Source organism: Molothrus aeneus, chromosome 13 (assembly GCF_037042795.1).
Source record: "Molothrus aeneus isolate 106 chromosome 13, BPBGC_Maene_1.0, whole genome shotgun sequence".
Taxonomy (NCBI): Eukaryota; Metazoa; Chordata; class Aves; order Passeriformes; family Icteridae; genus Molothrus; species Molothrus aeneus.
Window position 1 is genome coordinate 18,575,294 of NC_089658.1, and position 139,029 is coordinate 18,714,322.

Sequence of the window (139,029 nt, forward strand, 5' to 3'; positions counted from 1 at the left end):
ATGAATGCTTTTCTAAGAGTCAAAACAATCATCCCCAAAATGCCACACTGGCAGCATTACAGACACAGAGCACGGACTCAGACCCAGAGACACTGCTTTGGGCTCCTGACCTTCCACTGCTTTTCTGGTTCATCTTGGACTAGACTTCATCTGTCAATGCCTTTATCTTCTGCTCTGTAAATGTGAAGGACAATAGTGGTGATTACTATGAAATAAGTTGTCATTAGGGCTTGCCTGCTTTCCTTACACACCCTTGCCCTGATCCCCACCTCCCAGAGTGCTCTGGCATGTGATCACACAAAATCGGGGTGGGAAACGAACCTGTAATTTCTCCTGGAAGATGCCATGAAAGACCATGGAGGTTCACACAACTGCATCCCTCACTTGAAGGGAATCGGCCCTCGGTGCTCGCCCAGCCACACAAGCCTGGGCTCCCTCAGGGCTTGCACGGGTCGGGCTCCCCCTCAGCCCGCTCCCGCCCGCCCCTCAGGGCCGCCCTGGTTCCCTCAGCTCGTCCCCGCTGTCCCTCAGCTTGTCCCGTCTGTCCCTCAGCGCCGGCTCCAGTCCCTCAGCGCCGGCTCCAGTCCCTCAGCTCGATCTCGCCCGTCCCTCAGACCGCCCCCGTTCCCTCAGTTCGACAGCTCGATCCCGCCCGGTTCCCTCAGCTCGTTTCCGCTGTCCCTCAGCTCTAGCTCTAGCCCTAGCTCTAGCCCTAGCTCCCTCAGTTGGCTCCCACTCGTCCCTCCGCTCGGTTCCCTCAGGCCGCCTTGGTTCCCTCAGCCCGCCCCACCCGCTCTCTTCCCGCCCCTCGGTTGAAGCCGATCCCCGCGCTGTGACCCCGCGCCCCGCCCCGCCCCGCGCAGGCGCCCCGGCAGTCGCGGCCTCGGGGCCGCCGGTCCCCACCGGTCTCCGCCATTGCCGGTGGGTCCCCGCCGCCCCGATGCTCCGCACGGAGAAGGTGCTGCAGCTGCGGGGGCAGCAGGGCCGCACCGTGCGGGTGGTGCGGGAGCACTACCTGCGCCCCGACGTGCCGTGCCGCAGCGCCCTGTGCCGCAGCGCCCAGTGCCGCGCCGCCTGCGCCCGCGGTGAGGCTCCGCCGTGAGGGGTCTGGGGGGAGCCGGGGGCGAGCACCGACAGAGCCGGGATCGCCCGCGGGCCGCGCTGGGGTGGTGGGCGGTGTCCTCCGGGGCCGCGGGTGCGGGGGGCAGAGCTGGGGACAAAGTGATCCCTGGGCTGGGGGGATCCCTGGGCAGAGCTGACCCCTGAGCTGGGGCAGTCCCTGAACTGGGGTGATCCCTGGGTGAGGAGTGATCCCTGAGCTGGGGAACCCCTGAGGACAGAGAATGATCTTCGGGCAAGGGTTATCCCTGAAGGGGAAGGGGTGATCCCCATCCTTGGGTGTCCGGATGGTGCTGAACAGATCACGGCTGTACCAATGGTTTTCCTTTAAAGCGAGATCCTGAGAAATCAACGAGGCATTAAGAGTGGAAGAAATCGAGGAGTTGATTGTTAGAGGGTTTAACTGTGAACAGTTTACTGGCAGTGATAAAAGGCTAAAGGATTGTTCAATTTTTACACTTCTCTTGTTTTAAAAGATCCTTTAAAATGAATTAATTTCTGCAGGGTGGTGGTTTATAGCATGAGTTAAATTCTATACATACCTGTTAAGTATTACAATGGGGCCAAGCCATTTTCATGAAGCCATTGTAATTCTGCATCAGCAGCTATTTCTGTTCAGTAATTAAATGTAATTGCCTGTGTTATATCAGGGCATTTCAGACACGGGAAGGCTGCCAGGCTCTGATGTCTGCATTTGTTGTTGTTTTTACGTACTGTGGTGCTGTTATGTGCATCGTAGATCATCACCAGAGCTGTGGTTGATATTTCAGTTGGGGTTGTTGTTGTTGTTGTTCAATAGCACAATTTATTTGATGCAGGAAAATGACTGGTAAATAACAAACATAATATCTACCCTGTTGAAATCGACCAAATGTCTTGCCTGAAAGAAAAGGTTGAGAATTGTGACACTTTTTTTTTTCTTTGGAACTATGATTGGCATAGATGTTTTCACTTTTGATTTAGGTTGCAATTGAGGACAGAAGGTGTATTACTTAGATTATTATAGTGTATTACTGCTGTATAGGACTAGTGATAGTTACTGCTCCCTAAAATACTGCATTTGGTTGTGAATTCCTCAAGGATAAATTAAAGGCACATATCAGAAAAAAACTAACCTTTCCTGCTGTGCCTAACTCCCCCTCTTTTGTACTTAAATGTAAATTGTTCTACAGGTGACTGTCAGAATATGTCCCTATGTGATTATTCAAGGTAACCCAGATGTGAGGGAAATATTTGTTTTCCTTCCTGACTCTACACAGTGTGCTGAGCAAATCTATTCCATGCCCTGTGAGAGACTGCCTGCAAAAATCCCATCAGCAGGTGCTGGTAAGGGTGAGCTGTGCCTGCCTGGGAGTCATTCTGCTCCAGATGGATGGGTTAGGCAAGGATAGCTTCCTATGGGCACAGCTCCCAAATCTTCCAGTGACACTTCACTTCTAATGCTCTTCTGAATTATTAATAAATATTAGCTTTCTTGTATATCTGCTGCCATCATCCATTATCAGCCTTCGGTGCGAGGTGAGGCCAAGTTTCTGCGTGCACAACTGTGCTGGCTGGATTCACACTTCTTGTGGTCACAGCTCAGAGATTGTCCCTTCTGTGTCAGCTTCTAAGGAATAATAAAAATAACCTGACTTGTCAATATCTATATGCTGTATTCTGTATAATTTGTCTGCACTGTGGTGAGTTCAGTGTTTATAATAAATAGTAAATAGATTTTAAGAAAAAATACAGTGGAGATCCCCTCCCATCTGAAAGCTTTTGGGTAATCTTTGAAATACCAAAAGCAATTAAACTCTTGAATTTTGAGGTACTTTTTAAGATGTCATCTGTGATGTGTTGTGTCTGATATTTTGATGGCATATTCCTAAGGGCTAGAGTCTGTATAAAGAAAATTAACACTGATGGTTGATAGTTTAGGTTTAAAAACATCTTTTCTTTGCAGTAGCAGTGGTTTTCTCTACATGCACCCTTTCCTGTGCTCTTTTATGTAAAGAGCCTGCTGTAAATTGTGTGTTTGAACAGAGAGGGCTGTGAGAGCAGGGTAAAGGGACTGCTCATAATTCTACAGCCTTTAGAAATTCCATGAAAAGATTTTCTGTGCCAAATGTATAGTCCCTTTTTCATATGGAAGCAGAGAAAGAACTGTAACCTTCACTCTTTTAAGTGATAGCCTTTTCATAATGAAAGTGGATCTTTTTCACTCCTCTGGATAGAATTTGCACTAAATTTTGGCATCAGTGGATGCAAAAGGGTTTTGTCACAAATTTATGGACCACAGAATTAAACCATAATAGCTGTAATTTTGTTCATCAGAAAAAGAAATGTTCCCATTTGAGGAGACACAACTCGGATTTTCTTATATCAGGAAATATTTTCAAGAAACCGTTATTTCAACTGAAAGTTTGAACCTTGTAACTCTGAATTATCTTCTAGATGGAAAATTGCTGTCAGATGATGTCACACACTATGTTGTCCCTGACTGCAAGGTTGTTCAGGAGTACCTGGAGATTCTGGAGTTTCCGGAGCTGAAAGGAATTATTTTCATGCAAACAGCTTGTCAGGCTGTGCAACATCAGAAGGGACGCAGGTATTTATCCCATAAGAACTTATTTTTTATTTAGATTGAAGTAAAAATACTGATTTATAAAATGTATAATTTTTTAGGCCTTTCAAGCATCTCAGTGTAGTTTTACAGAAGTGGGAAGGACTGGGATCCTTTGTGATCCATGGATATCAATGCCTGGCATAGTTTTCACTTGATAGGAGCAATATGAAACCTGCAGCATTATTAACTAATCAAATGGCTGGTGGCAGGAATTCATTAGACTTTGCAGTAATGATCTATTATGTGCCCACAGCTAGATTATGGACAGGTTTAGGTTTGCTCTATTGATGCCTGAGCATTTGTCTTTGGGGAGCAATGAATATTGTATGGTATACTTATCTCACCAGACATTAACCTGGGCATTGCCATAGCATTTCAGAGTAAAATTTGCTCTCAGGGCCTTCCCATATTTCTAAAGCATGAAGGCTTTTAAAGTAATAGCCCTTGCCCCAAAAGTGACAAATAAAACAAGTTCCTGAACATTTAGGGTGTTTTGTGGGGCTCAGTAGAAAACAAGTATGTTTAAAATCAGAAGTGTTCATGAGGGAACTTAATAAAGTTTGCTTGCAGGTGATGGTTTAGGGTTTATCATCAGTGGTGTACTTTAATGAGTGCATTTCTCTGTGCATGACAGTAATTTCCCTGGAGTTTTTCAGCTGTATTTTCACAGTGAGTTAAAATAGCATTATCAAAAGCAGACACAAGAATATATTTACCTTTTCTCATCGCAGGCAGTACAACAAGTTACGGAATCTGTTGAAGGATCCCCGTCACGACTGTACTGTGTTTGCTAATGAATTCCACCAGCACTGCTACCTGCCCAGGGAGAAGGGAGAATCCATGGAGAAGTGGCAGACCAGGTTTGTTTGAGCCTCTGCAGTGTCACATTGCACAGCATTGTGATTTTAAGAATGTGAGAGTTTGTGCTCTTGCTCTGCTGAGCTCTGCAACAGTTCACAGGCACTGCAAGTCTGCATTATGCTTTATGATTATACAAGTATCAGCATTGTTTTCCTAGGGAAATAGACAAAATATAATTAAACTAAATGCAATAATGCTAAAGAAAAAGCTGGATCAGTTTAAAGTCACACCGTAGCATCAGAGTCTTTGCATCTCCAGCCTGCTTTTTACAGTCACTCAGAGGAACTTCATGTTGTGTTGCAGCCAGGGCACAAGTGGATGTACTGAGGAGGAAACATTCTATTCTCCTCTCTTCTTGTGGGGCTTAAGAATGGTACAGGAACATTTTTGCAGAAAAACATTTCTGTAGCTTAGTGTATGTCTCTCAAAAGTCTGAGTGTTAAATCAAAATCTCGTTTATACAAAGCCAGCAAAATCTTGCAAGTAGCAAATGAGCTGTGCCAGAAGTCTTATTTCAAACTTTGCTTTTCTAGGAATATTTACAATGCAGCAGCCTGGTATCACAATCACTGCCTGGGTCAGATGCCAGTTGTTATGGTAACAGAAGATGAAGATGCTATCAGGCAGTACGGAAATGAAACAGAAGGAGTGTTTGTGATTTCCTTCAAGGTAACATGCCAGAAAAATAAAAGCTTTCCTTTATGCTGCATCAAAATGATGAAGGAAGTACATTAAAGTATATTGCAAATCATGCCAGAGTTTACATTCAATAAAACTGTGAGGTAGCTCATATCTCCATTTATCAAAGCAAGCAAATATGTCACTTGTGGGAATCTCAGAAAAAAGCAGAGAGCTGGAAAGATAAAAGGCAGCTGTGAGGATAGAGGTCATCTTTCTCAGGAGACCTTTTCCTTGTTTTTAAGGAATTTGCCATTGATGAGCAGTGATCAGTTCCCTCAGGCAGCTGCCTAAATCTGGAATGCAAGCAGTCCATAAGCAACTGTAAATACCCATTAACAATGTTCTTACCTGGACTGCTGAGGGTGCAGTGATGTCTGAGAAGATCATTCTTCATTTTGGTGTCCATCTCTGATACCACTGGTACTCAGTGGGATCTGGGCATGGGATGTTCATGTTCAGCTGTGAAAGGATGTTGAGTAAAAGCTGCACCAAACTGATTGACCTTTGTTGTATTTAGCAGTGGATTAGGCTGAACCTGGGACAGATCTGTGGGGCTTAGAGCAGACTCATCATTACCATTGTGTTATTTGGGTACAGTGTGAGACAGATCCTGTCCACTATGGGCTTTCCAAATGCATTATTAAAAGAACAGAGATCTCAGAGTACATTTCTGATTACTTCTATTTGTGCCTACAGAATTACTTGGATAACTTCTGGCCTGACCTGAAGGCTGCCCATGAGCTCTTTGACTCCATAGTCCAAGCTCGGCGTGAGCGGGAGAGTGAAAGCCAAGAGAACCATGGAAAAGAATATCCTGAGCACTTACCTGTGGAAGTACTGGAGGCTGGCATCAAGTCTGGAAGATACCTGCAGGTATTTGTTACATAGAGAACATACACAGAGCAATGCAGTCTTGTGCTTGATCCCTTGAGCTGCCTGAAATAGAGTGATTAGAGAAAGAAATATGGAATATGGCTGTGGTGGGAAGAGGGAAAGAAAACAAAAAACAAGAGGATGGAAGGGATTAGAATTCTTAGGATTCTCAAAATATTTCCCCTACGCTGTATTGTGACATGTGTATTTTTATTTTTTTTTTTGTCTTGGAAGAGTTAAAGTAAGATTTGGCTATTAAGGATTTGAAATTTGCTATGTTTTTTCTTCAACTTGATATGTGATGTACCTGTAAATTGAGAGACCAGGTGTGATTTGAAGCAGCGAGACCTTGTTCTTAAATATAAATAGTGCTGCGCAAAGGCAGCAGTTCTAACTTCATTTGCACAGAGATCTCCCAGTCAATGAAATTAATTTACAGTTTATGGCTGTTCAGGGCCTTAATATGGATTGTTGGTAGACAAGTGTCCTTCCTTTAGAAATAATTTAAAGAATTAGAGGCAGTGATTTTTTTCCTTTCTTGGCAACTTTAGCAGAGGCAGGAATAAAATATGAACAGAAAGACTGAAGCTTTTCTTTCTTGTTGAAATAATGCCAGATTCTCTGCTAAGGCAGACAGCAAAAGTAATCTTGCACTGTCTGTGCTTGGAGTTAAATGTCATTTACCATCTTACAAATAAATTCAGCATTTAAAAGAATTTACTTTGCCAGAAGTGAACACTTAAAGTCCCACACCCTGCATTCCCCCCTTTAGAGAGAACAGCTGTGTTCAAAATAACCTACGGATCAATAAAATAACTGTAATAATGCAAAAAAACTGTAACCCCCAAAATGTTATCCTTTAAAGTTGTCTATTTTTAGGGTGTTTCACCCGTTGGTTGGTTTGTTGGTCTCTTCCAGGGTGCACTGAATGTCAACAAGCACCGAGCACAGCTGGAAGCTTTTGTTCGGCTTCAGGGGGCTGGCAGCAAAGACACAGGTGAGAGGAGTTCACTTACCAAACCAGCTGAGGGCTGAGACACTGCAGTGCCTGTGGTTCCCATGGGCAGAAAGGAGGCTGAAGGATTAACCAGAGGGTGGAACCTGTGAGGAGAAATCCTTCCTCTTTCTCACCCCCTTTGGCCACATTCTGGCCTCTTGTCCTGTTTGCCTGCACCTCTCTGAAGGGAAATGCTGCTGCAAATTGTCCCTGTGCTTTGCTCTAGCCTCGGGTGGCCACTCCTTTGACTGCAATAAGAGTTTGCATAGCTGTTGGCAAGGTTAGGAAGCTGGTCTTTGTGAACATAGTTGGAAAATTGCCTTTTGGATCAAGCTGATCCAAAGTGATCCAGGATTGTCTCTCTGGCACGAGTTACTAATCAGTACCTTTGAAGGAACAGTCCATTGCCCTTGCACAGACACACTGGCCCAGCTCTCACTAATAACTGCTTTCAAATGTTCCTGTGACAGACCCTGCAGTCAAACCAGTGCTCAATATACTCATTATTTTTTAAAAGCTTGTTTTATTCTGAATCCTCCCCAGAATCCTGTGGCAGTGGCTTTCACAATTTAACTGTGCTGTTTTTATAGCTGCTGCCTGAGAACAATGAACTTATCCCAGCCTATGCTGCTTTTTATCCAAAAGTTCACTTACAGAATTCCTTAAAAGATCCTTAAAAAAAAAGAGGAAAATCTTTTCATTTCCTTTTAGTATTAATTTCTTACCAGTAGTCCTTTTTGCAAGAAATCATTTTGGAAAAGTCATTTTCTGTTATTTCAGCAGAATGCTGCCAAGAATGGAGGGATTTGATTTTTTTTAGAAGATTCCAGTTCTGTTTCCTTTTATTTTAAATACAGAACTTCAAAGTGACATCCTTATTTATGGGACCAAGGCTCGGAATCGTGCAATCCACGGGGATGTGGTTGTGGTTGAGTTGCTGCCTGTGCATGAATGGAAGGGAAGGACTGTTGCCCTCTGTGAAAATGAGACTGAGGACAAAGCACCTGCAGACACCACGGGTGACCCTATGCCCACAGGTAAGGAGAAGCATCCTTTGAATTCCCTGCTGATAAATAATGGGGAAAAAAAAATGTTAGGTGAAAAAGCATCCCCATGTGACATGCCTGGGTACCATGGGAACTTAGAGTCTTGTTTGAAATGATTACTCTGCAGCTGTAGCTGCATCTTAAAAGTTTGTTGAGGTCAGAGCTAAAAGTTTCAAGAGGTTAATTTTCTTTTTGTAGGGAAATCATGTTTTGTTTTGCTCTTTGCTACTAAAAATTCTCTGTATTACTAGAATTGGCCACATTTCAGCAGCAATAGGAATCTCTGAATAATTTATGTTGTGTATCAGTTGAAATCTATACAATGAGTTAGTCTCCACATAAATAAAAGCTCATTAAAATCTGCCTGTGCCAACAGTAGTTTATGACACACTGTATTGTCTGCACACCATATGTTGTTGGCAGTTGTAACAGATTTGGGGACACATCAGTTGATTTTACAAAGCAGTGAATCTCCTGCATTCCCACATATTTGCTTTCTTGGTTCTGTTTAATTCTTTAATGCACAATGTTCCTGATTTAAAGGTAAAGTAGTTGGAATCATCCAGAAGAACTGGAGGGATTATGTGGTCACTTTCCCCTCTAAAGAAGAGAGCCAGTCCCAGGGCAGAAATGCTCAGAAAGTCCTTGTAACACCTTGGGATTACCGAATTCCCAAAATCCGGATCAGCACTCAGCAGGCTGAGGCATTACAGGTAATTTAACTGAAGTGTTCTCTGTTCCTACAAAGCTGGGTGGGCGTTACAGGCTCTAATGATGTTTTCCTTGACAAAACCACGGTAAAACAGAATCTGGGAGGGTTCCATTTCTGCCTTGAAGGATTGTGTTCAACTCCTGTCAGGTAACAAAGCTTGAGGTCTGAATTTGGGCCACAGTCCAGCTGCCCTGAGCACTTACATACCACTTGCTTTGGGTTTTTTCTGCTAAATGTAAGGTTGTGTTGGGGGTGTAAGTTGTGCTTCTCAGGAGCACAGAGCTGCTCTGACAGAGCTGTCTCCCTGCAGGAGTACAGAGTTGTGGTGCGCATCGATTCCTGGGAGTCGACTTCCCTGTACCCGAACGGGCACTTTGTGAGAGTGCTGGGCAGGATTGGGGACCTCGAGGGGGAGATTGCAGCTATTCTGGTGGAGAACAGCATTTGTGCTGCCCCTTTCTCAGAAATCCAGGTTTGTCTCTGTGATCAGATCCACTCTTTTCTGTTCATTTCCAGGGTCTTGTTTCTCAAAGAGAGGGACTCTCTTACAGCTTGACATCTTTGTTGCCAGTGGGTTTTTGAAAAGCCCATTTTAAAAGATGAACATTTATTATTATTTTACTTCATTTTTCTGGAATCTCTTGGATCAGTGGTTCTATTGATAGTATGGATTTTCAAGTCAGTAGTGATTTTAAGATAATCCTTTTGCTGTGAGGAGAAGATTACAAAGTCTTAATTCAAATTTGAGGTAGACTTTTAAGATTTTTCTGCCTTTAGTATGTGGTTATGCTACTGATCCTAAAGGCCTCATACTACTGAAATCATTGTGTTAAATACTTTGTTTTCAACTGGGAGAGGAACCAGCTTTCATAGAGAACTATTTTGATTATACCTACAATTAATAGAAAGAAAAAGACTAAAAAACCAATATGTAGTGGTTATATTTGCCAGAGCTGCAGTATCATGACAGTAATAACATTGGTTGCTAAGACACATAGAATTCTTTTTAATGTTTTCCACCCTTTCTGTAAAGTATACGTAATGGACTTGTAAAATGAAACAAAAGAAGAATTTGAAAAACTAATTCAACCTAATTGTTGGCATCTTTTTGTAGAAAATACATAAATCTGTGTTCATCAACAATATTTCTGTAGATGAGTGAAATGCCAGTGAGTTCTCCAAAGAATCCATGGAAAGTGAGTCCAGAGGAGGTGAAAAAACGCCTTGACCTGAGAGATACCCACCTGATATTCAGCATTGACCCCAAGGGCTGCGAGGATGTGGATGATGCTCTCTCTGTCAGGACTCTGCCCAACGGGAACCTCGAGCTGGGGGTGCACATTGCAGATGTGACTCACTTCGTGGCAGCAAATTCCTACACTGATGTTGAGGCCAGAGCAAGGTCAGTTATTTTCTGGAAATTAGAAAATTTATGGAGCTCAGAAGTTTGTGATGCTACCCTAAGGAAACTTTGGAAGGGAAGAAACATGCTTTCACCTTTCATGTCTTACTAAAGCCAATTCAACTATTAGGTAACTAATGACATTCTGCTTTTATTTGGACACATTTTCCAGAAAGCTATCCAAGTTTATTTTCCCTGATCACTCTTCTTTGCTTCATAGTCAAATTTAACATCTGTGACTTAAAGTACCTTTAAAAACCACTTGTTTGCATTCCAAGGGAGATGAACACCCACAAAATGGAATTAATTCCAGAGGTATTTGTCAGGCTTATGTTTTAATATTCAATCTTGTCTTTTAATGTGCAAATATTTCATTCTCTTTTTTCTTTTATTGCCGGTGTCTTGAACTTAAACTGCTGAATCACTTCATGAACTGTATTCTTTGTAGATTCAAAGAAGTATAATGTGGAGGCAGCAGAGATGTTTGATTAAGTCACCTCTTCAGTGAGCAAATTTTGTCCAGCCCTGGTTCTGCCCTTAATGACAGCTGAAATACCAAGGAAGGCAAAATCAGGGCTGTACTGTCCAAATAGCTATTTAAATAATTTGACTTTGGTATTGCACCTGTGAGTGTTCTGTGGGAATAACCTTTTCCCATCAGGCTGTAGAGCAGTGTTTGTGGGTGGGCAGAGCAGCAGCTGTGTTTTGTTCCAGGGCTACCACGTATTACCTGGCAGACCGGCGCTATGACATGCTGCCCTCCGTGCTCAGCGCTGACCTGTGCTCCCTCCTCAGCGGCGTGGACAGGTAGGGCTTGGGAGATGTTCTCAGCAGGGACACTTCCACAAGTCATTTTGCATTATTACTGGGAGAACTGTGTACATTAAAAGTTACCTTTCACTTCTACCACAGGTAGGGTGAATTTTGTAGACCTTTTTATATCAATTTACAGGCTCAGTTGGCTGCTGGCATGAGGATATGCAAGGCTGGCATGAGGACATTCAGGGTACAGAGATGTTCATTGTGGATGCATCTGACTAATGAAATAAAAATGGATAAAAATAACTATCACAGTGTAGCTCTGCTCTAACATAAAGGAGACCTTATACCTTAGAGGTACTGTGCTTCAGCAGATGAATTGAAGATACTGCTGTGTAGCTCATTTCAGTTGTGATGCATGAGACTGAAAGGCAAATGCATTATTCAGTGGTGTAGTTGCTGAGCACTGGTTTCATGAAGAAAAAAAAAATGATGCTTCCACAACCAGAATTAAATCTATAAATTTCTAAGAGTTGAATGTGCTTGCAATGGGAGTTTAGGTCTACCAGAACTGTTCCAGAACTCTGTGGTGTTGTCTTTAAGATACGCCGTGAGCGTCTTGTGGGAGCTGGAGAAGGAATCGTTCGAGACGCTGAGGGTTCAGTACACCAGAACCCTGATCCGCTCTGCCTACAAGCTGGAGTATGAGACAGCCCAGGGACTGTTGGATGGGGACACCAGTGTCGTGGGGGACATCCTGGAGCTGAAAGGCCTGGATGAAGGAGCGAGGCAGCAGAAGCTGGCTGAGCTGGTTTGGGCCATATCCAAGCTCACCGACATAGCGCGACACGTCCGGGCCAAGCGGGACCGCTGCGGCGCGCTGGAGCTGGAGGGGATCGAGATCCGAGTGCAGCTGGATGACAAACGGAACATCCATGACCTCATCCCCAAGCAGCCGCTGGAAGTGCACGAGACGGTGGCGGAATGCATGATCCTGGCCAACCACTGGGTGGCGAAAAGGATTTCCGAGGATTTCCCCCACCAAGCTCTGCTGCGGCAGCACCCTCCACCACGCCAGGAATTCTTCACTGAGCTTCGGGAGTGTGCCAGTGCCAAAGGCTTCTCAATAGACACACGGTAGCTTTTATTACTAAAGTTCTGTAATTGATGTTAAGCAATTAACTGTTTGGCCATGGTATTGTTAAACAATTCCAGCTCTGAGTATCAATGTTAAGGGACACTGCATAGCAGTTCTTAAAAGGAGTTCTATCAGAACCTTTCTGATGATGTTCTGACCAGGAGAAGCTGCCTGCATTCTGCTGGGTGTAATCCAAATGGCAGTGGCTGATTAATTTTAGACATACCCAGACAAAACATTTGTTCAGTCACTGTGCGGTGGTCAAGCTCTGCAGTGGCCTTGTTTGCACTGTATTTCCTGTGTAAGAGAGTACTGATTTAAATTCGGTGAATTCTGTGCAATGTAGTCATTTTAAATGACTCAAAATAATTCATAATTACTTGGGCAAGATAAGATGAGAAGGCCATGGTAAAGGGCATCAGTTGCAGCAGACAACTGAGTGAAAACTGGGATTTTTCTAAACATTTTCTTAGAGCAGAGCTGTTACTAAATTGCATTTAGAGTTTCAGTATCACTCTGCTTGCCATTTTTTTTATTAATAACTATTAACATCTGTGTGGGTTTTATGCTGTTGTTAACTGTGAGCCATTATAACCAGGGCTGGTGTCATTTTCTTTGGAATTAACACCTTTTTGCCAGGTCTAACAAGGCTTTGGCCGAGTCCCTGGACAGAGCAAACGACCCCTCGGACCCCATTGTGAACAAACTGCTGCGCTCCATGGCCACCCACGCCATGTCCAATGCCCTCTACTTCTCAACTGGCTCTTGTCCCGAGGAGCAGTTTCATCACTATGGTATCTGGCCACTTTCCTGCCGTTCTGTGATTTCTGAACTGTTGGGGGAGGCTTTGACTGCTCATCTGTGTTCCTCTCTCTTGGCAGGGCTGGCCCTGGAGAAGTACACTCACTTCACTTCTCCCATCAGGAGATACGCTGACATCGTTGTGCACAGGCTGCTGATGGCAGCGACCCTGAGGGGAACCATGGGGGATGTGAAGGATAACATCATCAGCAACAAGGACCTGGAGGAATTGTGCAGACACATCAATAACAGGAACCGGGTAAGGGTGTCCTTCTGGGAGTCTCCATGGTGCCCTAGGGAATGGGGTACCACTCCTGACTGTGGCTTTTGTGAATTAAGAGCATCACTTTACTTTTATTTGTAGTGCTTTGAGGTTTTTCTAAATATCAGTTTTCTTCTGAGAGTGGTAGTAAAAGTGTTCATACTTCATTTACACTGCAGGTAGGATTTTGTTTTAGATGTAATTTTTCTTGGGGACAGGTAAGAGATTAAATAATGGGCAAAAGCAGCTGTGGAAGTCAAAGGCAGAGATGCTTGTTGGAATATTTACGTAGGTTTTTGTCCGTGTGTGTGTGTGGGGTGCTCACAGGCAGCCCAGCGTGCTCAGAAGCAGTCCACAGAGCTCTTCCAGTGCATGTACTTCCGAGACAGGAGCGCCGAGAGCGACGAGCGCTGCGTGGCCGACGGGGTCATCTACTCCATCCGCACCAACGGCGTGCTGGTCTTCGTGCCACGGTGAGCCCGGGGCTGGGAGGGACACCTGCTGCTGCTGGAGTGCCGGGAGGGCACGGCCTGGCACAGCTCACTTCACACCTGGCATCTCCAGCATTCCACGGGGCTGGCTTAAGAGCCTCCCCAGCCAGAAAAGGCTGGTGCCTTACAGAGAACCCAGGGCAAACACGCTGCTGCTCTAAAAGGAGCTCTTAAGGAGCTTCTTTTAAAATGGAGAACTGTCTCCTCACCGTCTGGCTGGAAAAACCTGTAAAGCTGCTCTTCTCCCATCACTGATCCATTCCAGGCCCCACCCAGCACTAAGATAATGGATCACTGACTATTTCACTTCTGCTACGCTGCTGTCAAAACATTTCAGTCACTGTCTCCATGCTGTTTTCATGTCTGGGTTTCTTTAACACCACCTATCCTGTTCCTGAGGCAGGATTATCAGCCGGCTGCCGTGCCTGCCCCTTCCTGTTGCTTTTCTACAATCCCAGCCAGCCTGTGGGATTCAAAGCTAAGAGACCTGAAAATGGTTAGAACAGCTTCTCTCTGCTCTTCTGTAGGTATGGAATCAAAGGTGCAGCCTACATGAAAAACAAAGAGGGCTTGGTCATCTCCTGCCAAGGGGCTGGGAGCTGCCAGTGGAAGCCTGGATCCCTCCATCGCTCTCAGCATAAAATCACCTCCACTACAGCTGCTGGAGACTCGATGACCTTGAGCCTTTTCGATCACATCACAGTGAGTATCTCATCTGAGGAGAGGAAAGGAAATGGCACCATCAGAAATTTGAACACAGTATTGCTTTGCAGGTGAGAATCCTTGTGCAGAGTTCCCGCTGCCACGCTGAAACCATCAAGCTGGAGATCATCAGGAACGCACCGCACCACACTGCGGACACCGAGGCTGCCCACAAGAGCCTCCACGTGGTGAAGTCTGACCTGGTGAAGGAAGTCAGCCAGTCTGCAGAGGAGGCCCAGCGTGCCCAGGACGGAGCCAGGCTGGAAGTGATGGATGAGGAGTCCCTGGAGTTCTGCCAGACCAAGGGGCCCAGCCTGTACCAGCTGCTGGAGGAGATCCGGGAGCTGGCACTGCTGGATGTGACAGAGGACATCAGGACTTGAACTGGGACCTGCCCCCAGCTGCTGGGCTGTCCCACTCCTGTTCACTGTGCACAAGTGCTTGGGGATCTTTAAAAAAGCAGTTTATTTAGATATTCAAGAGTCCTTTCAGTAAGAAGCTAAATGTATATTTTAAATAAGGATTATTTTTATCTGATTATGAGTATGGATGAGTTATGAAAATATTTTATACCTGATAAAGCTAATATTTCAGACTAAAGACAGTGTGATGTGAATTCTTTCAAAAGTCATTCCAAAAATTACTTTGCCTATGTTGTCCACAAATTAAGTTCTTAAAACCTAAATACTTCCTTCTTCCCTACAAGGATAGAAAAAGCAAATTCCTTCATGAAGTAACACCTGTTGCCCTGAGGGTAGTGGCTTAATTCAGTGTGTAGAAATTCAGTCATTTTTACCCCTTTATTAGAAGGGGTGATTCCTCTTGAATCTAAAAAGAGAAAAGCTGTTGTGTAAGGAAAACCAGGACTCTGAGAATGAAGCAGAGGCTCAAGCAGAGCAGGATCAGGAGAAGGAAGGTCTCATTCCCTGAGGGGAGGTGCTTGTCTGGGGAGAGAAGGGGAAGTGTGGGAGCCCCGGCCTTGTAGCAGCCTCATACAAGAATTTCAGGTTTGATAATAGCTTCCATTTTATATGAAAAATATATAAGTAATGGATAAGCAGTTAAAAAAAAAACAGTACCCCCGTTAAAAGACCTCTTAAAAAAACCCAAACACACCTTTAATAGCAACCTAATCCATTAACATCCCAGTTCATTAAGATAAATTATAAACTCTATTCAAATAGGTCCAAAAACTCAAACATTTCCTAGAAAACGTTTTGGGAGGTGGAAAAGATGGCTCAAGTGCAGCTGAAGAACTTTGTTCTGTTTCCTGGTATATGGAGCTGCTCCTCTGCAGCTTCCAGGGAAGAGTTCTGTCCTTCAGTGCTGCCATGGGAAACACTTCCCTGAAGCTTCTGGAGTGCCAAGAGCCAGCAACGTTTCAGTATAATGACAGTACTTAAAGCAGGGGGGTCTTTTGGTCAAGAAAGGCATTCACGGTGTGGGGAGCTACTGCTCTTCCCTGGCACGTCCCAATTCATCATCTCCATCTTCTTCTGTGGGAGCATCCTTGGCTGCAGGAACCTGAGTGTCTTCAGTGAGGTCAGGGGGATCCTGAGCAACTGGGCTGTCAAACTCCTCTTCTGAATAACTGCTGGGGAGCTCTGTTGGGAAAAAAAAGAAAAACCATGAGCAGATAAGATACCATTGCTGTGTTCAACTGATGCTTCCATCACCAGAATCCCAGGCTGTGGCAAAGGCAGCTCAGAGATAAGAGTTGCACTTCACCAGAGACAAAGCTGTCACAGCTTGGTACAAGCACCAGGGAGTTTAGCTGCAGGAAAACTGTTGAAATGTGAGAGTTGCACATTGCAGCACTTCCTAGGAAAGCCATCAGGGCCGTGAGCAGCAGCTCAGGCCCCTGCCCTCCCTGTTCCCACAGCAATGGGGTCCTTACCCTGGTGCTGGGACTGGCTGAGGCCCTGCAGCCGCGCCTGCCTCCGCTCCAGGGCCAGCTGCCGGTTCTTCTTCATCCGCTCCTGCTGCTCCTCCGTCAGACTCGGCCCAGGCAGGGAAATCAGCTCCTCTGCACTGCCACAGTGGGGATGTGCATCTTCAGCAGCTGCATCCAGCCCATTGCTTGCCCCTTCTCCTTCTGCTTAAAAAGGAGGGGTGGCACAGGGAAGAGGGGCAGAATCAACACTTTAAATCCACAGAGATCCACAACACATCAGTCAAGAGAATATTCTGAAAGCATTTCTGTGTTCGATATTTTGTATTGACAGCTGAAGCTCATTCCATAATTTAATTTTAATGGGAAATTTTCTGCCTAGGCCCACATCCCCAATATTCAAAGGGCACAAGTGCTCAGAGCTCACACACACAACAATCAATGCCTGAGTGCAGAGGCACAGCTCTGTGTACTGAGTTAGCAACATCAGCTTGAAGGGTCAAAAGGGACAGGAAATCCAGGCAATCCTTAGGGCCAGGTCATTTTCCTCCCAACACTACTAATAAAACAGTCCTTTAGAAAGTGGCAGGAGTCCTACAGGAATTCCAACCTTTCAAGGCCAGGCTGTATGACACTAATTGAACGTGAGGATGGCAGGGGATGGAACAGGATGGGTTTTAAGGTCCCTTCCCACCCACACCAATCCAAAATTCTGTGAATCAGAAGTCTGAACACATTGAGTACTCAGTTCTGAATTCAGTGTGCTCTATTACAGAGATATTTACTCATCTGCCAGCACTCAAACATGCAAAGTGGAGGCAGTTCAGCCAGACAAACTTCACCCACCCACAGAGCAGCAGAGCACCCAAGGCCTCTGCACCACTTTAAGCCCGTGAATAGAAAGGAGAGCTGACAAAAAGGTTGGGTTGTTAATACAACAGCCCAGCCTGAGGCTGTATTTCACACAGTCCCCCAGGTGAGAGCAGCTGGGCTCCCTGCAGGCTGGCAGGGCAGTGTGTGGAACCATCGCACAGAACAATCGCATCTCTCTGCGGACGCTGTCGGCAGGAACCACTCGTGTTGCTGTCCGTGGCTGCCTCTGGCTGCAGTGCAGCTCTCACACTGCAGCAGCAGGGAAGGCAGCCACGTGTCACCACTGCCCCGAGGGCACCCCAAAGCCCAGGCCAGCTGTTTGCACTCACAACTGATCCACACCACCACTCCCAAGCACTGCCTGGGCTGGAGGCTGAGGTTCACGTGGAGACAAATGGGACAGTGGGCAGATAATGCTCTCAAGAGAGACTGACAGTAGAAATGCAAAACCCTGCACAGATCCTTAGGAATGACAATGAAATTCCCTCCTTTCTGCTGCTAAAGTTTCTTACAAACTACCATGTGAATTCTACTTCGTCTTTAATTAAAAAACTGGTTTTGTCTAATTTCTATCTGATTGGAAGAGACTCTTGCCTTAGGTCCTCGGTGCTGGGTTTTGATCCTCCTGGCAGAAGGAATTCTCCCAGAGCTGTGTGCCAGCTCTGACAGACACAGCAGTGCCCCCAGCATGAGCAGGCACTCTGCCTATGAGGGCCACCAGCCCCTGACTGCACTGCAACTCCTCACACAATAATCAGCATGAGTTGGTGATTCTTGCTTTAACAGGATCCAAGAGCTCTCCAGACTGCACTCATGTGAGAGTGCAACACAAACCTGTGTGCTCAGTAATTGCACGTTTAGGGGTTTTTTGGAAGAATATTTCTAACAGTGCTGGTTAATCCCATTTTCTATTTCCTTTCAGCAGACCATGCAATTTTATTTACTTTTACACATATATGGTCAAGTACCAGTTCAGTTGTGTCATCATAAGACTCACAGACGCCTGGTTTTAAAGCAGAGACCTCTCAACAATTTCTTCTACACTGGAAAAGCCTATCATGATCATTCACTTCTGGGCAGTAGGAAGGGAAATAAATAATCTTAAGCATTGAAGAACTGAACAAATAGCAAAGAGAGCATACCTTCACTATTTTTGAAGTCTTCATGTAAAATAGGAAGATCAAGTCTAATCCGCTTGAGGCAGGTCTGCAGGTGGGACATTAAAAGACTGGTGTTTCATCTGCAGCAGGTTTTTATGTTCAACTTTGGGAGCATGGGAAAACCACAGCAATTTTACACTTTGTTACTCTGAAAAAATATTCTCACTTCATGTCTATTTGACACACAGACCTTCAGTGCTGGGATCATCTTCCCAGTCCTTCACCTATCACCCAGCCAGGTGAAGCTGAATTCTTTATCAGTCGTCTTTTGCAGGTTCAAACATTAAAAATCAACCAAACAAAAGCCAAAGCCCTAACCAGTTCCAGCTGGTTAAGCAACTTGGCTGTGGTTAAAGATGGCCTGAAAATGCTGAAGCCAATTCTCTGGAGGATTATTTCAAATAAAGAAAGGTTGTATCTAAATATAAACATAAATACTAGACAAAGCTCTAAATTGAGAGAAATTTATTTAAATAACATTGCACTTCTGAGCAGTATGCACAACCTAAATCCTCTTTTGCTGCATAATTGATCCCCTAGACCTACCTCTTGCACTATTCCAAACACCATGAAGAGCTGACAGAAATACATACCTGAACTTCCTTTTTGTTTCCCAAGGACTCCACTACGTCAATAAAATCCTCAAACTGCAGTTTTGGGAACAGTCTGTGAGCCCAGTGCTCCATGTGTTGGATCAGAGTCTTCAGGTCCTCTGCCTGGAGCAGGAAAGACAACACCCAGCTGCTAAAGCTGACAGAGAGGGGAGACTGCAGAGGGCAATGGGGCAGCAGTTCCTGAACACATGGAGCATCTGCAGCCTGACAGTCTCTGCAAAACGTCAGCAGAACCAACGTGGGGGGAACCTTTCCTTCCTCCTCCCACAGCCATGTCAGTGGAGGCTCAGGCTGTGAGAACAGCACTGACACAAGTCCAGGGGAGCATCTGCATATCCTGTAAAACATCTGCTCTTACACAGGTCCTGAAGCACTGTCCTTAAACAACCAGGGCTGACTCAGGCTGAAATAAATCCACAGGGGCACAGCTGACACTGCTCCTGATGTTTAGAATGCAGATACATCAAATTAGGCTGATCTAGGAAAGGTTTTTGCACGTTTCAGCACTACTGCCCAGTTCCTGGGTGCTCCAGTGGTAATGAGAACACAAACCAGAGATGCACAGGTGTTCTTGAAGTGTGCCAGGAGAATCATGGAATTGTTTGGGTTGGAAAAGTCCTCAAAGATCACCGAGTCCAGCCACAGCCCAGCACTGCCAAAGCCACCAGTAAAACATGTCCCCAAGTGTCACATTTGGAGGTCTTTTAAATCTCTCTGGAGATGCTGACTCCACAGCACAGGCTGCCCAGGGCTGGACAACACTGCTGGTGAAGAAATCTCCCCTAACAACCAACCTAAATCTCCCTTAGCACAACATGAGGCTGTTTCCTCTTGTCCTACTGTTTGCTGCTTGGGAGAAGAGACCGACCCTCCCCTGTCTACAACCAACTCTAGAATGGTATGTAAAGGAAAGTAAGCTCTGCATGTTGAAGTGCACCCAAAACAATAAGAAAGCTTGTAGAGGAAGTCCTGCTTTCTCTTTGCTCAAGTGCTGTGTCACACTTTTTTTTAAAAACCTTGGGATTCAAAACCCTGCTAGTATGGACAATACAAGAGTCACAGATGGGATATTCTACTTTTAGAGTTGAGGAAAAGTATTCTATCATCAAAATATGGATTTTTTTTTAAAGCATTTCATGTTTGTTTTAAAATTTGCAGCTCCAAACTCCATCAGGGCTTGTCAGGTACTGCTGGAAAACTGGCCAGCAAGAGTCCTATCAATGCTCCCCATATCACATGGACAGCACTCCAGCAAACCTACATTCACCTCCCAGGAAACAAAACAAAGCTCACCAGCTCTTACCTCGTGCCCTTTGCCCTTGAACTTGACGTTGTCAAACATGTGTCTCAGAGCTGGGAGCCCTCTTTCTGAAGTTAACCTGGGAATAGGAAATGGGGGAGTTATTTGATACCCACTTTCTTCTTTCAATTAACAAGTAAAAAAAAAAAAAAAAAAACAAACAAAGAAAAAACACTCACTTTGCTTGAAACAACCTAAAGCTTGGATTCTTTCTGTTGATTATAAAGAACTCACACCAGTTTTAGAGGTACCTTAATAATTTTCTCCCACAGCCCTACATCAAACTTAGCACACAAAGAAATATTCTGTATAAAGTTACCTTTGGGCATCTAATCTAGGCCTTGGTCTTTTTACTGCCTTTTGTGTGGTCACAGCAGAATCCTTTGGTTGGGACTGCTGGTTTCCATCTGGATCTGGAGAAGAAAACAGCATCATTTAAGTATTCAAACAATTGCCATCATCTAGGATTGTATTGTGTACATTTTAAGTTTCTACTCATATTTCTGATAAGTGCATTGAGAGTGCATCCAATACTTTTATCTCTTCGAAAAGCCAAGTCATAAAGAGTAAACTATAGATCACTGCTGTACAATTATTTGTAGAAACATTTTGTCAGAAGAGCTAGAGTTTAATGAAGATTCCTTTCTGCACAAATTTCCATGGATTCCACAAAAATAAAGTTTTCCCACAAGCTGGAAAGCATCTCGTGATTAACAATTTAAATTTACAGTTTGTTTTCCGCCTATTTTAATGCACCGAAGTCCAACACCACTAATTTCGACTGCACAGCATTAGAATGGGACTTTTAGGGGTCCCGGGTGCTCACCTCCATTAGCCTGAGCCCACTCTGCATCGTCTCTCCCCGGAGAGGCGGGAGGTGGAAGAGGTGGGAATGTTTCGTCTTCTGTGTTCTCATAATCAGGAAGATCAAACAAGTTGTTCTCTAAAGGATCTAGCATTGCCACAAAGAAGCCTTTTTCCCCTCCTGCAGAAAACAACAAAAGCGTTTAAAGAGCAGCAGCGAGGCTGCCACAGAAGCGGATAAACGTCAATTATATACAACATGTACAGCTTTTTCAGGAAAAGGTCTGCCAACCAGATCGTCATACAAATTAAACAGCAGATACCATACAGAGGATAACACAACCCAGCCTTGCTGAGCCGAATAAAACAAGGGTTTGTGATGTTCCAACTCGTCAAGTTACTTGGGAGTGGCAGGAATTAACCAAAATAAGTGGATTGCTGACCACAGCGCTCATCCATGGAGCCGCGTGGCACTCACATCCCCCACCAAAGCCTCGGGGGGTGGAGTGGCAATTCCCCAAATTTACAGCGCGCTCACCTACTCCGAAACGCGCTCTGGAGGAGGAGCAGTCCCCTTTCCCGGCTGCTCCAGTGCAGCTGACCCAGAGCCCCCGGCCGGAGCGGGCTGGGCTGAGGCGGCGGCAGGAATGGTTCGGTTCCTCTGTTTCAGGAGCGGTCTCTGGAGCGGGGCTGGCCTGAGGCGATGGCAGCTGAGGCGGTGGCAGGAATGGCTCTGTCCCTCTGTCTCAGGAGCGCTCTCCGGAGCGGCCCCGGGCTGAGGCAGTAGCAGGCGCAGCTCTGTTTCTCTGCTTCTCCGCTTCAGGAGCGGCTCCGGCCGGAGCGGGGCCGGGCTGAGGGGCCGGGGCCGCCCCCGCGCGCGCCGGGTCCCGCGAGAGCCCCGAGTCTCGCGAGCTCCCGAAGGCGGCGGCTCAGGGGTTTTGGCGCCAAAACGCAGCGGGCGGGGCGAGGCGGCTGAGGCGATCCCGGGACTATGGAGTCCTGGAATGCTCTGGGTGGGAGAGGACATTACAGAGCACCTCATTCGCATTCCAACCCCCTGCTCTCGGCAGGGACACCTTCCACTACCTCAGCTTTCTCTAAGCCCTGTCTAACCTGGCTTTGGACATGTCAGGGATACAACAGCTGTTCTGGGCAACCTGGCTGCATGGCTGCACCACCATCTCAAGGAGGAATTTCATCCTAATATCCCAGAATTTCATCCTAATATCCCATCTAAACTTACTTTGTCAACTTGAAGCCATTGCCCCTTGTCCTGTCTCTCCAGATCCTTGTAGACAGCCCCTCTCCATCCTTCCTGTAAGGTCCCCTCATGAACTGGAAGGGCACAGGTCACCCCAAGGCTGCTCCAGGCTGAACAATCCCAGCTCCCTCAGCCTCTCCTGGGGCTCCAGCTCTTTTCCAGCTCCGTTCCCCTCCCTGGTTTGAAAGGACAGGTCTCTGCTAAGGAAGGTAGGAGCTTCTCTTGAAATGGAAAATGCAAATCTCCTCCCTTCAAATTATTATAATTTTGAAATTGAGGGGCCAAGATGTGGAAGTAGGAATAACAGTTCTTTATTAGGGGAAATAAAAATAAAAATGCAGTAATGCAAAACAACAGTGCCCTGCTGCTGTGGCCACACTGCTCCCAGTGCAGGTCAGGGATTGCCCACCCTGGCTCAGCCCAGGACCAGGACAGAGCCATCCTGAGATATTCTCCAGACAAAGCCCTCTGGGAATTGACAACTGAACAGTTTGCAGTTGTCCAGGCTGAAATAAATACACCGAGCCCTCAGAGGTTTGGCAGCTGTGCACATAAAATGCCATGTAAGGATCTGGGCTGCAGGGACAACAGCAGAGGCTCCAGGCTCCTGTCTCCAAAGCAGCTGGAGCTGTAAATTGTTCTCATATTTTTACAGCTCAGTCCATAGAAGTGTATCTGACTTAAATTATGGTCTCTTTTTTGTTTAAACAAAACTATATAAATTAATGCAAAATATTAATTCATTAAAGGAATTGGTTTTCCCTTATTTCTCTATAAATTCAAATTTGACATACAATGTTTCTGGTAATTTAATGTATTCTTTCTAGTACGACAAAATCAATTGCAGTTACCTTCTGGTTAAAATTCTTTTAACAGTAAATGTTTAAAACGTGTATTCACAATTGCAGCATCTTTTATAATCAAGAATATATTAAATATAGAGAGAACACGCAAATGGATTTTTTAGCACTGAATCAATTAATCTTATCTTTTTAGATATGGCAAATTTCTTCAATCGATTGAGGCAGCTGAAGTATGAAAATTAACACAGAGATTTAATAATAATCATAGATCAAGTGCTGCTAATTTCCAGCACAAAATATTGTAATTGTCATATGAAATTACTGAAAATCAAATATCTACATGATGAGCTCTTTGCATTGAAAATAATTGTCGCTCTTTGTACTGAAAAATCCTTACAAACAAACAAACAAAAAAAAAATCAGAAGATCACTTACAATCTCTGCAGAGGACACAGGGTTATAAAACCCACCATATTTATGTGACTTTGATTAATCAATATTTTTGAAGAGTGTTTAATTAGAATCTGGATTTGATGACCTAGGTGGTTCTTTCCAGTCCTATGTTCCTAATTAAATAAAAAGCAAATGCTGGCAAGCATTGATTATTGGTTTTCCTCAGGAAATGTATAACCAACCACATGCTGCTAAAATAATAAGTCAGGAAAAAACAAACAAAACACCCCCCACAGGTTGTCTCCATTCTAGAAAACACTTCTGGTTTCTAGTTTAGGTGAAAAGGAAATATTACTGCTTGTTTCTGTTTGATTACTGTAATTTCATTAGGAAAACTGCAGAAAATTAGCACCTTATTTTATATTTCAGTCTCATTTCCTGCTTTGTTACACGTAATATACTGCAAAGCAAATCTGTCAAATGGATAATTGCCTGCTTCCACACTTGAAGGGGTTTATTCCTAAGGGAGCAGAATTTGCTCGGCAAAAAACCCTTCAAATATTGTGTTGGCAAAGCTGTTCATGCCATAAACCCTCAGCACAACTGCTCCATTGTATCTGTTTTAATGGGAAGTCACATCCTAAGGCTTAAGCAAATTTCAGTTATTTGTAATTTATACTTATTTACATTTATACCTTGCTGATCTAATCTAAATTTGATATTATGCAGCCACCTTAAATGTTAATTTCTAAGCTTTTAATATATCACAGAGGATTCAAATTGTGCTGCGATGCACAGGGCTCTTTTAAATCTGTTTCTTAAGGAAAATAAGGTGCAAGGCAGGTGTGATCTCTGTCAGGCTCTCTGTCAGCTCCCTTCAAATAATTTTTGATCCTCTTGGACAATTTTATTCAAATTCAAACCAGACTTCTTAAATTCCATTGCTCTGTGGGACTAATTATTTGCCTAACTTGCTTTGCTAACCACTAAATAGATTAAGAAGTATTAAATCTTGCAAATAGAAGTTTGTGTGCACATGTTTTGGCTGTAAAAAATGCAGCTCCATGTGGCAATTGAGTTTGAAAAGTTGGCTTAATTTAGATGCAATTGATCTCTATAGTAATTGTGGTTTTCTTTTCATGCAAGAAATTAGGCAAAATTTTGGTTTCTATAAGGGGAAAAAAGTGGTAATGAAGACAAGCTTCTTTGTTCTACTTCTGTTTTCAGAGACAAATTATTTCTATTTTTCCAAGCACTGGTGAAATCAATAAATCAGAAGGTCTCCCCGCTCAGAAGCCTCTTGCTGAAATGAAATGCCTTCTCTTTTTTCTTCATCTTTTCCTCTGTGATTCACCTCCAGAAACACCTGTTTGTACAGCAAAACACAGTTCCTTCCACAGAGAATATTCAAATTTCCAAAATGTGTGTTCTGTTTTGGCTGGGGAGATGCACTTAATTTTTAGTAACTAATGCTCTGAAGTGAAACCTCTTTGTTTTACAGACAACAGCACAGAAATTATTTCTGCAGTGGCATCAATCCATATTCCCGTGAATTTATTTCTAGATACAGTGAATCCAAGATATTTTTTGGGTTTTGTGCTTTGGTCAAAGGGATTTGAAAAGAGATTGATGAAATGAGTAATTTCACAGTCCAGCGTTCTCAGTGCAAGAATAAAGCACTCCAGAGGAGGGAGCTGTCCCTTAATATCTGGAATTGGAAGGAGGGAATATGTCTTTAATGGCAAAGCTGTGAGGGAAAAAAAAATATTTACTTTAGAGATGGATAAGATGACAGGAACTCTTCAGCATTTTTGCATTATATATGGGGAACCTTGTTCATCATTTCAGTTTCTGTAAAAATATTAATGATTACTCTGATTAAAATATAATTGTACTTTTGCAAACCACAAAAATTTAAATCATGCAGAACTCAGGCTGGTTCTTTATCCACAGTATTCATAGTAGAAATTTTGTTATGGAATTAACTCTGCTCTTCTTTTGTGTCTGAATCAACTCACTGGAGTATAAAAAGTGTCCACTGCTGGAAAGATGTTATTCATTCAGGTGATGGATTCACATATCTTGTATATGAAAAGGACAATTAGGGAATCTCAGGGGAAAATGGAGCTGCCAAAGAAATTGGTTTTTCACTCTTTCACCAGTACCAAGGCACTACCTCCACCTCAGTGCTGAGTTCCTCAGTGCTGCTTCACTTCTTGGCTCACGTGTGTCTGTGAGAGGTTTCATTTATCACTTAAGCAAAATTATGAGTAACTGCAGATTCTTTTCTGCTCCATGTGTCATGTTTGTTGACAGATGGAACGCTGTGTGGTACAGAAATGTACAGCAGCAACAGAAAGAATTTCTCAGCTGTGTCAGAAATCAGAAGAAATCTGTAAGCCCTTCTCACTGTGTAACTCCCACAGGCCTTAAAAGAGTTTTCAGCTGATTTCTACTGGATTCAGACAATGAGAAATTAATCTTATAAAGCAACTCAAACTTTAGCAAAGTTCCTTACACATCTCAGCAGTAGAGGCGGGATTGTAGTGTTACTCTGTTCACGGAAGTCAGGAAGTCAAATGCATGGAACTCCTTTTATCTCCTGAACCTTATCATGAGATTAGCGTATGTGTCACAGTGCACACGTGTGTCCAGACTGGCTTTGCTGTCCAAACATTGGCTGCTTTAATATTCCATATCCTGCCCCTGAACCTCCTGCAAGACCCACAGCCAAACAACAGCACCTTTACATTCCAGTTCTCCCTGGTGGAGAGAGAACTGCTGTGAAGAACACGTTCCACTGACCATAGCAAGGATAAATATGTATCTATTGCTCTCAAAGCAACTTTGCTACCCCAGAAGGGCCCACTGGGGCACGGACACTCAGTTGTCCTGCCAGGGGGCCATGCCCCGCTGGTGACAGCCCCACACGTCCTGGGCTGAGTGACCCGTGCTGTCCCAGGTCCAGCCGATGGCACAGGACACCTCTGTCCTGCCTCTCCTCCAGATCCCTCTGCTCCCACTGCTTGTAATAGTGCAGTTCACACGTCCTTTAGTATTAAGTGGCAGACTCTTAAAAAAAATCAGTCCTTTATCGATTTGTGGAAGCAAGTTGATGTTAAAGCAAGGCTCTGTTTAAGTCATCATAGAATAGGTTGGGTTGGAAGGGACCTTAAAGCCCATCCAGTGCCACCCCCTGACATGGGCAGGGACACCTTCCACTATCGCAGGGCGCTCCAAGCCCCGTCCAGGCTGGCCTTGGACGCTTCCAAGGGATGGGGCAGCCCCAGCTCCTGTGAGCAGCCTGTGCCAGGCCTGCCCACCCTGCCCGGGCAGGATTATTGCGGCTGTCGCCGCCGACCCCGGGGCCGGGCTGGGGCAGGGTAGGCTCAGGGCAGGAGCGCTCTGAGGGCAGCGCTTCCCGCGGCCTCGCTCCCCGCCGTGCGCGTGCGCGCGCTCCCAACGCATGCGCGAGGCGGGTGCGGGCGGCGCGCGCCGGCGCGGTCCCGGCCGGGCACATCCCGATCCCGGGCAGTGCCCGCCGGAGCTCGGAGCGCTCGGAGCGGGGTCCCGCAGCCGCACGGCCACCTGCCCGCAGCCCGCGGGGGCACCGCCGCCAAGGGCAGCTCCCCGCCCGGTTTGCCGCGCCGCAGGAAGTCCCTCGGACCTGTCCGAAGTGGGGCCGCGGCCGCTCCGTCCGCTCCCCTGCGCGCCGTGTGCGGGCGAAGATGCCGAAGAAGAAGCCCGGGCCGATCCAGCTGAACCCCGCTCCGGATGGATCCGCCGTGAACGGGACCAGCTCTGCGGAGTGAGTGCTGCCGGGGCGGGGTGCGGGCCGGGCCGGGCCGGGCGCTGTCCGCGGGGTGCGGTGCTCCGAGCCCGCCCTGCCCCGCACGTCCGGCCCGGCTGCCGCGGGCACCGCGGGCGGGACTCCCGGGTACCCCGGGCACAGCGCGGGATGCTCGCTGTGCCCTCCGCGGAGTGAGGGGATGCTGCTGCCTTCGGCAATAAACAAACTTCTGTCACACAGGCGAGGGAAAAAAAGCTGGTGAAAAAATAGGGGGAAACTTGTATAACTCCTTTCTCCTAGTCCGTAATGGTGTCTGCTGGGCTCTTAGCTTATATAATTACCTAGTAATGCCAAATTACACGTTTGCGATGGCATATTTCATAAACGTTGTGTATGGGAGAATTTATACCGGGACCCGCAGATTTGTAGAAAAGGTGTTTTGTTTTGTTTTGCCTCGTCCTTGGCTTTAAACCCAAACAATGGTTAGTTTGAGCAGAACTGTTTGTCACTAATTGACATGTTGTGCTGGCTACGGCAGGAGCGTGTGTGGAGAAACAGCTTCGGAGCTCCTCTGTGGGCAACACAAACACGACACTGTAAATGTGGGAAGGGCTGAGCTAATCACGGGGACACTTCTGGGGGAAAAATATATTGGATATAATATTGGATGGTTGCGTGGTGGTGCTGGTGAAGCCTCTGTTGCAGGTTTCTCACGGATGTGGGTGGGCAGGGTGGCCTCGGTCAGGCAGACACAGCACCGGCACCGCCAAGTGATGAAATGTTACAGCAGGTTTTCATTTGAGGTTCACGGGTCAAGGTTCACACCTTGATTTTCAGACAATGGTGTCGGGCTAGCCCTTCAGTGAGCCTTGAAACAAAGGTGTGTCTTGGAGGAGCAGATTCCTGCCCCTGTATGGTCAGTTCGGTCCTCTCCGGGAGATGTAAACTGAGCTGCGATGTGCTGCTGTACCGCGGTGACACAGAGGATGTGAGGCAGCCTTGCAGTGACATGTGCGACTCTTGGGCTTTAAAGTGCTCCGTGTTCATCTGTGCCACGTTTTCACACAGGCTCAGATCTCCTTTAACCACCCAAACATCTAAAAAAAAAAATCAAACAACCAAAACCAAATTGACCGCAAAAGAAATATAACCCCAAAACCAAGCAAACATCTCCCGAAAAATAAAAAATTCAGCATCTAGCAGCTCCAGCTGTGACATTTCTAGCAAACTCTTTTGATGATTAACTGAGTGATGAGCTGTTTAAAAACTGTTCTTTGGCAGGAGTTACTGATTGTATCTAAGCATTATGATCTAAATATTACAGAGCTTTTGTTCTGGATTGACAGGGGGAAAAATACTGTGTTTTTATATTTGCTTGGGTAGCACTTTCCAGTCGATTTTCTCAAGGCAGTTGAGAATATGTTGATTTAGTCTTCAGGGATCTCTGTGCATTTTAGTCTTGTTCTACAGAATAAATCTGATTCACCAATCACTTGCTGCTTGTAGTACCTGATGTAAATCACTCGCTCCCAATATACTCAATATCGTATCTCTTCCCGCAAGAAGTGTCATTAATTTTAAATTGCTTTTACATGTGTGGTACTCATTTACTTGTTGGAAGCCTTTGAAGGCTCCTGGGAGTGCTGGGTCTTTCTGCACTGATGAGCTGCCTTGCTTCATTTTCTGCTCCGTGTGTTGATTTGGCTGGGGTTTGTGTGTGTGTCCCCAGCCCTGTGATCTGTGTCGCACGCAGGACCTTATACCCAGCTTTTGCCAGGCTTAGAGGTGTCCAGTATTTTTAAAAGAAGTAGCTTAGTGAAAGTAAATTCAGCAACCAGTTGTCCTATATACAGCCAGGATTAATTAATCATGGAAATATCCCCTCATCCTGCTAATTTTAAGCCCTCGTTGTGGAAGATTTCAAATAGCAAAGAACAGTTGCATCAGAATTTAAAAATGTTTTTGGAATTGAGTTGAAAACAGTTTTGTTTTTCATTTCCTTAATCTGTAAGGTTGTTTATTTTCCTCCCTGAGCCTGCTCTGGGTTTTTTCCCCCTTTGGTCACTGCCTGAATTCCTCAGTCAGGTGTTTGTGAGGCTGTTGTGCATGCCGTGCATCCCTGCACTGCCATATTAACACTTCCTAAAGCCCCGAGCCTGCACTCCTGGAATTTTGGCAATGTGAGGCTCTGGTTACCGGTTACATACACAAACCTGTCCCTCTCCAAACGCCTCCCTGCTCCTCAGACACGGCCAAGCACCGAAGGAGCTCGAGGACTTGGCAGGGCAAAAAGGCAGATTCCGAGCCAGGCGATGGAATTCCTGTCCGTGAGTGCCCCAAGGACCCCGGCATCCCGAGGCAAGGGAAGGAAGTTCTTCAGGCCCAGAGGCGATTTTGGCACCAGCCCAAACGGATGTGCAGGGCCTGGGGAGCTCTGTGCTGGAATTCTGAGACTTTCTCTCTGTCACAGGGGGAAGGTTCTGTAACTCATTAATGCTTTTAGGAATGAGCACTTCTGACACCGTGACTTCCTGGCAGAAAGGAAGGGGAAAGGGAGGAAATGAAAGAAGGGGCTGGATGATTCAGGATGTCCTGCTTTGCATTTGTGTCCTGTTCTCTGTCTTCATCCTTATTTGGTGATGGGAGCTCATTGACTGGAGCAAGGGAAAGCTTATTATAGCACGTGGTGTGGGGCTTTAGGAGTATGCAGGAGGCCTGGGTCTCATGTGCCTGGCTCTTTCCTCTTTTGTTCCTTCTTTTTCTCATTTTTATCCCTCTTTTTCCTGGCAAGGTAGTATACAGGGAGTTAGTGTGCTTACAATTTAAATACTTGTACCCCAAATATTGAAATGAAAATTTCACAATGTTTCTCTCCGACAGCAGACTTTGTTACTTGCAGCTATTACTTAACAACAACATCCTGTACCAATAATTTTTTCTCGAGGGCCTTCCCAATCCCTGGCTCTGCCCAGCTGGACAACAGAGGCAACTTCATGAGAGGTTTTCCTGTGCCCTGAGCTTCACTTCTGCTTTTGACACTTCCCGCGGAGCCGCGGTTGCACGGCGAGGGCTGAACCTCTCTGCTGCTCTGAGCTGCCTCAGCTCCTCAGGCTGAAACCAAGATGACACTGGCCAGCTGCAGGTTTAATTTCATTCCTTGGAGCTGCACAGATATAATTGTGCAAAGCTTCTGCAGGGAAAGGGAAAAAAACCCAGCTGAGCAAACCTGAATGAAAATTAATTGAAGGAGAACTGTTCTGGCTGAATGTTTAGTGTCTTAATAGCCAAAAGAAACAAGAACAAATCTCCAGTTTATGGATTTATGTTCCTTTCAAACTTCTGACTCTCTGTTGCTTTCCCTCGCTGACAGTTTTCAACCAATTTTTGTTTCTCTAAAGCCAACCCAGCCTCAGAATGTGAAGTAGGAAAAAAAAGCAGGTTTTGAGATAATGACACTTTCCTTATTAGAATAAGTTTTGTGTTCATATGAAAAGAAAGGTGCTTCATGAAGTTCTTTAACTGCATCTTTGTAATTAAAAAAAAAAAAATCAAAGAGAAGGGTCAAACAAACTGCTCTGAAACCTGACTTTTTACCTTGTCTCAATAAATCCAAACAACTTTCCCAGCTCTGGTGTTAAAATATAAACCTTCCAAAAGTGCCTGGGATTTGATTAAATACAAAAATGACAACAATTCTTTTTAAAAATTGAGTGCCACTGACGTTTATGTATTCTATGAGCTTTGACACGATGGGATTGAATTGTATTTTTTTTTCAAAATACAATTCTTTTCAAAATCTGTGTGTGTGTTTTAGCAACAACTGGTGTCTCCCAAATGAAGCCTGAGCTGTGACCTCTGCAAATCTCAGATGTGAAGTATCAGCTACAGTAGGGAGGTTTGTTGTTTAATTAGATAAAAATGAGAGCAAAAAAACGTAGGCAACAGAATTTGCATCTTCTCTGATGTGCTGGAAAGAAATGGGCCCTTGAGAGCGATTTAAGATGGTGTCCATAGGTCTTTATCACCTAAGAAACTGCATTTCTTTTTAAAAAAGAAAGAAAATCCAAAGCAAATTGTGAGTAGAACCAAGTCATCAGGCACAACGTGGCTTTTCAGGGTTTTCTCTTTTTAAAGCCTTAATTATAGCAACCTGTGCCTTAGAACTGTTCAAGCCAGAGAGTAATTTTGTAAAAATGGGTGACTGCAAATTCCAGTCATAGTTTGAGTATTAATTAATCAGCCTTTTCTTCTTGCTGCTGTTTATTCTAGTTAAATTGCATTTAAGGAGGTCCCTGAATGGCTGCTGCAACTCCCTGTGGTCGCTTGGCAAAGAAAAGTTTGGGGATTGTGCAGAACTGGTTTGCACTTCAGTACATATTACAGTTTGCAAAGTAAACAGTTATTGTGCTTCCTGCAATTTTTGGTTTTTTTCACTGTCTTTCTCAAGGGAGCTTCAATTTGGGTTTTTGAGGAGTAGAGGGGCAGGCTTTGTCCCGTCAGAGAAATGGGGCTTTTGGGGCTTTGGGTTTGGGTTTTTGGGCTTTAAGTTCCCATTGTGGGCTCTTTCCCAGTGGATCCTGTTCCAAGAGGATTTGTCCTCCATGGAATAGGTTTTTTTATCAGTTTTATTGGATGTGAGATTAGATAAAAGGAAAGGAAGATTTTCACAGACTTGCTCACTTTAATGCTGGCAGGGTCATTTCTGCCTTGCTTCCTGGGGGGATTTTTTATTGGGGATTTTTTTCCCTTTGGAATTCCTTGGACATTAGGGGAGCTTTTTTGCCTGTGTGCAGTGATCTGGAAGATTAGACCCTGGAATTTTATGACTGATCTGGTTGGATTGCAGTTGCATTCAATATACATGTAGAATTACTGCAAGCTTTTAAATATTAAAAAAGAAAAAAAAGAGAGAGAAACCTTTTTTTTAATCCCCTACTAATGAAGGATTAATCAAACTTCCAAATACATGTGATATGAGAGATTGCATTTTAAATTAAAATATACTCATGCACAGCTTTCTCTTTTAATGTGCTTGAGCCTGGCATTGTCCTTCACTGAATTAGAAATACCATTTTAATGTTACTTAAGTACACTAATAGAACATGTGATCTGTTGTAATAAAATAATGAAAAGTCAGAGCCTGCAGCACCTCACAGACTTGTGCTGAAAAAAATTCTAAGTGTACACCAGTAGCACAGAAATTAATGAATTAAGGGGCACGCTGACCTGTGCAGCTCCTGCTGGCTGTAGGCAGCTTTTTGTTGACAAGTATGGATGTAGGAAGGATTTTAAGACATTTAATACTGTCTTGTTATGTTCTGACAGTCAGATTTAAGCATAATGATGGTAATGGAGGAATACTTTACTTTGAATGAGCTTAAAAAGCTTCAATTGGTTTAGGGGAGTTAAAAATGGGTGTAAAAATAAACGTTGCCGAGGAAATGTGAGGAGGATAAGTGGTGAGGGAAGTGCAGCTGTGCTCTGGATCCAGCTGCTTCTCTTGTCCTTACAGGGAGGCTGCAGACGGGCACAGAGGTGAGATTTCACAACAGGGCTTGTGTAAGATCCTGCTCCTCCTGCAGAGTCTCTCCTCTCCTGGCTGAGAGCTCTGAAGCCACCAGAGGAGCCCTGAGGAGCTCTCAGAGCTCTGCCCACCAGCACTGGGTCAGTTTAGCCAGGGAAACAATCCCACTGCAAGTGGGATTTAATTTGTGAATGGGCTACTTGGGAATGAGAGCCTTGGGGCAGAATGAGACCATCACCCCCTGCCTTGGCAGGATGGGTGACAGAGCACAGGGAGATGCCGGAGTTCAGAAATTACAGCAATTCCTGGCTAGCACAGGTTTTAATGGAGTCATCTCAGGTCTCTGTCCCAAGAGGAACAAATCTCCTGCCAGACCTTCCAGTGTTATCTCACAGCCAGAAAAAGGGATTGAGAGGGTCTGGGTAAAGCTAACATGTAGCTGAATTATTTATTCGTACAACAACACTGCTGTTGTTAACCTGGGAGAAGGGGTTTTGAGTTAGCACTAACTTACAAAACCCAAACATGAAAACTGTGGGGCAGGAAACCACCAGCCAGTTTTTAGAGTGGATTTTTAAACGTATTTCACTGTAAACAGGCGAAACATTGTGAAATGAGCTGAGGAAGGAATTTTCTATGAGGTCTGATAAACCTTTCCATCTCACCTTTAGGTAGTTTGTTCCCTTTCAATTACTGAGTTCTGAATTTTCCAGTGAAAAAGCTCCTCCCCCTTTTTGCCTGTGTTACCTTTTTTCAGCTGCATTTGTTCTCCTGCCATTGCCCCGGGGGTTGCCTGGGCTGTGGCAAGTGTGCAAATTCCACTGCCAAAACACAAGAATGCCTCTTGGAGGTAGAAATGTTAGCTGGCAAAACTGGATTTTTGGGGAAGCGTGTTCTTTCTTCCAAAGACATCTCAATTTTTAATTTTTTTTTTTTTTTTTGAGGAAGCAGTGGATTTCTTTTTCTAATCACTTTTGTCCCTAGCAATTAGTAATCAGATGATTCCTGCTTTGATACGTGCTCAGTATTACTCAGACAAAGTCGTGGTTACACCACTTTGGGTGTCTTTGGAAGTGCAGGGGCACTCCTGGGCAAGGCTCATTCAGTGCTCAGCATCTCTTGGCAAACATCTGTGGAGGAGCCTTTGTCATCCTGAGTCCTGTCTGGGCAGGAGGAGGGTGGATTCCAGCAGAACTCCTCCCTGCTGACACCTCAGGACGGGATTTCCACCTGGATCCAGCCTCATCCATCAAGTGCAGCCCATAACAGGGGATACAAAAAAAGCAGATTATTTTCCTTTACATGCTGAGCACCAGGATGGAGATATTCCAACAGTGTGGGATTCTTTGGATGAACAAGAATGTTCTTTAAAACCTCCTTATGGGTTTTTATAACAAACCCTTGAAAGTTCCTGGCAGCTCTTCCCCCTTTCTTGCAGGGTTTTGTAGAACTCAGCATTGTTCTGTGCTTTTCCAGAACTTTTTTTCAGTGTGGTGGGAAGATGAGTCAGCAGATTGCAGAACACATTCTTTTGGGAAAAAAAAAAAAGTTCTCTTTGGATATAGATATGTGAATATTTTTGTATGTATTGGTACACTTGATTAATATATTAAGTGAAAGTTATTAATTTCTTCTGCTAAATGGCCGTGCTGACAAATGTTCAGTATTATGCAATCCATCCATTTGAAACCTTCCATCCTGGCCTTCTCAGAATCCCAGCTGTGGGGTTTTTGGTCTGTTTTCAGGCAGTTTCTGGCAGTTTCTTTTCCTGCTCCCTGGTGTGGTCTCTGTGGCTCTGGATGGAGTTTGTCCTGCTCTGCTCTGGGCTCAGCTCTTGCACACAGGAGTCTCAATTCTGATCCTGGCCTCATTCAGGGGCCTTGAAAACTGATCCTGTAACTTCATCTTTTTTATTATTGTAGTGGCCCTCAAAGGCTGTGTAGCTGCCACATGGGAGAGTTGGGAAGATACTGTTACTGTAACCATTGCATGTGTTATCCTTTGGTTTTGTCATTATATTTAACTCCTAATTCAGAGACATAAAACAATGGGAATGCAGGCCTTGGGTAAATATGTGTGTCAGCTGATGATCAGAATTTATAATTCTGTGTATTCTCTGTGTTGTGCTTTAAGTATCCAATCAATAAGTTTATTTTTCTGTCCATAAGGAAGTTTTAATTGCCCTGTGGTTCCTTTATCCTGATAATGTTTACTGTTGGCTGGGAAAAATCATGCACAGACATGAAAGGGAGATGGAGAGCTTGAATTTCTGGAGGTTTGGATGTAGAATTTCTTAACTTGAGGTTACAGAGTTGATTTAGGGCAAATTCTGAATGCAATGGTAAGTCCTGAGGAAGGCTCTTAACTCAGAAAAACCCCAAACTCCCTCTCTGTGGTGTTGGTTGGAGAGCTCAGATGCCAAAGGGGTGCCTGAGGTGGCAGCTCCTGCTCAGGGTGAGGGGCTGGAACACCAGGAGATGGAACAGCTGCAAATCCCTGGTGGGAAGAGGCACCCGGGGCACCACTCTGGCCCCTCTGTGCCTTTTCTGCCTGCTGGGCTCTGCCTTCAGCCCAGCCCTGCTGGGTGGCGTGCTTTGGCCCAGGGAGGGGGAAATGGGAGGTTTAATGGAATGGTGGTGAGCTCAAGAGAAAGAGGAGGAGGCTTAAAGCGAAGATTCCCAGCCTAGAGGGAGTTTAGAAAGTTCAGCTGTCCCGTTACTTGGAGACTCAGCAGGAGATTTGAAATTGTGTCTGTTTTTTTCTTTAGAACTCATGCCTTTCAACCTTAGAAAAATGAGAATTTACATGAAATTTGGGGTAGAAGAATACTCTTTTGGACAGAACAATGCTTTTCTAATGGTTTTGTTTTGCATGCCTTTCACTGAGAAATAGATTTCAATCAAATGTCTGCCTCTCTGTCTTTTCTGGCAGTATTAAAGCTCACTCTATGCCATGCAATGTCACTGGGATGTGGAAGTGGATGGTGTGTTAGATATTAGGGAAAAATCCTTCCCTGGCAGGGTGGGCAGGCCCTGGCACAGGTGCCCAGAGCAGCTGGGGCTGCCCCTGCATCCCTGGAGTGTCCCAGGCCAGGCTGGATGGGGCTGGAGCAGCCTGGGACAGGGAAGGTGTCCCTGCCATGGCAGGGGTGGCACTGGATGAGCTGTGAGAAGCCAGTCTGTGATGTGCAGATGATAAATTCACCTACAAATCCCACCTAAGTACAAGGGAAAATTTTTAAGATCCTCTAACACATGGCAAGGATTGAAAATCAACAAGGGTTGAAAACCAGTGTATTTTTCCAGAGCAGACTCATTGCATTTATAGGGAATTTGGATTTTTTTGAGTTGATGCTCTGACTGCAAGTTTTATGAGGCTGCACTGGAGTTAACCCAGACAGACACCTGTGCTCTAAGCTGGAGGACTTCTGGAATTACATATATCTTCCATGTTATTCTGTGAACTGCTCTTTGCTAAAGGAAAAGTTTAATAAGAATTTGTCTTGTTGCCCGGGTTTGGCAGAGTCACACAACATAGTAGTCTGTCTTCTCAAAACCACAGAATGTCTTCATGTTCCTAACACTTAATTTCAGCTCCCTGATTGAGGTTGTTCATGGAAATGATGTAGTGAACTGCCTACTTTCTTCTCCAAATTGACAGTTGTGTGGGCTTGGGGAAAGCATTAATGTCACTGTTCTGGAAAACAACCCCCAAGCTTTGTATCCTCATGCGACAGGAGATCTGAAAGTGAAAGTACTTCTTGATGCTTTCACTCATGCTAATTGTTCAGCTTCAGCACTGATAGTAGTGCCTTTGAACAGATATTTGACAAATTACTGGTAAAGGCTCTCAGAGTTTTTTTCCTTTTTCCCCTGCCACACTTTTTTTCTTCTCTCTCTGAAGCAGACTTTGGAGTTGAGTTTTACTGCAGCCTTTAGGGTTGAGTGTATGATTAACTTAGCACTAACATGAATTTAAAAAAAAAAAAAGCTCCCAGGGATTTGGAGTACTAGTATTAATTAAGGACTTATTTTCTGGTTTTTGTTATGCCATGATGTGCTAGCAGCCTACAAGCAGCATTTCCCTTCCTGTCACTGCTTCCAAGAGAGCAAGTGTGTTCTGAAGTGTTCATGCATCTCCTCCAGGAGCGCTTTCCTCAGTGCTGAGGTGGAGCCGGGAGCCTCCCCTTGCCTCCTGTGCGTCTCTGGGTGCTGAGCGCTCTCACTGCACAGGCTGTGGCTCCTCCCTGCCCAGCCTGCAGTAGGAAACACAAATGTGGTTCTTGCTGCATTCTTCTCCAACCTGGGAGGTCACAGAAGTGCCACGGGGGGATGCTGCACTGTCAGAACACTCCCTTGAGCACAGAAAGAAGCAATGGGAGTTAATAGGAAAGATCCTCCCTGATCAAATGTGGATGAAGAGAATTCCTCCTCTAGGGCACCTGGTACCTCCTGCTGCCCTTGAGAGAGAGGAAGAAACAGGCAGCTTTCCTTGCCCTGAGTGTGTATTTTGTTGAAGCTTCCATTTAGTGAGGAAGGGAGAGGTCTCACAGTAATTGTGAGCACCCAGCAGTGAGTGCAGGGCTGTTGTCTGCTGGCTGTGCAGGGTGTTTATCCTCCTGCCAGCTGAGCAGGGAGGTGTTTGCTGCTGGTGTTCTGTGGGATTCCTCTGTGTCCTTACCAAATGGAGGAGGCAGCTCTGACCTCCCCGTGGCTTCCTCCCAAGGATCACCCTGGAGAGCTGGATGCCATCCCTGGTGCAGTTTAGTGTGTGCTTGGCTCCCAGACTGCTAGCAATAAATGAAATGATCACCTATTGCCTCAGAGCAGAGCTTGGCACTGTGGAGCCCTGAGCTGCTCTGATGATTTCCTGCTTTGATGGATCCCTGGCAAAGCCATGGTGCCTTGACAGTGAAAAACACAACCCCAAGACTGCAGCAGGTAATGGGGATGAATTTTAATAGGAATCTTTGTCTCTGAATAAAAGTTTTATACAAGATTAAGTGACTCCCAATGCTCTTTCTGGAGGCAGACAGTTGCACAGTAGCATGTTGCTATTTTAGCTGCCAAAGTTCCTGAACATTTTTGTGGTGCCTGGTGATGAACTGTCTAAAATATTCCCTCTTCTGTATTCTGGATGTGCTGGTTTCATTCAGTTTGTAAAACTTCCTGTGTAGTGATTTACTTTTCCACCTGTTTCTCTGTGCTTTGGAACTTGCTGTGATGCTTTTACCCAGGTGACAGTCCCAGGTACCAGCCAGGGGAGTATTCTAACTGTAGTTGGAGTTAAAAACTAAAACTTCCAAAGTCCTGCCTCCTGGAAATACTCTGAGTAGGTTACACCACTAATTTAGATGACAAAAAATGCACCTTCTATTTACCTGTCTGCATTTTAAATTGATTAATGTCCAGTCCTTCGAGCAAGGAAGCAGAATGAAAAAAATCAATTCCTTCCTGATGCCTGACATTCAGTTATTATAGTTCTGTTCTTTTGATAAAGCTAAATGTTGGTAGTTACACTCTGAAACATGATTCTGACAAGGCATTTGCTGCGTTCATATTTTTCTGATTAATTCACTTTACAGTTAGAGAATTGGTCCTGAAAATCTGAGAAATTCATTGCTCATCACTGCAAGTGAAATTAGAGATTAGAACATTTCTGATTTTTGGTGGCCAAACGTGGTGGGGAAACCTGAGACGCTGAAATTCATGAGATCAACACTTCCCATCCGGGAGAGCCTTTGGAACCTCTTGACCTGTATTGAAGCGGGGAGCCCAGCAATAATTCATAGTTTCAAGCAAGGAAATGCCTGTTTTAAGTGAATGCCAAGTTAATTTAGATTGAAGCAGGCAACTTATAAAAAACCAGCTTTATCCAGACAAACATTAGAGTAAATAGATGTGATAAGTGCTATCCTAGCAAGTATTTTTGTTCCTAAAGCACCAGCAGGACAGTTGTTTGTTCCCTCACACCAGCAGTCTGTCTGCTCCAAGTCATGTGCTCAAGCATCTCTGCGTTGTCTCCCAAGCCAAAGCCCCCTTCTGCCTGAGAGAAAAACTGAATAGTTGTTTTCTTCAAAGCACAGCAAGGAAAGCCTTGTTGCACTCTGTTTCTGTGTCTCTAGTTTGGGTTTTTTTTATTTCAAATGGACAACCCTGGCTTATTCAGTAATCCTTAAAATGACAGCAAGTTTCTTCTCAAAACCTGTAGATTATAATGAAGATTTGAGTTCTGTCTTCTCACAACAGTAATTTTCCGGGGTGAAACACGGAGTTTGTGTGCAGCATTTGTTACTCTGGAGTTCATTGCAGGAAAGGGAGGGATGCTTGACTTTGCCTCAGCTTTTCCCCTGTGCTCTTGGTGCAAGAAGAGCTGGTTCAGGTGTGTTCTAGGAAAGACACACCTCACTTTGACTCCAGCCTGGAATTTGTTTGCTTCACTGGGCACATTTGATGGGGAAAAAAAAATAATCCAGGGATTAATCATTCAGTTATCAGCATTTCTGGACTTCAAAAAATGTGTTTCTTTCTTAATGATTCCCCTTTAAAACAGAGGCAGTAAAACAGATTAATTTGGATGTTCTTGTAAGCCACATTTATCTACCTGGGGGATTTTTCAGTAGGGATACTCCAGGATTATTGGTGTGTGATTATGTAGGTATAAAACAAGGTATGAGGACAGAAATGAAGTTTCTTTTTAAAAGATAGTATAAAAAATTTTTGCTTTGGTGAAGATACTTGATTTTTAAGGTAAAATAGAGACAGGTGTGGTAGTAGTCATGCATCCTCTCAGCTGACCACTGGCTGTGAGGATGTCCCTTTGTACAACAGATTTTCAGAGTGAACATTTTATGAAGTGGTGAATAGAAATAGTTTTGATTATTGGTGAAATTTAATTTTTTCTAAAGGAAAGTAGTTCAGTTCTTCATAATTCTGAAGAAATAAATTCTTTTCCTCAGATTCTTCATCCTAGCAACACTGTATTCCCTGGGAACATTGCATAAATTTGGTGAAGCAAAACAGGTTCTTGCTGTTAAATATTTACTCTTGCAGCACCTTATTGTTGCAGTTGGAAGCAGGGAATTTTAAAGGAGCCTTTAAGCTGTCATATTGGAATGAAGCATTTCCATAGGAACTGAAGTTGTTAAAATGTTCCTGGAACACTGAATTTGTGTCTGTAGTTCCAAAATTAACTTCTGCATAAAGTTTTGGTTTTCTATTTTGTGTTGCTTAAAAACATGAATCCTCATGTTAAAATGAGGTTTCCAGCAGATGTGTCCTGAAACAAAATTAAAATAAGCTTAAAACCTTTGGGCCAAAGACTTTCACATTTCCAGTAACTTGGTTTTGAGTGTGTTTGGCTGGGCTTGATGACTTCTTACTGATAACTAAATTAGAAATTTCTGAATGAATTGTTGGTTATACAGTGCTGTGGAAATCAGTCAATAAAACATTTAGGCAAACTCAGGAGGAAATTACAACACAACCTTGAAAACACACAACTAAAAATAGCGTGGAGTGCTGTGATTCAGGAGCTCTCTCTGAGCAGAAGTGCAGAGTCATGAAGCCACTCCTGGAGCTGGTGAAACTCAGCATGCCTGGATTGGGGCAGGACCTCAGGAATGGGGAAGCTGGATATCTTGTGTTTGTCCTTGTTTTATCTGGGATACAAAAATGAAACTCAGTTTACATAAACCAGAGGTGCAGCAGCCCATCTCACAGGGGCGACTGTGCAGGTTGGGTCCTTCTGAACAGCGTGTGCAGGTGCAGGAATGGAGTGATTTCACTCTGACCTCTGTTCCCTCATCTCCCCTCCCAGCTCTGCTCAATCCTTGTCTCTCGTGCAGGACAAACCTGGAGGCCCTGCAGAAGAAGCTGGAGGAGCTGGAGCTGGATGAGCAGCAGCGGAAGCGCCTGGAGGCGTTCCTCACCCAGAAACAGAAGGTTGGGGAGCTGAAGGATGATGACTTTGAGAAGATCAGTGAGCTGGGAGCAGGCAATGGTGGTGTGGTCTTCAAAGTGTCTCACAAACCCTCCGGCCTCATAATGGCCAGAAAGGTGAGGGGGGCAGAAAGAATGACCTGGGCATGGTGTTTATAGAGGATGTTGTCTCTGAAATACAGGGGAGTTATTTAGAGAAATAATTGGTGGTGACACACAGAAATTCCTATTTAATGCCAGCTCTCAGAGAAAGGGATGTGTTTCCATCAGTAGGAAATGTTGCACTTCCTCATCCTACGTGAGCATCCCAGTTTTTCAGAAGTAGTGTCACACATGTTAGTAATGAAAGGGTTGGCATTTGTTCCTCCTTTTCCCCTCTCACACAGGAGTAGGAGGTCTAAAAAATTACTGGAAATTATCAGTTAGACAGAGGTGGCAACATTCTGTATTCTGGGCAGTAAATTTAGAGGAATGGAAAAGGTATCACCTGTCTTAGGAGCTTCCTTCACAGGCCCACAGCAGAAAAGAGCTCTGGATGAGACTGGGGAAGAAGAGAACTCAAAAAAAAATGGGAATGAGGGAATGCATTGGAGTTCAGTGACATATCCTGTTCTGTAGCTCCATCCTGGGATTCAGAGTTTCTGGGCAGGAAGGGACTTTTCCTTCTCTGAGAGTATTTTTCATGCTTTACAACCTGGAGCAGTTGTGACCTAGTTTGCAAGAGAACTGAGATTTATTTTTTTTGTGACTGAAATAGCTTGATGTTTTAATTCTCATTTAGTTTACATGAGGAGCTTTCACTTCCTGTCAATATCCCTGGGAACAGAACACTCATCCCAGGTCCCATTGTTTTACTACACTGGGAACTTCCCTTTTTTTGATTGAGAAGTTGAAGAATTCTTTAAAAGATAGTATAAAAATAATTTTCTTTTTAAGGTATTTCTTTTTAAGAAGGGACCAGCGTCATGTTCAGCAAAACTAAAGGAAAATGTGCATGTGCTAAGAATAAACTATGCTGAGGACATTGGCAGTTTGAGGAGAAGCAAGGGAAAATGCCCAATTCAGAGATGTGAGAATTACAAAATGCACAAGTCACTGAGGTTTTCTTGAACTGAATCAATTTAATTGATTTTTGTTTTTTTCACCTGCTGTGGGTTTAACAGGAAATTTTGCCCCAGTTCATTAATATTTGATGCAACTGAGATGTTTGCTGAATTGTGCTTTTTTTCCATTTATTAACCAAAATTTCATTTCCATAATCTTTCCTTTCACATAGGGAGCACTTATCCCATTGTGTGGGATAAACAGTCTGGTGGGGAAAAGGTGCTGGGGAGTTTTTAATGGGAGCTTCAGCTCATTCCTTCCACTAATGCTTTACAAACACCTGGACAGGTTTTTTTCAGCAGCTGCCTCTGAGTCAGTGCATCTTTGACACATTTCCCTAAGGAAATGTGCTGCAACAAAAAGTTTCTGCTGGAGAAGTATTTTGTGAAAAGAGGATGGAATTCCTGCCTTTTCCTGGGTGCTGTGTTGTTTTGTTTTCCCTTGGCCACTAGTGTTGGATTTTGCCCTTTTCTGACCCAGGGATGGGGCAACTGGGAAGTGTTTTAAAAACTTTTATTCCATTTTCAGTCTCATGGGAAGGGTGAGAGAATAAAGATGTTATAATTCACACCATCACAATCAGAAACCAACTATTTCTTAATTACAATACAGTACAATACATTATTATAATTACTTCTTAATTGCAATATATTATATAGGTTTCTTAACCTATCAGTTTTTACATACAAATGACATGCATCAGTTTACATACAAATACATACTATGTGAACCTTCTGTCAAGCTTTAAGAATTCTCTGCAAATTCATTTCCCACACACTGGGAAAGCAAGGATGGATTATTTTACAGTTAAATTGTAAAATAATTCGGGTTGGAAAGGACCTCTGGAGGTTATGAGATGCTCAAAGCAGAGTCAGCTCTGAGATCAGGACATCTCAGGGCCTGCCAGGTGTTGAAAACCTCTCTGAAAGGCACAAATCATCACTCCTGAAGAGTGGATTTGATTTTATTGGGTGGGCTTCTTTTGCAGTTAATCCACCTGGAGATCAAGCCAGCCATCCGCAACCAGATCATCCGGGAGCTGCAGGTGCTGCACGAGTGCAACTCCCCCTACATCGTGGGCTTCTATGGAGCCTTCTACAGTGATGGGGAGATCTCCATCTGCATGGAGCACATGGTGAGTGCCAGGAATTGGTTATTCACTGATGGAGAGGTCTCCATCTGCATGGAACACATGGTGAGTGCCAGGAATTGGTTATTCACTGATGGGAGATCTCTGATGCCTTGTGCAGGCTGACCTGGAGCAGAGGCTGGGCAGAGTTCCAGAATAAAGCAGGGATTCATTCAAAGCATCTCCTCCATGGATCCACCTTGGGCAGCACCAGAGCCCAGCCAGGGCTGCACCCAAGATGAACCAAAATGGCCCCAAAATGCACGGCCGGGCACGGGCTCTGTCCCTGGGATCAGTTCTGCTCCATTTGCACCTTGCAGTTCATTGTCCCATCCCAGCTTTAGCCCCTGCAGTCCCACCCTGCTTGTTTTTCTCTCTCCAGCCCACGGGGTTTGTGCTCTTGGGCTGAGGTTTGGGTCATTTGTCCTTGGTGCCCAGCTGGAGCAGGAATTGTTTTGTGTCCCTGCTCTGTGCACAGAGCTCAGCATCCCTCATGTGAAGCCCAGACCCCTCTAAAGCAGCACAGAACCTGAAAAATATAAAAGCTGAAAGCTGAGGCATCATCTCCATCTGCATGGAGCACATGGTGGGTGCTCAGAAAATTTATTTCCTGGGAGTTTTCCCCTGGGGTTATTCCCTGAGCCTTCCTGCAAACCCTCAGTGCCACCAGCACTGCAGTTACCCAAGTTCTCTGCCCCTCTGAAGATGTGGTTTGGATTTACTCTGCCAATCTGAGGTTGGGATTGATAGGAGATGATTTATCCCCTTCTCCACTGTCTGCCCTGCACAAATGTAGCTTCCCAATTGCTTCTTTTTTATCCTTTTGTTGTATTTAAAAATATTTACCCAGTCCTGCTACTTAAACACTTGTTCTGACTGGGGTTCAGCTTTGTTTTTTCTGCAGAATGAACCAGATCACTGATACTGCAGCTGTGCAGATTCTATTTTTTTTCTTATTTATATGAATCCATATTTTGTCTCTTTTTTAAATGTTGCAGAAAATGCAAACATGAACAACAGTGGGCAAGCCCAGAGGGATCTTACACAACTTTTTTAATGCCAAAAAAATATTTTTCACCGTGTTTCATTTTAATACAAAGTACACATTCTTCTCGACATCTGTTTGCCTTTCTCCAGCCATATGGACTCAAAACATGAAAAGTAAATTTTCTGCAATTAAGGGACAGTCGAATTTGTTACCTCACTTGGTGGAGGTTTTTAACAACACAGAGAGCACAATACAGCCAAAGACCTCTTTATTTTTTCCCCTGAAAGGAGCTGTTTCTTTGGAGAGATGCTGTATTTTTTCTGGAAAGTGCATGTGATTGTTGTAATGCTTCTGTGGTCCCTCAGAATTTTGAGAAGGAATCGATGGTTGCTTAGGAACCAGCGCTCACCATGCGGGCTCCAGCATGTGGGAGCCCAGGGGAAGGTGTGCACCCCCAAAATCCTAATTCCTGCTGGCAATGGGAAATCCAGCTCTCAAAATTGAAAAGAAGAGTGAAAAATAGGAAAAATGGTGGTAAAAAAAACTGTCTGGGCGTTGCTGGAGGATATGTTAAATGTCACAGATGTGCACAGCTGCAGTTGCTGAAGGAGCCTGTGTGTTGCCACATTCCAGAGGAGAAATAAAAGGCCTAAAGAATCTCAATTTATTTGTCAATGAGAAAATCACCAGCAGCAATCAGGGTTTGTAGGTTCCTAAGCAGGGAATAATATATCTGACAGGGAATATTATGTCTGACAGCAAACATTTTCAATTTGAGAGAAGGCAGGGTGAAATCTGGTGGCTCAGTGCTGAATCTGGTGCAAGCCAGACTGGATACTACATTTTACATAGAACAGCTAATCAATAAGTTATGAAATCAAAAGAGAGGTGGATTATCATAGTCTTAATTTATGTTATTATTATGCTATTATATTATCTATATTATCATTCTTATACTATTGTTATAATCATAATTTATTATTATAATCTTAATTTAGCATTAAGCTTAATGCAGATCATTGGTAGAAGTTTTTGGTCTCCTTTTGGATAAAAGATTGGATGAAAATCTCCACTGTGGTCCTTTTTTCTTTCAGTTGTTACCACTCAGAAATCTTATTTTTAGCAGAGGGTTACAAAACCTAAGTAGGATTATGAACAAAAAGTTGGAGGTGGAACGGGCATGGAACTTGAGTGTTTGATATTTTTAGGTACCTAAATTCAAGATCAATGCCTAACTTTGCTTAGCAGCAGGTATTTAACAGGCAAAAGGGTTGGAGGCAGCTCCTGCAAGACACTGAAGGCTGCAGCCGAGACGAGGCAGCTGAATTGTGTTCAGCCTTGCCCAGGATCAGAGCTGCTCCTCAGGGAAGGGGAAAAAAGGCTTTTTTCTGTAACAAAATTATGGTTAATGCACCAGTGTCTCAGCAGAGACAGCTGTCCAGAAATTCAGACTGGTTTAACAAGAGATTTCTAGAGATATTTTTTTTTTTCTGCTGGTGCATTTTTAATCAAGTGTGGAGTATGTGGGTGTGTTTTTTACAAAAATACGTGATCAGATAAGTATTTATATACTTCCCTTCTCATAAGAGTTGTAGGTTTTAGTCCTCAAATAATAAACCTTTGTGTTCCAGTGGTTTTGCTTTCACCATGTGTAAATGTTGATGGGAACTTCCAAAGGGGAGGTTAAGGCAGAAGGCAATTCATTACTCCAGCTGGATCTTTATGGCAAGTATTGGGAGTTATCCAGTGCTGATCCAGACAACAGGATATGGTTTTGAATTGGAAAAATAACTTTTCAATTTCTTCTTTGGTTGTATATTCTTTGCTCCAGAGAATCCAGACCTTATGCAGGAGTCTATTGTTGAATCAGTTGCTAAAAATAAACAGCATTTTTCCCAGTTTTCCTTTTGAAAAGCTCTTAGCAACAGTGGGGATATATTTGCCTTTGCTGGGGGTGTGTGTGCATGCAGGCAGTTTATTTAATCTAATAAACAAGGCCATGGCTTACCAGGGAACCTTCCAACCATTTTCTCCCTATTTTGGTTCTTTCTGTGCCAAACCATCCTTGGAAGAGTCACCCTGGAGCTGCAGAAGTGACAGAGGCAGCTCCTCCTGGGCAGGACCTGCTGTGGGACAGGCCTGGGACAGGGATCTGGGTTCTCTCATCATCCTGGGGTGCCTCTGGCAGCTGTGGCTGCCCCTGCATCCCTGGCAGTGCCCAAGGCCAGGCTGGATGGGCTTGGAGCACCATGGGACGGTGGGAAGTGTCCCTGCCCCAGGATTAGAGGTCCCTTCCAGCACCATCGTTCTGGGATTTTCAAGCAGAAAACTCTGTCTCTTCCAGTAGGATGAGTTTTCAGCCCCATAATCAGGATCAATAAAATCTTGTCTTTCTATCTCTGGAGGAGGAGGATTATGGTGGATGGATGTGACAAAAAAAAAATGCATTGGGCAGAAAATTACAGAAACCTGTGCAATCTTTCCTGCTTGCTTGTCACTGTTTGTGGGCAGTGCTGCCTCAAGGAGATCCAAACCATGGAAGTGCTGCTCTGGAAGAGCATTGTGTGCAGTGTTTATTTGAGTGGATATTGTTAGTGGCCAAATGTTTATTTAAAATAAACACAAACCTGACTGATTCCTCCCGAGGAGTGATTTATTTATTTCAGATTTGCACCACAACAATGTTAAAGCAAACATGAAGAGCAGCTTGGGATTTTTTTAAACAAATTAAGGCTTCAGTTTACAGCCCTGCTTAAAATATTTCAGAGCAATTTGATTCAAGTTTTGACTATTGAAATATTTCTTGTTAGGATGGTGGCTCCTTGGATCAAGTGCTGAAAAAGGCTGGGAGGATTCCAGAGCAGATCCTGGGCAAAGTTAGCATTGCGGTGAGTGGGGCAGGGGTGGCACCTCTGGGCTTGGCTGGGCACTGCCACATCCAGAGGGTGGGGGACGGGGAAGGAGGGAATATTCCCAGGTTTTTCAGTGTGCTTCTTCATTTTTCAGTTTCTCTTTGTACGAGGTAGCTGTGGGCACTGGGATGAGTAACACATTCTGGGGTGTGTGCTTCGAGTTGCTGCTTTTGCATCAGTTGATGCTTCTGGATGAGAGCTGAATTAACACTTTCTTATTTTTCAGTATTACCTTTTTCTCTCCATTCTGCAGCAAGAATGTGTGCAGAGCTCTCTGTACACAGAGCTCCCAGGAAGGGGTTGGGTTTGTTTTTCATTTTTCTAGTCCAAGCTGGAGGGGCAAATGAAAACTCAGTGTTGATTGGCAGTGATTACATTTTGGGGTTTCTGTTAAGCTGCATGAATTTGGAATTCTTGTGCAGACATAGCATTCAACTCTCTCTTCTGCTTCCTAAATTAATTTCTTTTTCATTTGTCTCTAGGTAATAAAAGGACTCACATATCTGAGAGAAAAGCATAAAATAATGCACAGAGGTGAGATAAAAGTTTGTGTTGTAACTTTCCTAGAGTATAATTTTTATTTACATTAAAATGCCTCTTTTTTCTGTGCTTGGTTCTTTATGGGTCCGTATGGCTTTGGTTCAAAGGGCTTTTCTTGGACAGTGTAAGGCAAACTTTTTGTTTTAAATCCAAATCTCTTCCCATGACTATCAGGTGTCTTCAGCTTCTGTCTCCCTGCAGCTTATCTGGGTTTGTAATCCATGCTTGAACTGCTGTTCTTGCATTTTATGTGCACATAGAACTTGTCTGTGTTTGAGACTGATTGCATTGAAAACCTCTGAGCTAAATTTCATTTGACTGTTCAATAGTCATTGCCATGAAAACTTTTAAAAGAAAGTCACTTTTTCCCCATTCGTCTTACATTCACATTCTGTTTATTGAGAGCTGTCATGCAGAACTGCATCCTTTGCATACTTTAAAACAATTAAAAACCATGGTGAAGCTGTGTAAAATGGGAGTGTTGCTTCTCCTGGGTCTTTAGTCACTTTAGAATAAATGTACTAAATTAAATTCTGCTTTTAATTGCCCTTTTCAAAATCGGGCTCCTCCATTAATCTGTTGCATGTTCCATTAAAGAAGAATGACCCTTGGTACAGTAATAAATCCATTTTTGCTGCTGTGGGTGTGCTGTGAAGGTGGGGCTGGAGCAGTGCTGGTGCCCTGTGTGCCACCCACAGCAGCTGCTGGGCAGCTTTGGACCACAGGGGAATACTCAGATGATAAAATATCTGCAGCAGACATTAATGCATGTCTGAATTTACATTTATTGCCCAGACCAAAGAGAGGAATCAGCAATCCCAGCTTGCACAAGCTGTTGTAGGATCACCTTACACATGAAGTTGTGTTTATCACACATTCCTGGTTTGTGGGGTTTTTTTAAACAAATATAGCTCTCTTGTGGAGCAGGGAGGTTGGAGGGAGACTCTAAACATTTCTGGTGACAGTTTCAAAGCCATTTGTCTGTGTTCAGAGCATAAGGACTCCAGGGAAAGAGATCACCTTATTTTAGGGCACCCTGGTAGAGTTACTGCTGCATCTTGTCCTCGAGTCAGCCACACCAGTGGGTTGTTACTATGTTGGTTGCTTGGGGTTTTTTTTTTAGGTTGATCTTGCTCAGCTGAGACAGCAGTTTTTATTTATTTATTTTCAGTTTTACCATCTGTAAATCTGATAAATCAAAAGTGAAGCCCTCCTGATCTTGTTTAAGTGCAGCTTAACCTCGCGGTGTTTGCTGGGTCAGAGGTTGCACTGCAGGTTCATGGAGCAACACAAATCAGAAATTCCTCTTTGCATTGCTTCCAGTTGTACTGGATTGAGGGTGCCCTGCAGTGTCCAGCTCCATGTCCACGTGGTGGTTTTTGTTTCTCAGCCCTCCTGTGTGCTCTGACAGCAGCAGGAATTGCTGACCTTGTGCCCTCCTTGCAGAAGCTGCTCTGTGGTCACATCACATCTGTGGTGTCTGATAAAGAGGGAGCCAAAATGACATTTTGGGAGTTGATCATGGCCAGTGCTGGCAGCTAAAAGGAGAATCAGTCAGAGCAGTGAGTGCTTCTCCCTTCTCTGGACAGCCAGAGCCAAACCTGCAGCTTCTGTGCTCGGTGCTGTCCGTGGGTCTGTCTGTGCCACTGACCTTGTGCATTCTTTGGGCTCCCCTGATGAAGGCTGGAGTGCAGGTGAAGCTGCTTCTGGCAGTTTTTCCAATCTGCCTTGAATCCCAGCTGAGATAAACAGTGCTGGTAAAAGCACTTTTCCTGTAACTGTGTCAGCATTATTTCATACACAGCTCTAATAATTGGAGATTTCTGTGCTTTGCTTTCTCTCCTGCACTGACAAGGTGAGAACAGCATCTCACATGGGCTGTTTGTTTTCACTCATCCATCCCTGGGGAAAATGTGTGCACTTGGTGGGCTTGTTTTCAGCAGGATTTATTGGAGTTCTGCTGTGGGGAGAGTGGGTGACTTAAAAATGAAGAGACATCCCTGTTAAACATGAGAACATAGCAACAAAGGGCCAAAAGAATCTGTTCTTAAATCTAAAGACAGCCAGGCTTGTGAGAACTCATTTGCAGGAAGGAATTCATTCCACTGATATGTTTTATTACTTGTGTGGCAATATCAGCAAGTTTGGAATATTTAACCCAAACTGCTTCCATGCCCAGCTGTGTACTGGACTGGCTGAGGAAGAGTGTTCACTGTCATTCCAGACAGCTCAAGGGAGAAGGTCTGGGGGCTTAGTAGAGCAGGAATGGGAAACAGTCCTTTCCTAGAGGAGAATACAGTTCATACAGTTCTGTTCTAGAGGGTTTGCTCATGTGGGGCACTGTGCTTTGTGCTCTGGTCCTCTCTGAGCAGACAGGAATGAAATCACAAAATCTCTGGAAGTTCAACTGGTGGGATCCAAGGCACAGAACAGGAAGGGGTGAGAAGCACAGCTGTGCTGGATATTTTAATAATCTCTTCTGTTCTGTAAAATAAAGATATCTACGGTGCTGTCTGGGGTTGAATCCTCTCTGGAGGGTCTCTCCTTGCAGGGAAGCTGCTGTGGAAGGTTTTGAACCCCAGCTGGAGGCAGCAGCTCAGGGAAGCAGGGAAGTGTCGCTGCTCTGTTCCAGGGCTGCAGTTCCAGAAGATTCTTGTGAGATCCTGCCTTGACAAATGGGAACTGATTGGAAGATCCCAAAAATGAGCTGCAAGACACATCTCTGCTCTGTGTCTGCTCACATGAAGCTGGTACAGAGTGAATTCTGGCTGGAGGTGCTATGACAACGCCCAGGGCCACCTTTCAGAACGAGCCTGTGGGGCAGAGCAGAGGAAGGAACCTCTCACAGAGATGATCAGGCATTCTGGAAATTTCTCTGTGTTACCAGCTCCCTTTGCAGTGCCATAAATCCTTCCCCCTGGCAAAGGACTTCTCTAGAATTCTCTTCCTGGCTTGTCTGGGATGGTATATAAAACATCTTCCACTTTCTTTAAAGCTGAAGTGCTTACATAACACATTTTGTGTTCCTTTTGTCTGCTCCTTGCAAGTTCCAGCATACATTTTGCAGGATGCCTTGGCATTCCTGTTCCTCTGGCAATACAAATCTCTGGTTTCCAGAGAAACTGCTCAAGTGCTCAGAGGCTCTGGAGTGAAAATAGAATAGGTGCTACATTTAGAGGGGTGGAAATGCAGCAGCCTTCCAAACATCACACTGATCACATGGGGTGCCTTGTGTGGAAAATGAAAATACTCCAGGGAGGAAAAGCTTTGTGCAGAAATGCAGAGAGGAGATGGGGCTGTGCTGCTCTGAGAGCTGCAGTGTGGCATTGCCACCTGCAAAAACACTGAGGGGAGACCAGGGGGAGTCTGAGACTTCAGGATGCTCGTAAAGAGAATTGTTTGCCACTGGCAGTGCAATGGCAATGATTTTTTCTTTGCCATTTAATTATGAAGAATCAATGAACTCCAGAGATGAAAGTGAGGATTTACATCTTTGTTTTGAGTTTGTAGCTGTGCTTTGGTGAGCAGCACAAACCTGGCTGGCTGTGCTTCAGGCTCTGCTGTGCTCCCAGTGTGTTTTGCAAACAGTTTTTTCCACCTTTCCAAGCTTTTGCACAGAGCTTTGAGTGCAGATTCCTGTGCAGCTGGGAATCTCTAATCTCTGCTTGCTGCTTCCTTGCTCCAGCTGCCTGGGCTCTGGCTTGGGTGGTTTTTAGCTCCTGCTGGAGTTCTAGACTGGAGGGTCGAGCTCCAGCCTGGATCCGTCCTTTCCACAGTGAAGGGTCCCTGTGGTGAGGTCTCAGCAGGCAGAGCTTGCCCAGAGCAGGCAGAGCTTGCAGAAGGTGCAGTGTGTGCCCAGCAGGCCAGATCCTCCCCCTGGGCTGGGGAATTGAAAGCAGCACACACAAAATACCTGCCTGGATTTTCCATCCACAAATCAGAGCAGGAAACTGTGCCTGGACATTTCACTTGCCTGGAAGGGATGGCAGGACAAAAACATGGAGCCACAATTTCCCCAAGTAGATCATTATCCAAACTTGGTGTTACTCCTCAAAAGGAGCTGATGGAGGGGGGGGCAGCTGGAATTGTTTTATTTTCCCCTCCCCATGGATCTTGCTCAGTGAGGCATAAACCTCCTGCATGGAGATCTTTGTCACATCAGTGTCCTCCTCCCGGGGACATCCCAGCCAAAGGGCAGCTCCTGGAATAGGTCTGTGCTTACAGGTGAAAAGCAAATGAAAATGTGACAGCCTATAGACTTCTGAGTCTGCTCTGAAGTGAAATCATGATTCTCTTTCTTCAAAACAATTTCCCAGTTCCCTTTTTTCTGCAGCATTACTCTGCCAATGTGGGCTGCTGGTTGCTTATTTTGATAATGGGTTGGAAATGACCAGCTAAGCAGTGAGATACAGTGAAAAACCTCCTTGCAGCTATAAAAGAAACACTAAACACTTGTTCCCTGTACCTTTGCATTCACAAAGAGCTGTTATTAGTTGCTAAGCTACCAGTGACCCTTATTAAATTTCCATTTAGGAACAGTGATGAATTCAAAATCATGAGGGGGCTCTGTCACAGGAAAAACACAACCTCCAATTATTTTAAATACACATTTTCAATAAGAGGAAAATTATTTTTTCAGAGCTTAAAAAAAAAAAAACCAAAAAAAAAAACCCCACCACACCCCAAATCTAAACCAATAAACAAACCAAACACCACCACCCCAAAAAACCCCAACAAACCCAAACCCAGAGAGCAAGATCCCACTCCAGGGAGTGTTTGGCCATAAGATGATTTATGCCTATGTAGATATGGAGGAATGACAGTGAGGCTGCTGTAATTTATTGACCTTTGTAAAATAAATATGTAGGGCCTCTTTATTGATCATTTCTAGGCAAAGCATAATCATTCAAGAGGATTTACACTGTTGTAAACTTATTTATCTCAATGGAGACCATTTATCTGCAAGGAGGATGGGGATGCCCAAACTTAAAAGCCAGGAAATAGGGTGAAGTCAAATAGTGTGAAATTAAAAAGCTGACAACCTTTTCTGCATGTGTAATTTTGAATATTTCTTTTTATTTATCTGTGGTTAAATAGAGAGTCTGTGAGGTGGGCCTGGGAGGGACCCAAATCTCTGATTATTGCCAGAGGAGGGCCAGAATTGTGTCACAGAAGGGAAGCAAAGGGAGGCACATGAGAATTCACCTTGCATTGTCAGATTTTCTGTTTTATCTCCTAAATCATCCTTTTTTTTTTTTTTTCCAGATGTTAAACCATCCAACATTTTGGTAAACTCTAGAGGTGAAATCAAGCTGTGTGACTTTGGTGTCAGTGGGCAGCTGATAGATTCCATGGCAAACTCCTTTGTTGGCACACGCTCCTACATGTCTGTGAGTACAGATTTAAATCCAGATTACACAGCTCTGAGTTTGTGAGGCTTGAGTTGTCCCAGTTCTGGTGATCAAACAAGAACCCACTGTTGCTGCTCCTGGTTCAGCTCTTCCTGTATTCCAGGAATATTCTGGTGTCACATCAGATTGTGTGTGTGGGGGAAGAGCTGTTGCAGGAAAAGCCAAAACCTGGACTGTTTATAACCCTGCAGAAGAGCTGGGGCTGTGTCTGCTCTGCAGAGCCCAGTCACTTGTTGCCTTTGGGGGTTGCACATGTTGTCTCCCAGAAAAGCCCAGGGTTTATGGTTTGCTTTCCTTGGGCTCAATTCCCATCCAGCATTTGCTGGGCTGGCTCTGCAGGCAAAGTGCAGCCACAGGAGAGATCCTGGCAGGGGGCAGGGAGTTAATGTGGGGCTGTTCCAGGCTGTTCTGTGTCCCTGGGCATGAGGAGCACCTTGGAAGCTCTTTCCAGACGAGCTCTCTGTGTGATTGCAGGCCCCAGCTCCTGGCAGAGGCAGCTCTCTCATTCTCACACACCTTTGCAGCACTCCACGAGCAGCAGCTCGTGTTCCCAGCTCTGGCTGGAGGATTAGAACTGTGTGGGCTTGGACTCACAGGGAAAAGCTTTAATGCTGGCTCTGTTCAGCAGGAGCCCTGCGTTGTCTTTGTGCCATTTCTCCTTGGTGACACACCTGAAACCAGGCTGGGGTTGAAGTTCTCACCTCTGGGGGCTGCTGCTAATGAGCAAAACCGAATCCACAGCTCAGCTCACCCGTGCTCCTGCCTTGCCCTGGCTCCTGCAGGAGCAGGGATGAGAGCCAAGTGCTCTCTGCCTTCAGTTTTCTTCAATTTGTTCTTTTTACAGGCTGAGGGTTTTACCTGGGGAGTTTTACTTTGCTCTCTGGCATCACAGACCAAGCCACAGGGGGGATTTTGTCCTGGTGGTGTCTGAAGGATCTTCTCTTGCAGTAGCTCCCTTTGCACACTTCTGTACACACAAAACCATACAGAATTATTGCATGCAAACATCCCTTTTTACCACATGGAGGTGTGGAAAAACAATACTGTTTAACTTGAACAGATCTCTAGATTTTAATGATATTTATATTTATATAACAAGTGCTCTCTCTGTTTCCTGCTCTTTCTCATCCACCCACCTTCCTTTACACTTACATTTTATGAAAATCTTGGGATTTGGACATTTCTGTTGCTGTCCAGCAGTTGTGTAGTTTGTCCAGATGGCTTTGGAACTGACTGAGGTGGGATACTGTAGAAAACTCAAATATCATCTCAGAAAATGCTACAAAACAAATTAAACAAAACTATCACCCCCTTATGGCAGAAGGAAGAGGCTTTACTGCATTCTCACATTCTCTGAGAGGGAGTTTCAAATTGCATATGTATTTTTCCAATATGTGCATGAAATCAGAAGAATCTGCACCATTTTGGTAAAATAGGAGCTTGATTTTAAAAAGAGTACAGAAAAATGAACGTTTTCTTTGAGAACTCTTAGTAAAAATGGATTTAAGGGTGAAGGAGATCAATGTATTAATAATTTCAGGAGCCATATTCAGCACTGAACATAGACTGACAAAGCAGGTGCAAAAATGAAGCAAAAGGAGTTGGTGCAGCACTCATCTGCTGGTTTTGGCAGAAGCAGGATGTGAATACACTGCTCAAAGCTGAGGATCTGTGAAGCAGTGGGACTGCAATAGTCAGATACACTTCTGATCATGATTCAGACTGACCAAAAAATCCCATACCTAAATACCTTTACAGTGGGTGAATCTCCTAAAGACAATACAAAATAGATTTTGCCTGCAGAGCCTTGTGTAAGAGTTCCATTAGATGTGTGCTAAAGAAATAAAACAGCACATAAGAGAATAATTCCTGAAGAGTCTCACACTTGTTTGCAGTGCCGGAATGTTTGAGGAACTTCAAGAAAATACCAAGAAGTCACTCATTTGAGCATGCTGTGCTAATAAGTTGGGGTTTCATGCTTTGATTGATCCAGGTTATTGCAGAATGTCATTTTTTGGTGCCTCCTTGTCACAGAGCTGCCTCTCCTCCCCTCCCCTGTGTTTTGCAGCCCGAGAGGCTGCAGGGCACTCACTACTCGGTGCAGTCAGACATCTGGAGCATGGGGCTGTCCCTGGTGGAGATGGCCATTGGCAGGTACCCCATTCCCCCTCCTGACTCCAAGGAGCTGGAGCTGATGTTTGGCTGCCCCGTGGAGGGGGATTCTCCAGTGACAGAGACCTCGCCCAGGCAAAGAGCGCCCGGCCGGCCCATGAGCTGTGAGTCACAGCCCTCACTCTGCTTTCCCTGCACCTTCAAGGTCCTTTTTGTCTGATCCTGGGCTGCACAGAGGGGATTTACACTCTCACAAATCAGGGGTGTGTTGGGCACCTGGCTCAGCTTCACTGTGGGGAGCCCTGTGGGAGCAGAGCACCAGAGACCCTTGGTGGTGGTTCTTGTGAGCAGCCCCAGCACGGAGATGCTGGAACCCTGGCTGTGAGAATTTCAGATTTCTGTGCTGCCAGGCACTGACCCCCAAGAGAACACTGCATTTGACCTGAGGCTGTGGAGAAGGCTTCCAAAATGGAATGACAGAACTGGGATTGTGGGTGTGGAGTTTGGATAGAAATGTGTAATGTCACATAGTAAAAAACTTAAAAGGTTTTAGAATATAACAAGATATAATAAAAAAGATATAAAAGATATATAGAAACAAGATATAAAAGATATAGATATCTCTACATATATAGATAGAATAAAGCAAGATATAAAAGATATATATAAAACAAGATAGAAGTTTTAGGGCAGAAGCTGGTCCTTCCTCTTCACCTTCTTCTCCATGGGTTTGGGTGATTTTGTGTAATTGGATAAAAAAGTCCACATTGTGAGCCACAAGTATTTAGTTATTAGGTTAAAAGTAAAAATAATTTAGGTGTAATTTCTTAATTAGACAGTTTGTCCTTAAAAAGCCTTGTAGAGAGAAAGATACAACTCCATTTTTAGTTTTTTAAAGTTCTGTGAAACTCACGATTTGTGAGACTATAATATAAATAAGAACTAATAAACGTCTGAGTCTGAACAAGAAACACCAACTCACACATTTAATCCCAACCTTAACAAAAAAAAACCCAAACTCCACAAAGTGGTGCCCTGTGTGAGGATCAAACTCACAACCTTCAGATTTCATAATCTGATAAAAAACTGATAAAAAACCAAACTCCATTCTGAGATCCCAGTCTGGTGCTCTGGTTTTCTCCAAGATGCTGATCCCAGTGCAGCAGGGTGATCCCAGTGAAGTGAATGCTTTGGGTCACACCTGGAAATGTCTCCTTGCATGAAAGCATTTCCCTGTGGCACCTTTTCCCTGTAAATCTGCTGGGTGCCAGAAGTGTCAGACCTGGGTTTCCTACAGCACCCCTAAAGCCATGGAGGGAGAGTGACACCGATCCCAATTTCTCCCATTTCTCTCCCATTTCTTCCCAGCCTATGGATCAGACAGCAGACCCCCAATGGCAATCTTTGAACTTCTGGATTACATCGTCAATGAGGTAATTTATACATTTAAAAATCTGCACTTCACAACTGTAAACTCTGAAAGAATTCCTGGAATTTGGGGTTAGTGCTGCTTAGTCTGGTTTAGCCTTATGACTGAGTCACAATTCTCTTCTCTTTCAAATGGCTAAGCTCCAAGGCTACTTGGAGATTCGTATTTTAGAATGGGTTGTTTGCAGTATTTTCACAAGTACCACTGAAATTTGTGTGACTCCACTGCTTGTGTTCTTCAAAAAAAGAAAAAAGCATGCTCCTGTTAGCTGTCATTTGTAGCAGCTGGATAACAATTGTTGCAGCTGGATGAATTATTGAGAACTGTCCAGCTCACCCATTTGAAAGGCACAGTTGGTGTCTGGGTCCCTGCATTGCCTGTGCCACTGATAAATTGATAAATTGCTTCTGTAACTCATCTGCTTGCACAAGTCTCTCAGATTACAAATCTGTTTTGCATATTATATAAACCCCAATCTGCCAGCACTGACTCTGGGGATGGAGTTAGCATTGAATCACTTCAGCTGCTGTGGTCCTGTATTGCAGCATCCCTGAGGGGGCCAGTTTGGGCTGAAGAGCTGCAGTAATTCAGAGTTTGGCACAAGATTTTCTTGTGCCACCTCTGATTTAGCACAAACTTCTTCAGCAGGAGCTGCTCCCTCCAGCACAGGCTGTGCTCCAGTGAGGGAGGGGTGCAGGCCTTGTCACTGCTCTTTGCATAAAATTAACTGAGTGTAAGGATGGGAACTTATCCCTGATCCTGTGGCCAGGTCCTGGAGGATGAGGCAGTGATGTACAGGTTTATGCAGTTCCCCTTCTTTGTTTGTCAGAATTCTGTCTGAATTCAGAGCCTGAACCAACTCATTCCCAGGGCCAGAAAACTGACATCAAAAGGATTATGGAGCTAATGATGTGCAGGGCATCTTCCCTCGCTGCTGTGGAGAATGACAGGGTGCTAATTAGTGCTCTGAGCCTTCTTTAATGAGAGCTGAGGCTGTGCTCACCCCATCCAGGTGTGTGTGTGGAGAAAATGGAACAACCAACCAACCAAAACCCAACAAAACCCACCCCACACCAGGAAAAGTCTGGTTTAGAGTAATAACCCAGAGCAGCCAGGGACATTTACCTGTCCCACACTGGAACATTATGCTGAATGATGGCTGATTTAAAAAACATATTTATTTATTTACAGCCACCTCCAAAACTGCCCAATGGTGTCTTTGGTTCTGAATTTCAAGATTTTGTTAACAAATGGTGAGTATTTTCTCTATTTTCTGTGTGGCTGAGTGACAGGGGGACGCGCTGGGCTCAGCTTTGTCTGTCAGGCACCTGGCAATCAGAGTCCCTGCTCCAGGCCAGGGCAGATGTAAGGATTGCAATCAGCATAATCAATCCTCTTTGGGTGTTAATTGTCTCAAGTTCATCTCTCAGGCATCAGGTGCATCCAGAGGAGCCCCAAGGCTGGGGGAGATTCCCCTCTTTAGCCCTGAATTTCTGCAGCTCAGAGCAGTCCTTGGGGAGTGGCCCCAGCACTGACAGCTTCTGCAAGGCTCAGGCACCTCCTCCTGCACTGCTGGGCCATGGGGTGCACAATCCTGCAGGCTCCAGGTGTTTTTCCTTGCCCATGAGCCAGCACCTTCATCCCAGCAGCCATTCCCCCATGTCCTCACTTCCCCAGCTGCACCTCAGTGGTGCCAGGACTGAACCAGTGCTGAGGGAACGGCTCAGTGCAGTTCAAAAGTTTGTTTATTTATCAAATATCTGTATTTACAGCTTCCAAAAGGAAGGGCAGTCATGCAATAGCTCCACTTGATCCTGAGCTTGAAGAGACTTGGGGCAAAGAAATGTGAGGGATAAAGGGGTTCATGTTGTTTTAGTTGAAATGGGATTTATCTCCCCAGCTTGGTTTAGACACTCATCAGTCTCAGACAACTCAGGATTTCTTACCTGGAGCTGTGGAACCCACAGAAGGGAACTGCAGGCTCCCATCTCCTCTGAGAGGCACCTGGTGCTTTTATTGAGTGGTGTCAGACCAGAGCAGTCCAACCAACAGGACACAACTGGAGCCTTATTTTAAAAGATATTGGAGTGTAACTTGTGCACCACTTTGTGTTTTCCCAGTTTAATTAAGAATCCTGCTGAGAGAGCCGACTTGAAGCAGCTGATGGTGAGTGAAGGTTTTTAACTTGATCTAAAAGCCCCTTCCCAGGCGGGTTGGATTCCTCAGCTGGCCCAGAGCAGGTCAGAGCAGTGGCCTCGAGGGTGGCTGGTGGCCCATGAGCAGCTCAGTTTGGGCAGGAACAGCTTTTCTGAGTTAGAGATCAAGGGGCTGCAGGGGCTCCTACAACAGGGACTGTCAAGGAGACCAAAAGCCTGGTGGGCTGTGGAGTCTGGCATTTGATAATCACAATGGGTGACTTAAATTAATTAACAAAAGAATTCTCTCTTGAGTCTATTAGTTAATAATAAAGTATTGATTAATACTTTTAGGAAGACAAAAGAATAAAGCTCCACATACCATATGGACTAATTAAATACATTTTTAATCATCTGTTGTGAAACACAAGATTTGTCACTTTTTTTATAGCTTTGTCTGGCAAAGTCTGTAGAACTCAGCACACATCCTGCATTTTTCTCTGTGTGAAATAACCAGATCAGTCTCAGAGCGTCTTTTTATGGTTTTAAGTGTAATGCCAGGACTTCAGTTGTACTGCAGAAAATTAGGTTTTCCCTGCCCTGACCCTGCTGCACAATAATGGTGCAAAATGCAAAGAGACTCTTTTTATCACAAAAAGCCTTTTAGTGCCCAGGTAGACACTTTCCAGAGTATTACCCTGAGTGGCTGAGCCACATCCTCATCATTTCTGTGGTGCAGAGGCACTGGCAGGATTCCTCTGGGACACTTTGCCTGCTGCTGGCTGTTCCCTTTCTGTGGGAATTTCTCCATGTGCTCTGTAAAGTTCCACAGCTCGGTGGCTCCAAGTGGATTTATGGGTGCTCCTGAGGGCTGCTGCAGAGCAGCCTGAGGGCTGCCACCCTGACCCTGTTCTCCTGTGCCCAGATCCATGCTTTCATCAAGAGATCCGAGGCGGAGGAGGTGGATTTTGCGGGGTGGCTCTGCTCCACCATCGGCCTTAACCAGCCCAGCACCCCCACGCACGCCGCCGGCGTCTGAGCCCGGGGCCAGCTCCTGGACTGTACCTCTGGCGACAACCACGCTCTCCTGGTCCTCTCTCCTCAGCTTGTACCTGTTCCAACATGTATTTCACCTCTTGAGGAAGAATGTCTTGATAGCATGTGCCAAAACGGTTTTAAATCTCGTCCTAAACTAATTGGTATCGTTCCGGGTTCCGTCGTTCACTGACCAAATGTAAGCTGTGTAAGTTCCAGTGCTTGCTGACTTTAGGTGATTATGGATATTCTTTCTTAATGAAAATATCACTGGGGCAGGGGGGGTTGGCCCCTGGCTTGTTTGAACTTTATCAAGACTCTTTGTAAATCGTTGGTACTTCAATCATGCTTTCCCCGAGCGCCTGGGCTCGGGATCGGGATGCTCCGAGCCTGTCTGTGAGCATGCTTTGCTGCTGCCCAGCTGTTCCCAAAAGTTAGGCTCCAATTTTGCTGTTGTCTAGAGACCTCTCTCTTTGCAGGTGAAGAAGGCAAGAGCTCTGCATTTCTCAGAATGCACAGGGCAATATTCTAATTGTAGACTTGTTCATATTTCTATATTTATTTTTCGAACATATCATCATCCTTGGATTTAGTGATGTATGTCTTTCTAATTGATTTTTAAAAGTTAGTTCTTGGAAGTGTCCTATGGAATCAAGACAATGATCCAAGCACTTTGCTTTCTTTTAACCTAAAGAGTCATGACAACTGTGTTTAGTGTCTAAAAGTGTATGAAAAATCCTTTATTGTTTTATTCTCTCAGATGTTTAGCAATGGGTTCTCTTAATAAATATATTATCAAGTAACTTCTTGAAGCTTTTTTTAAAACTTGACCAAGGCTTTTAATCTGGTCACTGCACTATAAATTTCAGCTCTTTGAAAGGATGCTTTGGATGAGGAAATGCCAGAAATTCTTCCCCAGAAGGAATCCCCATCAGAGGGCCCTGAACTTCCACATGGCCAAAGGATCAGGTATCAAAGGGCTGGCACAGCCCTGGCTCAGCAGAGGCAGGAAATGACTCATGGACAATCCAGGCCTGTCCTGGCTGCAGGGAGACCTGAAGTGACAGCTGGGAGGGTGTAAATTAAACTCTTTCCTGAGCTCTACCTACCCCCAGCAAACAGAGCCTTTTGCTGTGTGCTGAAAGAAACGCACAGCGAGGTTTGGGAGGCTGAACTCCCACTTTGGGTTGTCCCCCCAGACAACAATAACTTGGGCACTGCAAGCACAGTTGTAAGGACAGCAGGAAAAGAACTTTATTGGAACATGCACTAGAACTGGGCTGTTCAAATCCAAAAGCACTCGTTCACAAAAGCAGCAGGAATTCTATCCATGAAAACTACTCCGGACCATGCTGGGCACAAATAACATTTTTCAACAGTCAGAATTACCCTTTGGAGTTGAAATGTGCCAAGAAAGGCCAGGATGGCTCCTGAGCTCCTCCCAAAGCAGCTCTTCACACACAGCACTGCAAGGGCTTGCATGACCGTGGCAGTTTTGGCTCAGACTTTTGGGGGCTTTTTACCTGTCAGGCTTGGGAAAGTTTTGTTAAACAATCTCTTCACTCCTGTTCTGAATTCCTTCATTAAGACATCCAAAAGCCAAATAGTTTTTAGTACAGGATGAAGCCACATTTACAGCCCAACAGTTTCCATTGGTACAAACCAAACAAGAGCCAAATTAACACTCATTAAACAGTGGCAGGAATTCACTAGAGGCTGAATGTCAGTTCTGACCACCCCCAGGACACCAGACACTTTTCCAAATGCAAAAATTGTGGAGATTTCACATCACTTTCCATTTATAACTAAGTTCTTAAACTCCTCATGCTCCTCCTTGAGAATCACATGAAAGCAGGCGACCTGGCCTTGATTTATGAGGTTACAATGAGAGAAAAATAACACCAATTTAAGAGTATTAGCTTAGTACAAGCACCACAGATCATTTCTTAGTCTATCTGTGGACAAATGAAAGGCTCCTTGGCTGCTGCTCTGAAGGAGCAGAAGTAGAAAGTCCTTCTCTGGGACAGACTGACAGAACTGAAGAGCACCAGGGGGACAGAGAGACCTCCCTGCTGTGCCCAGAACTGGGCTGACACTGGGAGGACTCTGGGAGTAACTCCAGCTTCCCGTGGAACTGAGAACACAGCAGCTGCAGGCCGGAGGCAGCCCTGGACACATCTTTCCTCACCTGTATCTTAAACTGCCAGTTTAGGCAAATGAGGTTAGAATGTAATCACTGGGGCAGCAGCAGCTCCAGGACCTGGATTTGTTTCTCACATCAGGAAGTGAGAACAGACAAGTTATTGCTTTAGTGCATGTGTTAATTGGTCTGGTTGATCATTTGCTTCTCCCTTCCACATACAGAGATGTTGTAAGAGCTACATTAGGTTTGAAATGTGGAATGGATTATGCTACATATTTGTGCAGCAGATTTTCATTCTCTCAGTATCTGAGTCAAGATGTGCCCAGGCTGGGAAGTTCCCGTGTTCAGTGTCACTGCCCTCAACTCTGATATGTCAAACAGTTCATACCCACACAGCACAACATGGAAATCACTTGGTGAGTTTCAGATGAATGAAGAAGAAATTCCTGAGTCTGTATTAAAAACCATCTCTGATTTTTTTCTCTCAAGAATCAGATTCCTCCTCCTCTTCCTCCTCCTCCTCTTTATCGTGCTGAAGACTGAGGTGTAACTCAGTTTGATTGATGGCAGCCTCATTGTCCATCTGCCCAAGAGTCTGTCAGAGAAAAGGGCTGATTACCAAACCTAGCACAGACACCAAACATTTCTCATTCACTGTTAGACCTGTGCAGTCACTGCTAATTAAAGATCCCAGAGCTGGAACTGAGAGCCCAGCACAGCCACAAGGCCCTGATCTCCATGGCAAAGCTGCACCTGGGCCAGGCTGGCCAGGTATTTATTGAGTGAAAACCTGCAGCACCTGTGCCTCCATCCCCAGCACCGGTGCCACCCCAGGGTCACAAGCATTAAACAGAACATTTAACACCTGGGGAACTGAGGCTACAGCACACAGGTATTTCCCAATCCCCCTGGAAACACCGTGCTGCTTTTGGGGATGGGAAAAGGTGAAACCCTCAAAACACCAGCAGCAAAACTGACATTTTACAGCTGAGCTTTGCAGTGATGAGAAGCATCAATGAGGTGACACGAGGAGAACCATGCAGAGCTCTGCTCATGCTGCCAGCCAGCCGTGGAGCCCCCTCCGAGCCCAGGGACCCCCTTACCTGCTGAGTGTCCTCGGCCAGGGCTGGCAGGGCCACGGGCACGTTCTCCTCACCGGCCCTGATCATGGACTGCAGCGCCAGCTCCTCCACCTGCAGGGACCGCACTGAGCACTGCCGGCACTGGCACCATGTCCCGGCACTGTCACCATGTCCCGGCACTGGCACCATGTCCCCGGCACTGGCACCACGTCCCCGGCACTGGCACCACGTCCCCGGCACTGGCACCACGTCCCCGGCACTGGCACCACGTCCCCGGCACTGGCACCATATCCCCAGCACTGGCACCGCACCCCGGCACTGGCACCATATCCCCGGCACTGGCACCATATCCCCGGCACTGGCACCATATCCCCAGCACTGGCACCATATCCCCGGCACTGGCACCACGTCCCGGCACTGGCACCACGTCCCAGCACTGTCACTGTATCCCCGGCACTGGCACCATATCCCGGGCACACCCCCCCACCTGACCCTGCTTAACACTTCCCACTCTGAACTCTGGGCTTTTGTACCTGTTAAAGTTTTGTTAAATCTTGTGCAATTCTGTTCTAAGAATTGAATCTTTCCTTTATTATGATATGCATGAGTCTCTAAACCCAAGTAGTCTTCAGTTCCACTCCTCCAACTATCCCTTCTCCATCCATCAGCTAAGGCATTTACCTCTTAGTGATGTATCATACTCACAATTAAATTTATCTCTTAATGCACCCTACATACACTCACATTTACTTCTTAGAGAGGTATCCTAAGCACACTCACGTTTCTCTCTTAATGTACTCCACATACATTCACATTTACCTCTTAGAGAGGTATCCTGTGCACACTCACATTTATCTCAGTGTATCCTACATACATCACACATTTACCACTTACAGACATATCCTACATACACTCACACTTAATTTATCTCTTAATGTACACATACACTCACAATTACAGGTACCTCTTACAGGTGTACCCTACACACACTCACAATTAAATTTACCTCTTTGAGATGCACCCTGCACAGTTACATTTACCTCTCAGAGCACAGTAGATGGATCCCCCTTTCCCAGACCACCTGTGAGCAATTCCCCGCTCCCGCCCCCAGCCCCGCCGGGGCGCAGGGCCCGTCCCCTGGCGGAGCGCGGCCGCGCAGGGCTGAGGGGCAGGCCCGGCCGCGCAGGGCTGAGGGGCAGGCCCGGCCCCGCCGCTCCCGGCCCCAGGCCGCCCCCCGCAGCCCCGGGCTGTCCCCGCGCACCCGCAGCCGGCGGAGCTGGTCGTGCAGCGCCGCCTTGACCCGCAGCAGCGTCTCCTCCTCGCGGCGCAGCTCCTGCAGCCGGCTCAGCATCGTCCCCGCCGGGGCGCCAACCGCCCCGCCCCCTGACGTCACGGCCCGCCCGCCTGACGTCACACCGCCGCAGCCGCGCGCAGCAGCCGCCCCCGCGCGGCCACCGCCGGTCACTGCACCCGCGGGCCCGGCCCCCGCCACGCCGCCTTCCTCCGCCTCCTCCTCCTCCTCCTCCTCTCCCCGGAAGTTTCCGTTCGAACGCCTGCTCGCACACGCACACCCGACACGGCTTTCTGTATTCCAACAACGTTTATTAGGGACAGCCCGCGGGCACAGCCCCCGCGGGGACCCCGGGGCAGCACGGCCGCGGTTACGCCTTGGCCTCGGCCTTCGCCGCGGGCTTGGTGGCCTTGGCGGCCTTGGCTGTCTTGGCCTTCTTGGCAGGGGGTTCTGCCTTGGGTGCAGCCGGGGCCTTGGCAGCTGCCAGCTTGGCCTGGGCCTTGGCTTTCTTCTCTTCCTTGAGCTTGTGCTAGAACAGACAGAGGGATGATGAGTCAGGGCACCACCTGCACCCCAGCCCCGGCCCCGGCAGCCCCACTCACGTTCTGCGCGTGCCGCAGGATGGTGTTGCGCCGCATGGTTTTGGCGTACGGGTTCAGCTTGATCATGATTCTCAGGTTCTTCAGCGGGTTCTTCTTCAGGACCCTGCGCTGAATCTTCTTCCTGAAAAGCACAGCCATGTTGTATCATCAGAATATCCTGCAATGCCACTTCTGCTAAATTCTCACTGAAATCTGGACAACTGCTATTCCTTGTGTTTATACCCAAAATTTGGAAATCCCAGTCTGAAACCAATTTCAAACGTCCCTGCACAGCCTTTGTTCATTTAAATCAAATCACTCACTTTGGAGCACGCAGGGCCTTCTGGATTTCCTGGCTCCTCATGATTCTTCCAATATCCGTATTGGTCATCTTGTGCATTGGCAGGCTGCGAAATCAACATTCAGAGTGTGAGTGGGTGACACAACCATGGCTAATTCACCACAACCAGGCATTCAGGAGCAAGTCCCAGTATCCCTTTTCCTGGGAAAGGGGAAACCTTCCTGCCCCCCCGGCTGACTCACTTGTAGTCGCTCTTGAGCGTGGCTGCCTTGCGCCAGGTGCCGTACAGATCGTCCAGCTTGCGGAACGCGCTCTCGGTCCAGATGCAGAAACGCCCCACGTGGCCCCCGGGAGCGAGGCGCAGCAGGTTCAGCTTGCTCACATTCAGCAGAGTGATTCCTGCAGGAAAGCAGGCAAAGCAACACCTTCAGCTTGTGATCAGAATTGGGGAATGTGAGGCTAAGCAGTAGACAAGATGGAGAAAGAGATTGGGGTTTTTGGCTTTGACACTACAGAGCTGCACACATCTCTCTGTATGAACATCTACTGTATTTTAAATTAACTACAATAAGCCTTTTTCCAGTGGCAACCTAACCAGCCTCATTTTTAACTGCCCCAAACACAGCTGAGGGCTGGAACAGCTGCAATTGAACATCACCCCAGCAGGTTCTTACAAAGATCAACCACTGCAGGCAGTCAGAACTTCCACCCAATCATGTGTTTCAGAAACACGGACCATGAAGTGGAATCTCATCATCGCAGGCAGTGTCCCAATAGAGGAGTGAGTGTGTCCCAGGTTAGTTACCAGGGATGTTCCGGAAAGCTCTGATGATGCCGTTGTCCTCGTTGTAGATGATGCAGGGTCCCCTGCGCTGGATGCGGCGGCGATTCCTCATCTTGCCCTTCCCGGCCCGCATGCGCTGGGAGGCGTAAACCTGGGAAAAGCAGAAAATGAACATCCCAAGAGCCCACAGCCCAGCAGCCAGACCCAACACACTGCGCGGTCAGAACTTCACCATCGTCACTGCGGATCTGCAACACGGACCGGTGAGACGTTCATCATTCTCCAGGGTCAAAATACAGAACTACTTTGAATTCCTACTCTAATAACTGCACAGCTGAATCACCTGTGTTCTGCCCTTCAGATCACACCTTCCCAGCTCACCTTTTTGATGTCATTCCAAGCTTTAAGCTTCTTCAGGAGGAGAACAGCTTCCTTGGTTTTCTTGTAGCCCTCAACCTTGTCCTCAACAACCAGAGGAAGTTCTGGAATCTCCTCAATGCGGTGGCCTAGACAGGATTTCACAAGACACTCAGTGCTGCTCAATGACCTTGGCTGGACCCATTCCTCAAGGTTATTGCTTTGTATATTCATAAATGACGTATGATAAATTAAATTCAGGATAGAAATTCACGAAATGAAGTGAGGTACAGTAACCAGAGCAGTGAAGTTCCAGTGGTGTCTTACGGGTCTCACACAGGACTTTGTGTACCTGAGCGTTGGGTAGATCTTTGCCTCCATGAACAGAAATCAAACTGCACTCCAAGACTCCATCTAAGCCACCACAAGTACCCAACGCTGGCTCAGACAAACAATTGCAGAGACAGAGTTCTCACCTTTAGACATGACCAGAGCTGGCAGGGCAGAGGCAGCCAGAGCAGAGCAGATGGCGTAACGCTTCTGCATGATGTTCACCCTGCGGTGCCAGCGCCGCCAGGTCTTGGTCGGGGCGAACATGCGGCCGCCGCGACACATCTGGGAGCTGCAGTTAAGGACAACTTTTTAGAGCTTTCTTGTCCCAAAGTGACTCTTTATTGCTTGCTCAGCATTAATGGGTCGTCAACCACCTGTGCCAGGATTCTGACAGCAGGCAACTGTCCCTGGGCACAGGGTAAGGCGCAAATTACGACATCATGGCAAGACAGAACGGGTCGTGTGGTTTGAGAGCAGGAATCACATCAGATCAAGTCTGAGCTGCAGCCATTACCTCAAGAAAAAGATTCCATCTCACATTTAGATAATTAAAAACCTTTCTGCTGGTTGAGTTCAGTGCCCCCAAAGCCAGCACAGCCATGGAAGGATACATTGCCAAAGGCACCCTGGCCAGAGCGGTGAGTGCCACCACCCCGGACACGCGGGATTCGAGCAACAGCTCTGCCAGTACCCCATGATTCAGCACTGGTCTGGTGACCTGCAAGAGAGAGAGACATCGTGAGGGTCATTCAGGTGACATCACTGCCATCTCCTGCAGCCAGAGGGAGGCTGAGCTCAGGGCACTGATCAGAACTTCCACCCAATCATGTGTTTCAGAAACACGGACCAATGAAGTGGAATCTCATCATGTCAGCATAACAAATCTTCATCAGGAAAACTTAATCCTAGTCAATTAATGTACCTGATTCTAACCTGATCTTTAAGACACTGATTTTAAGCTTGATCCTCAATCTGGAGGTCTGACTTGGTACTGCTATACCTAGCAAGTTAGGATGTTTGTGTGAAACTTAGAAATAAGGTTTAAAAGGCATGTTCCTAGCACAGACTTCTTGGGAAGCAGAAGTTATCTGCACAAACAACAGAAGCAAACCTAACAGATGTCCATTTGCAGTTTTTCCTTGGAGAATGCCTCAAGCAAGTCTCATGAGGTCAATGTAGAGCAAGGATTTCACCTGGAACACTTTCAGCCATGTTATGTTTTTCCTGCAATGATGATTTTATCTGAAGACTGTGATACCTCCAGCAATGTGCACTTCAAGCAAGACCACAGAATACCCCAAAATACCACCTTGACACTCCTCAGAATAATAAAACTGCTGCATTTAAAACCACACTGTTAACAACTGGCCTTGCCTTCTACACAGAACCCCATGGATAAGCATTTCTCTTATCCCAACTCCAGCTTTATTTCCATGTGAGCCCCCATGCAGTGCAGCCCTGATGCCTTGTGAAGGCTGGCCTAGAACAGAGGCTAGATGGAGTTAAACAGTAAAGTAGGGAGGCTTATTTATTAGGAGGCTTCAATGGATCCACCTCAGGCAGCACAAGAGCCCAGCCAGGGCTGCACCCAAGATGAATCAAAATGGTCACAAAAATGGACGCCTGGTCACAGGGTCTCACAGTTTATAAGTTTTGGTCTATTAGCATGTTGGAGTTAATTGTCCAAGTCTAGCTTTAGCCCATGCAGTCCCATCCTTCTTGTTTTTCTCTCTTCAGCTCATGTTGCTTGTGCTCTTGGGCCTGAGGTTTGGATCATTTGTCCTTGGTGCCCAGCTGGAGCAGGAATTGTTTTGTGTCCCTGCTCTGCACACAGAGCTCCCCATCCCCTGATGTGAAGCTCAGACTAAAGCAGTGCACACCCTACAGCAGCACAGAACCTGAACACCACGCAAGCCGACGCTGAGGCCGTGCCCAGGCGTACCTGCGAGCTCGCTGACGGCGTAGGGCTGCCGGTTGTTCTTGCGCAGGTTGGTGTGCACGAAGTTGACCACGTCAGGCCGGATGGGCGCCTTGAACACGGCGGGCAGCGTCACGTTCTTGCCCGATGCCTCCCCCTTCTCGGAGTACACGGAGATCAGCGGCCGAGCGCAAGCCTGGGGAAGCACAAACGCCCTCAAGTACAAAGCCAAGTGAATTCTTGGTGTGGGCAGCCCTCAGATATTGCTCAGAACCGAGGAGTCGTCAGCTCGGCAGTGCCAGCACACTGACAGCAGGCAACTGTCGCTGGGCACTGGATAAGACGCAAATTACGTCATCACAGCAATACTGTACTGCAAAGCTCACCTCCAGAAAACTACACCTGCAGCCCCGAGGAATTTATACAATTCAGCCTCTAGGCCCTATAATAAACCCCTTAAAAAGTACTCGCCACGTATTATTTAAAAAACCCACCTGTGTTAACCAAACATTTGTAATTCGATTTAAAAAATACCGTAATCAGCTCATCAAACAGTGTCAGAGGACACTGAACAACCCCTGGTGCTTTAAAATTGTGCACTGAAAAATTAAGCTGCTCTCAGCACCAGCTGCCTGTCAAAAGGCTGAAAGGATGCCCAAAAATAGCCAGAGGATGAGCAGCACCCTTTAAAAAACAATGTTTTAGCATTATATTGTGTCGGTTGTTAATTAATCTGGTTGTAACTGTACAGGCAAAGCATTTTGCTTCCCCTTTCCATCTGCAGTTAATTTTAGAGGTATTAAAATACTCCAGAACTCTAAACTAACCAGCTAATAGCAATGTAAGGGCCATTTCTGCATGTGACACTGGTCACAAGCAAGGCTCTGGCCCCTGGTGTTAACCCAGAGACCCCAACACAAGCAACAAACTTGACCAGGATGAAGGCATCAGAGCACAATCTGAGCTGTACTGGCAAGAAAAATTGTTCATTTGGAACCTGATTCTAGACCAAGGCCTCTTAAAACCTGTTTTGCAAGAAAAAAAGGTTAATAAAAGAAATATATACAAGCCGTTCTTCCCACTCTACATGGGCCCAAACACTCCCGTAAGGCCTGTTTCGCTTTAGATAAATACATCAGGAAACTACAAAGCGCTGCTAGACGGTGATGGGGACCTATCCCATCCCTTTTCGTGCCCAAGGAAAGGAGAACTTTGGGCCGACCACGCCGAGCTCCCTCCCGCGGCCTTCCCGGCCCGGCCCCGCTCGGTCGCTCACGGGCTCCACGCGGCCGCCGAGCACTGACGGGCCCAAAATGGCGGCCGCGCGCCCCACGCCGCCAGCACGGCCCCCGAGCTGCCCGTGGCTCGGCCCTGCCCGCTGGGCCCGGCTCTCCGGGGCTGCCCCCGCTGCCCTCCCCGCTCCCCCCCGGGCCCCGCTGCCCCGAGCCGGGGCCAGCGCTCCCCTCACCATGGCGGCGGAGCTGCTCGTGCGGCCGCCCGCCTGCGCCGCGCCCCGACCGGAAAAGGAAGGACTCGTCACTCTCCCGTCACTACGTCTATGTCCCTCCGCCTTCTGACAGCCGCTCCTGCCGCGCCGGCCGGTCAACCCCCGACACCCAGTCCAAGTTCCGGACCGAGCTCCAGCCCCGGTCCCAGTCTCTATCCAAGTCCCTTTGGCCCCGTCGCGCCCATCCCGAGCTCTTCGGGCGCCTTTGTCCCGCTCAGTTCCCAGCCAAAGCAGGGACTCTGTTCCGGCGGAGGGATCCAGCGTGACGCGTCACCCTCCCCTCACAGACATCGCGTAGCGCCGGCGGGCGGGAGGTTCGACTGTGGCGGGCGGCGATGGCGGCGGAGCGGCGGCGCCAGGCGGGCGGCGGCCTGAGCGGGTTCCTGCTCCGGTGAGGGTCGGGGCTGCTCCCGGGGCTGAGCGGGCTCCTGCTCCGGTGGGGATCGGAGCTGTTCCCGGGGCTGTCTGGGCTCTTACGGATTCGGGGTCGCTGCCTGGGGGGGGTCTCCGCTGCTCTGCTAAGGGAGGTCTGGCCCTGCTTGTGGGGAGGCTACTGAGGCTCCGGTTGTAGTCTTGGAGTGTTTAATGTATGTGGGTAATGATGCGGTTTAACGAGGAATGCTGAGGGGAAAGGTGTATATCAACATTCTCTTTTCTTTCAGGATACGTGAAGAAGGAAAGGACGGTATCCCTGAACATCCCTATATCTATGAGGTAAAACCATAGACTGGTTTGGGTTGGAAGGGAACTTGAAAATCACCCCATTCCACCCCGGCCATGGCAGGGCCACCTTCCACTTGTGCAATTGTGCCAGGGCCTCCCCACCCTCGCAGGAAGGATTTCTTTCTCATTTCTAATCCACACCTACTCGTGTGTCAGTGTGAAGCTGTTCCACCTTGTCCTGTCACTCCATCCTCTTAAAAAAACGCTGAAATGCAGTGTTTCTATACAGTGAGTTAAAAAGTTTTGATTTTTTTTTTTTTTTTTTTTTTTTTTTTTTTTTTTTTTTTTTGCAGACTGATGTAGAGATCTCATTGGTTGGTGGCAGTTGCAAAAATCCTGTTGAAAAATTTTGGCACGGAAGCAGTGCAATGTATATTTTGCAGAGAGCCGTAAGTGTGCTTGGTAGATGTTAAATGCAATCCAGACTTTTGAATTCCTGTCAGATGTTTTTCACACACGTTACGTACACGTTTCTCTTAAAGACACACAATGGAGAAAGCGACTCCATGGAGGAATCAAGAACAGATGATGCTGTTTATGCCTCTGAGGTTTTGCCAAAGGAGACTCCTGTAGCCCTGGCTCTGTCTGTTGGAAGAGCAAAGTAAGTGTGAAAGCTTTCCCTCCCCTTTTGAGGGAGTTTTCTTTTGTAATTCTGTGGCTTTTTCTAATATTCAAAATCCGTATTTCCAATCCTCTAAATAAAATTACTCATTAGTTCATGAGGAGTTGTGATTGTTTTCCATCCTGTAAAAGGGCCTCCCTACTTTTAATGGCTAAAAGGGTTTTAAAAAGTAGTTAAAATTCAGGCATTGGAAAAGCACTTGTGAGCTGGGCTGTTGGGTTAATGGGATTCACTGGGTGTAGATGAGCAAAAAAAGCTCCCTAAAACTTCTGTGCTTATTTTTTTAGTAAAGCTCCTGTTAAAAAAAAACCCTAAAAATCTGATCTGCATGTTTGGTGTTATTAAAATACCAATGCATGATACCAAAATATGATTTACCTAACTCATGTATTTTTTTAATTAGCTTAAAATGTAATATTTGATGATAATTTTAGAACCTTCAGTTTATATTCATATATTGTGTTATTTGCTGGCATCTTACTTTCTCCCTGTTCCTAGGCAGCTGATTTCCTTGTACACAATGGTGCAAAACCCAAACGTGAGCTCCCTGGGCATGAGTGAGCTGGCTGTGCTTCCTCCCCTGTGGGCCAGGTGTGATGGCTCTGACCCTCAGCACACCTGCTGGATTGGAGCTGAGCCTCTCAAGGCTGGAAACAAAGTCACAGGGCTCAATATTTACACGGTTTCATGTGATGGTAAGGTGGTCATGGTGCTCAGAAAATTAAATGAGGAAGGCTAAAAAATGTGGGGATGCTGATGTGACAATGCTGTCGTTGTTCTTTATGTGATACTGGCTTGGAAATGCTCTGTATTTCTGGTTTTAATGAGCAAGAAGGGATTAAAATAAGAGAAAAGATATTTTTAACCAATGCTGCAGGGCAGAAATGGTTTTTAATCTACTTGATGCACCTGTAGCTGTGCAGGCCTACCTCAACTTATTTTTAAACTTTTAAACTGCTGCTATTCAGCTGCTGTTCAGCATCTTACACAACCCCTGACTCATTCTAAACATTTATATATGTTCATATCAGCTCTTATCACCAATAGAGAAATGCAAGCAGAATTCCAGCTTTCTAAAGGACAGCACAAGTCATGCCTCACCAAATGGAATATTTGGGAATGGATTTGAAGTGCCAGATTTGAATTGTGTCAAATGGGGTTTTTGATTCTCACTTTTTTCCTTTCCCAGGTCCTACAGCTGATAAAACCCGTTTTCCAAACCTGGAAGAACTCAAAATGGAACATAAAATAAGACATCATTCATCTGTTGTAGGTTTTTATGCTCTGTCATGGCTTCAGTTGAAGTTTAAAAACTCTATTTTGGGATTTATGATGCTGGTTTGGGGAAGCTTTTTAGATTCTCTATAGAAACCACCTTATTATAATTCCATAGTATAACAGTGATTTCAGGTCATGCTTATAATGCATTTGTCTGGTATTAACCCTTTCTTGCATGCATGTGAAATGCTTTTAAAATTACTTTGTCTTTGGGAGTTTTGTTTTTTATTTTTGGAATCTGTTCATTTTAGGTGACAACAAAAGGATTTGCTCAGTATGAGCTGATTGCAGCTGCTGCAATAGAGGACACCATTGCAGAATCTGGAAGCAACATCTATGTGGATATCACATGGAATGGTGTGGAAAAGATTCTGGAGACTCCCCCAGTGATCTCTGCTGCCACCCTGGTAGGTCAGGATGGAAAAGGCAAATAAACCCAAGCTCTTGGCACTACTCACATCATCAGTGGGATAAAGAAGATAAAAGCAATGCAATCTGTTTGTAAGCTGTATTATAAGCTGTGCTGACATGCTTCTCACTGATGAAGATTTTAAGACACCTAATTTCTGAAGTTTGAAGCTAAGATAAACTTGTGGAACTTTCAGAATATTGCCCTGGAGTCGGGGGACCCCAGAAGTCCTGTGTTCCAGCTGTACCGAGAGCTGCAGCTCCTCCTGGTGAGTGCAGGGGGCAAATTCCAGTTTCACATTTGCATGGAAGGGGGATTCCATGTGCTAATATTTTCCCTTATTGAAAACTTCATCTGACCTTTCAGAGATAACTTCAAGTGGTTATTTTAGCTGAAACTTGGAGCTCAGTTTTAGAAATCTTGAATATAAAGAGGAAATAAATAAATAATAAAGTCATCCAGGAAATTCTGAACATTTGTAACTCCTGGTTAGCTGTGCAGAGATTTGTGTTCTTGGTGAATGTCTGTGAAAGGTGACACATGCAGGACTCCCAGGAAGAACTGATTTCTGTTGGGCTTTTCTTGCTGCTTTAGGCTTTGGCTGAAGGGCTGAAGACGGGTGTGACCGAGTGGCCGGAGCCATCAGAGTCTGAGTCAGCTCCTAAACTGGTCCAGGAGTTCCTGACTGGTAATTGCTGCTTGCTCCCTGGGGAGGGAGGGGTGTGGCACTTCACAGGGATAAAAGGGAATTCCACATACAACTTTTGAAGTGTTACAACAGGAAATGTTCATTTCTGTGCTGTAACCACTGCACAGAGTACTTAAATAGGTTAATACATACTTGTCATTTTTCTTTGTCCTAATATCAGAGAGCAAAGTAATAATAATAAAAACATTTTTAAAAACTCTTTTCAGAGTATATCCTTACCCTATAAAACCATTTTTAAATGACTCAATTCTATCATTCAGTGTATTTGTTAGTTATGATCTGCCTGGGGATTAATGATTGGTTTGATGACACTTTTCATAGTGGTGGAACTCATTTTTTTAACTCTACTAGATTTAAAGAAGAAGCTGGATGGAGATTATATATTTGAAGACAAGAATGATACAGAGGTGTGTGCAATTTCCTATCAGCTGCTTTGTCATTTTGCTTTCATTTTAACTGCAGTTATTTCAGATTTTCACTAAATCTTGTCTATTTTTTATATGTGTAAATAGTGATGTAAAGGAATATAGATCTCTTGCTTTCTGTCTCTGCTGTGTAAAAATAATGGGAAAAGGTCTGATTTCTTCCAGGAATTCTGACCTTTCTGCCATTGCATTCTATCATTAATTTGCTTTTCTTGCCTAATTTAGTTATTTGGTGCCAATTGGTATCAGTTGAATATGTGTCTTAGTTATCTAGAGGTTTATGGTATTGTGAAGCAACGGGCAAATTCAAATTATAAAAATGTGTTTGGTGATATTAAGATTTCTTTTTCCTCTCAGCCTACAAGGAAAGGCTTAGGTCTATTTTCTATTAAGAGAGAATCAGCATTTTGTTGATAATCTAAGAAAATATTGATTTCTGTGTCAACAGAACTATTCTGTATCGGGATTACAGTGAAGTAGTTCTCTGCTCTGAGAATTTGTGTGTCTGGATTTTGGTCTCCCAGGCACTGCTGGGTACACAGGCCATACCTGGCTGAGATCTGAAGTCTCTCTGACAGTGGCTTTTGTTTCCTTTTGCCCAAGGCTAGAGTTATCCAGAGTGATAATTCTGCAAAGAATCAGACTCGCTGTTAGATAAAAGTATACTGCCAAATTACTGTGTGGTAGTTTCCCTGGAAAAGGGAGGAAATCAGTGATGCAGCCAGTTTGATCTCTGGAGAAATACAGATGTGGAAGGTTTTTGATTCTTAAGGCACCATTTTTCATTGAAGACCCATAAATTCTTCCAGAAAATCAAATGTGACACAGCTGCTGTGGACAGTTGCATAAAATCAATCTTTGGTGAGCGAGGAGACCTGGATTTTACTGAGCAATTATGGTGCAAAATGAAAAGTAAGTGTATTGTGCCTATCTGTTTTCCTTTCATTTCTTCTCTATCTGCTAGACAGTGTTGCTTTTTCAGGGAAGTTCCTGTCCATTTCTGAGTTTTAAGGACTCATCAGCTCTTCAGAAAATTGGTACCAGCACTACCAATTGCTCTCTTCCTAAAGGAGCCCATTTTAGGGATGTAGGATGATCTGTTTTCTTACAGCCCTCCAATGGCTGACCAGCATCTAGCAGGAGATAATTTCATTTTGTTTGACTGCAAAAGGTACTAAACCATTGGTAGTTTCTCTAAAGCTAAAACCCATCTGCTCTAAAACTGAAAACTTTATAATTCCTTTTTCTCTGGATCTGAAGGACAATTTTCAGTGTATATAGAATTCACTGATCTTTGTTTATCATTGTGTTTTTAGAGTAACCTTTTTGAAAGTCATCATATGACAAAGCTGCCAGAAAGCTGTGCAGTCTGTAATTTCAGCTCTCTTTCTTTAACTGAGGGGTTTTGTTCATGCTAGGGTGTGTTGGCCTGGTGTTATTGACTTAACAGCCAGAGAAAGAGCCTGGATCGATAATTAAAATATTGTGGTTTTCTTTGCAGGTGTCAGTTCCTATCAGGAGTTAATAGACTGTTTCACACTGGTCATAAAATCCCTGGAACGTGGTGAGATACAGCCATGGGTATGTATTTGTATTTCACAGAGATGTTAAAATTTGGGGTAGTTTAGAATAAAATGCAGTTCCTGTCCCTTCACTGCCCCTCATTTGTGTTGTTTTGAAGTTGTGTGTTACCTGGTGTTGAGCTTCTGAACCCTGTTGATGGTGTTCATGACTTGTTTCTTGTTAGATTCATCAGGGGAGTAGCAGTTTCTTAAGTCAGCTGATCCAGCAGTCCTACCATGGAAAGATGGAGGATGTTTCCCTCAGTGACATCACTCCCATTCAGATGCTCCTGGAGGTTGGCTTGGAGAAGATGAAGAAGGATTATGTCAGTTTTTTCATAGGTGAGCCTGACACTGGGTAACAGCATTAGGAATTCAGGAGAAAAGGTGTTCCATGCAGGAAATAATGAACTTTTTGGGTAACCTCTATCTCTTCCTTCCCATCTGCTGAAGTGCAGTTTTCAGCTTCCTTAGTAATGGAACTTTTCAGATTTTAAATTTCAAAATTTTAAAAACTTATTTGTTTCAAAAGAAGCATAGCTTTGTGTTTTACTGTTGTTATTATCCCTTCATTTCCTTTTGGTGTCTGTCATCCTGTTCTCATTCTTTGTTTATTTGCTTTTTTATTTTCACTACTTCTGTACATTTGTCTGTCCTGAGGAGGGTGGTTGTCTCCAAGTACACAGTGGGTCTCCTCACTGTGCATCCTTGGTGATAAATGAAATCAGGCCTTGACCATACCACTTTAGAGGGGTTTTCTTGTTTGGAATGAATGATTATGTCAGTAAATAACATCACACTCCTGCTGACTTTGTCCTTTAGTAGATTTCCTGTTTGATCACCTGAATGTTGCTTATATTTCATCTGAGACCATGTATTAAATTTTAATTTTTTTTCCCTGCTGTTCCTTTTACAGGCCAGGAACTTGCAACAGTAACCTACTTGGTGAGATGCTTTATTTTTATTTCATAAAGCAGAACATGCTTAGCTGATAGTGGGATGCAAATCATATAAGCTGAGAAACTGAACTGCAGGTCACGAGGCTGGAAATGTCAGAAATGCAGAAATGTCATTGTTTTGTTTCCTCACTCCCAGATAATTCCCTTAATATCTGATCTGGGTCGCTGTCAAGGCAGTGAACCTTTGTCACACTTGGATGGGGCTTTGTTCTGAGACTGCTGGACCACTCTAAAAATCTTGGCTTCTCCAAAGAAGCAGGAAGATGATTTTATTTGCTGAGGGTGTGTTGTGTGTCTGTAGCAATGGAGTGCTCAGGTAAGAACAGAAGCTCTTTGCTCTTTCAGGATTATTTCATTTCCACATCCGTGGAGCTCCAGGAACAAGTCCACCGTGTTCAAAAGCTTCACCATATGCTGGAAATAATGGTCAGCTGTACAGGCTTACTGCAGTTCAGACATGAGAACCTCTTCCCTCTGACACAGTAATTATTTCATTTCTACCTTTGCTCTTTAAATGACAATCACAAGTAGAGTTGGTTTGGCAGTTTTAAAGAAACACCAAGATGTTGGTGATAGTGAGACTGCAGAAGGAGCAGTTGGATCTTTCTGCCAAATTTTGCTATGGGACTAAAACTGAAAAACTAAAGCTGAAAACTAAAGGAAATAATAAAATGTGAGAGTATAGGTAATTTTGCACAAGGTTTTTGCTCTGTTGTACAAGCATTTCTTTAAAGAAAGTAACCTAGTATCTCTTGTAGGATTTGCATGAAGTATTACAAGGAAAACCCTCTGGATGAGAAGCACGTGTTTCAGCTGCCCATCAGACCAGCTCTTGTGAAGAAATTCTATCAAAAGTAAGAGAAAGTTCAGCATTTTCAGCACAAAATTCAGATGTGAAGTTCAGATCTGACTCAATTTTGATGTTTTTTGATTATTCTCTCAGTGATAACCCTGAAGTCTGGAGGGTGGAGATAAGCAGTGGGCACGGACAGAAGGAGGTTAAAACAACGTGGCAAGTCAGCACCACTGCTCCTGTTGAACATGGGACATCAAACAGTTCAGGTGGGGAGTGTTGGTGGTGAAGTGAAATAATCAAAGCACAAACTTCAAACAAATTCAGTTTTTATCCTGAGTTCAGTGGGTCTGAGCTTTTAATTTACTTTTCAGCAAAAGCAAAATGCTATTTTGCTCTCTGCTAAAAGAGTGAGGCGATATTTACAGAAATAAGGATATTCAGAAAGTGGTGACTTTTTGCCTTCTCACCTTGGCTGAGTTACATTTTTAGAGTTAAAGTGACAAAATAGTTCCAAATATGAGATGATTGGTACCCAAAAAATCTTGCAACTTATTTCTAAAATGTTTGCCAATGAATCTGAGAAGAGTTTTGAAGAGAAATTTCCCTGTTGTTAATACTGGTCTCCAGTCAGAGAAGGTGCAAAGGGGAGAGGATCTGCCTTGCTGCAAGCAAGTGCAGAACAAGTGGAAAAGCATCAGAATGGGGAAGAATTAAGCAGAGACACTGGTACAGAAATTATTTGCCTTTTTGGGGTGGGGTTTGATGTGAGTTTGGTAAATCTTTCCTGTCCTTATTGATTTTTGCCATGAAGTGCTTCAGTAAATCTGCACTTTGAAAACAGTTCTGGAAGCTGCTCCCTGGACTAATCTCTACCTTCTAACAAGAGTGGCTAATCCCAACTTTCCCCTTTGTCCTTGCAGGTTTCTTGTCTGACTCCACAGTAAATGGAAGCAGTGAGGAAAGGCTGTATTTTATTACCATGACTCAGTGCAGTCAGGTGCAGTTCACTTAAGTTGATGTTACTGAGCAAGCTGGACTGGAAAGGTACAGAAAGGGGGAAAATTCAGTGTTTTCTGTCCTAGCAGAACCTTTAGAAACTCTGGGCTTCAAACAGTTCATCTTCACTGATTTATTTGCTTTGTTACACTTAAGGGTGACCTCCACAGCCACAATTCACCTGTAGGTGCCTCATTTGTTAAAAATGCAGTGCAATTATGACTGTACAGTATAAATATTTTGTAAATATGGTGGAAATTGTTCATATATTTACATGCATTCAACAAAGTTGTGCACTTTGGGGTTTAATATTTTATTTTTTGATCATTAAAAATGCAATCAGACCCTGTTCAAAGTGTGAATTATCTTAACCAACAAACCAAGCAATTTTGTTATGTTCTCCTGGGATGGAGTGATGCTTCATCATCCTGAAGGATTTGGAAAGCTCTTCATCCAGGGCCTTGGGATCTTCAGCCAGTTTGGGTTTCTTTGTCCCTGAATTTATATTTTGGAGTATTCTTGAAAATACTTCTCTCTCCTCTTCAAATTATTTTATTCCTTCAATGTGAAGTGAGTTATTTTAACAGTGTTGTCTTCTATGTTTTGCATAATTTTTTAAAAACAAAATCAGTACAATTGGCTGGACATAATCATTTAAATATGTTGGCAGTTGCACGTGTTATGTTGATTAATCAGTGAGGTAACATTTTGGTGGTCTAATTTAAACAATTCCATAATTTTGTACATGCTGACTATATAATTTGAGACAGAAATATTTTGTATTACAAACTTAACTATGGGTAAGTAAGAATAAGGAAGTCCCCCAATATTCATGCTTTTTAAAGATATCAATTCTAGATTATTATTATAAATTTTTATAACTTCTGGTTTCAAGCAAAGTTATATTTCAAGTACAGCCAGCTGAATTGTGGAACCAAGTTTTTATATTACTTGTTTCTACCTGCAGTAGAAGGGAATTTAAGGTGGAATATTAATTTTGGAAGTACTTGGATGACTTAAAATGCACATTTTCATGTGTAATATATTGTAACACATAAGGTAAGTTTAAACTGCGGGGATGTGGTTTAAATCTGATTCAGAAGTTGTCACCTTGGATTACTCACTTCAAACAGCTCTTCCCCACACCTAAATAGCAAGGTATACATTATCCTAACTTTTAGACATGAATAAGTTCACATTTAAGCAGTGCTCTTGGAATATTTAAGTCCTTTTATATTTTAAAATCATGTGTCTTTCTTCAAATAGCAATTACATGGTAATCAAAATGCTGTTGATGAACAGACTGAAATCAGAATTTGCAAGCAGCTTTTAATCACTTGACATTTGTACTGGCAAGATTTGAATCACTTTACTCTTAACTGTTTTTCTGATTAACAAAATGTGTAATAGTTTCCAAAATAATAAGGATTATAAAATCTACTACTTAGAATCAGTGGAAAGAGAATGTATTTTGTATTTTGGTAAAAACAAAGAGATGATTTGGGAATTGAATAGAAAAACGATAAAAGCTCTAGGTGGATTGGTAAATAATATTTCATTACAGGGGTACAACAAGAAGCATCTGTGGTAAATTTCAACTACTCAAATAAAACAGTTGCAGCTTAGTTCTTTTGGCAAAGGAAGATGTGTGCAAACATCAGTTTTAGCTGTGGTTTCGAAGGTAGAATATGAGGAGGACAATACTGATGAGAATGCAGAGTGTGAAAACTGTAGGAAGAACAATCTCTGTCACCATTTCCATGTGAGTAATCAGGGAATCTAAAATTTGAGAAATGAGGAATATGTAAGAGATTTAATCCCCTGGAGTACAGTAATACCTAATTTAGAGTTAACATAAAGATTTTTTTGAACATAAAAATGTTGACATTGGCATCAACAGCAAACAAAGCAAACAGAACTTCCTAAGTCTGCCAAAGCTGGGGCAAATCCATGATAGTTTTCCCTCTCTTTTTATTTCTGAAGACATTTCAGTGCTCAAGGGGTTGCAGAAATTGTCCTTGCTGTGAATTAGCTGCAGTGCATTAACAATATTTTACTGGTCCTCTGATATTTATTTCCCTCAACTGAAGGTGAAAGAAAATTGTCAAAGAGAAATCCTTAGGAAGCTTTGGCCTTTTTATGATTGTTCTATATCTGTTTGAAAAATTAAAAGGGTTTTATTTTGTAGAACTTAATTCCACAAAGAAGCCTGGAAGAGTTGAGTAAACCCAGTTCATTCACTGAACGTGACTTGGAAGTGAGGCTGAGCAGGATTAACTTAGGCTGACTGCTGGGATATTTCCTACCATGTGGAGTTTAGCTCATCCTCTTGTGAGAATCTACAGTAGTTATCTGATCTTCATAAAATCCCTACTCCAGGAATTCTGAAAGGTCCTGAATGACACCAGGAAGTTTTTGGGTGTTCTGGATCAGTTGTGTTGGGGTTTCTTTGTTTGCAGGAGCATGACAGCCCAAATTTAATCTTAGGCCAGTCCTTAGCCCTTTCATTTATTTTTATAGTTCCACTTTATGTAAAAGTCAAATATTTAGAGATTTTCTGTCTGTGTGGTTTTCTTGATTTGTCTGGGTTTGGTTTGTGTTTGGAAAAGCACTCAGGAGTTTTATTTTAAGGAGAATCCCCAACCTCAATTTTAAGTAGCAGCTATTCCAGTTCCTGTATTTCAGTAACATCCACACCTGATCCATTTAGCTACCGTGGTTTTAGTGGGAGACAATAAATAAAAACATTTTTCTTTAGAGGCTTGTAGTGCTTTTGGGGAGAAAATACCTTTTAGCAGCATTCAGAGATCAATATTAATAGCTGAACTTTACAGAATCTGCTTTTGTAGAAAAACCAGAGGCATCCTTACCTGCAGCAAGGTGTTGGTGTGTGGCAGAGCAGGAGTCCATGGCCTTCCGGTGCCAGTTTTCCACCTGGGAAGGGCAACATTTCTGTGAGGCTGAGCATCCTCCTCACTCCCACAGCTCCCTCCTTACCCCTACAATTAACTTGAAACCACTTCATTCTGCCAACACGTGGCTTTCTGAAAGCTTCTTTGTGGTTTTTATTTTGGGGTATTTCTCCGAGTTAATTGTTTAATAAAATTTTTAATAGCACATAATACATTCCAGGTTATTTGCCAGTAGAGTAGGACATATGTGGAGCTTTCTGCCTAGAAATCTGACAGCACTGCTAAATGACTTCTGATGGGGAATTTTTGACTTCATCAGTAATTCCAGTTAGAGTGCTTTAGAAACAGTGAGTCTGTTCCACTTTCAGTATCTGAGTATCTCTGTATTCAACAGATCCCTGTTTTACACAACCAAAGTGTCACTTCTGTACCATATTCGTACAAATTGATTCCTGAAATTCGATGTGATATGTGCACATAAATCAAAGAAAAAGGAAAAAAAATCAAAATTAGCAGCTGACATCACCTCTCTTGGATTGGGGAATCCATTTGCACTGATAATCTTTTTATAGTAGTCAACAGATGCCTTTGGGTACCGTGGTTTGTTCTTGTTTTTGAAGTCAATGTGGTAAAGCCCAAATCTTTCAGAGAAGCCTTTGTTCCATTCAAATTTATCTAGCAGTGACCAGGCAGTGTAACCTTTGACATTTACACCATCATTTAGAGCTGGAAACAAAACACAAATCACTGATAAAGGCAGGGTTTGTCCTTCAAATATGGTTCTGTAAATGTTTTGGTTTATAGCAGGAAGAGATGGGGAGCAGGACAGAAAAATGAAGTACAAATTAATTCAGGTTCTTTGAAATTGTTGTCTTTAGCTTAGAGATTCTAGAACCCTATGGGCATTGTAATTTCTCCTTTCTTAGAGTGGAAACTGAAATATTGCAGTATTAAATCTCAGGTAGGTTAATGTAGTTATTAGTATTGATATGTTTGCTTGGGTTGACATTTTGACGAAAATTGGAGTCAGATTTGCTGTCCATTTTGACTTGTGAATAGTTATTTCTCTGTGATGGAAAGGACAAAGTAAAAAATAAGCAGAAGGTGAAAATACCCCAAAAGTCAAATCGTATAAAGCTGTTTTTAAGTGACCTTTGAGTATCTCATTGATGTATCCCTTCAGGTACTGGATCCTCCACTCGTCACACAGCTGAGAGCACTGCACCGTTTCAGACACTCCATTCTCTGTCACATAAATCAGGGGGTTCCCATACTGGGTCTGCAAACAGAAATGTTTAAATTGCTTCACATAAAATAATTTCATTTTGGCAGAATATGTGAATTAGCAAAGTGCATGAAAAACAATTTTCTACATTTACTTACCTAAGTAAGAAAAATGTGTAGTAGGAATTTAAGTTAACCATAGGGCTTATTTTAAAATGACTGAATTTTGTAGTTTTCTGAGCTGAAATTAAGATTTTTCTGGACAAAATTCCCACTAGGACAAGACCAATAGCTGGAACTGATGACAATCTAAATCTAAACCAGGCATTTTGATGGCTTCCTTTATAATTAGAGATCTGCTCTACTCACCTTGATGAAGTTGAGCAACCTTCTGAAGCCCCAGGGCACAGAGTAGAGCCACTTAGGGCCTGGAGCTGGCCAGTTGGGGTCCACCAGTTCAGCCAGGTCAGGGTCAGTGTGGTAACTGGACACTTGGAGGAAGGGAAAGGTCTTCTGCAGGACATAACGAGTGGTAAAATGACCGATTCCCAGGAAATCCGAGGTGCCTTTGATATAGGTTTTCTCTTGCACTGAGAAAGTTGGTAATCTTGATGTCCCCAGGCCCTGCTGGGCGCTCTTCTTACCTAGCAAAATAATTATAGGAGACAACTTCTGAGGAGCACAGAAACTGGTTTTCTTTATCTCACCAGAAATAAATCATACAATCATAAAATCCTGCATGGTTTGGGTTGGAAGAGACTTTTTAAATCATCTCCTCGCCCCCTGCCATGGGCAGGGCCACCTTCCACTGTCCCAGGCTGCTCCCAGCCCCATCCAGCCTGGCCTGGGACACTTCCAGGGGCAGCCCCAGCTTCTCTGGGCACCTGTGCCGGGGCCAAATATGGTTTTCCTGAATTTAGTGGTAGTGTTGAGGACACCTGAGTTTAATTGGTGTTTTAAGATGAGATCATCTTTCATCCTTTTGGTTTGGAGAATTAGGTTGGGTACAATACGTGGAGAAACAGTGATTTCAAGTGTCCTGTTGTGTCCCCAAAGTGCTGTAGGAGCTGTGTCCAGCCTGGGGGCCTTTGCTGTGCTGTGTCTCCCCTGTGCCCTCACTTTCAGCTGTGGCCAGGAGTTATTCCCCTGTAATGTGCTGGAAGTGTGGGTCTGTTCATGTCACAGCTACTGGGACTTACCTACATAATTCTTCATAACTTCTGGGTAGTCCCCTCTGTAAATGGGGTTTGCAAACCATCCCAGGTGGAACTGGATGTACCTCTCAGCAGCATCTCTGTCTGTCTGGCTGTGTGGGTCAACAGGTTCGCCCCAGCCACTCGTTAGGGAAATTCCAACCATCCCTTAAAACAAAGGGACAGTTCTGCAGTTCTTGAAGCCCTCAACAGAAACAGCAGCACAATCACAGAATGAATCCTCATTACCTCTCTGCTCCCTGCGCCAGGTGCTGTTGTAGGAGTGCCAAACCTTGGCATGAGTCTGTAAAAAATGTTACAATAAAAGAAATCCTGTGCATATTTTCATCCCTTATGGCATGGAAAGCTGGTGAGCACTTTTTGCACTGAGCTCAGCCTGAAAATACCAGACTTTCTTTTGTGTTTATTACAGAAACTTTGATTTCATGTAAGACATCACAAAAGCCTTTATGCAAGATTCCTTCCCTAAATTCCAGGACGTGCACATGGAGCTGACACACAGCCCTCGGGATAGGGCTCTGTCCCGTGGCTCTGCTCTTTGGATGTCTTTCCCTAATTTATTCAGGCAGATGAAAGTTCATTTTTACCAGAGACTTCCTGAAGTCACTTGCAACATTCAGGTTCATCTCAACAGGCCAGGATGTTTGTTTCTAGACTAACCTGGATGTTTTCTTTTTCAACCAGCTTGAAACAAACTAGAAGACACATTTATAATATAAGGAAATTCAAATTGTTGCAAGTGTTAAATCAAGAGCCAAGCATTGGTTAGTGCCTTGGATTCTGCACTGGGGGTTTAAAGCCAGATGATAACTTCAGTGTGCTACTTAGAAATTACAGGGCTGTGAAAGTACATTTCAGTTTAAGGAGTGAAATCTGATAAAAATCCTGAACTGACACATAATTTCAGGCACAATTTCAGGAGGTTTTTACTTTAATGATGTGATGAGCAGCCTTGTAGGCACCACAGGCACCGAGCTTCAGTCCTGGCGCGTGTTCTCCTGTTTCATAGCCCTTTTCAGCCACTGCCTGCAAACACAGAGGCACAGTCAGTCCTGCTGGGCTCCAGAGCCAGGGGATGTGCTCCTGGATCCTCTGCCTCCTGTGCTCCCCTGCTGGGCTGGCCCTCTGCAGTCCCCTCTTCCCTTCCTTGGCTCCCATTTCCTGCCTGCTTGGTGCCCAGCTGTGGCACTGGGAGCAGGGTGTTGGTGAGGAGGGTTACAGGGGTGAGCTGAGGAATGGGGAGGGTAAATGACAACTGCCTTTCAATTCCTAATTTATAATTTCAGTCTCTCCAGCTGAGGAGTTTTCAAAATTTTCCTGGAATTTCATGTCTTAAAACTGCCCTTGTGCAAAATCTGCCTGCTGAGATCTTTGGCCACAAAGATTCGTGGTTTAAATGTTTCCCCTTCCCTCTCCATTTTTTCCCCTACTCTCCTCTAGTGTCACTTGCACAGAACTTTAGGAACAGAACAGTGCAGTGGGAGAGTTTGGAAGGAAAGCATTGATGACTTACCCAAGGATTGCTGAATGTAATCCAGTGTTTCACACGGTCACCAAACTTCTCAAAACACAGATTTGCATAATCATTAAAATAATTAATCATGCTTATGTTCTGCCAGCCACCATACTTTTCTTGGAGAACCTTTGGAAGTAAGAATTTCAAGATTCAATAATTGTACTTGAAGGTCAGTTGCTGCTTAAAAAGACTTTTATTTCTATTTAATTCTGTTTCTATTTCTAGCTTAGAAAGAGATTTTTCAAAACTTTAATGTACATAAAATCCAAATGAAAAGGAAATATTTACAAATTCTTAAAGACATGCAGGCTTCTCTAATTTTTTTAAGTACTCTTAGTTCTTAACCTTAGGAAATTATTTCTAACAGAAGGCTTTATTTGAGGTTTTTCACTAATTTAAATATTGTCTGACCTGTGGCAGATCCCAGTGGTAGAGGCTCACAATAGGGGTGATGTTGTTTTCCAGAAGACTGTTAATTGTGTCATTGTAGAACTGTATTCCCTTCTCATTCAGTTGCTCAGCTGATGAAAAGCACAGACAAGGAATTACTTGCATTGGTTCCCAAATAACTGGAAGAACACAGATCTAAAAATATTAACCAAGAAATTTTCCATTACAGTGTTGGGAATTCTGTAATGGTAAAATGCAGACAAACAGGAATCTGTAACAGGAATGTTGAACAACTGTGGGTTTCTCAGGAGTAAAATTCCTTACAGATAATATTGGGGAAAATGTGGTGAAATTGTGCCTACCTTTGATGCCTGTGGGCATAATCCTTGGCCATGAGATAGACAAGAGGTAGTGATTCACCTTAAGCTCCTTCAGTAACTGAATGTCATCCTGTGAGAAGAAAGTCTAATTAACACATGCTGAGGCCAAGCAGAATAACTTCAGTTCTTAACTAGTTCTGAATGCAGAATATCTATGGAAGATTTGCACAAAAGTGGATTCAGTCTGGTTTTTTTCTGATCTTTGAGGTGATGACTCGTTCTAGTTGAAGTCTTTCTCTTGAACCACTTTCTTTTTGACAGGCCAAAGAAGTCCTGTAATGTTTTGTGCAACTGTGGAGACTGAATGTTTGCACTACAGAAAAATGAGGTGAGGTTTTGCAATACAATTATATTTATGTCAGAATTTGTATTAGAAAATAATAGAGGCCTGTAAATCTCAACTTCAAACATTTCAGCTCAGGCTCAAAAACATAATTACTTGGACTTTCCTTCACTGCCTTATACTGGAAGAGAAAACCCCCTAAATCCCATATGAATATATGTTCTTTTTGCTAAGAAATTGTACATCTTCAGTGTTCAATGAAATTAAAAATTGGTGGTATTTGTGCAATGCAAAGAGAATTCTGATTATAAAAACAAAGATTGCTCTGATATAAAGAGGACCAGGTAAGTGGACAAATACAAGCAAGTTTTAGAAAGTATTTCTAAATCCAAATGATCTCTGTGTCAATCTCTTCTGGTGCCACACCCCAGGGAGGCTCAGAGCCCCAGCTTCTCTGAGATACTTTTTAAGCTGTTCTTTCAAACTTCTGCTTCTGCCTTTCCCACTTTAGGAGAGTAAGGCATAATTAGTTTCTTGTCTCTTAGTTCTTGCTGAGACCTCTGCTTCTCCCTTGAACTTCATCTGCATGGAGAAACCTCAGTGGAATATAACTTTTATTAAATTAGTTGCAATTCCAATTATGTAACCTTCTCACAGTCATTTGGATTCCCTTTGCTGTGTATCTGTCTTTCCTCCAGCACAGTAATTTCAAAATTGGTTTTGATGGTATTAGCCTTGGAAACATGTTGTGAACAGAGCTGCATTGATGATTTGTTTGTTATCCTTTCAAAAAATGGGCAACATCCAGACTGAATTTTAAAGCCTCTGAAAAATACATGGCAAACTTCGTAGATGCACACACATGTGATGGTGTTCACAGGGGTCTTGGGATGAGGGAAGAGACAAGAATGTTGACTCCATGTTTCAGAAGGCTTGATTTATTATTTTATGTTATATATTATATGAAAACTGTACTAAAAGAATAGAAAAGAGGATTTCATCAGAAGGCTGGCTAAGAATAGAAAAGGAATGATCACAAAGGCTTGTGACTGACCGAGACAGTCTGAGCCAGCTGGACTGTGATTGGCCATTAATTAGAAACAACCACATGAGCCCAATCACAGATCCACCTGTTGCATTCCACAGCAGCAGATAACCATTGGTTACATTTTGTTCCTGAGGCCTCTCAGCTTCTCAGGAGAAAAAATCCTAAGGAAAGGATTTTTCAGAAAATATCACGCCTACACACACAAAAAGTTAATTTTATTTAAAGCTCAAATCCGTTTATTGTATTTCTAACTAAGCATTTGGACTTCCTACAACATATAGGATATTTTTGGCACAAAAATTCTGAAAAGCTGACATGTATTTTGAAAACACTGTGGGATGATTGGTTCTATGAGATTATAAAGGAAGAAGATTTTACCGAACTGATAAAAAATATCAACACCTGGATTCCTAAGCTGAATAACCTTTAGAGCAGCTAAAGCTTTCCTTCAAAATGGGACCCCAGGAGCAAGGAGTGGCCCCAGGCCATTTGCAGAGGTGCAGAGGTTCCTCCTGAGCCATACCTTGACTCTGTAGTAGCCATCGCAGGCGGAGTCTCCCGTCTCGTTCCTGAGCACCTTCCCTCTGCTGTGGGTGAAGGCATCCCAGATGCTCGGCCCTTTGCCATCCTGGTCCCAGGCCCCCTCGGTCTGGTAGGCAGAGCTCCCCACACCCCACAAGAAACCTGGAGGTAAAAACAGGGAGTTATTGGAACAGCTTCCTGCTGATTGGTCTTGGTGCTAAATGCTCATAGGAGAAAGGAACTGGAAGTGAAAGGGAGCACTCCTGGAGAGGCTGAGGTTTTCTACATTTCAAAATGTGTCTGTGCCTAAATAGGTCTGAAAATGGGGAATAAATGAAGGTGTCCTGTTCTGATGCATTCAAAAAGAAATGGAATCCTTTCATTTATTAAACCTGTAAAATCTGTATTTTACAGTGATGGGGTAGGGTATTGGTAGCATAGAAATGTCTTACTGTAAAAAACAAATTAGGGTTCCACATAATTTCTCCCTGCTGGTTTTCATGGTAGTTTTAGCAACTACAGGTTTAGATGTTATGTAAAATATACAGAAATATCCTGGATTTTTTTCCTATTACACAAAATACTATATTATAAATGACTTTAAAACTTGAGCATGAAAACCAGTCAGTGCCTGTATATTTCTAGTTTTGATTTTGCTTGGATGAAATGTGTTTAAATATGTGTTGAAGAAAGGATAAGGTTCATAAATCCATACTGAAGAGTGGATTGGGTAATACTGAACAGCTTGAAACAAACCCCACACAGCTATTTCACTGATTTCTTAAATTAGCTGTATAACAAAGGGTGTTTTGGTATATTTCATTAATGGTAGGTAATTTAGAAAAAAGGAGAAGAGTTCTCAGGTATGCCTTGTTACACTTGGTATGAGCTGTTATCTGTGAGCCTGTCCCTGTATTATGGAATGCAGGGTCATGTGCATCCCTGTATTCCCAGAGCACATCCCAAAGTGCTCTGCATCCTGCAGCCACCTCCATTTCTGTTCCTGCCATTTCCCTGGAAGGACAGGGAAAACCTCTGGGTTTCCAGGTCTAGAACATTCCAAGCCCCAAAGCAGCCGGGTCTGGGCGGTACCAGCTGGGAAGGTGCCGTAGTAGAAGGAGCCTGGGTTGTTCTTGGTCCACGGGAAGTCCTCGGCCACGCTCAGTGCCATCACTGCCACCAGCACAGCCCAGCACCTCAGGGTGTCCCTCCTCATCCTCACCAGCTGGCCCTGCCAGGGAAAACACCACAGCTCTGTCAGGGGTGGCTGCTCCAAAAATTTGGGGGTCAAAAGGGAAAAGCTGGTTCTTTTTCTGCTGGATGGGAACTATAATGGAAGGCTGAAAGTTTGGGCTGAGTGGAAGCAGCAGTTAAACTTCTGCAGGGTGGGGAAAATGAGGGAAGATTGATCCCCTCAATCAAAATTATAATTCTTAGAAGCCACGTATTTTCTCTAATGTTACTGATCTTTATTCTAAAGGTCTCTTTGTTGGTACCTATTTTGTTCTGAATTTCAAACTGTCCCACAAATATCAGTAAGTAAAATCCTCTAACTATGACAAAAAGAAACAATTGTGCTGGTAGCATCTTCCCACCTGTCATGGCAATAATCCCTCTGGAAGTTGAAAAGGAAAACTAATACTTGCAATTATTGCAGTTTTAATTAATTGCAGCTTTTATCTTGATGTTGTCTTTTTTATCCAATCCCAGCATCAATTTTAAACTGTGACATCGAGTTAAATTATTAGAGAGACACATTTTAGCTGAGTTAAATAAAGTTTCAGAAGGGCTTTTTAGAAAAGCACTGTTTTCCCCAAATTGATACAGTCCCCAAAGGATGTTTTACTTTCCTCAGCATCTGTTGGTGAATCTGAAGATGGGGTTGGGCCATGAGGAAAAGCAGAACAAATATTGCAAATCATCATGTTTTGCACTGGACTACCTGAGCTCTTTGCAGGTTGGCTCCTGAACAAAATGAACCCCCAAATATGGCAAAAAACAGAATGCAAAGGACTGACCCCCTTTGGGGAACATGTAATAAATGTACAGCCTCAGAGACCTCCTGTTCCTCTGTTTATTAATGATCATCCCCTAATTAACACAGGAACTGCACAGCTGGCTTGGGAAAATGGAACTACTTCAGCACTAAAGCCTTTAGTCCTGGATTAAAAATATCTCCACCCAGGCATTCCAAATGGGAGCATTTCAATTACAGAGTTAAAAAAAGCTTGTGGCAGACTACAAACATTTTAAATCAGGTCCAAGTACTCTAGAATTCCTTTTATTTTGAATATAAAAGGTTGCAAATACATGTGATTTTAACTTAGACATTGGCAGTATCTCTCTGGTTTAGTCGGTAAATTTAAATTTAGCATTGCCCTTCATCTCCTCATTAGCACTGACCACCAGTCCCAGGAAAAGGAGCCAGGAGAGCAGGAAAGGTTTCAGGGGTCTGTGATGTTTCTGCAGCTGAGGCACTGCCCCAGGGCAGCAGGGCTGTGGGGTTTTACTGAGTGCTGCTAGGAACTCATTAGGAGTGAGGCATAACAACAGAATCAATCTATTTTTCACTTTTGACTTGATTATTCTTAGGAGTAGAATTAGAAATAATTTCAGTACCTCAAGAACAATAAAGCACTTCAGGATTTTACAGCACTCTGTATTGAATAAAACAATCTATGCACAACCTGCTGTGGAATATTCAATCAAACACTTTTCAAATTCATGTGTGCATTTTGGAACTCTTCATTGCTCTGGTTTTCTGGCATGTATCTCTACAAGCACAGTAGAAGAAACAGCTTTTCAAATAGTACAAAAGGTTTAATAAGTTTAGACTGTAGGGATGGTCCTGTAAAACCCTTTTCACCCCCTTGCTGTCTGGCAGCTGAGTTCCCTTCTGCCCTGGTTGCAGCTGGAGTTATTTCCATTTCCCCCATCCCTGCCTTACCTGGTGTTCTTCACAACAGATGTGTCCTATCTGAGAGATTCCTCTGAACTGCCACAAACCTACCAGGGCATTCAGAATAAATTTACTTGCCCAGAATAATTGCATGGAATTAATCCAGGCTATCACAAAACCTCGGGAGAAACATCTAGTTGCAAACAGCATTTTGTTCACTTACAGTCACAACAAAAAAGAACAATCCTTTTGTATCCACAGCCAATGCTGCAGGACAAGCTTTAGCTTAACCACAGGAATCTGTTAGCAATGAGGATTTTCCTTTGTAAGCAAAATGAGCTTTGCACTTATCTACACATTCATACAGGACTGCCTCTTGAACAGGGGCTTTGTAGATATTTTTCATCAGGAATCACAGTGATGGGCCAAGGATGGGTTCAAACTGAAAAGGGAAATTTAGGTGAGATATATGGAAGAAATGTTTTACTGGGAGGATGGGGAGGCCCTGGCACAGAAGCTGTGGCTGCCCCTGGATCCTTGGAATGTCCCAGGCCAGGCTGGACAGGGCTTGGAGCAGCCTGGGATAGTGGAAGGTGTCCCTGCCATGGCAGGGGTGGGATCAGGTAATCTTTAATGTCCCTTCAAGCTCAGAGCATTCTGGGATTCTGAATTCTATGAGTTTCTCTTGGTGCAAATGTCTGTGTCCTGGATGGTGTTTGGCAGGGGAACTAAGTGACAGATTTGGGGAGGCCAAGGGTTTTGTTTTTACATGGCATCATTTAAAATCAGATAATTAAGATGCAGGCTTGAAAAATCACATGCTTTCTCTTTTCTTTCTAAAGGAATTCCTTCTGGTGGTGTCTTTGTGGAAAAAGCTCTCCAGTCTGGATGTTCAGCTCAAGCTAAAATTCATTTCTTTTACTTCTGGAGTTACCTGCAGTCCCTCTCACACATCATGTCCATTGAAAAGGCACAAAACCAGGTAACCAGTGCTGGGCTGAAAATGTGATTTCAGCCATCTCTGCTCACCTGGCCCTCAGGTGAGAAAACCTCTCTGTGCTGAGGGAGAGGGGCAGAGCCTGAGCCCGGGCAGAGGGAGGCTCTGGGCACCGAGCACAGCAAAGGTGTGGGAGCTTTTCCCACAGCCACCCTGAGGAAAGGGATCTCTGGGCAGGGCAGCAGGAGCAGCTGAGCTCCTTTTGAGGCTGGGGGATTTCCTCCTCCCTGCTGTGCACCCCGGAGCTGCTGGATGCTCTGGGTACTCCTGCCTGGAACCTGCTCTCCTGTGCTTTTGCAGCTGTTCAGTTTGTAAACCAACTCCTGTTTGTTCCTTCGCTTACCCAGTTTTGTCTTTTTTTGCCTTTTTTTTTGTTGTTGTTGTTGTTTTTCCTGAGCAGTGCTGGTGCCCTCGCGTGGCCAATTTCATAGTTGAGAATGTTGCCTGGTAGAGTAAAATAAATATCAACATTGCAGTTCTTACAGAGCCTCTCAGAAGTAAAAAATGCACTGAAATGAGAGCAGGAATATCACCAGGAGCTCCTTGTTCATCCCTGCAGGTCTCTCTGTCCACTTGCCTGCCCTCCTGCTCCTCAGGAGGAACCATTTTCAGGGACAGAGGTGATGATCCTTGAAAATCCAGCAGCTTCTGCACACAAAGGGCACTGCAGTTTGCACAGCTCCTGCTGCAGGGGACGTGGCTGCTGAAGGCACATTTTTATCACTTTTTTTGGCATTTGGCACATTTTATCTCCTGCAGAACCAGGCAGGGCAGTGAACCAGAGTCACCACAGCGCTGAACGATGCCAGAGGTGATTGAGGGTGGGCATTACTCATTCCTTGTTAAATCATAATTGCACCTAAAAACACCTCAAGAACAAAGGCTTTGGCATGCCGGGAGAGGCTGGGACTGTTCAGAGAGCTGGCAGGGGAGCAGGCTGACAGCTCACCCCTCTCTCCATGTGAGGAGCTGCATGGATCTCACCCAGGGAGCTTGGATCAGGCCAGGGCTGAGCTCAGAGCCCCGCTCTGGCTGCCTGGTGCCATATTCATCAGCCAGGCTGCTGCTTTAGGGCAGCACTGAAGTCACTTGGTGAATTGTCACTGACTCTGTGGTGAGGAGGAGCCAGCCCTTGGTGTGCATGAAAACACAATTCTTTCCAACTGCATTTAACATGGGCTGCCAGGAACATGACACTGCTCCACTCTAAGTTGTGTTTACATAGGTTTTCTTCTCTTAACATAATCTTTTCCTGTGATGTTGTGTCCCAGTTTCCTGCATAAAACCCCAAATTAAAAAAAAAAAAAAGATCATATTTACATTGTGACAGCTTGGTCATTTTTTCCTCTTGGAAAAGTTTTATTAGCAGCAGTTTTTGAACCATGCCAGAAACACATCAAGGCTATAAAATCTTTTATTGTGTTTTATTGGTAAAAAGAATGTTTTTTAAAAAATCTACTTGTTGGAGTCCGTCCAAAATTGGCCAGTGAAGTAAAATGCATAAAGTAACCTGGAAAGCAGCTTCTGCAATGGGCTCACTCCGTGGGTGTGAATTCAGGGACTGACTCTGAGAGTGCTTCACTTGTCTCCAGCCTGGAGTGGATCTTCATCCATAAATGCTGCAGATATTTGTGGTTCTCTTGCTGCAGGATTCAGTGTGAGCACATCACAAAACCTTTGGCACAGAGCCCACTGTGCTTATCCTCCCACCTTATTTTCTATCTGTGCCACTTTGTGTTGCAAAAACTCTTATCTCCAGCTAGACACCAGGCATGGAGCCACCCTAAGAGCAAACCCCTAAACCTGCTATTTATTGGATTTCTGCTTTTAGCCCCTGTGTTTTGATGAAAAAGGAGAAGCTGTCTTTCCTAATTCCCTGGCAGCTGCTCAGACAATGAGACCACATCACCCTCACACAATTCTGACCTATCTCCTCAGCTTCCTGATTCTTCATTCTTCTGAGCTACACTCCCTTTCCAACCTTGAATAGGCCTTTTCTGTCTCTGAGAGAAAAATCCTTTCTTATTATACAGCCACCAGAAAACCATGTAATTTTTCCAGTGTGTGGTCTGCTGCAACTACACTGAGATATTGGAGTTTTTTCCAAATCAAAACAAAACCCACTTACAATTGTTCTTGGAACAAGAACACTTGTATAACTGTGCTTGTATTTTTCTGTGTTACAAAATGACTTTTCTTGCATTATATTTGCTGCTTTTGGAAACTTTTTGTCCAAAGCTCAACTGGGTTTATGACCTGGTTTTGTTTTTCAGAGAAAAACATTGGAATTATGGAAGAATATTGGAAGGAAGAGAAGCAAGGATGGTTTGCTTTACTGTGGGGAGCACCACTCTGGTATCCTGGGAAATCTGTGGGCAGCTTCTGGAGACAGTCTCCATTGCAAGAAAACCTCCAGAGTCTGGGAGATCTTGTGTTTGAACTGGGATTCCTGAGAAAAGATGGAGAGGAGTGACTCTGAAACTTACACTAAATTTCCTTAGCAGCTCCTGCACTATTATGAGAGACACTGCTCTCATATTTTATGCCCACTGAGCTCACTGAGGAGCTGCCATCACTAGCCACTGGCTTTATTTGGGTCATTATTTTAAAAAATTAAACTCTTTGAGAACCTGCCACCTCTGTTTTGCAAAGAAAGGTTGTAAAGCTTAACAAGGACAGGATAAATCTGCAGAATCTATTCTGGTTGTACTAAAACCTCCAATTTTAAAGGTGTCATTTTCAAACCAGCTCCTGTATATTTTTAATGTTTCTTGGTGTGTGCAGAGAGATGCAGACACTTCCTCCTTTTGTGGAACTCCCAGATGGCCAAAACTCCTGAGTCTTGGCACTGATGCAGTCAAAGGTGCACACTGGATTTGGAATGGCCAGGCTCAGTGGTTGGTTAAAAACCCCAGCCATGAAATATAATAAATGACAGATGTTACAGATACTCCTGGGTGCAATGAGGAAGGTCACAGAAATTTGCTTCTAAAAATCAATTTTAATTTCTCTTTTCCTGCTGACAGCTTGGTGCTAAGGGTGGGCCTCCATTTGATGTGAGCCCTGCAAGCTGCTGCAGGCTACCAGTGATTGGAATTTACTTGGATTAGTCTAATTGCTGCCTCTGCCATCATCTGTTTGCAATCACAAAGAGGAAGCTTCTGAAGCTTGGGAATGAGAGAAAATGAAGTGTCCTGACAACCACAAAACAGCAAGAAAGCTTTTGGAGGTTTTCCCATCACTGTTTGTGAGTAGGAACAAAAAGAAACAGTTATATTTTCTTTCCATGTCCATCTTTACCCTGCACCCGTGACATAAATGCATCCAGCACCAAAGAATAGTGGTAATTAGGGAAGGTCCCCAAGCACTGTCAGTTGATAATGAGTAAGAGTTCATGAATTGTTTTGGAAGGGGTTGAATTAGTTCATTATTGAATTAGTTGAATTAGGTCATTACTAAAAACATACAGTTGTTCTTTCTACGGATATTCAGCTTAGATTATGAAATACCCACATTCAGGGCTTTAAATTCAGTTTTAAAACACATTTTATCTGTGGTTTTGCCCCAGAAGGGCCCTTTCTCATGCACCAGACAGGCACAAATTGTCAGGGAGTGGACAGATAAAACACTTGAATAACTGAAGACATCCAGACTAATTTTGCTTCTGCCCAGGGCTGGAGGTTGAGGCTGGAGAGGAGAGTTTGGAGCCTGGGGACAGCCTGGGCACTGCCAGCCTGGCCTGCCCTGGCCTCCTCAGCCCTTCAGCTGGAGCAGCTTTGGAAAACACCAGGGAAAGGAAAGGTTCTGCACAGGGCACCAGGGAGCTGCAATCTCTGATTTCTGCCTGAGCAGTCAGGGATCTCTGTCTGTCTGGCCAGGGCAGCTGGGGAAGGACAGCACAGGGAGCAGAAGGTTCTGTGCAGCCTCAGGAGCTGCCAGGGACAGGAGGGCTTTGCTCACATCAGCACAGCCTGAGAAAAGTCCTTTCTAAACTCTCAGGCTCCTTATTTCCTAAATAAAATTTAAAATTTCATGGGGAAACTGGATATGAACTGGGATAATCTGAATTCTTTCACAGCTCTCACAGTGACAGTTGTTTGGTGCCATGGCCTGACCTTCTTGTAGCTTATTTATCAAATCAAACAAAATCAGTGAGAAGAAAAATGAAAAAATCTTTTACTTTTGCTTTTTCAGGGGTAAATTCAGAGACAAGGCCTCACTAATGCTCCTTAGCATTAGTGGATAACTTCAGCTCAAGTCCAAAACCAAGTGATGCCCCTGGAGATTCAATGTGTTCCTAAAGTGAAATATCTGCCCCAGTGCAGATATTGCACTTTGCTCCATCACAGCCTCCTTATTGTTTAAAAGGTAATTCAGTTAAAAGTGTGGCAAATTACAGCCTGGCTTAGTGAGTTCTGAGAGCCTCTGTCACTTTGCCATGGGAAGGGTTAAATTCAGCCTAAACACAATAATAATAGCAGTATTTTTAATAGAAGAGTTTAAGTATTTAAGATGCTGCTAAGTGGCACTTGGGATTATATTTGTGAACTTTCTTTTTGCTACCTCAGCTCAAGAAAGAATCTTAGTCCCAGATTCTCTGAAGTACTCCAATTTGATATGATCCAACCTGCTTTAGCACATTTTTAAAAAGTTAAGCTATATTCTTTAGAATGAATCTTCCCATTATGCAAAAAATACAAATTCAAAAAAAATATTTGTAATAATAATAATAATAATAACAAAACCAACAATGCTGCAGAGATGCCAGGTTTCCAGTCTGGTGGATATAAACTGTTGGCATTGTGCATTTTTCTTTCAGCTGGCCTCTGAAGACAGCTGAGGAACAGTGAGAGATAAGCAACACAGAGCACAAGAAGGAAAGAGATGCTCAGGGCTGTCAGAACAGTGAGTAAATGTTTTTAAAATGTTTCTAACAAGCACTTTTCTCTGAGCCTGTGCTGTAAAACAAGCAGCCTGACAGGGAATCATGGATTGATTTCCCTGACAGGATGTGCAGGTGGGACTGCAGGCTTGTATAAACTTGAAAATTCTATTTATCAAATGGTTTCATACCTGTGGAAGAACCTGAAGCAGCATTTTTTCTACAGTGTCTCCAAAGCAAAGTTACTTGATTTGTAACCTAGATCCAAATTCAAAGGGTAAATGTGAATTGCCTGTGTGAGAGGAGCAACTGTCTAGTGCCTGAGCTAAAGTCTGTTAAACCTTTGCTGATGGTGGATTAACTGCTGAAAAAGAACATTTACACTGTTGTGTGCTGCACATTCAAAGAAGTTTCAGGGGTTTTGTAATCAAATATGCCAACATTTTGGGTTTAGGTGTATTACATAACCACATGCATGTACAGAGGCCTGCAAACAGAGGTAGGAGTTATTCTTTTGCCTTCTAAATTGCAAATTTCAGTGCGCACCCTCCAGAATCAAGTGAACCAGGAATAATTTCACTCCAGCCTTACTTTGCTATGTTACCTTGCTTCAGATCAGGCCTTCCTTGTTTGCCCCATGGTCTTAGAAGGAGGTGCTTTAAACCACAGAGAACAAGGTTTGCAGATGCTGTGGCCACTGCTGAAAGGAAACAGATGCTTTCCCAAAGCCACAGCTCAGGGCCCTGCAAGGTTTGGAGCTGTGTCCCAGAGAAATGGGGTTTTGTTACCACTGGTTTGCTAAAACCCAAGAATATATTATACACTGTATTACATTCAGATGATCTCACCCTAAGCAAAACAAGCTTGTGGGACCTCTGATTCTGATTAAGCATTTGGGCTCAAGGGACTGTGCTACCATCCTACCTCACTGGCAGGGGTTTTGTCATGAGACATTTGTTATGTTTTTGAAGCAAATATTTCTGTGATAAGTGTTATATTAAAACCCACAAGGATGTGAATAATCGTGTTTTCAGTGAAGAGTTTAAATGGCATGCTATAAATAAAGCCAAGGCCACACATTGACTCCAAAAGGTAAAAAAACCCAACCAGAAATACTGAATAGCTCTGTTCATCCTGCCCACTAAATGGGGTGAGGCCGTGGGGAAAAATAGCTTTTAATTGTATCACACAGGAGATGTGAATTAGGAGTGCACATGGCAGCCTTAACTCTGGTGTTTCCAGCCCTTGAACACTTGGCTTTCCAACCTTAACTTATGTGAGTGGGGAGGCTCTTATTGATTCTGTCACATGCAGCTCAATTCCCCTTGAAAGCATTGGTGATTTCAAATTTATTTTGAAAACAAATTCCATTTCATTTACTCAGTCCCAACTACTGGTTTTTAAGTTGGGCTAGGAGTGACAAATTCTCCCTGAAAAGGATGATTTGCCTCGTTGAGAAGTGAGGCTCTCAGTGCCACCTTCACTGCTCTCAGCTCACAAAGCTCCAGCCAGGGGACAGAGCTCAGCGAGGCTCCTGCAAGGAAAGCTGAGCAGCCTCCAGAGCTGTGGAGCTGCAGTGACATCAGCACTCAGACATTTCCAGTTGGCTTTTCCAGCACATCCAGCAGTCAGGGGCTCTGGAGCCAGCACACACTGACTCTTTATGGCTCCCCCACTGGGAGCACGGCTCTGTTAGAGCCCCACTGCAAGGGCTGGCTCCCAAACACAAACAGGCTCAGTCTGTGCTGAGGGATTTGCCTTCCAAGCCTGGCAGTGATTGTGTCCCTCAGCCAGAGCTTGTGTGGGGGGCAAAGCTGAAATTCAGCCTTGTGATCCCTGAGCTCTCTGACTGCTGGGCATCAGCCTCTGTGCATCCCCCACACCTCTCCTGCCACCTGAAATCCCTCCTGACATGGCTGCTGGCCCTTCCTGAGGAGCTGAACAATTCCTTGTTCTGTTGTATTCCATTTCCCAGTGTGGGGATAATGCTGAGCTCCACTTTGAACTGCTGTAAGGGCTGGAGATGAAAAACAACATCTGATGAGGGAGTGATTTAGCTCTAAAGTACCACTGGTGATTCTCCAGGATGGTTCATTCCTTTAACACCACCTGAAGGAAATCCAGCACTCTGAGCCCTGCTTTACCTGTGGGAAGTAGATGCACTGGGCAGGATAAGAACTGGTTTTGTGCTTTCTTAGTGCAGCAGAAGTGGGGCAGGAACAGAGGAATGCATTGATGTTCTTGTGCCAGAATGTTTTACCTTTCCTCAACTGGTCTTTTTTTTTTGGAGAAATGAATTTTCCTCAACCTTCCCCCATCTCCTTACTAATGTCTTTCCATGTAGAAATAATATTTGGGATCTGAGATTGTGCCTTCTGAAGTGGTTTCCATCTTGCTGTCCTCCTAACAGAACTTTAACCTTTATTGAATGGTTGTGTTCAGCTACATATAATTACAAATCCATAAAAAAAAAGTCCCCTTGTATTTGTATACACTGCAGCAAAATGTACCCTTAAGGAGAAAACATTGCTTCAGTGTGACTTGCTGAATTTATTGGCTATTAGAAGCCTTACAGTGTATGGCTCACATTTTAGAACTCTTGATTTCAAGCTTAATGTGGTCAGGAAATATAAAAATACATTTATTTATGTCATCTACTAAAAATCTCAACCTATGTTAGTGCAAGTCGAACCCAATCTGTGTTTATGTTGGAGATGAATGATTGGTTTGTAGCTGCCTGTGTTTCTAGCCAGGCTCAATGGAATGATTCTGCAGCACAATTCTGTGTGTATTTCTTTTTTTTAAACTTCTTTTTATTTACTGCATGTGGCAGCAATTTCCTTCCTTCCAGAACCCACTGCCCAGTTCTCAAGGGCAGTGCAGCTGTCTGATAATAATAATTATTATTCTCAGGCTGTGCACATGGACTGCTAGGATTTACTGAATTGTTCAAGGTTGTCAAAATCCAGGCAAATATTTCATTATCACTGATACCTGTTCACTGTTGCAAGCTTGGATTTGATTTGCTTTCCCCAGTCTTTGCAGCTGATATTTGCACAAGCTCTCCTTGTTATTAAACTGCAGAAAAAATAGATCTGAACAGAATTTCTTCTCAGACATTTGATAATGGATGTCTGTGTCAGGCTGCAGCAGCTTCCCTGTGGCAGCTCCTTTCCCTGGAGCTTTAGTTCTGGTTTAGTTCCTGGGCTGAAATCCCCACAGAGGGATCTCAGCTGAGCTGCCGTGTCCCAAGCACCAGGTCTGGTTCCCCTGAGCTGGGGCTGCAGAGGGGTTTGCTGGCTTTTCCTGCAGCAGGCACAGCTGAGAGCAGCTCTGCCATCAGCACATTTCACCTTTTTGTCCAGCAAATTTCACATCTTGTGTAGGTGGACAATGAATTTGAACACAATCATTTCCTTTTAATATGAAGGCTCCCTGCTTGAAAACACCATGTCCAGGGACCAGGGGCTGTTCTGCTCCCTCTGAACAGAACACCCTTGTTGCCTTAGACTCTAGTGATTGTAGAATCAAACTCTAAGTTTCAAATATGTTGAAAGTAAAATTTCCCTCTGAAACTGAGGCTGAATAACCAACTCAGTAAAAAAGGGGTAAAGAATACAGAGCAAAAAAAAGCCATGAAGATCTGGGGTAAAAATTCAGGGAAAGAAAAAAATAGCATTAAATTCTTGCTTGGGAGTCCAGAAGTTTGCCAGAAAATCAGAAGGTGAGCTTGGTGGAAAGGATTGTGGGACTTCTTTGGATAAAAGCAGGAGAAGAGTTGAGGAAAAGCTAAATCACTGTGCCTAGAACTTTCCTATCTTCCATACCATACTCCAAAATTAGGTTTGGATCACTCATCCACCTTCCCAGCTACTGGGGAATTCATACCTTGGGAGGAATTCACCCAGGGAGGAAATAATGTTTTAAGTATCCTTGGATTTCCATGCCTTCTCTACATTGTGTCTCCCTTCATACATACTCTTAAAACAACATTAATGTGTGTTACAGAACTGAAAATAATGCAAGTGGAGGGTAATTCTTTCATGAGGCTATTTTAAAATTCATGTTATCACTAATTTAGTTTAAAAAGTCATACCTGCATCTGTCACTATCAGAGCTCTGCTCGTCCTGCAGCATTGTACTTCGTTTTTATTGAAAGACACTCTAAAATTATGGGAGAGCATTGATCATTCCAATATATATTTTTCAATGAAGATGTTCTCATGAGTGCCATCACCCAGCAAACAATCCCAGTGCTCTAGTGGGACAATAAATATGTGTAGAGCTCCCAGCCCTTGCAATCCAGTATGAAGGGTTGGGTGATTTTAAAGGAGCTGCTTTGTTTGCTCTAGGAATTCATCCATCTCTGGGGCAGAACTTCCAGTTGTTTTAACAGTGTGTGTCAGGATTAGCAGCCAAGTCCTGAATATTCTCAGCTCCTCAGGCCAACCCCTAAATGCATATTGTGAAGAAAAAAAAATAAAAGAGGAAAAAACCCCCACAAAACCAGCTTGGGAAGGCCTTTTTATGGGTGTGCTTGAAAGAAAATCAGCCAGAAATAATGTCCATCAAACAATTCCATGTAGGAAAATGGGACAGTTCTGTAAAACAAGGCTTGAACCCCAGCAGCAATGGAGACTGTGTTGTTCTGCATGAGCTGTCTCTGGATATCCCCTTTATGAAGGTTTTTGACTTCTATAAGGATTTCTGTACAGATTTGCCATAGAGTAACCAAGGTCTCCTGGGCTCCTCTGCCTTGTCCTGCCACAGACATCTCATCCAACAGCCCTGGTTTGGGAAAGGAGCCATGAGGGGAAAGAAAGAACAGGCTCCTTTTGTAGCTAATAACTTCCTTTAATTGGTAATTAAGTTGCCTGCTACTTATAAATGTCAATAAAGGTCAAAATATTTAGAAGCAGAATCGTTTTAGTGGCTTCCCATTTCTCATTGCATAAGCTGCCTGCTCAGACCACACACAGGCACATTTGAAGATGGTTTGGATTTCAGAGCCCTCATCTTCCCAGCAAATTCTTCTCTAAAGCAGCCCAGAAGGGCCAGAGCAGCTTCAGTCAATAGCGGGCGGATGTGAACGGAGGCTGCTGGGTGAGCATTCCTCCCACTGGGGAATTGCACCGCAGGCGCTGGGCTGGAGCAGAGGCCTGCCCAGATGGTGCTCTCATTTATTGCTGCATCCAGGGAAAGAAAGGGGCTGCAGCCCATCCATGTGCAAAAGCACTCAAGGAAAGCTGCCTGCTAGCACACTAAACAGCAACTGCACCTTGGAAACAAGAATTAGTGTAAATCCTGTTGTTTCTGTCGAGCAGGGAAAAATACAGAGGGTTTTTGTGGAGTTAACGTGTACAAACACTTATCCTCACTGCATGGATCTGCTGCTTTTGTGAGCACTCTTCCCACTGAAATTAATCAGTTTACAAGGGGGCAAGTGAGGGGACATTTGGCTTTGAAGAGTGCAGAGAATGTATTCCCAGAGGGATCTTTGATCTTTTTATGGTGTTTTGTTTCTGAAGTGTGTGTGTGTCCTGCAGGGACTTGGCATTTTGGAAATCAGAGCCGTGGGGACTAAACTTTGATATTGCACTGAATATAGCTGGAATAGTAGAATATGGATATGGCCTCCCTTCTAACGCTTTCCCAAAGGATCCTCAAGAAGCTCAGAGCCTAATTTACTATTCCATGAGCTCCCTGTGTAGGACAAGCTGGGATTTTATGGGAGGACAAGGCAGTGGTGCTTTGTTGACTCTGGAGGTGGAGATGAGCTGACCAGGATGTCAGGTAGAGCTGGGAATGGGAAATCTTTCCTTCCAGACTGAACTGGGCATGTTGGTGAGGGTGCCACAGGCCCCCAGCTCAGGTTTACTCTTGGTAGCCTCAGTCTGGATAGGTGGGAGACCTGAAAATGTCCTGGAAGGGGTGATGTCCTCTTGGCACATTGATCCTGCCTGGGAAGTTCCCACTGGAGCCCTCAGGCCAGCCAGGCCCAGCTGTCACTGGAGGCCAAGATTCCATAGGCTCCAGGGTGTGGAAAATCATTCCAGCCATGTGCAATTCCAGGTGTTCCTGGGCAGGTTTGCTCACTGCCTGCACTCTGTGCTCCCTGTTGGGATTCCATGTGCCATCTCCAGGTGTTCCTGGGCAGGTTTGCTCACTGCCTGCACTCTGTGCTCCCTGTTGGGATTCCATGTGGGATCTCCAGGTGTTCCTGGGCAGGTTTGCTCACTGCCTGCACTCTGTGCTCCCTGTTGGGATTCCATGTGGGATCTCCAGGGGTTCCTGGGCAGGTTTGCTCACTGCCTGCCCTGTGTGCTCCCTGTTGGGATTCCATGTGGGATCTCCAGGTGTTCCTGGGCAGGTTTGCTCACTGCCTGCACTCTGTGCTCCCTGTTGGGATTCCATGTGCAATTCCAGGTGTTCCTGGGCAGGTTTGCTCACTGCCTGCACTCTGTGATCCCTGTACTGGGTAACTGATCAAACATTGCTGGTTTTACAAATAAAGGTACTTTTGCCATAAAAACACCGAGCCAGGGGAGCACGAGGCACTCGTGCTGATGTGACTCCTGCTGCCTCATTTGCTCCCTGTGTCAGCCCCAGATGTTTTCTGCAAAGATTTGGAGGAAATGGCTCTGAAGAGCAGCTTTTTAGATCCAAGTGGTAGCATTCAAAAGCCAAAAATGCTCTCTAAAGTCAGGAGATTTTGTTAAAGACCATAAGCTTAAAGCAGATAAGTATGCTTTCAAAATTCATTGTTTCCTGGGTGTTTTAGAGTTATTGGAATATTTTTATCTATTTTCTTTCAAACTTTTATTCTGTAATTGTGGTGGAGAGAAGCTTCTTATTAAAAACTCTGAAAACAGAGCACTCTGAAAATCACTTTTATGATTTCAGAAGCTTCTCATTTGCTAATAATACAAGTAATTATCCCAGAAGAGCAACAGAACTGTTCAACCATCATTCAAAAAAAATAATGTACCTTTTGATATTAAAGACATAAATATGAATTAAATAGCATTTTGAGACTTTTGAGATGAAGTTCCTATTACTTCATCTTTCATAAATCCTCTCATCATTTGACTGGGGATAGTAATGTCTACATGTCCATCTGCCAATAATGGACAAATGAAGATAAACACTCAAGGAATTTAAACTTTCATTTTCCTCTCACAACTTCTGTAACATGATTAGGGTTTGTCCTGATCCTTCTGCTAAAACTCTTCCCCAGCACCAGGCAGGATTTGTGTCTGGGCCTCCCTGTCTGCCCCAGTCCATCCCTGTCCCACATCCTTCAGCTGATGGAATTTGCAGATTATTGGAGAAGGAACAGAGGAATGGGAAGGATGACTTATTTCTTACATCATGATTCTGTGCATCTTCAGTGGGACTGAAGGAAAAATCAAAGAGAGGAAAAGAAAATGAGTGAAAGATTAAAAACCAAAATATATTTAAAAACAGAGGATGAAAGAAAATAATTCCAAAGGCTGATTATTATGCTAAAATAAATCTATATATTCTCCTGGGGTACAGGTAAGAAGCAGTGAAGGAGTGGGGAGGAAGGTGGGAAGAGCTGGGCTTTCCCCTGAACCCATCTCCTCATCTCCCTGCAGGTTTTTGTGTGGCTCGGGTGGTGTGGAAATGCCTGTGATCACTCCTTAGGAATCCTTTCCTGTGTTCCTTCCTCTCCTCATCCACACAAACAGTAAATCCCTGCTGTCAGTCCTGTACCCCTGTGCTCACAGAGTGCTGAGCACTGACAGCTCCAGCCACCAACAAATGGTGCTGCACATTTTCCTATGGTTTCCCAGCACTGAGTGTATGATTTAGATCCTTCAGCCTCCCAAGTGCTCCACTGGGTGTCCTTTAATATTGCATTATATTACTCATGATGCATAGTCGATTCCACTGCTTCCATTTACTTTAGCAATGATAAATGGCACAAACTGGACTAGAAGTTTATAAATTTTAAGTGCTTTGTAGGCAACTGTTACCCAGAGAAATTTTCAAACTGTTTGTTACTTTGGGTCATGGAAAAATTGCTTCCAGAAGCTTGGTTAATGAGTTTCAAAACAGGGTAAAATGCATGAATTCTTTATGACTAAGAAGCATATAAGTGTCAAGATTTTCCCTTCTGTAGGAATCGTCAATTTTGCACAGTTAATATTTAAAAAGAGCTACAAAAATAGAGCAGAAAACCTCAAGGAACTTGCAATTTAGTTTTTCTCACTGTAATGGCTTCCTAAAAGCTGTTCAGCTGCAGGGGCAGGGCTGGAGCTTGGTGGCCCAGAGGATTCCTGTGTGTGGAAAGTTGAGGCAGCTGCAGTAACCCATGCCCTGGCCAGAGTGGTGTCAACACCAGTCTGTGTCATCCCTCTCCTGGTGTTTGGAGTATCCCAGAGTGGAGTGAGCTGGAGTTTGTGCCCTGTGGTCTGGCAGTGCTGCTTCCCCAGGGGTGATTTGGGCAGTCTGTGTATTCCTGCTCCCTCTGGCCGCTTGTGGCCATGGATGAGCCTCATGGAAATGGGGCTCCTGGCCTGCTGTCTGTGCTGCTGGAATGGTGAACAACAGCCAGCAAAGCAGGAGGACAAAGGAAACTGGGAAGGAGTCAAGGAGCATTTACAGAATAGAGCTCTCTCCATTTCCCATAAACAGCGAGGTAAAGCACTCAATGAGAGGAGGATGGGGTGGTGGCTTTACTGCATGGAAATGCTGAACCTTTGGGCATGGAACACACCCAGGAATGTCCATTCCTATTTAACCCTTGCAGGAGGGGACACTTGTGTGAGAGCTCACAGTCCCCAAAATTAGTCCTGAGGAAATCGGGTCTGCCCAAACCCCAGCAGTGCTTGACAGAGGGGATCACGGCTTTAAACTGCCAGAGGGCAGGGTTAGATGGGATGTTGGGAAGGAATTCCTGGCTGTGAGGGTGGGCAGGCCCTGGCACAGGTGCCCAGAGAAGCTGTGGCTGCCCCTGGATCTCTGCAAGTGTCCAAGGCCAGGCTGGACATTGGGGCATGGAGCAGCCTGGGATAGGGAAAGGTGTCCCTGCCGTGGGGTGGAACGGGATGATCTCCAATGTCCCTTCCAACCCAAATCATTCCGGTATTCCGGTTCGGACGAGGGAACGGTGCGAGGAGCGAGGAGCGGAGCGAGGAGCGGAGCGAGGAGCCGGCAGCGACCGCACGATGGCAGCGTGGGATCGGCGCTGCGGCCGCGGGAGCCGGGAGCGCCCCGGGGGGACCGGGAACCACCGGGATCGGGGATGGAGGACCGGGAACCACCGGGATCGGGGATGCGGGACCGGGAACCACCGGGATCGGGGATGCGGAACCGGGAACCACCGGATCGGGAGAGCCAGGACCATCCCGGGGGAACCAGGCGACCGCTGAATCCCGAGGATCGGGGAGAGCCAGGACCTTCCCGGGACTGCGGAGGGAACCGGGAGCATCCCGGGAGCATCCCGGGCCCGGGGCAGCCGCTGCCCTGCCGGGGCGGGCGGAGGGCCAGGCTGCAGCAGCAGCGCGACACAAAACGCCACTGTGCAGGACAATCTTTAGCCTTGTGCTCTCCCACTGCAAGCAGCCCCTGCAGCAGGTCAGGGTTATTTTAAACGAGACTTTGACATTTTGCTTTCCTGTGTTTCGTGGTTTCCCTGCCCCCGCAGCCCAACCTTTGTGGGGGTGGTGGGAGAGGTGGAAGCCCAAGCGGTAAAATGGGAGCTCCCAGGAATATCGCAGTTTGCAGAGGCCCCTGTAGTGCACAGCATCCCCAGAGCTGGGCAGGCCGGCAGGATCCGTCCGGGCTCTAGAGAAACCCTCAATAAAGAGCCCGGCCTTCAAAGCCGCGGCTGTGGGAGCACGTGGGTGATAGGCACTGGGCAGGATCTTTGAAAGTCTATGCAAAAATAAGGCAGAACTGCTCGTATCAGATCCATCTGGTAGAGCTGCACAAAAACATCCAGCCAGGCTTTCCTCTATTCCTTACAAACCGTGCTTACATTATATACATTGTCCCTATTGTGCATTGTAGGGGATGGTCTCTCTCAAATGCCAGCGTCTTCTGGCTTTCATTTGTTCCCAGACCTCCCACCAAGTGGCTGCTGATTGAAACCCTTTTTACTCTCCTGCCAGGTTTAGCAGAAAGGGCTTGGTGTACTCCGGGCCTTTGATCTATCTGGGATGAACATTTTCATTGAAAGAGGTGGATGAGTCACTCTATATTTAACACGGAGCTATCTTGGAATACCTCTGGATTTGCCTTTTCAAGCTCTTTTGTAGTTTTCTTTTCTTTTTTTTAATTTTTTTTTTTTTTTTGCATGTGGCTATAAATATTTTTCTCTGCAAGAAGCATGAAGCTCTTTTTTGGAAATGAAAGAGCCCTATTCCAAATAGGAAAAACACACTTAGCTAAGGTTTGTGCAGTGCATATTTAGTGGTGGAAGGTGCTGTGTTGGCCCTGCCTTGCTTTTCAATACAATATCCTGCAGTGTGAAATGAATGGCTGTATTTAGAGGTATCTGGAAGTGATGACTGATGTTTGGAGAAGTTACAAGGCTTTTCCTTTTCCACATGAACTCTCCAACCTGGCATTTCCACAGCAGTGAAATACTTCTGGGGCTGAGATCATCTGATTATTATTTCCTGTGTCATGTGCAGAATTTATTATTTTGTTGAATATTACAAATTTATTCTTAAGTTGCCTGAGTTTGGGGTTCTTTGCAAAGTTCACTGGCATTACAGGGATATTGGACTGGCAAAAATAAGTTTCTCTCCTTGGATATTATTTTGCTGTGATTAGTGAATGAAATGAAGGAGGGGGAAGGGAGAGTGAAATTCCCTAAAAAATGCTATGGAGATATTCTGGAAAAATTAAAATACATATTTTTGCACTAATAACTGCTAAAAGCCAGAAATTTAGACTTTCTATTTGCTTCAGTGTCCAATTATTTTTTCTTCTCTTCTTTGGGAAAGGTGAACAGTTCTGTGCTAATGCAGGATTATTCCTGGCCACAGCAGAATCAGGGCTGCTACTGGGAATTGCAGAGGGCAATGGGTTCATTGCCTCAAATATTTTCATCAAGATTTTTAATCTATTTTATACCTCTAAAAACTGAAACTAAACAGACTAAAATCTTAAATTCCCAAAGAAGTCCCAACCCAGGGCATTCTGTGATTCTATAAAATCCAGTAAAAGCTCTTCAAATAAATTGTGACATTAAAATGCCAATTAAAATGCGTGTGCGGTCCTTGGAAGCATTAAATCAGGATATCAGAAATAGTGAGACTTATCTCCCATCTCAATGCTGTTGTTTTAAACTGGGCTTAATTCTCTAAAAACTGACTTAAATGCCACATAGTCTCTTGAGCTGCCTTGTGTGTCCAAAAAGAGCAAGGTCTTTTTGGGCTCTTTAGCTTACAAATAGAGTGGGAGAATAAATAATTTTTAAAAAATTTTAGCATCTGCATTCTTGCAATTTGTGTATTTGTAACACCACCCATATTTCTTCCTCCCTTGTTTTGGAATATTGCATGGTATGTGGGTCTTCATTAAGGGATATTTTGTCCTTTGGCTTTTTCTGCACATGATTACACAGTAGCCATCCGTTCCCAACATCTGTGTTTATAAAAACCTTTCCAATAAATCTGTGCAGAAGGGAACTGTCCACATTTCCTCTGAGTCCTGCAAAAGACGCTGTTTTTCTTTGTGATGAATTGGTTAAAGATTACCCAGCTGAGGTGTTTGGTTTTGAGGTGAATCCTCAGCATTACTCCAGAATTGGATTGGAAATGGACCTTGGGTGGGCAGGCAGTGCCTCCAGAGCTGTCCAGGACACCGAGTGCAACCCCTCAATCCTCATCCTGGATGGCAAAGCCAGCTCAGGGTGTCCCAAGGAGAACACCTAAGGAATGATTTGAGCATCAGCTGGTTTGTCTGTGTGCCACCCTCTGTTCCTGGGGGTGGCTGGTGCAGCTCCCACCCTCCCACTGGATCAGAACCCCTTGGCACAGAGCATTGGTGTGGGATTTTGGCCAGCATTGCCAGCTCTGTAAGACAGGGCCATTCCCAGGCAGATTTTTGGCTCCCTGGTTGCAGTCCCATGAGGTTGCAGGGCTCCAGTTGTGGCTGTGGAACAAAAGCCACCAAGTGTCCCAGTGCAGGGAGGGAGCCTGTGAGAGCAGCAGCAGCAGCCAGGCACAGCTGTGTGCTCTTGGCTGGGCAGCTCCAGCTCCTGCTCAGCTCTCACACCCAGCGTGTTTTGGAGCTTGAGTCTCACCAGTGAGGGGCAGGCTGGGATCAGACCCTCCCAGGTGATGCCAGTCTGGGCAGAATTGTGAGTAGTTTATAGGGAGCACCTGAAAACCATTCCAGAGCTAACAAGCTTTTATCTGGGCAGCAGATAATCTTTTTGTGGTGAAAAAGTTTGAGGTAGCTCACCCTGCTCTGGATATCCCCAAGGCCCAGGAATTATGGAGACAGCCTGGATAAGTGTGTGGATTTTGAAAAGCTTCACCACTCAGCTTTTGATCAGTCAGGTAATGCTGCCTTTAACTCTTGGGGTGCCTGTGCTCTATGGTCTGTGGCACATTTACTGCAGACTAAATTCTCAACTATCATCAGAACTATTTGTCTGCTCTGCAAAACTTGCAGAAACAGAGGCTGGTGCCCTCCAAACTTCTAGATTCAGGACTTACCAACTGTTTTTCTTTGAATAACTTTTGTTAACATTGGCAACAGGGCCTGGTTAATTTATCTTGGGGCTGGGAGTGTTGAACAGGTGTGAGGACAGGGGTGCCTGAGGTGGTTTTTTTATTTCTTTCTGTGTCTGTGCTCAGTGGCTTGGCCAGACTCAAGGATGGTGCAGAGGGGCTGGGTTTGGAGTTGAGTAATTTGACCTGAAGAGCTACACAGAGATTTATGCATCAGGAACTGGTCACTGTTGGATTAAGCTCAGTCAGATGGTATTAGAGCATAAACCCTGACTCTTTGGGGCTGAGAGCGCCTTCAGTTTTTCTAGCTCATACTTACCAAGATACAAAACCTGAACTGCAGACCTGCTCACATTCCTGTGTGTTGTCCCTACAGCCATCACGTGGCACTGTGAAACCACAGCTCTGCCCCTGTGGAACCTTAAAAGATACTGAAGAAATTCTTATTGATCCTCACTTGCTGGTCCTTGGACAAAGGATTTGTTCTCTGGCAGTCACTTGCCCATCAATAAAACTGCAGTATTTTGTTTCTAATTCCAGGGAGAGCCAGTTTTCATGAAATTAAGGCAATGTCTTGCTTTTCTCTGATGTGAAAAATCAGACCTTTGAGGGCAGTATATCATTATCTTCAAATTCCTAGGGCTCCCCTTTTCCTGATATAAGTAGTCCTGAACTGAGAGCTTTCTGAGTATTAAGAAACAAACATTTTGCTCAGTTTCTCCTCCAAAGTCTCAGGAATTCAGTGGGAAAAAGGCTCAGGCCTTTGTGGAGATGTCGTTATCTGTCAGCTCTCTTTAAGTTCCTTTGAGGGATTTTTATAACATTGTTTTTCCTTTCTTCTCATTTGTGTTTTACATACAAGTCCTGGTATTTTGGTTTAGCCCACAAAAAACATGAAGCCTTAATTTTTCCTGCCTACTGCAAACCAGACTTTTCCCCAGCATCAATTATCCGGAAGGGAGCTGCGGATGTGAAACCACACCAAAAAGTCTGAAGCCCATACAAAAGTATTGGAGTTTCTTGTAAAAGCCCCTGTTCCTCAGTCTGTGTTGTCTTTGGGCCACCTTGTTTCTCACCATGGCAGAGGTGCTGCCCATTTTGCCATTTTCTTCCTCGTGGTGGTTGCTCTGGCAAACAGGAGATTTTTGGTTGTTGCTGAGGAGAAAAGAGCTCTCCACAGCTTCTGTAGATTTTCTCATTTTTATTTATGTTGTGGAAACCCAACCTAGAACTGAGGTTATGACAAACTGGTTGTGTGCAACTCTTCCTTCCAGTGACTAGTGCACTGAAGTTTGGTTTCTAGGAAGAAATTTTTTCAAGACTGAACTTTGTTGAAAGGGATAAAAGTGTTTGTGTGCTGTGTGTGGGTTTAGCAGGGATGGCTGATGGGATCCTGTGGAAGGCATTCCTTGATCACCCCTGTCTGCAGCCCAGCAGTTTCACCTGGGCTGCCACTGATTGCAGTTAATCACTGCTCAGGCTGTACGATGGGCTGGGCACAGCCCACCTCTCCCAGGCTCTGGAGCTGCCTCAGGGGATGGGATCTGCAAGGATGAGGTGACACTGGACAGGACAAACTTCCCCTGGCTTGCCAAAGCTCCCTCAGGAAGGATCCACAGAGACAGCAGCAATAAATGGCATTAGATCTCTCTGTTATGCACCAGAGCCATAATGCCCATTGTATTTCTTATTGTTTGTTTCTTACTAAGCTGCAGGGAGCAGGGAAAATACAGTCAGGAAGAAGTTCAGTCCACAATGCTCTGATATTTGCATTTTCTGCCCCAAAGCATTTGCTGCTGGGAGCCACTGGAGACAGGAAGCTGTTCTATATGGACTTCTGATCTGATGCAGGTTGATTGTTTTCCTGCTTTTAAATACTTTAGGGCTGGATTTTGGCCAGATCTCCTGGGGCCTATATGAAGATAACAAATCAAAATGTCTTCCCCAAGGAGCAAACAATTTAAGCACAAGACAAGAAAGACACAGGAACAGAGACAGTCTGGGGAGTATTAAGAACCAAGTTTAAAATTTCCAGCTATTAATGAGAAAAGGTTTTTCATTTTTCATCCAGCTCTGGGGAGGACATCTGAAGAGTTTGGATTTCAGTTTCACGGTCTGGGAAGCCGTGCTGGCAGCATTGTTGTTTATCTCTCCTGAGAAACAGCATGTTTCAAGTTGATTCTCTATCGAATAAAGGTTTAAGAAAAATATTTTGTTTGCTGCTTTCTCAGCTGTGCACAGCATTTGTCTTCATCCTTTGCTGGTATAATATTATAATAGTTTCTTGTAAGTGCTGAGCCTTTACTGCTGACAGCTGCTGAGAAATGATGCTGTCATGAATCATGCTTGCAAACACAGTTCTGTGATGTGACCAGTTCTCAGCCCCCATAATTAACAGCCAATTACTTCCTCTCCGAGAAGCCAAAACTCCAACAGATGAAAGAAATAGTGTTGTGGGAGCAGATGTGTTGTATCAGTTCCTGTGTCCTTTGCAAACAGACAAACACTGGCTTACATGGGAGTGCAGCAGTGGAAGTCCCTAAAACCGCGCCTGGGTTTGGCCATCTGGGCTGGGAGTGTGAGGAGAGTGAAAGGGAGGAGGAGGAGGAGGAAGGGTCCATCCCAGCTCGGCTGCAGTAACAACAGGTCACCACTTGGGAGTTCTCTGCCTGTCCTGGAGGCACAGCCCGTATTTATTAATGGGGGTGTGCACGGGGAGGGCAGAGCTGAGGGTGCCAGATCCCGGCTGGAGCGGTGCCAGTCCTGGGCTGCAGCCTTTTGTTTAACCAGGACACCCAAAGCTGAGCCTCCTCCAGCTGGAGCTCGTGTGCCACAAACCAGAGTGGTTTAGGAGGCAGAGCTGGGGAATGGGACCTCCTGAGCAGAGCCTGCAGTCAGTAATTTACTGACTTTTCCTCCTCTTTATTGATTGTTTTATAGCAGAATTTCATTTTTCTTGGTTCACTTGTGTGATCTGTGCAGGACTGATTTCCTGGGAGCAGATTTAAGCCTGTAAGATGTTCCCAAACTTTTTGCTTTCTCTTTCTTCCAACATTTTGTATGTGCAGTACTTGACTGAGCAACTAAATTCTGCATCCTGAAAGGCTGGCTTGGAATTTATAAGCAGAAAGAGTTAAATCAGGATTTCAAAAGAAGCCTTTGCTCTGGATGTTTCATTATTAATCCTCCACATAGTCCTTGGTTTTGTCAATATAACATTCACTGTCAATAGTAATTTACATCATGAAATGCATGCAGAGATAATAAGGACCTAATATTAACTAAAGGGTTCTCTTCTATTTGCTTTATCATAGCTTGTGTAAGGGTGGTGGTGCCACCCTCCTTTCCATAAATATGTGATGGAATTTTAATTAAAACTTTATAATGATTCCAAACCATAAGAATAAAAGTGGGTGTGAATGCTGTTGTAGTAAATGCTGTGTGTGCCATGAAAGGAGCATTCTTAAATATTCTGCAGTATTTTTTAGCTCTGGATCTCCTCAAAACTACTACCAACTGTCTGGTTTGGAGAAAGCTACTTTCCTGCCTCTGCTGCTCCTATAAAATGTGTTCAGAACATTTACAGGAGGCTGGAGGAGTTAGTATTTCTGTAATTCGCTAAACATTTGAAAATGTAAAATATTTGCAGATGTAGTACAGTATGTAACTCCATAACAAATTTTTATTCCTTGTATACTAAATTTCTGAATAGCAAGAAGTCTCTTGGCTGGCTGCTCCTCAGCTGTGAGACTTTGAGATGCTTTTTGGGGAATGAGTCATGCAGGCTGTGCTCCCAAGCCAGGCTTCACCACCTCCTGCCCCTCTTTGTTGCTGCTCTCACATCAAGAGCAGTGCAAAGCCAGAGCCTGCTCCTGCCTTTGAGCATCCTGTGCTCAGCTGGCTCTGTGATTCACGCTCTGGGATCAGCCTCACTTCAGAATGGATCAAGGAACAGGCTCTCTTGCCTTTTAACCTTCTGTAATTTGTACCAAGGCTTTCCTCTGCAGTTGCAAAATCTGCGTGTGTGAAAGCTTTGCTCACCAGCAAACTCTGTCAGCCTGACCAAAACAGAGTTTCATAATGTGTTATTTGGGTTATGAGAGTCTCCTTCTCTCCCCGCCACCCCTCCTCCACAGGATTCAGAAAGTTTTGTGGAGTTTAATGTGGCCTCTCCCCCTTTAGAGCTGCATGATGCTAATGAAATAACTCACAGCTCATCAGCGTTATCTGGCTGGGTTTATGGAGCATGTGGCATTCCAACTCAGGCTTTCTGGTCAGCAGAAATCCCCCACATCTAATGAACATATAGAATGCTTTTCCAGGAGAGCAATGCTTTGGATGAATGTGAGAGCCTGAGAAAAACCCCAAAATTGCCTTTTCTGGTTAATATGCCTGTAAGGAACGTGATCAGCTTCCACAGGGCTCCAGCAGGAGCCAGGCCAGCCTTGTGCTCCTGGGCCACTTCCAAGTGCCATCCCAAACCACTTCCTCTCTGTTTAATGTTTTCCTAGTGTGCTTCCTTCCCATTTATCTTCGTCTCCCTGCCACTGGCAGCCCAGGAGAGAAAGCAGCTCATGCTGCTCATGGAGACAGGGATGTGGTGCTGGGTGGCAGAGCTGGCTGTGCCCTGGAGCGTGGGGAAAAGTGATCCAGACTGGCCATTCCTCCCCATTCCCAGAGTGCCTGGTCCAGGGCAAGGGGAACTTACCAGCCCTTGGTGTCCCTATCAGCCTCCCAGCTTGTTGGTATCCCACAGGAGGACAGACCTGGAAGTGCAGTTCTGATTTTGGAGATGGCTTTGTTTGTTTTTTTTTTTTCTGCTGAGTCTCATTTTACAGGAAGAGCTTTGTCAGTCTTGGGTGAGAACTGGACCTCTAAAACCCATTGCTGGGAATGTGGTACCTGCAAAAGTCCCAGAAATTGCCCTGGAGGCCTCACTCACAGCACTGCTGGAGAGAGGGGCTCATAAGGCAGAATTGCTGCTTTAAGCTTTCTATATCCCATGTCTCTTACAACCATTGTAATCAGTTTATTTTAGGACAAGATGTCCAATGACATCCTGGTCATTAAAAAAAAAAATCAACAGGAAATTCTGAATATGAGTCATGCCTTTGTCTTAGTGTTTTTCAAGGATTTTTGGAATTTATTAAAAAAAAAAGAAAAAACCCAGAAATCCTTGATGTTGACAGAAACAACCTCAAAGTCCAAGTACTGAGAAGTCCCTTAACAAGGAAAGAATGTCTGTAAACTCCATTATTTACTTGGTAGCAAGTCCTGATTAACCAAAACCCCGCAACTCTCCCAAACCCCAGAGCTTCCAGGCTCACCCTTGGATTTTGGGGACAGACCCAGTGTCCTGGATACTTCTCTTCCACCTGGGAAAGCTGAGTTTAATGCTTTGGTGGTAGGAAGGGTCTGCACTGTGGGACACTGCGGAAATCCCAGATGTTCCTGAATATCAGATGCTTTAGGAACATGCAGGGATTAATTCTGTGCTCCCATCTGGAGCTCACAGGCTCCTGATAAAGGCATGGATGTAGCTGCCAGCTCTCTGCATTCCAAGGGCAGCAGCAAACTGCTGTGGAGCAGTTTGGAAAGTGGGAGCACTTTGGGAGGGACTGAGATTCTGCAGAGGCTGGAGCACTCAAGCCAATCCCTGTCACAGGTCTTTTAATAATTAAAGACCAGGAATTATTCTCAATCACATAAAAAAAGCTTATATCAAAGTAGTTTTGAAAAATTTACTGTAGGGAGCTGCATGATTTCCCTTGTCCTCTTCATGCCTTTCATGAGGAAGCAGCAGGAATTCTACAGAGGGATGGAGATGAAACCATACGTCCTCTGGTTGTCCTGCAGTCCTTTGGCTGGAGATTTTAGGGCAGTCCTTGTTCTCAGGAGGGGCATCATCTGTTTTTTGTGTGAGATTAGGCTGCTAAGTGTTCATTCTCAAGTGATGGATTGTAGCTGATGGAATAAATTCCAAGTAAAGGTGAAGGTGGGTTCAGACAGGTATTGACCAATGCAGAAACACTTTCACCAACCCCAGCCACTGTGAAAACCATGTCAGGCTCTGGCATTGCAGCACTGCTGTAAGAATAACAAAATATTGAAAGGGAAGACAGCAAGATGAGCAGTTGGTGGGGTAAGGGAGCTCCTTGGAAGAGGAGCCTCAGGTGGAGGTGGCCACACGTGTCCGTGGCCAAGGTACCAGCAGATGGTGCTCAACAACACGGAATGTTCTCCTCCAGAGCTCTGGAGGGCCGCTGGTTCCAGCCCTGTCACCCCGGCGCCGAGAGCTGGCCTGGCTGTCCTGGAGTTATTCCGCATCCAGGCTTGGAGGGACAAACCCGTGGCGTGGGCAGAGGCCCGAGGCAGAGCGCTGGGACAGGAGAGTCCCCAGGCAGTGCCTGAGCACAGCGGTGGGAGCTGGGTGTTGAGTGAGGGATCCCCTTCTCCTGTGGTGACACGGATACACCAGGACTGGGGAACACACCAAGCTCTGCCCTGTGCTCCTGACACCTCTGAAACACCCGCGTCACATTCACTCCTGTACTGCTCCTGCCACTCCATTTCTGCCTGGAATCGCTGCTGTGGGACGGGGGAGTCTGGGCAATGTACAGCAGGAAAATCTGTTTGGTCAGGGCTTGTTGCTGTTGCTTTGCCATGGGTTTGTTTTTTTTAAAACCCCTACTGTACACTTGGAGAAGGGATCCTGTGCCCCGAGTCAAGTGAATTAATGTTTTGTAGAAGGAGGGTGTAATCATTTATTAGCATTGTGCTGGACAAAGTTCTTTGTCTTTGGAGATTTGGCCGAGTGCCCAGACTCAGGCAGCCTCTGACTTTTGCTTTAGTCTCGAGATAAACTCTCAATGAAACAAGGCTGGAGCTGCCCCAGCTGACACAGATCCAGGGAGCAAACCCCGTCAGGAGGAAGGGCTCGGAGCAGTGCCAAGCCCAGCAGAGATGGCAGAACCTGTCACAGATGTTTGGGGTGCCGTGGGATGTGGCCTGAGGGATCTGCTCACATCCTGAGCCCCGGTTCTGGTCAGGTTTGACTCTGCTGAAGCTGCTCTGCTCGTCCCTGTGACCAGATCTGATTAGAAGGGTCAGTTTTCTCTCATCTGTCTTTTTTCTTTTTTTTTTTTTCCTATGGAGTATTGAATTTGCCACTGCCCAAATATCACAACGTCCCTGGCTGTTTTTCAGCACTTGACTGTGGGCTCTGTTTCCTCTGGACACTCAGCCCACGTCTGACTCAGGCTTTGTTTGAAACACACCGGCAGCTTCAAGGGCAGAGCCTTGAGCCTGAGTGCCGTTAATTCACTCTGAATGTCACTTTGAGCCTTTTCCCAACGTAATCTCTCCAAAGGTTAATCATAAAGTGAAGGAATGTGCTCTGGCTCCTGACACAATGCCTGACAAATATTTTCAGCAGGCCACCGCTAAAGAAACACAGGTGTGGTCTTGCTCTTAATGTCTCTGTGAGAGTGTTGTATCTTTGGAGAAACAAAGATAAATTGAGAGCTTAACCCATTGGCTTCTTGGCATTTAAAAAAAATTAAACTTCCACTTGTCCTGGTTTTGCTCATCCATAATTCCCATGGGGAGATCGTGTTTCAGGGGGATGAAATACACTTGATGTCTTTATGAAAAATGCAAACAATGTGTTATTTCTAATGATGCTGAAGGTTTTCTGTGCTGTTGAGTTCAGCAGGATGCTCAGAAGCCCAGTATTTACACAGTGAACTTTAACTGTTTTGGACTTGGAAACAAACAGTTTAAGGAGTTTAAATAATCTTACTGAAATATATTAATGATTTCTGGGATGATTCATTATTATTTTAGTTAAGTTTTATCTATCATCCAGCATGCTTGTTTAGAAATAAATTGAAGAAAAAGGAGTAATTCTAAAATTGTTTCAGTTTTGCTTCAGTACCAAAGGGGACACACAAGTCTGTTTTTAGTAACTGGGAACATCTTGGTTTCTCTTTTAAAGTGCCACACTATTTTTTCTTAATATAACTTGTCATTTCCTTCTTTAGAACCTAGAATTAATAGATTTTGTTTTGTTGTGTTTGTTTCCTGAGATAGGATTGTATAGAGGGAAATGGGATGTTTTATGGAAACATAGGAAATCTTTCCAGCTCCTGTCCTGGTCATGAGCACAGCTTTTACTGAATTATGTAATGTTTACTGTGTCTTGCATCCTCAGAGTAGCTGCATGTCAGGAGTTGATATTCTGCTGTGGGGAGGAATTGCACTGAGCTCTGGTGCTTGCACGAGTCATTAGAGAGATGAAAGAAAGCCCAGTGCAGAGTGTAAAGAGGTCTCTCACACAGCAGCTGCTTTCCTTGTGCAAGCAATTTTTGGTTTATCCTTTTAATTGTCACTTGAGGCTGCTCTCAACCCAAGCACGTTCCTACCCTTTCCCTGAACCCTCCCCTTGGAGAGGGACAGAAGGCAGCAAGGAGGACTCTGCTTTTTCCCACCAGAGGCCCCTTGGTGTGGCTCTGGGGGAGAACACTTCAAAACCCTTTCCCCCTCTCATGTTTTATCTTTGAGGAGATTGCTGTTTGCATTTATGAATCAAAACACTGCTTGAAACCCCCTCAGTGTGTTGAATTTTGGTCCCTCCACTGCATTTCTCTGTGTGTCAGGCAACGTTGGATGCAGAAGGTCATGGTCTTCTAAACCTTTGGGCAATCACACTTTGATCAGAGGCCTAAATTTTCTCAACTCTTTGGTCTTTATCCTTTCTGTGCCTCCATGAGGTGATCCTGTTACTCCCTTATCACAGGTGTGAAACTTAACCCCAAAAAGAGAGAGAATTGCCCCCATTTCATAGAAAGTCTGTGGCAGGCCAAGGAATGAAATTCAGGTTGCTAAAAGCCTGGGTTAGAGCCTGACCTCTGGCCCTCCTTCCCCTGGGGAAGGTCCCAGGGAGGGGAGGTCCCCGCTCATGGAGCACTCACACAAAACCCACCCAGGAATGCAAGTTTTAATGCCATCCTTCAGCCCCTGGACTTTGACTGAGGAATTCCTACCCCGAGACACACAGTCTGGGCCTGACATGAAAAACTGATTAAAGTAGCTGAAAAAATAGAGCAGTGCTTTGCAGTTTCCTCAAATATCAGTTCCATTTTCCAGTGTCTGAAATCTGGTCAAATTAGAATGTTGCCTTTTGGAAGTCTGAGAGGGGAAAACCCCCTCCTACTGATAGATACTCATTCAAGGCGTGCTGCAAAGTGACCATTATGATATTTCATTTGTCAGCATGTGCTGCACTCACTTGTTCTGGATCCCTTGGGCAGGCTGCCTTCAAATCAATATTAATTATGGACCACTAGACAGTAGCTAATCTGAAAGAAAGAACAGGTTTCATTTAACAGCTGGCTGATGGTTGCTTCTTCCTTGGGGTTTGGTTTAGTTCTGGTTCCTTTTTTCCCCCCCTTTTGAGAAATCGCCTATCACAGTTTTGGAGCATTAACTGTGTTTTGCTTTATTTAGTAACATTTTTAAAAAGTATCACCGTGTTTTCCATAAATCTAACATGGAATTCAGAATATCCAGCATGCTCCTGACTGAGATTCTGTAAGATCCATCAGCACAGTTCAGCCCCAGCTCCAATGCCTTCAGAGAGCTCACCCCTGGGTAACATTTTCAGTCCTCCTGGCAGCTGTCCAGTGAACAATAGAGGAACCTGACAAAAGTGGCTTTGAAATGTGTGTTTATTGCATTGTCATGATGCCAGAACGAGCAGTTTGTCTGGAATTTGTAAAACTGCTCCTCATACTCGTGTCTGAGGTTCTGCAGAGTGAGCTGTGCTCGCTGAGAGCTGGATGCTCTGCTGGGCTGCCTGAGGCTGACAGCTGATTCCTGACAGGGTTAGATGTGTCCTGCTCCTCCTTCACTGCCAGTGTCAGCTCAGAGACCTGGATTTTAGAAGATTTATTAGCTAGTGTGTCAGTAATCAGTGAAGTTGTGGATGTTGGATGTAAATTTGCTGTTGTGAAATTAGTTATGTAGGAATAACAATCAAATTAATCACAGAATCATTAAGGTTGGAGAAGACCTTTAAGATCTTTGGGTACAACTCTCACCCTACACCACCCCCAAGACCAACACTGAACCGGGTCCTCAAGTGCCACGTCCACCACATCCCTGGGCAGTTTGTTCCAATGCTTCACTAGAGGGCTGGTGATGTGAAAGTGCTGAGGAATTGGAAGAGAAGACTGGGGAGTTCCTCAGAAGATCTCCCAGTCCCTTGCCATGGTCACCTACACCAACAGCACTCTTGACAGCTGTTTGTCCATTCTCAAACCTCTCATGGTTACAGCTCATGGTCTCCCCAGCTGGGTCAAACCAGGCTTTCACCACTGTCCCCAGGGCTCCAGCAGCTTCCTGAGCCCTGCGACTCTGGGGCCAAACCCATGAGAAGCCTAACTAGTGCTTCTGCTAATGGGTTTGAGAGAAAAAATATGGAACAATAACTAATTTCCATCTTGCTTCTGGTCAGTGCCTCAAATTTGGCATGTGCCTGGCAGCTCACGAAGTTGGAAGTTGTCTTAGTGCAGTTGGAAGTGCTGATATTTAGAATTTTTCTACCATGAGTCGTTCCTGGATTTGCAAAGAACAATGTGTTACTTGATCTGGCCAGAGTGTCACTGCTACCCCACGTTGCTGCAGCTCTGGTTGCCTCTTAGCCCTGCCCCTGTGCTTTTCCAGCCATGGGTTTTGAGCCTCCTTTTTGGAGATTCCAATATCTATTAATCAACATTCTTGGGTCTTCCTTCATCGCCGTAACTCACTCGAGCCCCAGCAAGAAGAAAACTGTCAACTCTCCCTGTAAACTGAGCCACCAGAGTCCTGAATAGTGCTGGAATTTTATTTATTGAGCAAAGACTCTTGGATTTCTGGCTTTTGCTTTGGAATGGCAGCCGGGAAACTCAACCCTGCTCCCCGTGTCCCTGGGGAATGGAGCCTGGATTGAGCAGGCAGGGCAGGGGTCAATCTCATGGCAGAGGTGGCCCAACCACAGCTGCTTTTCGACAGCTTTTAAAGGAAGGAGGGTCTTCATGGAGCTTAGCACAGAGTCCTCCATGCCAGGGAAGGAACATCTGCTGAAGGAATCATAAGGGAGAGACAATCCCTGCTGCTCTCTTCCTTATTCCATAGCGCAGTTTTGCATCTGTTACCTTTAAACCCTAAAGAAAAACCTTTAAAAAACAATTTCAATCTTAGGTGAAGGTATGGCAGAAACTCACTTTGATTTTTGGGTTTCCATTTTAGGCAGCAAACTGTAAATACTTTGAAAATCATAACACTTAGGGTTGCATCCTGAACACAGTTTGGGAGTGGTGTGGTTTGGGTGTTTTACATGGAATGTCCTGAGCTGAAAGGGACCCATGAGGATTGTCAGGTCCTTGGTCCTGCACAGACACCCCAGGAATCATTTCCTTGCTTGCTTTGCCATCCATGTCCATGGGAACAAGGGTTCTCCCAGATGAGAGACCAGCACTGCCATTATCATATAGATTTCTTTGAAAATTGGGGGGAAATGAAACAATGCAGCAGTGTGAGCACTGAGGAATGCTTATCTTTCCATTCTCAGTGCTTTAGGAAATATCCCTGGGGAAGCTGTGGGAGGTAGACTCTAAACTCTCCAGACATTTAGATTACAGAATCTAAGAATTTAGGGAAGTCTGAAATTTTTTTAAAAATTGGAATGGGCATCATGTGCTTCCCATAATCAAGCATATCTAAACATAATTGCAAGTTACTCATTAGGCAATATCAGAAAAACCTTTAGAACTAATCTTTGTTATCATTCTGTGGTCCACTTTCTCATATCTTATGGTCCTCAGTTGAAAACACACACAATTGGGAGCAGAAGTGACTTCCTTTTTTAAAAAGGCTGTTGTAAAAATAAAAGTTATGTGCTTCCACTTGTACGAGCACAGAAATAAGTACAATTGAAACATAAGAGCAATAAACAAACATTCACAGCTTGGACTTCTCTTTTTTTTTTCTTTAAAAAAATTAAAACAAACTAGGCAACACTCCAGGAAATGGTTCTTGGTGTTTTAAATATATTGTTTTAAATTTAGGTGATCCTTCACTTTATTAAGTGGGTGGGGGGATTAAGAAACATTGTTGTGCATTACCTGTTTATAAACTCTGCCTCCAGAAATAACTGAGGGGCACAATTCACATCAGCCCTATCAGAAAGCAGATCATCTAAACCAAAGCTTAAAGCTGAAATTCTTGTTTACCATTTTAACTTCACCTCATTTACTGTGTTTCTGTTCAGATGAAGATGTAAATAAGATACAAAAAAGAAATTGTTGTAGGCCGGATGTGAACTGAGATGCAAAACCCTTTTCCAATGCTTTGTGTCCTGGTTTTGACCTTTGCTTGTGCAAATGCCTGCCTGGATTTGCAGGCACAGTCACTCAAAACTCCCTCGTTGTGTCCTGTACAATTTTTGCTTGACTCCTCGTGGTTGTTGAATATCCAGGGAGGCTGTGGCTGTCCCATCCCTGGGAGTGTCCAGGACCAGGTGGGACAGGGTTTGGGGCACCCTGGAATGATGGAAGATGTCCCTGCCCGTGGCAGGGTGAGGGATGGCGTGGTCTGTAAGGTCCCTTCCAACCCAAAGCAGTCTGGAATTCTGGGAATATCATCAGGATGGCTGAAGCTGAGCCACCTTCTCAGGATGGTGCTCTGGGTGATCTCAGAGGTCCCTGGCTCAGCTCCTGTTGGCTTGTGGACTTGGTTGGCTGGGGTTTATGAAGTTGAGTTGCCAATATTGCCCATCCTCCTGAGCTGGCAGCATTCCCTTGCCTTCTCCTGCCTGTTTGTATCCATCTCTTTTCCTGTTCCAAACACAGGCTTTGGAGCCAGAGCTGTCATTTTGAAAAGCACAGTTTCAGTGCCTGGTTTATGACCAGCAGTGCTGTGCATCATTGAGATGAGTCCCAAGCCTCCCAGATTTGAATGTGTTGGAGAATCTGGGTCTGGGAGAACCCAAAGAGTGAGACATTATAGTCACTGAGGGAGTCAGTAACATAAAAGTACAAACAGCTCTTGGGTTTCTACACGTTCTTTGCACACCCAGCTGTGTTGTCCACTCCTCAGGCCATGGATCTGCACACTTTGCTGGATATTTGCATTCTTTGTATGTTAAAACCCTGGCTTTTTCTTGAATTCTTCCACTAGCAAAGCATTTCACATTCCTCTGCCATCTGCAGTTTAATATATATTATATATAAATCTGGATTTATGGGAAATGTCTTGACTTATTTTTCAACTTCTTTTGGGACATTTATTGGAGAAGATGCATTTGGCCTGGGAGGCAGGGCTGGGATGCAGGACAACTGGGGTTTGCTTTCAGGAGAGGAGATCTCTCTAGTGAAGCAGGATTGTCTCCACTGAAGATTTACTGTCTGGCACAGCCCAGTACAAGCCTCCAAATCCTCCAAAAAAGAGCCACAGCAAGACTCCAAGACACAAGGCCACAATTTTCTCCCTTTCTGGGAGAATTTTTAATCTGGGCCAGCACTTCATTTTGGGGTTTGGCTCAGCAGTGGAAGTGGAGCTGCTCTCTAATTTCTGGATGTTAGATGGTGACCTGGTTATTGGATGTTTGCTGTGTGGACATGTTGCTGAAGTTTAATAGGAGGCTGCCAGGGAAAACAAGCAGCAAGGAGACAGAGTCCCTGGGTGAGCCACCCAAATTCCTGGTGCTCTTTGGGACAATGGCAGGACTGGTGGCTTGGAGGAGTCTGGCTCAGCCTCAGACTGTGTTTGCAGAGCTGCTGTGGGTGAGCAGGAATGGAAAGAACAAAGAAGTCTGGCCAGATTATAAGGGACTCCCTTTCTGCAGAAATTTGGCTCTGTGTGAGAGCCAGGTTACCACACGTGTCACTTTGAATGTTTTGAAGAAACCAATACTGCTGGAACTCTTTAACCTGTTTCAGAGAATGCAAGGTAAATGCAATTATTTATTGGCTGTGGGATGCTGCTGGATTTTTGGGTTTACAAATTAATTCCTCCCAGTTCCAAACTGCCTGCAGGACTGAGACACTTAATATAAGCTGATGTGAGAGAGGAATCACCTTGTCCGTGTCCAGCCCACCTCCAGGTATCATTTTCCCTCACAGGACACCACCATCCAAGGTGTGAGTTAAAAGCAGGTGCTGCAGAGCCAAGGAGCCTCCTGGGAGCACAGAGGATCCGAGTGCCATGGGAACAGGACAGACATTGATGTGTGGTTTTCCCAAACGCTGCCCAATCGAGCCAAAGGCTTGGTCTGGTGCCCTTTGGCAGCTGCTGAGGTGGGAGCATGATTTACCCCCTTGCAGTGATACTAAAGCTGTAACCTATATCTACAAATTAAAGTCAAGGATTTATGAACCTTGGAATATTTTACCCAAGCCTCTGAACTGCCAAGTGGAACTATTCTGGGCTGTAACCCAAAAAATAGTTTACTGAAATTCCACTGCTTTAATGATGACTTTTTTTTTTTCCTATAGAAAACAATATGAAACATTCTGCCATCCAAACATAATTACATTCTGCATCTGGAATTTGTTGATGTTTCCTTTTGCTGCTCATACACATTCAATTCAATGAAATGGTTGGTGAATGCTGTGTATCCTAAATCGTGGTTGCTGTCGGTGGTTACAGCTCTTGCATTACAAAAGAGAACTGTTGGATGGTGAATTCCAGTGGCCGCTGTGTGGAAGGCGCCCTGTTCTGTCCTTTTTCTCAGAGGGTTTGAAGAAGTAGGTCAGTCAGGCTGAAACATGTCTTGGGAATGAAGGTGAAAGCAGTTGGGTGTGCATCACTCCTCGTGGTCTGTGCCCTGTGTGCCCAGCCAGGCTCCTGCAGCTCTCACTCAGCAGGGATGCTGGGATCACTGTGGGAAGGGCTCCTGGGTCTGCACTTGACTGACAGAGGCAGGAGTGTGAATCTCTTACAAAATGTTTGGTGGTTGCTGTGGCTACTGGGAGAGCAGGGAGATGCCACGGCCCCCAGGCTGCCGGTGCCCCGAGGAGAGCCCTGCTGTCCTTGCTGGAGCTGGGCTGGGCAGATTTTATTTTGTGTGTGTTTTATTTCTTTTCTGTTAGCCACGGCCCCAGGGCACCTCCAGGAGAAGTGTCCCATGATGAGGATGGTATGGAGCAGGAAATGGGAGATCTTTAGACAGCCTGAGTTACAACAAGCCTGAAGAGTGAATCTCTGTTCAGCAGTCGTGCTTAGACAGGAGAAAAATGGGAGAGCAAAAGTGTTTCGATGGAATTCCAAGGATCCTGCCGGCATGGATTTCAGCAAATCTAAACTTCCACCAGCTCTAAAGGGCTCTGCAGCCCTTTAGCTACAGTGGAAATCAGGCTGGCCTTGGGTAGGATTGTATGTGAAGGGCATTTTCTCTGGAATGCATTAATCCGATGTGGCTGAACACCAGCAGGTCCATGAGAGTCAGAAAACCCAGGCTGCTTCCTGCCTTCTGCCCATGCACTTCAGTGGTTTCAGGGTTTCTATGTGTGTTTGTGTCTTTCAGCATTTTACAATGAAGATCCCTTTCAACCAGGGCTTTTCTGAAGTAATTTGGCAAAGCTGAGCTCTGTGCTCTTTGCCTGTGAGCTGAGGTTCATCTCTGTCTGTCAGCAGCAGCCACTTCAGCCTGGGCTGAGGATGCAGGCTCTGCAATCCCCCCGGGCTACATCTGCTAAAGCAAGATGCTGACAGGTGAGGGAGGCACATTGCAATGCCTGGAATGAAACCCAGGGGAGTAAATGGACCTTAAACTTCCTCTGTGCTTTTATGAAATCTACAGAGTCGGCTTCGTAATTACCTGTTCAGTGTGTGCTGCTGTGCTGCCCTTCACTTCCAGACACTGCAGTTTAATCAGAGAGACCTGCCCAGGAGAAACATCTTCAAGGAAGCACAGCAGGACTCACAGAAGAAATTCCAGAAAATATTTCAGTAGGGCAGTGCAGTGGTGTTATCACCAGTGTGTTACCCCAGCAAACTGCCCCTGTTCCGGCAGCCCCTGCACCCTTCCTTCTCCCTGGACCCCTGGTATCAATTCAGGGCTTCTGTAATCTTGTAAATGAGGCTGGTAGGGCTTGAGAAAAGGACAGAGGCCTCGATGAGCAGCCCAAAGGACACAGCAACCTCCTCACCTGCACCAGCAATGCCCACAACAAACCACTAGCCCAGTAAAAGCACATCTATCTCTGCAACTTATATCTTGCCCTCAGAATACTCCCACATCATCTTTTTAGTGATAACTTGGAGCTCATAAGCATTAATCAAATGCAAGGATGTCACCCTGGCTGGAAAGGAGGGGAATTTAGGAGAACATGAAGCACAAATCCAAGGTAAGAACTGAGAAAATCCAGTCCCTGCAGTCACAGGTCACTACAGCCTCTCATCTGCTCTGTGAATTTATAAACAACCATTTTAAACCACAGTAACATTTTTTGTGTGGTTTCTCCCATCCTGTTGGAAGGCCGTGCCAGAATCTTTCTGCACCTTTTTCTCATTTCTAGCAGAAATTTATTAAGGGCTGGCTTGTAGCCACTGCTTGTTGTGCAAATGTTTTCCTTCAGATTGGATGAGCTCTTCCTGCTGATTGCCCTTCTGATTTATCTGCAGAGAGCCCTGGGTGCCTCCTCTCAGCCTCACTTCTGGTGCATCCTAAAGGTGCATCTCTGCAGTGCCTGAGGGAGTGGTGCAGAGAATTCCAAGCTACTGGTTCCAGGTGATGGGGAATGTGCTTTGCAGCCAGGTCCAAAAATCTGTCTGTGCTTCCTAGCCTGGGTTTGTGTCCAGGGGAATTCCAGGTGTGCTCCCATTCAGCTTGGACACAGCAGCTGGACTGAAGGGAAGATGGAAATGTGGAGGTTGTATCCTGCATGTCCTCCTGTCTCAGCACCTTGGGTTTGCCAGGGTGTGTCCGAGCTTTGAAGCACATCCTCCCCAGCCCTGCTGCCATCCCATGTGTGATCAGGCAGGAAGGCTTCATCCAGCCCTCAGACTCCAGCAAACCACACACGGCTTGGTGGGATGGGAAACGTGGGAGTTATTAAAGTGCAATCACATCTCTGCCCATGCTGAAATTTGCTCAGCAGACAGGAAGTTTCCAGGAGTATTTCAGAGCTCAGTGTGGTGCTTGCCAGGCAGTGTCTGCTCAGAGATGGGACAGAGCAGCACTCACCTTGTCTGTCACTGAGAGATTTTCTGTGTCCTTTACCAGCACTTGACACAGGGAACTGTGCTCACAGCAACAATTGCATGGTAATGCAGGTTAATAGGAGTTCATGGGGCTCAGGCTTGAAACACTTAGCTCTCCTTTTCTGTCTGCCTGACAGCTTTATTGCTGCAAATACACCGAGGAGCCAGTTCAATACGCTGAACACTATCAAAAGATTTTTCTTTATGGTCTTAAGAGGGCTTATCTGTAATTCCTGGCTGCACAGTCTTTGAAAACTATAATGTTACAGACAGTGATTTTTTTTTCCCTTTCTTTTCTTCCCTTTTTTCTTTTTTTTAACATGTGGTTTATTTTGAAATAAAGACCTTCAGGGTCGTTGTTAACTCTTTTTCTCCCTCCGGTCTTTCAGGGAAACTGCAGATTTGACACAGTTGCTTTGTTTTATCAGTCTGTGGCAATGTCATTGAATTAGTCAGTTTGAAAGATTGCCTCAGCAGTGCAGAGAGTTTAAATATTTTATAGTGAACTGAAGAAGTTTTGCTGTCATTCCCTCCACAGTTCCTACCTGGCCAGGGCTGCACTAGTCTGAGATTGCTCTGTCACCTTTCATTGTTAGTGTAGTGATTTGCTTGTTCTAACTGAGGATTTACAGTCCCAGTTTACATCAGGAAATATTTAATTTCTGATCCAGCCTGCTGTATCATGCTCCCCTCTGGATCTGGAAATGAGTGGCACAATGGGACAGGAGGGAGCATCCATGGCAGGGATGGGATTCTGCCATGGAAAACACTAACCTGAGTGTTATTTGTCTGACACTTTTACACTTTTGCCTTCATCTGCAAAGCTCGAAACCTGGTTTTGAAAATGATGCTTCATTGTGTCATGGGTTCCAAAAGAGATTTCTTTGAAAGCAGTGCCATGAATCTCAACATCACTTTGTTATGCTTTTACAACTCAAATTTCTTCCCTAGAAGAAAAGCAAGGATTTCATGCCAGGTGTAACTGCAAAAAGATCTAATTAGAATAGGAAAAGCCATTGAATTGAATGCTGACACAACTGGGATGTATCTATAGGTAACCAAGGCACTGGAAATGATCAGTGTGGGCTCTGTGGTTCTGGGCTGTCTGGAGAAAGGTGACTTGGAAGTTCTGTGTTCTCACCACCTGAAAACTTTAAAATTCTTCAAGGTACCCAAGCTGAGCAGTTGGTAACTGTAATGTTTGAAATCAAGCAGTTTCTGTAAAAACTGCTTGATTTGGTTTTACAAAATGGCAGTGCTGATGTCAGAGTGGCTGCTCCAAGGTGAGGGTAAGCAGGAGAAAGGAGAGGTTACAGACCTGGCTGTACATTTTTCTGCTTCATCTTCTTTGAGGGAATATTTCAGATTATTGTCAATGGGGAAGATGCATTTTACACAAAGTCCACGTGGAGTCCAGCTCTGAGGCAGAGGAGGAGGCACTGCCTGAGCCAGGGGTTATGGGGAAACTTGTTCTGACTTTGTGTTCACACACAATTAAACCTCTGCAAGGCAGCAGCTCCCAGGGGGAGCAGCTCTCACTGCTGAGAGGGAGAGGAGGGGGAGAACAGACTGTTCTGCTCCTGCTTTGTTTCTGGACACCAGAGAAGTGCAGCATGACCTTAATTATATGAAGTGGACAGTTTTGACATCTTTTTCAAATTACAGAAATGGAACTCTCAAATCCTTGGAGTATTCATCTCTTTTTAGATTTGGTGAACTGAAGAACTCTTCACAGAGAGATGCTCCTTCCACATCCTGGGTCTGCATGGGGCTCAGCTGTGTTCCAAATCCATTCTAGTCTTGGAATACACTTCAAAATAACACTCTGAAATTCTTGGTTTCTTCCTCTTCCAAAAGCAGAGCCGTCAGTGCTTACTGAGAACAGGGCTGCAGCCAAATAAATACTGTCTTTCTATACAGTGAGCAAGCCACACTTTTGAGATATGATGTTCCCAGAAATGGTAGCAGACTTTTCAAAATTGAAAACCTCTGGACATTTTATTTATGCTCCTCTGTGAACAAATGCCTCATTTGATTGCTTTTAAATGTTGTGTTTCTGGAATGAAAATAGAATACTGGCATTTAATTCTGTATGTGTTATTATTTCAGCTTAGGAGAAGGCTGGGAGATGTTTTTTTAAAAAGACTGGATTGTTTTAAGATCATTGTAAAGCCAAATGTTTAAATACTGACTGTTTTAACTTACTTCCAATACTCTGAAGTAATTGGTAGAAAGCCTGAATCTTTTTTCTGTGACTTTTTAAGAAAGTTTTTAGTTGATTGAAAAGTTTTTTGTCAAAGTCTTGGCTAACTTGGTGTACAAGACCCTGGTGAAAATTTCTTGCAATCTGGGGTTTCTATGATTTGTGGTGTTGCCTTTTCTGATGGTGAAAAATAAACCTGTAGGCAATTTGCTTGCCATGAAGCCACGCAGAAGGAGGATTTGGGGATATTTTGGTTTACATGTCTGATACAAAGGTTAGGAGGAAGGGGAATAGATGTCAAGCATTGGAATAGGATGCTCTGAAATGTGCCTTAGGTCTGAATATTTCTCTGATTTTTGGGAAAATGTAAATCCCCACCTGATGTGGAGCAGGTTCTGTCCATGCTTTGCATGTGAGCAGTTGTTGGTTAGCCAGGACCTCTACCTGGCACCCAGACTTTTGCTCTTCTGTGGATCTGGACTTGTCTGAAAGGATCTTCCAACTATCCAAAAGGCCAGGTCTAACAGTTTTTTCAATTTACTGTTTTTTAAATGTACTGAGAAGTAAAATGATGTTCTCTATGAGGTGAAATGTCATTATTAGTCTGTGCTAAATTCTGCTGATGCATGTCTGCAAACACTTCTGAGGTGGAGGGTTGTTTTTTTTCTGAGATGGGATTTGCATGGTCAGTTGTAGGAAAAGCACAGGTATTTACATTCCTATCCCATTTCCAGATCTCCAGCTTGTCCTAAAAATTAAGGGATGTTTTTGTTTTGTTTTTAATAAGTATTTTTATAGTTACCTGAAAAGCCTGAAATGAGGAACGAGTTACAAACATCCATCCAATTTTTTCTGTGTGCTGAAAAGAGTTAGAAGCCTTTGAAAAAACTTTGTGCAAAGTTTTTAATTGGCATTTTAAATGTTTATAGCTACTTTGCTCATAATTAGTGTCTAAATTTGTCAGCTCATATGGCATAGCTGCAGCTTCTTAGATCAGAAATACTTTCTGTTTTCTCTCCAGCTGGTTTCCTGTAAAGGGCTGAATTATTCTAGCTTTTATGGGTCATTGTTAAACATGGCAGGAAGGGTCATTGTTAAAAATGTTTTCAGAACTTTGATAACCAGTTTATCAACTGATTCACATGTTTAATCAGTTAATAGGTTTTCCTTTTCAGTGCATGGGAATTTCTTTGTTTATCTTAACTGAGTAACTGTTTCTACAGTGGAAAGAACTGTAGTTGACTGATAATCTTTTAAAATATCTGGAGTTTGCTCTTGTGACACAACTTGCCTGGACAGATCCTGCACTGTTACTCCCAAGTCTGTGTGTATAGGGAATATTCCATCAGAATATTCCATCAGAGCAAGGGTTTGCATGGGCACAGAAGCCCCAGATGGTCTGGTATTGTGGGGATACAGGGCACGGAGCAAAAGTCATCAGGCATTTTATGATAAGGCTTTTGAAGGTGTTTGTTTATTAAAACAAGAGGGACAGGTGCTTTTGAGAAGTGCCAAATATCCGTGGTTCCTCCAATACCTAGTCAAGAAGATTTTTTGCAACACACTTTATCAAAAGTGTCACAAGGCATGTGTTCAGCATGAAAGATCTCCAAGAATCACCATCCTGTGGCTCTCTGGGCACCTGTCTGGGGGCTGCACCACCTTTCTGCTGAAAAACCTTCTTGCTAATCTCCGACCTGAGCCTGCCAAGGCACAGTTTTTGATGTTGCCCCTTGTTCCAGCAACTGTCTCAAACGAGAAGTTTGGCTCTGTCATCACTGTAATTTCTCTCCAAGCGAGGGAGTTGTATCTATCTCCTCATAGATAACCTGTTATTAAATCCCTATCTCTTCATCAGGCCCAAGAGGCCAAGGCCACCCTCAGATGAAGCCCTCACTTGCTGAGAGCGCTCTTGGCTCAAGTTCAGCTTGAAGAAGGTTTTTTTTCTGCCATCCCCATTGTAATAAGGCCAGTCTGCTCCTGTGTTTATAAACAAACTCGAGGCCAGGCAGAACTGTAAACTTTAGTTTGCTTTTTTCAGAAAATAAATTCAATTATGTTTGCTTTCCACGTAAAGCACAACTTGGCATGGAATAATACACAGCAATAAAGTTGCAAAATTTGAGTTTACATTACATTTATCTGCCTTGAAATTGCAGATATTTGGAGAGCCCTGCAACCCTCAGTTGGGTTCACAGGAGAACTGTGTTCATGGAGTCACAGCAGCTCCTGGGAATTGGCATTTGTGAGAAAGTCAGCAGGAATTTGTTCTTTCCTGTGGCCACCAAAAAGCAGGAGTTGATGGGAGGGAAGCAATGGGATCTTGTGGATGTGGGAGAGAAGAAAGCAGAAGGTTGGGTTAAGGCAATTGTAAAACATGAGTTGATTCAGCCACTGTTTCATATGGAGCATTAATTCAGTGTTTTATTTGATAAAGCAAAAATTCCTGAGCCTTGAGCAGCATATTTAACTGTGAATATTGAAAGCCAGGGATATCAATCCTGCTTATGCTGTTTGAGTAGTTACCTGTTAGAAAAAATATTTTATCAAAAAAGATGCTTATTTTAAAAATACTGCTGTGAAATGTGGGGAAGATAAATGAAGTGTTACATTTGAAACCTTTTTTTTTAATTTATTGTCATTTTTCTGTTCTCTTCTACTAAAAAACTCCTCTGTGGTGGAGAGCCAGAAGCAAATACGATCGTCCAATTTGTTGCTGGAGCTTTCTGAAATTTAAACCCAATTCATTAGGTAGAATGTAGGTGTAGAGCGTGGGCAGTCATTAGGATTTCAACAGCAAATAATGCAGCCCATGAAACATCAGACTTATTTCCTTCTCATGTAAAGCACAGTAATGCGTTTCACCCTGGCTAAATGTGCTCTTGAGCTTTTATGTCAGAGTGAATCATGATCTAACGCTCACCAGATTAAATCTAAACGTTGCAGTATTTCCTTTCTAATTCTGGCTCTTCCCACTAGGATAATATTATTTGTCTCGTCAGTTATGTGCAAGTGTGAATGAAGAGATGGAGTTTGTACATGTGTGCAAACACCCATGGAAGCGCGGCCCGCGGGGCCGGGGCTCCGCGAGCAGAAAAGCCCTCTGGATAATTAGGTAAAACGCATAATAAGATCCATGTCCACAGGGCCAGCGTGGCCCAGAAGACTTTTATTTGTGTGAATTCCTGGTACAAACGGGAAGGATCTCGCTGCCTCTCCGGGGAGGACCTTTGGGCCCATGCCCGGCGGGCCCCGAGCCGCCGGCGCAGCCGAGCGGGCCCTGAGCGGCTGCGACAGCGCGGCCACCGCGGCCACCTGCGCCCGGGCCTCGTTAGGGCCCCTCAGCCAAAGCCACCGCGGCAAACGGGCCCAATTAGAAGCCCTGAAAGCCCCTCTCCAGCCAGCCATCACTAACACTCCAGATAAAATTTGACATCTTCCCCCCGCTCCCCCTGCCCCAAACTCCAATTAATTGAAATGGTTTTACTGAGGGACCGCGGCTCTGCTGAAAAGGCAGAGGACTTTGCTTGGGTAATCAGCTTAAATAGCGGCCCGTTTCCTGCCCTCGCTGCTCCACACTTCCCATTTGGGAGACATAAATACTGGTTTAATTTTAAAATCTTTTTTATCTCCAATTTCCTCCAGTTTTTTGATGGGCCTCGTACACGACTCCGTTTCAAAGGGCAGGATGGTGCAGCCAGTAAAGTGGATGCAGACAGGAACTTTTAAGTTCAATGTTGATTGCCTTTATTGGAAGGAGGGGGTAATGAGGGGTTTCACAAGGAAAAGGTACATCTTCTCTGACAGTCACAAACTGGTGATAATTAGGAAGAAATCCACAGTTCCATTCATTTTTCTACTTTTTAAACACTCCTACCTAAACAAGTATTTTGAATCTTCTGCTGCAGTTGCAGAGCAATAATTTTTTTGAAGTTAAAAAGAGGTAACAGCTCATTGTGTACATTTTTATAGATATATTCTCCTGAAGCCATGCCAAGGTCTGGGTCAGCTGTAAGATAAGCTTTGAAATGCCAATATTCTGTAAAGACAGAATTTGTTAAAGAAGCATCTGTAATTCAGTATAATATATAGTTCAGTTTCTGCCAGGGTTGGATTCTTCACTTTTCATTACTCAAGGGAATTGCCATGGAGTGCATGAGCTTTGTGGGGTCAGGATCTTTGCTCAGGTGAAAGACTTGAGTGTGTTTAATTTTAGGAGGGTAAAGTGGGGAAATGTTCCTGTGCTTCAAATTATGCATGCACACCATTTTATTCCTGTATTCACCATGAACTTTTTGTCCATCAGACATAAACTGATGGGGAAATTCTGTTTTCTAGGAGCAGAATTAGGGATCAGTTTGGGATCAGTGCTTTTGGGTGTGTTTGTTTCTTTTAAATGGCCAATATTTCTCTAACTTAACACTCTCTCATTTTCTTAACAGGCACTAGGAGTTGGCCTAGAGGACAAACTGCCTCCAGCCACAGTCCCACCTTGTGGCTGATCCAGAGCCTTGGGAATCAGGCACATGGTGACCTCCAGAGATGGCAGCCAGCAGCAAACCCACAGGATCTGCAGTGACACAGCAGGTCAGTGTACCACCCTCTTCCCACAGCTCACAGAAATTCCCTCCCACCCTTCTTAGGGATCTGCTCAAACTGTCCCATGTTTTTACACCAGAGTAAAGTGATTCTGCACAGGAGTCAGAGAATCATTCATGGACTTCACTCGGATTTCTGGAGGCAGGTACATGTCACCTGTCAGGGGAGGTTCATCCTCTCTTTAAAGCCCAAGTCAGGACCCATGTGGCTGCTCTGGCATTTGCATGGATTGGCAGGAATTGTGTTAGGAACACGGTGTGTAGTTGGTAATCTGTGTTCAGGACCCAAATGAGATCTCCTGAGGAGTGCTCAGAAGCTCCTCCTATTCAAGGAGATGTGATCTGTAGGAAGATCAAGCTTTTCATCCCATCTTTTTATTTCAAAAGGAAGGGGCTGGCTGGTGTTGATGTTAATCACATTATTTGACTGGAAATGGCTTTGGGTTCCACATCCAGAACTTCCCTTCCAACAACTGGACCCAGCTCAGCTCCTGCAGGGGCACTAAAATAAATTGACAGACATGCAAGAATTGCATAAGAACTTCCAAACTCAAGCTTAGGAAGCTGATAACAGTCAAGCTTTCCTAAGCATGAACATGTTAACAGTAATGGTTGAAGGGTGGTTTTTTTCTGGGGGGAAGGTGTCATGTTCTTCATCTGATGGCAGCAAAGCCAGGATCCCCTTCCATCTGTCCCAACCAGAAATGGATAATATCTTTTCCTGACTGGGTTTTAGGGGAAAAGCATGCTGTGTTCCCAGGTGTTTGAGAATTGAAGAATTACCTTTTTTTAATGTATTTTATTGATGTCAGTTTATACATTTATTACCTTTTTTAATGTTAGCCCTGTGTGTTGCTATTTCTCCAGTGCCAGTTTTCTAGCACAGTTTAATGATGAATCATGAACATTAACTTTATATATGTGTAATGCTTTATATATATACACATATATATTTATATAAAAATCTGGGTGGTGGCAGGGAGAGACGAATTCTGTCTGCTCCATCTTTTGTTTGGATCTAGTTGCCATAGGAACACGAGGATCAATTTTGACAGACTGAAATACTACAAATTACACTGTCGGATGACCTCATTCCACAGGGCTGGCACGTTGGATTGCAGCATTGCTGAGAGGAAAAGCGTGAACGCTGCAGGAATTTCTGCTCCATGGAAAAATGTTATTTTTGGATTCTTCAGGAAGGCGTGCACATAAAACCACCGGTTCCCTGGTGAGTGACTGGTCCCTGAGACCAGCACAACTTTCATCTTAATTTTTGGTTGTGGTAGGTGATGTCATATTTGGCCATGCAGTTCCTTAAGCTACAACTGGCATCTCACTGAGAAAGACCTTCATGTTTTCCTGTTAAACACTGAGGCAACTGATTTCTTACAGGAAGACTGACAGAATGAGTTTTTTTTCTTCCTTTTTGGTGTCATCTGCTACCTGTGTGCCTTGGTGTTGATGCAGCTGACATTGGTTTTGTGTTTTTTACCTTCCTGATCAACTAAGAGGTATTGAACTATGGCTTGTGTCTCAAAACTGGTTCATGCTGGAAACAAATGCCCCTTTAATTCCTGAGCAGTGTGTTTTGGGATGGATTCTCAGTTGCAATAGGAGGTCCATGCTGCATGGGGACAGCTGTGACATCTCAGGTTGCTCTGGGTTTTCCTTCCATCCCCTTTCCATGCTGATGTGGGCCTTGCAGTTTCACTCAGGGAAATGTCTCGTGCAACTTTACTGCTGTGTAGTAAAAGACACGTTTAGTCCTGGGTTTTATTTAGACTCATTTATACGTTGGTATTATTTGTACACAGGGAGGCAATGTCTGTGAGCTGGCAAACAGTTCAGCCATTCTGTTTTTCTTCTAGTCAAGAATATTACTCTTGCTCTATCTAATCTAGAGCTGTAAATTGCAGCAGAGGTACAAATCCAAAACAAACATTCTGAAGAATTTGAATGGAGTAGAGCCCCAATTTCCATTTCAGTTCTCTCTCTGTTGTCCAATTTGTTAAACACAAGTGGTCCCATGTGCGAGTAGCATGACTGCCAGAAGCACTCTGCAGCCATCTGCTTTTCTGGTAAGTCTTTGATTATTTCTCTGTCCAGTTTTCTATCCAAAATTAGAACTGGCACTCAATTGGCTGATGAATATTGTATTTTTTATCATTTAACATTTCCAGCTTATGGCTAGGAAATGTCATCGAGGTCATAAAAAGCACCAGAAATGAACTTTCCTTCTCAAGACCAACTTTGCCATGGTAGAACTTTTTTACCACGTTGTTTCAGCCCTTCAAAAGCAGCAAGAGAATTGAATAGGAAAAGTTTTACTGTTTGATGGTAACACCAAACTGGAAGGAAAAGACAAAACAGCCTGGATTAATCTGATGAGCTGTCTTGGACATGTGAAGAACTGCCAGGCACTGATAGAGGCATTCACACAGAGCTGAACTTAGAGCCAGCACTGCATATAAACTTACAAACTCCAACTAGGGAACTAGAAGGAACCACTGGATCTTTAGAGTCTGTGGTTTATTTGGGCTGAATTGTGGGGTTTAACACATTGGAAGTGAAGGGGAAGGAGGCACCCCAGAGGATTCCTGAGTCCTGGTACATGTTGTGGGCAGAGCCCTTCTGTGTTTGTGCACCTTCAAGGTTTCAGTTCCTGAGTTGCATCAGTTGACAGAAACGGAAAGGTTTTAGATGCTTAAAGCACAAATTCTCCTGGAAACACTGTGAGGCAAGCAGAGGGTGAGTGAGAACTCTGGGTCATTGCCCTTGTATTTACTGCATGAACTCCCTGGTGCATGACACGAGGCTGCTGGATCAGAGCGTGCTGGGTGTGTCTGACGTGGGAGCCACAGGAGGCAGAAATGGATGAGCCCTGTAGTACAGACTTGGCCACTGAGATTGCATGAGAAACAGTAACTGAGTATTCATTTGGTTGGCTTTTTCCTCTTTTAAAATAAATTGCATCAGAATTTTGGTCTGATCCAGCTGCATCTTGGGAAGTGCAGCAGGCTTGCAGGACAATGGTTGAAATCTCATGTGCCACATGGAGAGGTTTGGTATTTTCAGCACCACCTCAAACTGCAGATGGGGTGGATGAGGAAGGGAAGGCTCTTGAGTGCAAGCTCACCTTGTGAAATGTGCCATATTCTGATGTCATTGATGGGGGAGAAGGCTGGTCCTAACACAACCTCAGTCCACACATTCGTCCTTGGCATTCTCTGACTATGTAGACAACATCAAAATGCTTCTTTCAAACCTAAAGATCTCAGGAAACTGAACTCTCTTTGCATTTCCTCTGACTGGGTGGGAAACATTGGTTTCTGTGGCAGTATTATGCAGAAAATCAGAAGTTCACCAGACTCTGGTGGTTTCAGGGCTGCTGTTGAGGGTGGGCAGCTCTGGCTGGGCTGCAGCTCTCCATGCTCAGGCAGCTGATGGCCAGAGTGACAGGGAAGGGAAGACACTGTCCAAATACACAAAGACTCAACACATTAAAAATATTTTTGTTTTAAATTATAATGGAGGAGAGGAATAATTTAGCAAGTGGGGAATGTGGTGGGAGCCAGCCAGGCTGGGCTTTGCTAATATCTGAATTAGGCTGTTTAAAAATGTTCTAAATCCACCAGAAGGTCCTGAAAGTTCAGCTCTCCCCAGTTTAAGTTAGTGGTGACAGGATTGGGCCCTCTATTACTTTTTTATGTGGTGTTAAAAATGACTTTCCCATATTTCCAAAGCCATTCTTGAATCTTTTCAAAGCACATTGTGAAATCATTGTGTGCATTACTTGTCCATATGTACAGTAGGGTAATACAGTATTTGGGCTTTTCCCTTTTGTTTGGCTTCTGCAAAAGAAAGACAAACTAAAAATCTTTCCTCCTCTCCCCATTTTGCCTTTTTTCCAGGTAGAATGATGGCAGACATGCTCAGCTCAGTTCCATATAGCATACTGCTTACTGGAATAACCAGTTTAGTTCTCTGCTTTTACTGTAAACTTGGGGGTTTTTTAATGTATTTGTGATTTCCTTTGAACCATTTATAAACAGATTAGAAATACCATTTCACCACTCTATTAATAATCAGGGCTCTTTATATGGGTGCTTTAGGAACCTTTCTGTCTAGTAGGAACAAACTATGATAAACAAACACCTCCAAGCTCTTCCTGCTGCACAAATATTCACTGCATTGTTTGGTATTCCTTAGAGCATTCTGCCTTTGGTCAAAATGTTATAGTCAGGGATTTAACTGGTAATTGTTATTTCCAGGAAGATTTTTGTTGTATTGTTCTTTTAGAGTACAAAAAGAAGTCATTTTTGCAACAGCATTCATGGTGCTTGAAAATAAAAAACAACTTTAAATATTTTTGGACAATTGTGAGAGTTGGGATTTTGGTGCCAGATGCAAAAGGCTGCAAGGTTTGCCTGCTCTGCCTGAGTGCCTTGTGCCAGCACTGCAGAGAGGGGTGGTGTCACCCAAGACATGACCTCCCAGAGCTGGAGGAGTTCAGCAGCAGTGAACATTTTCTTAGTGCCTTCTTCCCTCTAAATGTAAAATTCAGGCACCAACTTCTCAGCTGTGATAACCTTTTCATGAACTGTCCTGGCTCTTAGGCTTTCACCTGTTAAAATAAATGACATTTATTAAAAAACCCCAGTCACAATAACACCAAACCTGTATTTTTTTAGGGTATAATTCTCCCACTTCAATTGCAGGAGCCTGTCAGTGAATTTCTGACACCAAGTTATGTTATTTAATGAGTGCTATTAGGTAGTTCTGTCACTTAATAGGATTGAGGGTTGGAAATGCCATGTAATATCACTTCACTGGAGAAAAAATCAACAAACAGCCCTCACTAAAATCCTTGTGCTGCCTTTGAAGTCGGTCAGAGCTGCTGTCACTTCAGAGGGAACCCGCAGGGCTGTTTTCACTCCCATTTTAGGGGAGGCAACAGTTATTCTTGGCAATTTACAGTAGGGGCACTCAGAGAAATCTCCCACCATCTGACTGGGAGTGAGGAAACAGAACAGCTATGGCAAAAAAGGGCCTTTGCAGGCTCCTGGCCATAATTATCATCTCATCCAAGGAAATGGCAATATGGGCTCTGCCAGGAAAAGTGCTAATGGCCATTATTGTCATGGATGTCATTTGCACTCAGGTGCCACCTGGAATCCCTGGGGGAGGTCTGGGCTGCCTCGTGTCCCATGGAATTGGTGGGAGCTGGTTTTATCCTGACTCCTTGGTGCTCATGGAGTCACCTGTGTCCCCCGTGTCCCTCTGGTTGCCCTCTGAGCTCAGGCTGCATCTTTATGGGAAGAAGGTATGAAAGAAAGTTACAAGAGCCAGGAGAAGGCAAGGTGGAGACTTGGCAGCTGAAATTCTGTTGTAGGTATTATTTTGCAACTTAAATCCATCAGATTTTTATCTCCTGGTGTTTTCACCTGTAAGGAAAAAGGCTTTTTTCTCCTGAGATGATTCCCCACCTCACTGGGAGAGCAGACACCAGCTACAGGTACTGAGGAGAGCAGAGAGAGGAAATGTCCTCCCCTTGGAGCCTGGGGCTGAGTGTGGTTGGTGGCACTCTCCTCATCCAGAAAGTCAAATTCTCCCTTTGATGCTGCT

The 139,029-nt window shown here is 44.5% G+C and overlaps 7 protein-coding genes and 5 non-coding genes across 13 annotated transcripts; 3 read left to right on the forward strand and 9 right to left on the reverse strand.

The window, feature by feature from the left end:
* The first annotated feature begins 937 nt into the window (after positions 1 to 937).
* Positions 938 to 15,052, forward strand: DIS3L (DIS3 like exosome 3'-5' exoribonuclease). Its single transcript, XM_066558588.1, has 17 exons — positions 938 to 1,085; positions 3,556 to 3,709; positions 4,459 to 4,587; positions 5,122 to 5,257; positions 5,966 to 6,142; positions 7,061 to 7,139; positions 7,997 to 8,176; positions 8,729 to 8,898; positions 9,208 to 9,369; positions 10,052 to 10,299; positions 11,014 to 11,106; positions 11,662 to 12,195; positions 12,836 to 12,990; positions 13,078 to 13,256; positions 13,587 to 13,732; positions 14,278 to 14,452; positions 14,524 to 15,052. Exons 1-17 carry the CDS (start codon positions 941 to 943, stop codon positions 14,833 to 14,835), a joined length of 3,174 nt encoding a protein of 1,057 aa, XP_066414685.1. The 5' UTR covers positions 938 to 940; the 3' UTR covers positions 14,836 to 15,052.
* A 496-nt stretch (positions 15,053 to 15,548) lies between these two features.
* On the reverse strand, positions 15,549 to 21,952 carry TIPIN (TIMELESS interacting protein). 2 transcript variants are annotated; one of them, XM_066558590.1, is made up of 8 exons: positions 21,633 to 21,952; positions 21,117 to 21,275; positions 20,610 to 20,703; positions 20,294 to 20,369; positions 18,970 to 19,092; positions 18,359 to 18,422; positions 16,350 to 16,547; positions 15,549 to 16,056 (listed from the first exon to the last, which is right to left on the reverse strand). In XM_066558590.1, exons 2-8 carry the CDS (start codon positions 21,247 to 21,249, stop codon positions 15,902 to 15,904), a joined length of 843 nt encoding a protein of 280 aa, XP_066414687.1. In that variant the 5' UTR covers positions 21,250 to 21,275; positions 21,633 to 21,952; the 3' UTR covers positions 15,549 to 15,901. The 2 variants fall into 2 exon arrangements, with proteins under 2 accessions (XP_066414687.1, XP_066414686.1); XM_066558589.1 differs by having other exon boundaries at positions 16,350 to 16,550.
* Positions 17,356 to 17,490, reverse strand: LOC136562393 (small Cajal body-specific RNA 14). Its single transcript, XR_010784510.1, has one exon. It is a non-coding gene; the product is annotated as a small Cajal body-specific RNA 14 (non-coding RNA).
* Positions 21,953 to 27,043: 5,091 nt separating the features above from the next.
* Positions 27,044 to 60,403, forward strand: MAP2K1 (mitogen-activated protein kinase kinase 1). Its single transcript, XM_066558471.1, has 11 exons — positions 27,044 to 27,359; positions 40,712 to 40,922; positions 42,898 to 43,044; positions 46,837 to 46,914; positions 47,421 to 47,472; positions 52,744 to 52,868; positions 54,958 to 55,165; positions 56,370 to 56,434; positions 57,622 to 57,683; positions 58,551 to 58,596; positions 59,491 to 60,403. Exons 1-11 carry the CDS (start codon positions 27,280 to 27,282, stop codon positions 59,602 to 59,604), a joined length of 1,188 nt encoding a protein of 395 aa, XP_066414568.1. The 5' UTR covers positions 27,044 to 27,279; the 3' UTR covers positions 59,605 to 60,403.
* Positions 60,404 to 60,829: 426 nt separating this feature from the next.
* Positions 60,830 to 64,196, reverse strand: SNAPC5 (small nuclear RNA activating complex polypeptide 5). The gene is made up of 3 exons (XM_066558472.1): positions 64,087 to 64,196; positions 62,847 to 62,936; positions 60,830 to 62,338 (listed from the first exon to the last, which is right to left on the reverse strand). Exons 1-3 carry the CDS (start codon positions 64,174 to 64,176, stop codon positions 62,228 to 62,230), a joined length of 291 nt encoding a protein of 96 aa, XP_066414569.1. The 5' UTR covers positions 64,177 to 64,196; the 3' UTR covers positions 60,830 to 62,227.
* Positions 64,197 to 64,406: 210 nt separating this feature from the next.
* RPL4 (ribosomal protein L4) lies at positions 64,407 to 69,964 on the reverse strand. Its single transcript, XM_066558648.1, has 10 exons — positions 69,859 to 69,964; positions 68,415 to 68,586; positions 67,084 to 67,190; positions 66,616 to 66,754; positions 66,164 to 66,288; positions 65,804 to 65,933; positions 65,241 to 65,397; positions 65,021 to 65,104; positions 64,719 to 64,839; positions 64,407 to 64,645 (listed from the first exon to the last, which is right to left on the reverse strand). Exons 1-10 carry the CDS (start codon positions 69,859 to 69,861, stop codon positions 64,487 to 64,489), a joined length of 1,197 nt encoding a protein of 398 aa, XP_066414745.1. The 5' UTR covers positions 69,862 to 69,964; the 3' UTR covers positions 64,407 to 64,486.
* LOC136562395 (small nucleolar RNA SNORD18) lies at positions 65,691 to 65,760 on the reverse strand. The gene has a single exon (XR_010784512.1). It is a non-coding gene; the product is annotated as a small nucleolar RNA SNORD18 (small nucleolar RNA).
* Positions 66,819 to 66,918, reverse strand: LOC136562396 (small nucleolar RNA SNORD16). The gene has a single exon (XR_010784513.1). It is a non-coding gene; the product is annotated as a small nucleolar RNA SNORD16 (small nucleolar RNA).
* On the reverse strand, positions 67,276 to 67,346 carry LOC136562394 (small nucleolar RNA SNORD18). Its single transcript, XR_010784511.1, has one exon. It is a non-coding gene; the product is annotated as a small nucleolar RNA SNORD18 (small nucleolar RNA).
* Positions 68,655 to 68,755, reverse strand: LOC136562397 (small nucleolar RNA SNORD16). Its single transcript, XR_010784514.1, has one exon. It is a non-coding gene; the product is annotated as a small nucleolar RNA SNORD16 (small nucleolar RNA).
* A 991-nt stretch (positions 69,965 to 70,955) lies between the features above and the next one.
* ZWILCH (zwilch kinetochore protein) lies at positions 70,956 to 78,725 on the forward strand. The gene is made up of 16 exons (XM_066558849.1): positions 70,956 to 71,009; positions 71,103 to 71,221; positions 71,741 to 71,937; positions 72,432 to 72,511; positions 72,772 to 72,927; positions 73,126 to 73,197; positions 73,524 to 73,617; positions 73,990 to 74,045; positions 74,873 to 74,975; positions 75,565 to 75,644; positions 75,811 to 75,967; positions 76,542 to 76,570; positions 76,930 to 77,066; positions 77,343 to 77,438; positions 77,528 to 77,646; positions 78,301 to 78,725. Exons 1-16 carry the CDS (start codon positions 70,989 to 70,991, stop codon positions 78,390 to 78,392), a joined length of 1,608 nt encoding a protein of 535 aa, XP_066414946.1. The 5' UTR covers positions 70,956 to 70,988; the 3' UTR covers positions 78,393 to 78,725.
* A 1,314-nt stretch (positions 78,726 to 80,039) lies between these two features.
* On the reverse strand, positions 80,040 to 90,848 carry LCTL (lactase like). Its single transcript, XM_066558994.1, has 14 exons — positions 90,813 to 90,848; positions 88,958 to 89,096; positions 87,867 to 88,027; positions 85,995 to 86,082; positions 85,654 to 85,763; positions 85,240 to 85,368; positions 84,657 to 84,752; positions 83,955 to 84,009; positions 83,712 to 83,873; positions 82,882 to 83,156; positions 82,441 to 82,567; positions 81,815 to 82,014; positions 81,247 to 81,310; positions 80,040 to 80,155 (listed from the first exon to the last, which is right to left on the reverse strand). Exons 2-14 carry the CDS (start codon positions 89,079 to 89,081, stop codon positions 80,040 to 80,042), a joined length of 1,707 nt encoding a protein of 568 aa, XP_066415091.1. The 5' UTR covers positions 89,082 to 89,096; positions 90,813 to 90,848.
* Between the last annotated feature and the right edge of the window lie 48,181 nt (positions 90,849 to 139,029).

Coding starts and splice junctions, on each gene's coding strand:
- DIS3L (XM_066558588.1), top strand. CDS start 941: ATGCTCCGCACGGAGAAGGTGCTGCAGCTGCGGGGGCAGCAGGGCCGC. Junction 13,257..13,586: donor ACATCAATAACAGGAACCGG/GTAAGGGTGTCC, acceptor GGGTGCTCACAG/GCAGCCCAGCGTGCTCAGAA. Junction 13,733..14,277: donor GTGCTGGTCTTCGTGCCACG/GTGAGCCCGGGG, acceptor GCTCTTCTGTAG/GTATGGAATCAAAGGTGCAG.
- TIPIN (XM_066558589.1), bottom strand. CDS start 21,249: ATGCTAGATCCTTTAGAGAACAACTTGTTTGATCTTCCTGATTATGAG. Junction 20,370..20,609: donor CCTAGATTAGATGCCCAAAG/GTAACTTTATAC, acceptor TCCTATTCCCAG/GTTAACTTCAGAAAGAGGGC. Junction 16,551..18,358: donor AGACTTCAAAAATAGTGAAG/GTATGCTCTCTT, acceptor CTCCTTTTTAAG/CAGAAGGAGAAGGGGCAAGC.
- MAP2K1 (XM_066558471.1), top strand. CDS start 27,280: ATGCCGAAGAAGAAGCCCGGGCCGATCCAGCTGAACCCCGCTCCGGAT. Junction 46,915..47,420: donor TGGGCAAAGTTAGCATTGCG/GTGAGTGGGGCA, acceptor ATTTGTCTCTAG/GTAATAAAAGGACTCACATA. Junction 55,166..56,369: donor GCCCGGCCGGCCCATGAGCT/GTGAGTCACAGC, acceptor ATTTCTTCCCAG/CCTATGGATCAGACAGCAGA.
- SNAPC5 (XM_066558472.1), bottom strand. CDS start 64,176: ATGCTGAGCCGGCTGCAGGAGCTGCGCCGCGAGGAGGAGACGCTGCTG. Junction 62,937..64,086: donor ACCAGCTCCGCCGGCTGCGG/GTGCGCGGGGAC, acceptor CGGTCCCTGCAG/GTGGAGGAGCTGGCGCTGCA. Junction 62,339..62,846: donor TGGCCGAGGACACTCAGCAG/GTAAGGGGGTCC, acceptor TTTCTCTGACAG/ACTCTTGGGCAGATGGACAA.
- RPL4 (XM_066558648.1), bottom strand. Junction 64,840..65,020: donor AAGGCCCTGCGTGCTCCAAA/GTGAGTGATTTG, acceptor TGTGCTTTTCAG/GAAGAAGATTCAGCGCAGGG. Junction 64,646..64,718: donor TCCTGCGGCACGCGCAGAAC/GTGAGTGGGGCT, acceptor TGTCTGTTCTAG/CACAAGCTCAAGGAAGAGAA.
- ZWILCH (XM_066558849.1), top strand. CDS start 70,989: ATGTATATTTTGCAGAGAGCC. Junction 72,928..73,125: donor TGATCTCTGCTGCCACCCTG/GTAGGTCAGGAT, acceptor TGGAACTTTCAG/AATATTGCCCTGGAGTCGGG. Junction 74,976..75,564: donor ATTATGGTGCAAAATGAAAA/GTAAGTGTATTG, acceptor TTTTCTTTGCAG/GTGTCAGTTCCTATCAGGAG.
- LCTL (XM_066558994.1), bottom strand. CDS start 89,081: ATGAGGAGGGACACCCTGAGGTGCTGGGCTGTGCTGGTGGCAGTGATG. Junction 88,028..88,957: donor CTACGGCACCTTCCCAGCTG/GTACCGCCCAGA, acceptor TTTTACCTCCAG/GTTTCTTGTGGGGTGTGGGG. Junction 82,015..82,440: donor CATCAATGAGATACTCAAAG/GTCACTTAAAAA, acceptor TTTTGTTTCCAG/CTCTAAATGATGGTGTAAAT.